The sequence below is a fragment of the Hemitrygon akajei genome, chromosome 5, assembly GCF_048418815.1.
Source record: "Hemitrygon akajei chromosome 5, sHemAka1.3, whole genome shotgun sequence".
Classification (NCBI taxonomy): domain Eukaryota; kingdom Metazoa; phylum Chordata; class Chondrichthyes; order Myliobatiformes; family Dasyatidae; genus Hemitrygon; species Hemitrygon akajei.
This window is the reverse complement of record NC_133128.1, coordinates 18,765,430-18,909,608: the sequence shown is the minus strand read 5'-3', so window position 1 is coordinate 18,909,608 and position 144,179 is coordinate 18,765,430. Positions and strand designations below refer to the sequence as shown.

General features: G+C 43.2%; 1 protein-coding gene across 10 annotated transcripts; it reads left to right on the top strand.

The window, feature by feature from the left end:
* Nucleotides 1-39,387: 39,387 nt before the first annotated feature.
* Nucleotides 39,388-123,227, top strand: LOC140727515 (claudin-14-like). 10 transcript variants are annotated; one of them, XM_073044913.1, is made up of 6 exons: nucleotides 39,388-39,571; nucleotides 58,655-59,457; nucleotides 59,533-59,695; nucleotides 76,717-77,101; nucleotides 78,410-78,592; nucleotides 122,908-123,227. In XM_073044913.1, exons 2-3 carry the CDS (start codon nucleotides 58,754-58,756, stop codon nucleotides 59,591-59,593), a joined length of 765 nt encoding a protein of 254 aa, XP_072901014.1. In that variant the 5' UTR covers nucleotides 39,388-39,571; nucleotides 58,655-58,753; the 3' UTR covers nucleotides 59,594-59,695; nucleotides 76,717-77,101; nucleotides 78,410-78,592; nucleotides 122,908-123,227. The 10 variants fall into 10 exon arrangements, with proteins under 10 accessions (XP_072901014.1, XP_072901009.1, XP_072901015.1 ...); XM_073044908.1 differs by lacking the exon at nucleotides 122,908-123,227 and adding an exon at nucleotides 121,340-122,816; XM_073044914.1 differs by lacking the exon at nucleotides 122,908-123,227 and adding an exon at nucleotides 121,011-121,331.
* The last annotated feature ends 20,952 nt before the right edge of the window (nucleotides 123,228-144,179 follow it).

The window sequence follows — 144,179 nt, the reverse complement described above, 5'->3', positions numbered from 1 at the left end:
TAGCTCAAAGATGCATCAATAAGAACAAAGCCCTGTGAGCAAAAAAAAATAATCAACGAAAAGGAGCATGCCTACCCAGTGACGCTTCTGTTAAAGTATTAGTTAGCCAGTTGGGCATTACTCTGTTTCCCCATTGCACAAGAGAGATCTCTGGTTTAAAGGCATCTGGGCTCTACAATGTGAAGAATTCCTATAAATTTAAATATGTAGCTCTGCATGCCTGTAATGGTGGACTGTATTAGGGGCAACTTGCCGGCTTCCACAAGGGTTTGAGTGTTTTGTAGGTAATAGTAATCATACTTTAGTTTGAAATCATTAATAGTTTTGTGAACCCCTGATTATTGTACTGTATGTATTTTTCAAAGTTCAGAAAGTTTATTTATTCTCAAAGTACAGATTTGGTCACCGTATACAACCCTAAGATTCATTTACTTGGAGACATACCCAATAAATCCATAATAGAGTCTGCCTGCATGTAAATGTGAAGGAATAAACATTTGTATGTTTGTAAAAAATGGGACTATTTGTGAAGTAGACCTAAGTATCTAACCATATAACAATGACAGCACGGAAACAGGCCATCTCGGCCCTTCTAGTCCGTGCCGAACGCTTACTCTCACCTAGTCCCACCGACCTGCACTCACCCTCCATTCCTTTCCTGTCCATATACCTATCCAATTTTTTTTAAATGACAATATCAAACCTGCCTCTACGACTTCTACTGGAAGCTCGTTCCACACAGCTACCACTCTCTGAGTAAAGAAGTTCCCCTTCGTGTTACCCCTGAACTTTTGCCCCTTAACTCTCAACTCATGTCCTCATGTTTGAATCTCCCCACTCTCAATAGAAAAAGCCTATCCATGTCAACTCTATCTATCCCCCTCATAATTTTAAATACCTCTATCAAGTCCCCCCTCAACCTTCTACGCTCCAAAGAATAAAGACCTAACTTGTTCAACCTTTCTCTGTAACTTAGGTGCTGAAACCCGGGTAGCATTCTAGTAAATCTCCTCTGTACTCTCTCTATTTTGTTGACATCTTTCCTATAATTTGGTGACCAGAACTGTACACAATACTCCAAATTTGGCCTCATCAATGCCTTGTACAATTTTAACATTACATCCCAACTCCTATACTCAATGCTCTGATTTATAAAGTCTGAGAATCAGAGTGGGAGTGTGGCGAGAGCCATTTTGATTTTTACTTCTTCTCATCGGAGTTACAAGAGGCGGGACTGCGCAGGCTTGTGACGTCTGGCAGTGAAGCGGGGAAGATTTAAAAGGAACACAGCCTTATACAGTGGGCAGCGTCGTTTGCGGGCAGCGGAGTGAGCTGGGAGCAGAGTGCAGGCTTAAGGGCTTTGGCTCAACAGGCTTAGGCGGAAACAGGCGAGGCAAGGTAGGTTCAGGTTTTAATTTTTCCTGTTACTTGAGGAAAGGGGTAATTATGAGTGTGAGGGCAGCTTGTTGCTCTTGGTGTTGGATGTGGGAGGTCCCAGAGTCTCCTAGCCTCCCGAATGTCCACATCTGCACCAGGTGCGCCGAGCTGCAGCTCCTAAGGGACCGTGTTAGGGAACTGGAGCTGCAGCTCGATGACCTTCGTCTGGTCAGGGAGAGTGAGGAGTTGATAGAAAGGAGTTATAGGCAGGTGGTCATACTGGGGCCACGGGAGGCAGACAAGTTGGTCACGAGGGGGAAGGGGAAGAGTCAGGTACTAGAGAGTACCCCAGTGGCTGTACCCCTTGACAAAAAGTACTCCTGTTTGAGTACTGTTGGGGGGGACAGCCTACCTGGGGAAGCAATAGAAGCTGTGCCTCTGGCACAGAGTCTGGCCCTGTAGCTCAGAAGGGTAGGGAAAGGAAGAGGAAGGCAGTAGTAATAGGGGACTCGATAGTTAGGGGGTCAGATAGGCGATTCTGTGGATGCAGTCAGGAGACCCAGATGGTAGTTTGCCTCCCTGGTGCCAGGGTCCGGGATGTTTCTGATCGCGTCTAAGATATCCTGAAGAGGGAGGGTGAGGAGCCAGAGGTTGTGGTACATATAGGTACCAATGACATAGGTAGGAAAAAGAAAGAGGTCCTGAAAGAAGAATATAGGGAGTTAGGAAGGGAGTTGAGAAGAAGGTCCGCAAAGGTAGTAATCTCAGGATTACTGCCTGTGCCACGCAACAGTGAGAGTAGGAATGGAATGAGGTGAAGGATAAATGCGTGCCAGGGATTCAGGTTTCTGGATCATTGGGACCTCTTTTGAGGCAGGTGTGGCCTGTACAAAAAGGACGGGTTGCACTTGAATCCCAGGGGGACCAATATCCTGGCGGGGAGATTTGCTAAGGCTACTGGGGAGACTTTAAACTAGAATGGTTGGGGGTTGGGAATCAAATTGAAAAGACTAGGAGAGAAGAGGTTAGTTCACAAATAGAGAAAGCTAGTAGGCAGTGTGTGAGGGAGGATAGGCAGGTGATAGAGAAGAGGAGCACTCAGACCGAAGATGTAGGGGAGAAGGAAGAAAAAGATGATAAAGTTGTTTGCATCGTTAGGGATAAACAGAGAGGAAGAGGTGGAAAATTTCTTAAATGCATCTATTTTAGTGCTAAGAGCATTGTAAGAAAGGTAGATGAGCTTAGAGCATGGATTGATACCCGGAAATATGATGTTGTAGCTATTAGTGAAACATGGTTGCAGGAGGGGTGTGATTGGCAACTAAATATTTCTGGATTTCATTGCTTCAGGTGTGATAGAATTGGAGTGGCAAGAGGGGGAGGTGTTGCATTGCTTGTCAGAGAAAATATTACAGCAGTGCTCTGGCAGGATAGATCAGAAGGTTTGTCTAGGGAGGTTATTTGGTTGGAATTGAGGAATGGGAAAGGTGTAGTAACACTTATAGGGGTGCATTGTAGACCAATTAATGGGGAGCGAGAATTGGAGGAGCAAATTTGTAAGGAGATAGCAGATATTTGTAGTAAGCACAAGGCTGTGATTGTGGGAGATTTTAATTTTAAAATTTTGAGGGTACAGAATCTTTATGTTCCTGTTAGGTTGAAAGGAAAGGTTAAAAGTTTGAGAGAGCCGTGGTTTTCAAGGGATATTGGAAACTTGGTTTGGTAAAAGAGAGAGATTTACAATAAATATAGGCAGCATGGAGTAAATGAGGTGCTCGAGGGATATAAAGAATGTAAGAAGAATCGTAAGAAAGAAATTAGAAAAGCTAAAAGAAGATTGGCAAGTAAAGTGAAAATAAATCCAAAGGGTTTTTACAGTTATATTAATAGCAAAAGAATAGCGAGGGATAAAATTTGTCCCTTAGAGAATCAGAGTGGACAGCTATGTATGGAGCCAAAAGAAATGGACAAGATTTTGAACAATTTCTTTTCTTCGGTATTCACTAAGGAGAAGGATATTGAATTCTGTAAGGTAAGGGAAACAAGTAGGGTAGTTATGGAAACTATGATGATTAAAGAGGAGGAAGTACTGGTACTTTTAAGGAATATAAAAGTGGATAAGTCTCTGGATCCTGACAGGATATTCCCTAGGACCTTGAGGGAAGTTAGTGTAGAAATAGCAGGAGCTCTGACAGAAATATTTCAAATGTTATTAGAAACAGGGATGGTGCCAGAGGATTGGTGTATTGGTCATGTTGTTCCATTGTTTAAAAAGGGTTATAAGAGTAAACCTAGCAATTACCGGCCTGTAAGTTTGACATCAGTGGTGGGTAAATTAATGGAAAGTATTCTTAGAGATGGTATATATAATTATCTGGATAGACAGGGTCTGATTAGGAACAGTCAACATGGATTTGTGTGTGGAAGGTCATGTTTGACAAATCTTATTGAATTTTTTGAAGAGGTTACTAGGAAAGCTGACGAGGGTATAGCAGTAGAGGTTGTCTATATGGATGTTGTCTATATGTTATCAGTAAGGCCTTTGACAAGGTTCCACACGGAAGGTTAGTTAGGAAGGTTCAATCGTTAGGTATTAATATTCAAGTAGTAAAATGGATTCAACAGTGGCTGGATGGGAGATGCCAGAGAGTAGTGGTGGATAACTGTTTGTCAGGTTGGAGGCCGGTGACTAGTGGTGTGCCTCAGGGATCTGTACTGGGTCCAATGTTGTTTGTCATATACATTAATGATCTGGATGATGGTGTGGTAAATTGGATTAGTAAGTATGCAGATGGTACTAAGATAGGTGGCGTTGTGGATAATGAAGTAGGTTTTCAAAGCTTGCAGAGAGATTTAGGTCAGTTAGAAGAGTGGGCTGAAAGATGGCAGATGGAGTTTAATGCTGATAAGCGTGAGGTGCTACATTTTGGTAGGACTAATCCAAATAGGACATACATGGTAAATGGTAGGGCATTGAGGAATGCAGTAGAACAGAGTGATCTAGGAATAATGGTGCATAGTTTCCCGAAGATAGAATCTCATGTGGATAGGGTGGTGAAGAAAGCCTCTGGTATGCTGGAGTAACCTGGTGGTCTGATTCTCAGACTTCCTTCTCCAAACACAGAACAAAAATTCCTTTATTGAATATATATATATATATATATATATATATATATATATATATATAGGGTTAATACTTAATACGGGTGCACTACCTTCCCTGGTTTATTCTTTTGCCAAACTGGGATGAACAATTGTTGTAGTTCATCCATGCAATCTTTAAATGCTTGCCATTGCATATCTACCGTCAACCCATACTCACACATACATACACCTGGAGTATTGTGTGCAGTTTCAGTCCCCTAATTTGAGGAAAGACATTCTTGCCATAGAGGGAGTACAAAGAAGGTTCACCAGATTGATTCCTGGGATGGCAGAACTTTCATATGAAGAAAGACTGGATCGACTAGGCTTATACTCGCTTGAATTTAGAAGATTGCGGGGGGATCTTATTGAAACGTATAAAATTCTAAAGGGATTGGACAGGCTAGAAGCAGGAAGATTGTTCCCGATGTTGGGGAAGTCCAGAATGAGGGGTCACAGTTTAAGGATAAAGGGGAAGCCTTTTAGGACCGAGATAAGGAAAAACTTCTTCACACAGAGAGTGGTGAATCTGTGGAATTCTCTGCTACAGGAAACAGTTGAGGCCAGTTCATTGGCTATATTTAAGAGGGAATTAGATATGGCCCTTGTGGTTAAAGGGATCAGAGGGTATGGAGAGAAAGCAGGTATAGGGTTCTGAGTTGGATGATCAGCCACGATCATACTGAATGGCGGTGCAGGCTCGAAGGGCCGAATGGCCTACTCCTGCACCTATTTTCTATGTTTCTATGTTTCTATATTCATCATACTCTAAGAGGCTATATAATCTGGTCATTACTCTAACAACAGTGTTACTCTAAATATTAAAAGGGTGTACTTTTAATGTCCCACATAATATATTCAAAATACACAAGCCAAACTACATTTCCTTGTGAAAAATCTGATTATAGTTCTCAGCTGAAAGGTGCTTAACCGATGGGTAATGGACATAGACCAATACAGCAGTGTACAGGCTTTTTGGCCCACAATGTTGTGTTGCATTAACATCATTCTAACCTTTTCCTCCTACACAGCCATCCATTTGTCTATTGTCCATGTGCCTTTCTTAGATGTCCCTAATGTTATCTGTCTCGGACACCATCCTAGGCAGGGCTTTCCGAACACCCACAACTCCATGTGTAAAAACCTCACCTCTGATATCGTCCCTAGATTTTCCTCCAATTACCTTAAAAGGATGTTCTCCTGGATTAGTCATTTCCACCCCAGGGAAACAGTCTCTGGCTAGCCTCTTATCATCTTACACACCTCTATCAAGTCACCTGTCATCCACCTTTGTTCCAAAGAGAAAAACTCATCCATTCCTCATAAGACATGCTCTCCAATCCCGGCAGCATTCTGGTAAATCTGCTTTTCACCCTCTCCAAAACTTCAACATCCTTCCTATAATGAGATAACCAGGACTAAACATTATATTCCAAATGCGGTCTAACCAGGATTTTATAGAGCTGTAACATTATCTTTCTATACCATATGTTGTAATGGCTCTACGTGAGTCGGAATCAGGTTTAATATCACCAGCATTTGTCGTGAAATTTGCTAACTTTGCAGCAGCAATATAATGCAATATATGATAACTAAACAAAAAAAAACAGAATTACAGTAAATATATATTTGTATATTAAATAGTTAAACTAAGACAAGTAATGCAAAAAAATAGAAGTTAAATAAAAAGTAATGAGGTGGTGTCCATTTAGAAATTTGATGGCATTTGATGGGGAAGAAGCTGTCACTGAGTCACTGAGTGTGTGTCATCAGGTTTCTGTACCTCCTTCCTGATGGTAACAATGAGAAGAGAGCATGTCCTGGGTAGTGAGGGCCCTTGACGATGAAAGCCGCTTTTCTGAGGCACTGCTGCTTGAAGATGTCTTAGATACCACAGAGGCTGGTACCGATGATAAAGCTGAGTAATTTTACAACTGTCTGTAAATAAACGGTGTTGTTCCTCCAACCTGAGAGTGTCCTCATCACTGCAGGTTCAAAGAATAACCCCTTTATTCCGTCTGGGTAGCCTCCAACCTGATTGCATGAGCACTGAACTTCCAGTAATGGCCCCCCCACCTCCTTCACCATTCCCATCCCCTTTTCCCCTATCTCTTTGCCTGCCCATCGCCTCCCTCTGGTGTTCCTGTCTCCTTTTCTTTCTTCCAGGCCTTCCGTCCTCTCCTATTAAATTCCCCTTTCTCCAGCCCTTTATCTCTTTCATCAATCAATTTCCCAGCACTTTGCTTCACCCCTTCCCCTTCCAGTTTCACCGAGCACCTTGTGTTCCTCCTTCTTCTCCCCCACTTTTTAACTCTACTCATCATCTGTTTTTCTCCAGTCCCGCTGAAGGGTCTCAGCCAGAAACATCAACTGTTTACTCTTTTCCTCGGATGCTGCCTGGCCAGCTGAGTTCCTCCAGCATTTTGTGCGTGTCGCTTGGCTTTCCAGCACCTGCAGACTTTCTCTTGTTGGTGATCAGGTTTGAGGATGATCAGCCTCACGGTCTCCCTCGGCACAACCATGGCCTTAGCACAACCAAACAGAGAAAAGTGATCCATAGTAATCGAAGGTGTATCTCATGAGGGACAGAAACAGTTGAGTGTGGGAAGATGGAGTGATACTAGGAGATGCTGTAAGTCATTGCCATTTCTAATCTGTATCGTTACTAATGGATTCAAGAAAGAATGCCTGAAATCACTATTTAACCATCTGATTCCCTGCCACAGAGATGCCTCACTTTGTACTTCACCCATTATATAGTGCCAGCAATGTGTCATGTCTTCATGAATGGTATGGCAGAGACTCCATGTTCAAGCCAGTCTTAAATACAAGGCTATATAACTAATGAGTCAAAATACCACATGCACACAGGGAGGATTCAAGGAGAGAGTCATAGTCATAAAAACATACAGCGCATAAACAGACCATTCAGCCCATCTGGTTCCTGCCGAAACCATGTCGACCTGCACTCAGACCATAGCCCTCCATACCTCCGTTATCCATGTACCTACTCAGACATCGCTTAAACATTACAATTGAGCTCACATGCACCACTTGTGCTGGCAGCACATTTCACACCCTCATGACCCTCAGAGTGAAGAAGTTTCCCCTCATGCTCCCCTTAAACTTATCACCTTTCACCCTTAACCCATGACTTCTAATCGTAGTCCCACCCAACCTCAATGGGAAAAGCCTGTTGCATTTACCCTATCTATACCCCTCATAATTTTGTATACCTCTAACAGATCTCCTCTCAATCTTCTACGTTCTAAGGAGTAAAGTCCTAACCTATTCCATCTTTCCTTATAACTCAGGTATTCCAGGCCTGGCCTTCCTTGTAAATTTTCCCTACACTGCTTACATCTTTCCTGTAGGTAGGTGATCCAAATTGCACTCAATGCTCTAAACTAGGCCCCACCAATGTCTTCTCAAACTTTAACATAACATCCCATGTCCTGTACTCAATACATTGATTGAAGAAGATGAGCTCACAGCCTGCACTATGTAGGAGCTGGCAATTTGAAGACATGGCCCCTGTTCATTAAGGAGTAGATGTTTAGATGTTTCAGGCTGTAGACTGTGACTTTGGGTGAAGCAGGTGTTAGCATTTGTGCGCTCTCTGGGAAGCTCTGTAACACAGGCCGCCAGCTCACTACCGCCCATTTTACACCAGCCACAGTTCGTAGTCACGTCTCGCAGAGGCATTCGGAAAATCTCCATTCCGTAATGGCATACGCATTCCCAACCTCAAAGTAGTGCAGGAACCACCAGGTTTGCCGATGCGTGTTGTTCTTCTTTCTTTTCCCAGCAGTTTATTGCTTCAAGTTACAACTCCAGCTTGGCGCTGTCTTATTTTCCCACCTGTTTCTCATTAGCCATAATTTAGCAACATGAAGTGGAGGGAGAGAAATACCGAGAGAGAAACCAGGGAGCTCAACAGTGCTTTCCTCTCCCTCTCTCCCCTTTCTAATGGCTTATGTAACATACTCTGCACACACAAAGAGAAATATGAATACGTGATGACAGAGCTCTTTCCTTCTGGTACAATTTTGGTGCCAGTCCAGAGGCCTGGGATTCTAAAGTGCAGGCACAATAATGGCCAAGAGTCACATCACACCGAGTGCCAAAACCAAGCCCTCCGTACACCTTCAGGAGTCTGCTGTAACCCTGTCTCCAGAGGCAGCGTGTAAACAAATAGCGCACTTAATGCTTCTCTTCACATTCGTCTCTGACAACAGTTCCAATATATTCTCCATATTCTCACCCAGCAGGATCATATTCTGCCGAACTTGTTATCCTTAAAACTCAGGAAGTTTGATTGCCAAAATCACTGCTATCAGTGAAGTTCCGCTTAAAGGCTTAATATATGGGAAACTAGCGCATACTTCCTTGGGTAAAATGAGATTTCAATAAAAAAATGGCATCAGAAGTTCTTATATTCTGTCTTATGTCTATGCATGTCTATAGTACTGTGCAAAAGTCTTAGGCATATATATAGCTAGGGTGCCTTTGACTTTTGCACAGTGCTGAATTTGTCAATGTAGAGGGACAGAGAATTTGTAAATCTGGCGGGAGCAAAGGATGTTGGGAATGGTGAGGGTGGAGAACCTTGGAAGGGTGTGGTACAGGTGGCAGAAGCGTGCAGACACACCCAGCTCTGAAACACCAGGCAAGGTCATTTGATTCCAATCAATTGCTTTGTTAATCATTACAGAATATCTTTCTGGTACGTCCCACTCCATCCCCTCTCCCTTTTCCTTCTCCCAACCATGATTCCCCTCTCCCTGCCCCCTTCCAACTTTCAGTAGCTTTAACATAACTCATATAATTTCTAAAGTAAATATGTGTTTGGCACAGTATTGTGGGCAGAAGGGCTTGTATTGTGCAGTAGGTTTTCTATGTTTCTATTACTCATATATATATTATATATATATGCCTAAAACTTTTGCACAGTACTGTATGCCTATGTCTTAAATTCAGTGTGATACAATACAATCTATTCAGGGAGACTCTACCATATAAACACAAGCTTTTTGACCCACGATCCATGTTTCCTTAATCCTGGCCAGTAGTGTATACAGCTGTCTTTTAGGAAGGTGTTGTTTGGCAGGTTAGGTTTGATTTTTCAGTCTCTCGAGGATTTCTTGTGCGATTTTGTGTAAATAAAAGTGAAATGAAGGTTGTGTGCCTGACTTGCCTCATGCTATCTGCACTATTTGACAAACCACAGAAAAGGAAGAGGGAAAAAAGCCGTTTTCATTTCAAGAAATGATTCAGGAAAACACCGAGATCTTCAAATAGAATAGTAAAGTCAGCAGACCCAGCAACTGAAAACAACAGAAGTGCTGGAAACACTCAACAGGTCAGGCAGCATCTGTGGGGAGAGGAACAGAATTAATGCTTCAGATCAAAGATCTTTTATCAGAACTATGAGAAGTTGAAAAACAGGTGTGTTTTAAGCTGTAAAGATGAAGGAGGGGAGGAAAGAACAAAGGAAATATCGGAGAATTAGATTGCCAATGAGAAATAAATAGATTCTCCTCAGAGGGGATAATACTAAAATGAGATTATAAGAGTGCCCAGGATACCCTAAACTATTTCTACATTCTTAAATTGTAAAATTACTTTCATCCAAGACTCAAGGATATGGTTGATTTTCAGTTTCATGTCCCTGCAATCAAATGGTCTCTGTCTCCCTCGATGCTGCTGGAGGATGGTACCGAAGTTCTGGGTTTGCATTTTGTGGATTGGAATAAAATCTGAGCTGAACCGAATATGGACTCTTTCAATGTTTGTGTTTTATTTTCTACGTTTTCGCTCATTCTTTCTTGTTGCCATTTCCGCGATTTGCTTTTTTTGCACACATGGGGCCTGGGGGCAGTGTGAGGTTGATACTCTTGTTGATGTTTGCATGTGGTGGGGTAGGTATTCTTGTTGCTGTTTACACAGTTTGTTTTTTTATGGAGCGGGGGGGGGGGTTGATGTTTTTCATTGAATGGGTTCCGTGGTTTTCTTTGTTTTGTGGCTGTCTGTGGAGAAGACGAATCTCAGGGCTGTATACTGCATATATGCTTTGATGATAAATGTGCTTTGAATCCTTATAGAAGTTTATTATATCATGACATCCATTGATATGGAGAATGGTTACAGTCTTTTTCCCTCCACGAGAGATTCTAAAACTAGAAGGCATAGATTTAAAGCCAGAGGGGAAATATTTAAAGTGAGTATAAGGGGCATGTTTTTCACACAGAGGGTGATGAGACTACAGAATAAGATGCGGTTCGAGATAGGTACAATTCCAACATATGAAGCTGGAAATCCGGAGCAACACACACAAAATGTTGAAGGAACACAGCAGGTCAGGTAGCATCCATAGAAATGAATAAACAGTCAACGTCTTGGGCCGAGGCCCTTCATCGAGACTGAAAAGGAAGGGGGAAGACACCAGAATAAAAAGTTGGGGGGAGGGGAAGGAGGACAAGCTGGAACATGTAGGGGACCAGGTGAGTGGGAAAGGTAAAGGGCTGGAGAAGAAGGAATCTGATAGGAGAGGAGAGTGGACCATGGGAGAAAGGGAAGTAGGAAGGACACCAGGTGAGGTGATAACTGGGTGAAGAGAAGAGGTAAGAGGCCAGTGTGGCAAATTGAAAAAGAAGGAAGAGGGAGGGGAAATTAAAAAAGAGGGAAAAGGATACCAGAAGAAGATATTGATGTTTATGCCATCAGGTTGGAGACTACCCAGATGGGATATGAGGTGTTGCATTTCCACCCTGAGAGTGGCCTCACTATGGTAGAAGAGAAGGCCATGGACCAACATATTGGAACAGGAATGGGGATAGGAATTAAAATAGTTGGCCACTGAGTAATTCCGTTTATGGCAACTGAAACGGAGATGCTCGACAAAGCGATTCCCCCAATTTACAATGTAAAGGAGGTTGCATCGGGAGCACCAGATACAATAGAGGATCTCACCAGTTTCTCGGGTGAAGTGTTGCATCACCTGGAAGGATTGTTTGGTACCCAGTGGAGGTGACAGAGGAGGTAAATGGGCAGGTGTGGTATCTCTATCCCTTGCAGGGATAGAGAAAGATTAGTGGGCAGGGATGAATAGACAAGGGAATCAGAGGGAGCGATCTCTGTGAAAAACGTAGAGTTGGGGGGGGGGGGTGGGTTAAAGATGCTTTTGATGATAAGATCCCATTGAAGAAAGCAGAAGTTGCAGAGAATGATGTTTTGGGGGCTCAGGTGGTGATAGGTAAGGACAAGAGAGACTCCGTTCCTGCTAAGGTGATAAGAAGATGGAGTCACCACAGGTGTCCATTAAATAGAGGAGATGCAGGTGAGAGCAGCATCAATGTGGAGAAAGGGGAAGTCCATTCTTTGAAGAAGATGCCCTGGAAAGGCAAACCTCATCCAGGGAACAGATGTAGTGGGGACAAAGGAACTGAGAAAAGGGAATGGCACTTTTACAGGAGACAGGGTGGGTAAAGGAATGGTCAAGGTAGCAGTGGGAATCAGTAAGTTTATAAAAGATGTCTGTAGACAGTTTGTCTCCTGAAATAGAGACAGAGAGATAGAGAAAGGGGAGGGAGGTGTAAGAAATGGACCAAGCAAATTTAAAGGCAGGGTAGAAGTTGGAGGCAAAGTTGATGAAATTGATGAGCTCAGCATGGGTGCAGGAAGCAGTACCAATACAGTTGTCACATAGCGAAGGAAGAATTGGGGAGCTTGGAGTATAGACTCTCCCACGTAGCCAATGAGAAGACAGGTATATCTGGGCCTCAAAAGTTATTTAGACAGGTACATGAATATGAAAGACTTAGAGCAGAGTTTCCCAGCCTGGGATCCACAGACCCCTCCGTTAATGGTAAGGCTCCATGGCATGAAAAGGTTGGGAACCCCTGTTTTAGAGGGTTATGTGCCAAGTGCAGCAGACAGGACTAGTGAATATAGGCAAATTGGTCGGCATTGACAAGGTGGGCTGAAGGACCTGTTTCCCTGTATGACCGTACGCTCAGTGGCCACTCATTAGGCACACCTGTACACCTGCTCGTTAATGCAAATATCTAATCAGCCAATCACGTGGCAGCAATACATGCAAAACGGCAGGCAGACATGGTCAAGAGATTCAGTCGTTGTTCAGACCAAATGTGAAAATGGGGAAGAAATGCGACTGGAGTGACTTCAATTGTGGAATGATTATTGTTGGTGCCAGGCAGGGTGGTTCGAGTATCTCAAAAAATGTTGTTCTCCTGGGATTTTCACACACAATAGACTCTGGAGTTTACAGAGAATGGAACAAAAACATAAACAGTGGCAGTTCTGTGGATGAAAACGCCTTGTTAAAGAGAGGTCAGAGTGGTTCAAGCTGACAGAAAGACTCAAGTGACCACACGTTACCATAGTGATGTGCAGAAGAGCATCTCTGAAGGCACAACACATTGAACCTTGAAGTGGATGGGTTACAGCAGCAGAAAACCATGAACGCACATTTAATGATGACTTGATTAGGTACAGGAGGTATCTAATAACGTTCTCACTGATTGTATAACTCTATTCCTACTAATAGAGGTAGTGAAGGCTTATCAATTCTAGGTGATTTTACTGGAGGTACATGTAGAAGGGAATGCAAGATGATGAGAGAGAAAGAGGAAATAAAACAACACTGGAACATTAAAATACAGAAATATTGTTTTGTTTTGTAAAAGAATGTCAGATATCTTCAGCAGATCAGGCTACATCTGTGGAAATGTTTCTGTCTGTCAACCTGGCATCAGAACTGCCACTTCTGATATGACCTAGAAAGTCTAGCTATCTGACTGTTGAATTCATTGTTGAGTACCAGGTGTTCTAACTTTGGAAAGGGTCCAGAAAAGATTTACCAGAACAATCCTGGATCCTGGGAATGAAGGGGTTTGCTGGCTCTGGGCCTGAACTCGCTGGAGTTTAGAAGAATGAGGTGGGATGTCACTGGAAAAAAGACCCTTTTAGGGTCATTTTCATGCACAATCTCTGGACCCACTCCAAAGCCAGCACATCCTTTCTTAGATACGTCTAACCAATTCTTATAAAGCCACAGTCTTCCATCCATCTATTCTCGTCCTCTGGAAGTGAATGCTAACAGTGCATTATGCACATGGGATCCAATAAGCTTGGTAATAGATGCAGAGGGAAGCGGTGGGTTCATTTTAGGAAGTCAGATCCAGGTAGGACATACAGAGTAAATGGCAGGGTGATAAGGAATGTTGCTGAACAGAGGGATCTTGGGGTTCAAGTGCATTGTTCCCTGAGAGTAGCGACATTGTTGAAGTTAAGGCCTCTTCTGTTTGTCTTGTCTTCAGAGGTTAGGACACAGAATATAAAAGTTGGGACAGTATGTTGCAACTTTATGAAACACCGTTTGGTCAGCACTTTGAGAATTGTCTGTAGTTCTGTTTGCCACAATATAGGAAGGATGTAATTGTGCTAGAGAGAGTGAAGAGGAGATTCACCGGGATGTTGCCTGGATTGGGGGACTTTAGTTTTGGGGAGAGATTGGACAAGCTGGGTTTGTTTTTCCTGGAGCGAAGGAGGCTGAGGGTGACCAGACAGGGGTATATAAAATTGTAGGAGGCATAGATAACATAGTCAGTCTTTTTCCCAAGGCAGGCAAATCAAAAACATGAAGGCATAGGTTTAAGATGAGAGGAAGGATCTTTCATAGCTCATAGTGCAAGTTTAATTGTCATTCAACCATACATGGATACCCAAGAATACAACCAAATGAAGCAGTGTTACTCTGTGGCCAAGGCTCAAAACACAATACCAACAGTCACACACAGCACAAAACATATATAGCACATATAAGATATCAGTAAATTACAAACAAAAACTATAGTTCAGAACCCTGAGCCCATGAATATTGCAGAAACCGTAGTTGTACACAATACTTGTCTTCTGCTGAGTGAACACTAGGAGGCAGCACCAACTCCAGCTTGGATGCCATGCCACACAGTCTCCCGTGGAACATACTGACTGTCGACTTGAGGGGGAAGTTTCTTATACAGAGAGTAGTTGATGTTTGGAGCTTGCTGGCGAAAGGGGTGGTGGACACAGACATAATCAGTAGTTTGAGGTATTCAAATAAGCAAAGAAGGGTACGGAACTAAGGCAGGCAAGCAAGATTAGTGTAGATATGCAAAAAGATTGACATGCTTATAGTGGGCGAGAGGTCCTGTTACAGTGCTGTACAATTCTATAGATCAAGTGTATTCCCCGTGAAGTCAAGAGCACAACCGCAGATAAATCTAGACAAGGATCAAACAGCCACTACAACGAGAGGTCATGGGTTAAGGGTGAAAGGTGAAATGTTTAAGGGGAACATGAGGGGAAACTTCTTCACTCAGAGACTGGTGAGTGTGGAACGAGCTGCCAGTGCAAGTGGTGCATGTGAGCTCGATTTCAACGTTTAAGAGAAGTTTGGATAGGTAGTAGGGGTATGGAGGTCTATGGTCTGGGTGCAGGTTGATTGGCTAGGCAGTTTAAATGGTTTGGAATGGACTAGATGGGCTGAAGGGCTGGTTTATAAGCTGAATTTTTCTATGATCCTATGACTAAATCAGGTAAATCATAAATGGATTAGCAAATTTGCATCTGACATTAAGAATGGGGGAGTGGTCGAAAGTGAGAGGCTATCAAAGCTTGCAGAGGGATTTGCATCAGCTGGAAAAATGGGCTGAAAAATGGCAGATTGAATAAATACAGACATGTGTGAGGTGTTGCACTTTGGGAGGACCAACCAAGGTAGGTCTTACACAGTGGTCATTAGGGCACTGAGGAGTGTGGTAGAACAGAGGGATCTAGGAATATTGATCAATAATTCCTTGAATGTGGCATCACAGGTAGATAGGGTCATTAAGTGAGCTTTTGGCACAGTGGCCTCTTAGATCAGAGTACTCAGTACAGGAATTGGATGCTACGTTGAAATTGTATAAGATGTTGGTGAGGCCAAACCTGGAGTTTTGTTTTCAGTTTTTATCGCCCACCTACAGGAAAGATATCAATAAAATTGAAATAGCACAGAAAAAGTTTACAAGGATGTTGCTGGGGCTTGAGGACCTGAATTATAGGGAAAGGTTGAATAAATTAAGACTTTATTCACTGGAGTGAGGAGAATGAGGGCGATTAGACAGAGGGATACAGACATATGAAGGTTATAGATAGGATAAATGCAAGCAGGCTTTTCCACCGAGGTTGGGTTAAGGGTGAAAGGTGAAATATTGAAGCAGAACTTGAGGGGGAACTTCTTCACTCAGAGTGGTGAGTGTGGAATGTGCTGCCTGGTGGATACAGATTCAATTTTAACATTTAAAATAATTTTGGATAAGCACATGGATGAGAGGCATTTGGAGGGACAATGAGACTGGACAGAATAACAGTTTGGCCTGGACTAGTCGGACTGAAGGGTCTGTTTCTCTGCTGCAGTGTTCTATAACTAGAAGAATAGGGTAAAATGTATGAAACGGTTGTGCAGAATCAATTCCAATTAATAGAGCAAGGCTAGCAACAGTATACTTACTCATCGATAGACCAGGTGTATGTAAAACCGGTCTAAATTTTTCACAGTGAAGGGGCTGGGCTTTCTATTTCAGAATAAATCACAGAATCGCTCCATTAGCACTGCTAGCAAGATTCAAATGTTAGAACCCAGAAAGAGAAACTTCTCTTCCTTCGCCATTCATCTTCCCGGGTGGAAGCAATGGTCACTGCTCATTAGGTGTCGGTGTGGAGCGTACTGCACTGACCCCTAGTGGCACTAATTGGTAGTGCACCCTGATGAAACACATCTTATTTCAGAGATGGACAAACAATAACAATGTATAGCATATATCATTTAATGAAGTATGGACTTCCAATAATAACTTTATCAGATTAAATTTCTACCGTTAGTGCTAATCAAAATTTACTTCAGTTGATTAGAAGGGTGATGGCTGACCTGCGGAGCCACAGGGGTCTGAAATTTATTAACAGAACGTGTTCTGTAGGCAGAAATCCTACAAAACTACTGAGGAGCAGTAGAGGAGCTATTACAGACTGGGCCACGAACAAGGAGTGTGGTGGTGGGAGTGAGACTAAAAACCTTTTTTGTGCACTGTAACGACACAACAGCCCAAATAACTTTGGAGATGTGGGAGGCCAGAGATGCTGCAATTTGAGGCAGAAACTCAAACTGTTGGAGGAACTGAGTGGGTCAGGCAGTATCTGCGGAGGTCAGTGTTTCTGGTCACAACACCACAAGAGACAAGATAACATGTCACAATGCTATGAGTTTTGGACTACAGTAAAAAAAAAATCCTCACCAATTTGATCTGATAGACAATAGATGCAGAAGTAGACCATTTGGCCCTTCGAGCCTGCAGCGATGGGTGATCATGGCTGATCATCTACTATCAATACCCGGTTCCTGCCTTGTCCCCATATCCCTTGATTCCTCTATCCATAAGATACCTATCTAGCTCCTTCTTGAAAGATACTAAAGATATATTTTATTGGTAACAAGTGGTCAGGATAGACTGAAATCAGAATTTAAAATTCATTCTACTTGGCAATGTTTCAATAGAACAAGATAGCACAAGAATGCCTCAAAATACGTAATCACCACCCGGAGCTCTATTTCCTGCCTCTGCCTTAAGGAATTTGTCTGTTTTCCCCGTAACCACGTGGGTATCCTTTGGGTCCTCTGCTTTCCTCCCACATTCAAGATTAGGTTCAGGAAGAGTTATTACCCCTCAACCCATCAGGTTCTTGAACCAGCGGGGATAACTTCGCTCAGCTCCACTTGCCCCATCACTGGACTGCTCCGACAACCTGTGAGACCGGTTTCAAAGACTCTTCACCCCATTTTCTCAATTGTATTGTTTATCTCTTTATTTTGTTATTTCTTTTTTTCCCTTTTGTACTTGCTCAGTTTGTTGTCTTCTGCACACTGGTTGTTTGTCTGCCCTGCTGGGTGTTGTTTTCCATTGAATCGATTATGGTTCTTGGATTAACTGAGGTTGCCCTAAAAAAAAACGATTCTTAGGGTTGTATATGCTAATATATATGTAGTTTGATAATAAATTTACTTTGAACGGTGATTTTTGAGCTTTGAACATTCCAAAAACCTTTGGGTTAGGGTTACTGAGTTGTGCTCATGCTAAAATGGCGCTGAAAGTGTGCTGATACTTGTAGGCTGCCCAGCACAATCCTCACTGATCTGATCTGATACTGAAGATGTATTTCATTGTATGATTTGATGTTTCAATGTGCATATGAAAAATAAAGGTAATCTTTTGATCAATGGATTCAAATGGGCTCTCACATCTACTAGCTCATTGGCCTGATGCTTCTGTAAGCCCTTTGGTGCTGCTTGAATCAGCCAATTAACGGAGGCAGACCGAGGAACAGAGAGCATCCTTAACTGACCACAATAGGTCTCAGCTGTACAGTACTATCTAATACAACAATATATCAAAAATGGCATCCACTCTTATGCACACCTTAATGTGGCTGGGAGTTTGATTTGGATTTTTATGAACTAGAATGTTCAAGGAAGAATGCATTTTGATTCTAAGATTCTGAGTCCAAGCTAAGGTTAACACTGTTTCGATGACTGAATGACAAAAGCACCATTTTAAACCAGGAGAAAGTGCAGACGGAAGCGGGCAGGAGAATGGTAAAAGTGCCCTCTGGTGGTCTGTATCAAAGCTTTTAAAATGCACAAGTCAGTGTTATTGATAGAAAACAAGGAGATATAGATAGTTTGGTGTGAAAAATGGTAAATGGAATTTAACACCATTGGGTACTATTTCCCATGGTAGGGGATTCTAGGACAAGAGGACATGACTTCAGGATTGAAGGACGTCCTTTTAGAACTGAGATGCAAAGAAATTACTTTAGTCAGAGGGTGGTAAATCCGTGGAATTTGTTGCCACGAGCGGCTGTGGAGGTCAAGTCATTGGGTGTATGTAAGGCAGAGATAGATGGGCTGTTGATTAGCCAGGGCATCAAAGGGTATGGGGTGAAAGCAGGGGAGTGGGGATGACTGGAGGAACTGGATCAGCCCATGGCGGAGCAGACTCAATCGGCCAAATGGCCTACTTCTGCTCCTATATCTTATGGCCTTATGGTAGGAGCTACAGGAGGCTGCGGTTCCACACCACCAGGTTCAGGAACAGTCATGACTCTGTGACCACAGGCACCTGAACCAGTGTGGACAACTTCACTCACATCGACGCTGAACTGATTTCACAAGCTTTCAAGGACTCTACAAATCATGTTCCCAGTATTATTTTTTTTTATTTGAGCCACTTGTCCTCTTTTGCACACTGCTTTTTTTTTTGTCAGTCTTTGTTTATAGAACACAGAACATACAACAATACAGCACTATACAGGCCCTTCAGCCACGTTGTTGTACCAAACATATAACCTACTTGTCTGGTCAATCTAACCCTTCCATCCTGCATAACGCTCTATTTCACTATAATACACATTTTGTATTATTTTTATGTGTGGCTTTTCGTAAATTCTATTGTATTTCTTTATTTTCCTGTAAATGACCTGTAGGAAAATGAATCACATGGTAGCAGATGGTGATATATACATACTTTCTCAAGAAGACCATAAGAAATAGGAACAGAATTAGGCTGTTCAGCCCATCGAGTCTTCTCGGCCATCCCGTCAAGGCTGATTAAGAGCCCATGGTATTACAGGAAAGTGACTAGTATGGTTAGAGCATTGGTAGATTGCTGATTGGTAGAAGGCAGCAAGTGGGAATAAAAGGATCCCTTTCTGGTTGCCTGCCAGTGACTGGTGGTGTTCCACTGGGGTCAGTGCTGGGACTGCTTCTTTTTCTGCTGTATATCAATGATTTAGATGATGGAATAGGTGGCTTTGTTGCCAAGTTTGCAGATGATACGAAGATTGGTGGAGGGGCAGGTAGTGTTGAGGAATCAGGAAGGCAGCAGAAGGATGTAGACAGATTAGGAGAATGGGCAAGAAAGTGGCAAATGAAATACAATGTCGGAACATGCATGGTCATGCATTTTGGTAGAAAAAATAAATGTGCAGACTATTTTCTAAACAGGGAGAAAAGCAAAATTCTGAGATGCAAAGGGACTTGGGAATCCTTGTTTAGAACACCCTGAAGGTTAACTTGCAGGTTGAGTCGGTGGTGATGAAGACAACTGAAATGTTGGCATTCATTGCAAAAAGTCTAGAATATAAGAGCAAGGATGTGATGCTGAAGCTTTATAAGGCACTGGTGAGGCCTCACCTAGAGTATTGTGAACAGTTTTGGGCCCCTCATCTTAGAAAAGGTGTTGGGATTGGAGAGGGTCCAGAGGAGGTTCACAAGGATGATTCCAGGAATGAAAGGGTTATCATACAAGGAGCGTTTGATGGCTCTGAGTCTGTACTCGCTGGAATGCAGAAGGATGAGGGGGGATCTCATTGAAACCTTTCGAATGTTGAAAGGCCTAGACAGAATAGATGTGGAAAGGATGTTTCCCATGGTGGGGGAGTCTAGGACAAGAGGGCACAGCCTCAGGATAGAGGGGTGTCCAATTAAAACAGAAATGTAAGAAATTTCTTTAGCTAAAGGGTGGTAAATTTGTGGAACTTGTTATCACAGGCAGCTGTGAGACCAGGTTATTAGGTGTATTTAAGGCGGAGATAGATAGGTGCTTGATTGGCCATGGCATCAAAGGTTATGGGGAGAAGGCTGAGGAGTGGAGAAAAGATCAGCCATGACTGAATGGCAGAGCAGACTTGATGGGCCAAATGGCCTAATTCTGCTCCTTTGTCTTATGGTCTTATTATAATCCCTCTCAACCCTATTCTATTTTTTCTCTGTAACTTTTGATGCCTTTACTAATCAAGAAACTTACAACACGAGTGAATCTGCAGATGCTGGAAATAAATAACACAAAATGCTGGCAGAACTCAGCAGGCCAGACAGCATCAATGGGAGGAGGTAGTGTCAAATCTCAAGGTTGTATATGGTATACATACTTTGATAATAAATGTACTTTTGAAATTCTTTTTCAAACTCTGATTCCTGAATTTTCTCCTCATTTAGAAAATAGTCTACGACTTTATTCCTTGTACCAGGGTAAAAGTAAGGACACCAGAATTACACACTGAGGCATTGTGAAGAAGTGACTTGGAAAGATGTGAGCGCAGATTCTGGTAAAGCAATAAAGTAATATAAAATTCTCACAATGAATGGAAGTACAATGTTTAAAAGTCTTATGTTGCTGTTAGTATTCATTTAGTTACCGTTCACTAAAGCTCTGTGGAATTTCATTTATTCTTTTCATATTTTTCCAGAGCAAAGAAAATAGATAAATTAATAAATTCCATCTTTTTTTCTGATTTACTCGATGTTATTTTTACTCAAAGGAAAAGCACATTGGTTCGATGAAAATAAGTAAAGATGGATTATATACAAGGTTAGTATAAATTATTGAGAGAGACGGGATTATTTTCAATAAAAACTCTGCTCCTGACATGTGAGAAGACCACATACTTCATTCTCCAATAAAAATTTCCTTTGCTGCACTTGAAAGTCTCAAACATAATGTCTTCCTTCCCTTCACTGGACATAAAACAAACAGGTTGTAATTGGTGTCAGTGAGAAGAAACAATGAAAAAGGAAAGAAAGTATACAGTACTTTATTATATGTGGCAGAAAGCCAAAGCCTGGACGGACTATTGGCAGAATTTCAGATGGTGATGAGAGGGCAGACAGGAGCGAGATATATCAGCTAGTTGAGTGCTGTCACAGCAACAAACCTGCATTCATCGTCAGTAAGTCCTAATGGTAGTGCACTACTATTTTTGCACTACTTCAGAAAGGGTAAGATAAGGAAACACACACCAGTCCTCATAGAGGGATCAGAAGTGGAAAGAGTGAGCAATTTCGAGTACCTGGGTCTCAATATGTCTGAAGATCTAACGTTGACCCAACATATCGATGCAGCTACAATGAAGCTACAATGCAGCTACAACAGGGGCTATATCTCATTAGGAGTTTGACAAGATTTGGTTTGTCACCCTAACACTCTTAAATTTCTACAGTTGTGCCATGGCCGCCTCACCGTCTGGTATGGAGGGACGCCAAACAGGATTGAATTAAGCTGCAGAGAACTGTAAACTTAGTCAGCTCCATCTGTAGCACTAGCCTCTAAAGTATCCAGGACATCTTCAAGGAGTGATGCCTCAAGAAGGTAGCATCCATCATTAAGGAGTCCCATCACCCAGGTCATGCCTTGTTTTCATTTCTGCCATCGGGTACGCGGTACAGAAGCCTGAAGGCACACACTCAACAATCAGCTTCTTCCCCTCTGCCATCAGATTTCTGAATGGACACTAAACCCATGAACATTACTTCACTATCTTTTTATTTCTATTTTCGCTCTACTTATTTAGTTTATCTATTTAATATATATATTTACTCTAATTCATGTTTTTATTCAATTATTATGATTTGCATTGTACTGCTACTGCAAAGGCAACAAGTTTCAGGACATATGCTGGTGATAATAAACCTGATTCTGATTTGGACTTGCTGGACATTAAAGGGGGAGCAGATCTTTGTGCATCTCTTTATATACAAATGGTGGCCACCGTATTAGGAGCCCGTTGTGGTCATCCCACTTAAGGTTCAACATCTTGCGCATTGAGAGTTGTTCTTCTGCTCATCACTGTTGCAACACGGGCTTACTTGAGTTCCTGTCACCTTCCAGTCAGCTTGAACCCGTCTGGCCGTCCTCCTCCGACCTCTCTCATTAGCAAACTCTCCACAGCACTGCCACTCACTGGATGTCTTTTCCCTCTCACGCCGTTCTCTGTAAACTCCAGAGACTGCTGTGCGAGAAGATCCCAGGAGATCAGCAGCTTCACCACGTCTGCCACTAACAACCATTCCACACTCAGGGCTTTACTTCCCATTCTGATGTTTGGGCTGAGCAACAACTGAACCTCTTGACCACGTCTGCATTCTCTTACGTACCAAGTTGTTGCCACATGATTGGCTGATTCAATATTTGTATTAATAAGCAGGTGTACTGGTGCATCTAATACAGTGACCACTGTCACTGGAACAAGTGATTGTGAGTTGCAACAACTGTGGGTAACATTGGACACAATGGTAATTCTGTATGTCTTGGCAGCCTAGGAAGAAGCAGGGTGGTGGATCAGCCCACAAGGAATGAGATCAGCCCTTTCCTGTTCCTTTTTCCCTGATTCAGATGGTGTGTGGGCTGGATCCATTTTGTTATTCTTAAAGTCTGGAGTTCTAAAACCACATATAACACCCTTTTACCTTAGGATTCTTAACGTTAGTGGTGGTCATAGAGATACACAACACAGAAACAGAGCTTTCAGACCAACTCAAAGTTCAAAGTCAAAGAAAATTCATGATCAAGGTGGTGGTGGTTGGCATCTGTCTGGTTCAGAGGACAATGTTTGATGTTCACCATCACAAGCCTGGACAGAAGGTATGGAGATCCTGAGATGCCCAGTCATCAAGATCCCCCTCTCAGCCTCACAAGGGTAGTCCAAAGGAAAACTTATAAAGCAACACATTTAGCACCAGCTTGGCTGCAGGGGCTGCCAGAAGGATGTTCAATGATGTCCAACTGTCTGAGGGGCTCCACTCCGGATTTGCTGTCTGAGTTTACTCCCATAGACTTTGTCTCTCCCATGGCTGCCCACAAGCCAGTGGAGTTATTTATCTATGGTTGGGGATCTGGTTCACGAGCACCAGGGCATGTCCACACACCGGTGGGCCTGCGAGCTACATGTGCAGGGGCCAGATCTCCTCTCCAACCTCTGTCGTACTGCCTGAGTCCAAAAAGGAGTTCAGCTTCCATGTTTTGCCAGTGAGGAGGCACTACATGAGGCCTGCTGTTGGAAAGGCTATTACTGGCGGGGAGAGATTTACACACTCATCTCTCCTTTTCACAAGACTTCAGCCAGCAAGCACTACAAAGTGACATTTCAAATGCAATGGGACAGGGAGATCAGAAGCCTAATGACCTGAGGGTAGAAACTGTTTCCCATCCTGACCGTTCTTGTCTTTATGCATCGGACTCTCCTGCCTGATGGTAGAAAGTCAAAGGGATGCTGGATGAATGGGTGGGATCCTTAATAACACAGAGCCTTGCCATCTTCAGAAGTTTTCTGATGACTCTGCCATAGTTGGATGCATCAGCAAGGGAGATGAGGCTAGGTACAGGGCTACGGTGGGAAACTTTGTCACATGGTGTGAGCAGAATCATCTGCAGCTTAATGTGAAAAAAACTAAGGAGCTGGTGGTGGACCTGAGAAGGGCTAAGGCACCGGTGACCCCTGTTTCCATCCAAGGGGTCAGTGTGGACATAGTGGAGGATTACAAATATCTGGGGATACGAATGGACAATAAACTGGACTGGTCAAAGAACATTGAGGCTGGCTACAAGAAGGGTCAGAGCCGTCTCTATTTTCTGAGGAGACTGAGGTCCTTTAACATCTGCCGGACGACGCTGAGGATGTTCTACGAGTCTATCATGTTTGCTGTTGTGTGCTGGGGCAGCAGTCTGAGGGTAGCAGACACCAACAGAATCAACAAACTCATTCGTAAGGCCAGTGATGTTGTGGGGGTGGAACTGGACTCTCTGACGGTGGTGTCTGAAAAGAAGATGCTGTCCAAGTTGCATGCCATCTTGGACAATGACTCACATCCACTCCATAATGTACTGGTTAGGCACAAGAGTACATTCAGCAAGAGACTCATTCCACCGAGATGCAACACTGAGTGTCATAGGAAGTCATTCCTGCCTGTGGCCATCAAACTTTACAACTCCTCCCTCGGAGTGTCAGACACCCTGAGCCAATAGGCTGGTCCTGGACTTATTTCCACTTGGCACGATTAACTTATTATTATTTAATTATCTATGGTTTTATATTGCTACATTTCTTCACTATTCTTGGTTGGTGCGGCTGTAACAAAACCCAATTTCCCTCGGGATCAATAAAGTCTGTCGGTCTGTCTAAGGGCCCTGTGAATGCAGCACTCCTGATAAATGTCCCTGATAGATGGTAGGGAGACACCTATGATCCTCTCAGCCATTCTCACAGTCCTTTGTAGGAACTTCCAGTCCAATGCTCGGTTGCTCCCATACCAAATGGAGATGCAACCTGTCAGGATGCTCTCAATGGTGCTCCATTTATGTCATCATATACTACCCTGAGATTCTTTGTCTTATGGACATTCACAGTAAATACAAAGAAACACAATAGAGTCAGTGATAAATTTTTCCATGACAACCAACTTGTCTACGTGAGGAAGTCCCATTTCCCTGTCATTGGCTCATATCCCTCTAAACCTTGGACTAATCTCATTAAGCAAGGGGTCCATGGACCCCAGGTTGGGAACCCCTGGTCTAAATGTTTCCAATTGATGTACTTACCTACAAGTCTTTTAAATATTGTACCTGTTTCTACCACTTCCTCTGGTAGTTCGTTCCCTATACACACCGCATTCTGTGTAAAAACTCTGCCCCATAGATTTCTTTAAATCTGTCCCCTCTCCCCCTAAACCTATACCCTCTAATTTCAGATTCCCCTCCCCTAGATTAGGAAAATGTTTTGATCGTTCAGCTTATCTATGTCTCGCGTGATTTTATAAACCTGTGTAAGATTATCTCTCAGCCTCCTATGCTCCAAGGAAGAAAACCCCCATCTGAATAGAATCTCCTGATAACTCAAGCCATCCAGACTAGAAACGAAAAAGATATAGAATTTGATTTCCCATGTTTCTTTTTCCACAGATGCTGCCTGACCTGCTGAGTGTTCTCTGCGTATTGCAGATTTACGTCAGAATATTACATGCTGTTTGTCAGAGTTTGCCCAGTCTAGGTCTGTGATATTCCACCTACATCCTGCCTTTCTTACTTCAGGCCATGCAGCTTTTGAAGTGCAATTCACATTATATTATAGAGGGGAAGCAGCCATTTTGTGCTCAGCAAGATTCCACAAACAATAATTAACATATAGATACACTTAGTAGCTATGTTATGAATTTCCTCCTGTACCTAATAAAGTCCCACTGAGTGTATGTTTCTGGTCTTCTGCTGCTGTAGCCCATCCGCTTCAAAGTTTGATGTGTTGTGCATTCAGAGATGCTCTTCTGCACACCACTGTTGTAATGTGTGGTTATTTGAGTTACTGTCACCTTTCTGTCAGCTTGAACCAGTCTGACCATTGTCCTCCGAACACTCTCATTAACAAGGCGTTTTGAACGGCTGCTCACTGGATGTTTTAGTTTTGAATATTTTTACACCATTCTTTGTAAACTCCTGAGACTTGTGCATAAAAATTCCAGGAGATTAATAGTTTTTGAAATAGTCAAACCACCCCATCTGGCACCAGCAATAACTGCACAGTCAAAGTCACTTAGGTGATATTTCTTACCCCATTCTGGTGTTTGTTCTGAACAAAAACTCAACCTCTTGACCATGTTGGCATGGTTTTATGCATTAAATTGCTGGCATGTAATTGGCTGATTAGGTATTTGCATTAACGAGCAGGTGTACGGGTGTATCTAGTGCACTAGGTGTATCTAGGTGTATTGTTCCCATGTTATGGAAAGATTCTGTTCAAGTGAATCATTCATATCTTAAACAGTTCTCAAATCAGAAAAGTGACCTCGAACCAAGCTCCCACACAGCTGGTGATACCAGTAGCAAAGCTGCACGTGTCTAAGGAGAACATGAGGGAGAACTTTTTTACCCTGAGGGTAGTGAAAGCGTGGAACAAGTTGCCAGCAGAAATGGTGGATGCAGGTTGGATTTCAGCATTTAAGAGAAATTTGGATAGGTACATGGATGGCAGGGGTATGGGGGCTATGGTCCGGGAGCAGTTTGATGGGACTAAGCTGAATAATGAGTTGGCATTGACTAGATGGACCAAAAGGCCTGTTTCTGTGCTGTAGTGCTCTATGACTTTAACAAGTCCATCCTGTCATTCTCCCAAACTCGCCGTCATTTGTATCGGCTGGAGCTCAGTCAGGCACTGGGGAGGGCTGTTATTCATTCATGAACTGTCTGTGGGAACACCAGCACTCATTCTCCATCTTTGGTTGCTCCCAAACAAACGGTGACTATGGGGCCACATTTAGACCAGATTCAGGCAGCAGGTATCCTTCCTGAAGAAACTTCTTGGGATCCAGTATGAATCAGATGGGCCGAATGGCTTCCTTCTGATTCAGGTTAATCTATCTGTGTGACTCTGATTGCGGACATGTCGTGCACATGCTATCTGTTCACTTTTGAAATAAAGCATTCCACCAGACAGGGCCGATGACAGCCTAACTTAAGAATCATCTCAATAGAGGATATCCTTGACCATGCAGAACTCTCTCAGTAAATTTGTATCCACGTAACTTGCAGGTCCATATAGAGGACCACGATGGTTTGGAGGCCCGTGTGCCTCAGTGACTCCTCTCTTATCAGATACCTTCCTCTCCAGCCCTTTGTCTTTCCCACCCACTCGGCTTCACCTATCACTGTCGAGCTAGCCTCCTTTCTCTCCCCCCACTTTTGATAATGTATGGATGAAGACCTTGAACGTCAGGGGAAGAGTTGCTGCAAAATACAGACATAGACACCAATGATCTGTCGATGCTGCTATTCTTGAGCAAACACACAAAATCGTAGAACTATGCAGCACAGAAGGGGGTGGTTAATAAACAAATTAATGCCATCAAGGCACGTGCACGTTGTGTGTTTGGCTTGCTGATATTAATTTCAGCAGTAACCGTGAAAGGGACAGCAAGTTAGTGTAGCGATTGGCATAACATGATTTGCCCAGTAATTCAATTCGTGCTGTCTCTAGGAAGCGAACTTCCATTTGACACGTTGCATGTGTAATGTGAAGCGGATCAGCAGCCTGTGTACTGGCTTCACCATTCTGATACAACACCCTCAGATACTGCAGTCTCCTTAACTGCTTCTGCAGAAGGTGCCACGGTAGCAATGCAGTTAGTGCAATGCTATTACAACTCAGGGTGTCGGAGTTTGGAGCTCAATTCCAAATTGTAAGAAATTTGTGCGTCCTTCCCGTGAGCAAGTGGGTTTCCTCTGAGTGCTCTGGTTTCCTTCCACATTCCAAAAAAGTACTGGTTAGTAGGTTAAATGGTCATTGTAAATTATCCTGTGACTAGGTTAGGGTTAAAATTGATAGGATGCTGGGCTGGCCCGGATCGACTGTTTCATGCTGAATCCTGAAAATAAAAAATTATTAATTGTAATGTTTATTATTTGTGAATGCTTCGTATTCCTACATTCTGAGAAAACATTTTTCCATTAGACTTTGAACTGAGTCCTGCAAAATGTCATCAAGGAATAACCCTCCTGTCTGGTTTATAATTAAACAAAAAAGGTCGCAAGGAATCTCCGGCAGCTTCCTGATATAAATTAACCAGCTACTGGATTCCACTCTCCCTGCTAACAGGAGACATGTATTAAAATTACTGATTAAGAGGTAAAATATTACACCTTACATTATACAAATACAGTATATCCTTTACAAAATAGCGGTCAGTCACGAAAAAGAGAAAACAAAACTGTAATTGCAGAAGGAATAACGTTTATCCCGTCAATTTTAACATATTTCTTTACACTGCACACACAAAAGCTCTATTGAACTACTTTAAAAGGGTTTGTCAGAGGTTTGTATCAATTCCAGCCAAGGTAAGAGTGGTTTCTTTCACATCCCTTGCCAGTTCTTGAACAGTATAGAACATCTAGAACAGAGGTGTGCAGGGATTTCTTTAGCCAGAGAGTAGTGAATCTATGGAAATCATTACCACAGAGGTTGTGGAGGCAAAGGCACTGGGTATATTTAAAGTGGAGGTTGATAAGTTCTTGATTAGTAAGGGCATCAAAAGTTATGGGGAGAAAGCAGGAGAATGGAGTTGAGAGAGAGAATAAATCAGCCGTGATGGAACGTCAGAGCCAACTCATTGACTAAATGGCCTAATTATGCTTCTATCTCTTATGATATCATGATGAAGAATCTCAGCCTGAATCACTGACTGTTTATTCCCTTCCATGGATGATGCCTGACTTGCTGAGTTCCTCCAGAATGTTTTTTCAGAATCAGAATCAGCATCCCCGGCATATGTCGGGAATTTTTTGTGACCTTAATGCTTTGGCTGAATGAATCAATCTGCACCAGCTCAGCGTGGATTGTGTGATCTAACCCCATGAGATTTCCATTTCTCTTCAGCTTACTGACTCTAAGGTGAACTACGAGCATCTGGGGAGGTTACCAACCAAAGTTACATGAGTTATAATGGACATTGTACTACACCTTTACATTGTAATGAAGTTACTCATGGAACTATTTATAAAAATAGAAATAGGGGAGTAACTTTAAGAATCATTGTGCAGTGAACAGGAATGTACCTTGAAAAGTTATTCAGAATTATTGTAAAATAGGAGAGGCCACCAACACCTTCTACTAACAGTAGCGAGCAGTGAATACAAACTTGATAGCAACACCTATTTTGGATTGGGATGTAGAATTGTTATTTTTCTTCTAGTTTACCTTTCCTATGGTTCCTGTATTTTATATTGTGGTTGCCCATCATATGCAAATCCTGTGCAGGACAGTTTTGAAAGTGGAGAGCCATTGCACTGGGGCAGCTCCGCTCTCTTGAGCTTGGAGTCCCAGGTCCAGTGGTGTGAGCAGTTGTTACAACTGGGGTCTTCTTCCTTGGTTGTAGTTCATGACTATGACTTCTTCTGGGCCACGTCACGCTATAAGACAGTAAGACATAGGAGCAGAATTAGGCCATTCAGCCCATTGAGTCTGCTCCACCATTACATCATGGCTGATCCTGGATAACACTCAACCTCACACACCTGCATTCTCACCATATCCTGTGAAGCCCTGACTGATCAGGTAGCAATCAACTTCCACCTTAAGTATTCCCACGGACTCTGCCTCCACCACGGTCTGCGGCAGAGCATTCCGCAGATCCACTACTCTCTGGCTAAAAGAATTCCTCCTTACTTCTGTTCTAAAAGGTCACCCCTCAGTTTTGAGTCTGTGCCCTCCAGCTCTGGATAATCCCACCACAGGAAACATCCTCTCAACACCCACCCTATCTAGGCCCTTCAGAATTCGGTGGGTTTCAATGAGATGCCCACGCATTCTTCTAAATTCCAGCGAGCATAGGCCCAAAGCTGCCAAACGCTCCTCATATGTTAACCCTTTAATTCCTGGAATCATCCTTGTGAATCTCCTCTGGACTCTCTCCAACATCAACACACCCGTTTTGAGATGGGGGGGGGGGGGGCAAAACTGTTGACGTTACTCCAAGTATGGCCTGACTGGTGTCTCATAAAAGCTCAGCAATATCTCCTTGCTTTCATATTCTATTCCCCTTGAAATAAGTGCCAACATTGCATTTGCCTTCTTTACCACAGACTCAACTTTTAAATCAACCTTCTGGGAGTCTTGCACAAAGACTCCCAAGTCCCCCTGCACCTCTGATGATTAAACCTTCTCCCTATTTAAATATAGTCCACACTATTGTTCCTTTTATCAAAATGCATTATCATACATTTCCCAACACTGTATTCCATCTGTCACGTTTTTGCCCATTCTTCCTATTTGTCTAAGTCCTGCTGTAATCCCATTGCTTTATCAGCACTACCTTCACCTATCTTTGTATCATCTGCAAACTTTGCCACCAAGCCATCAATTCCATTATCCAAGTCATTGACAAACAATGTGAAAAGTAGCAGTCCCAATACTGACCCCTGAGGAACACCACTAGTCACTGGTAGCCAACCAGAAAAGGCCTCTTTTATTCCCACTCACTGCCTCCTGCCTTCCAGCCATTCCTCTATCCATGCCAGTATCTTTCCTGTGACACCATAGGATTTTATCTTGTTAAGCAGCCTCATGTGTGGCACCTTATCAAATGCCTTCTGAAAATCCAAGTAATTGACATCCACTGCCTCTCCTTTGCCCACCCTGCTTGTTACTTCCTCGAAGAACTCTAACAGATTTGTCAAGCAAGATTTCCCTTCATAGAAACCATGCTGGCTTTGACTTAATTTATCATTAGTCTCCAAGTACTTTGAAACATCATCCTTAATAGTAGACTTCAACACTTTCCCAACCACTGAGGTTAGGCTAACTGGCCTATAAATTCCTTTCTTTTGCCTTCCTCCCTTCTTGAAGAGTGGAGTGACATTTACAATCTTCCAGTCCTCTGGGACCATGCCAGAATCAAACGATTCTTGAAAAATCATGACCAATACATCCATCATCTCTTCAGCAACCTCTCTCAGGATCCTGGGATGTAGTTCATCTGGTCCAGGTGACTTATCCACCTTAAGACATTTGAGTTTGCCTAGCACTTTTACCTCTGTAATAGCAATGGCGCTCACTCCTGCTCCCTGACACTTGCAGACCTCTGGCACACGGTTACTGTCTTCCACAGTGAAGACAGATGCAAAGTACCACTTAAATTCATCTGCCATTTCTTTGTTCCCCACTACTACCTCACCAGCATCATTTTCCAGTGGTCCAATATCAGCTCTCATCTCCCTTTTACTCTTTATACAACTAAAAAAAAGTTTTGGTATCCAGCTTTATATTATTGGCTAACTTGCCCTCATATTCCATCTTTTCCCTTCCAATAGCTGTTTTAGTTACCTTTAGATGGATGTTAAAAGCTTCCCAATCATTCAACTTCCCACTCACTTTTGCTATCTTATCCGTCCTTTCCTTGGCTTTTATGCAGTCCTTAACTTCCCTTGTCAGCTATGGTTGCCTACTCCTGCTGTTTGAGAACTTCTTCCTCAGTGGGACATATCTATCCTGCATCTTGAGAACTGTTCCCAGAAACTTCAGCCATCTCTGCTTTGCCGTCATCCCTGGCGGTTATCCTCCTCCAATCCACCTGGGCAAGCTCCTCTCTCATGCCTCTGTAATTCCCTTTTTTCTATTGAAATACTGATATATGTGACTTGAGCTTCTCCCTCTCAAAATGCAGTGTGAATTCAATCATATTATGACCACTGCCTCCTAAGGGTTCCTTTACATTAAGTTCCCTAATAAGATCTGGGTTATTACACAACACCCAATCTAACATATCCTTTCCCAAGTAGGCTCAAGCACAAGCTGTTCTAAAAATCCATCTCATAGGCATTCAATAAATTCCCTCTCTTGTGATGCGACACCAACCTGATTTTCCCAATCCCCTTGCATATTGAAGTCTCGTATTACAATTGTGTCATTACCCTTATTACATGCCCTTTCCAGCTTCCTTTGCAATCTCAACCCCACATCTTGGCTACTATTTGGATGCCTATGTATATGATTCCCATCATGCTTTTTTTTGCCCTTGCAATTTCTTAACTCCACCCACAAAGACTCAACATTCTCTGACCCTATGTCACCTCTTCCTAAAGATGTAATTCCATCTCTTACCAACAGAGCTACACCACCACCTATGCCTTCTTGCCCGACTTTTCGATACAAAGTATATCCTTTGATGTTAAGTACCCAACTATGGCCTTCTTTCAGCCATGATCAGTGATGCGCACAACATCATACCAACCAATCTGTAATTGTGCCGCGAGTTCATCCACCTTATTCTGAATGCGACACACATTTAAATACAGCTCCTTCAGTCCTGCATATTTTGCCCTTATGAATTTTGCCTCTGTAGTATTGTCTAGCTCTTTGCTCTGTCTGCATTTGTACCCAATCATTGACTTCTCTTTCCTTACATTCATATTACATCATCTACTTGTAAGCTCCCAACCATGGCCCTCTTTCAGCTATGAGTCGGTGATGCCCTTTGCTCTCCACGTTGCATTGCAGAACCATCTTCTTGGCCGTTAGATCTTGCCGTTGAACTCAGCTGCACAGTCCGTCAAAGTTGACTTCACATGCTAGGATGGTCACGTCCCTATCTCATCATGGTACGAGGTCCTCCAGCTACCCTCGCCTGGTTAGCCTGCCTGTTGAAATGGTGTACCAGCTTGTGGCTGCTGTCACTTGCAAACAGCTACCTGGGAGCACAGGTGGAAGCTGAGGGTCCAGTGAGGACTAAAGGTGAATAAGCAGCCTCAGAACAGACACAACAAGCCCCTTTATCAAAGGTGCTGGCCCTTCCTGGACATTCCGTCTTTAATTTTATTGATATTTTTATGTAATCAGCTATATACATGCAATTATTCAGTGAATTTTCCAGTAAACACTGTACAGTTGTTTCTGTATTTTTCTAGAAGATTCTTGGTTTTCAGTAATAGGTGCCACACTGCTTGAATCTGGCTATTCTATAGGTTAATTTTTATCACTGAAACTTATGTTATCTTTAGCCTAAGTATGAGTCAACCAGACTTCTTTTTCTTTTGCTTTTCCTTTATTGTCTCAGCTCCTATTTCTTGACTTTTTCTTCTTGTAATATTTAATAAAGTGGTCATAAGTAGTATGTTTTATACATCATTCTTGTCTCCCAAGGACCCTTTGAATCGTAAAAGCATCAGAGTCCAACACCATGTCCCAGGAATGAATAAAAATACTGAGCAATATCAACTTAAATCAATTTTCTCTGAATGCTTGAGTTACAGGTATGTTTTGATTGATTGGGCGAATCATACAAATCCTTTGGTGAAGGTAAAACACAATTTCATCACCCACAAAGCAAAATATTTTCAAGAATACTTCAGAATTTAAAAGGACTCTTTCTAACAAATCTATTCTTTTCTAATGGTTTTGTTCAATTATATTAGCAATTCTTTCTAACTACATTGGTAATGTCACACACAATTACTTACATATTTTCTACCAATTACAATATTGTAAATACACTCAAGAATATCTTGGAATTTAAAGGGACTCTCTAAAAAATCTATTCTTTTCTAACGGCTTCATTTAGTTAGATCATAAGTCAAGTTCATAAGACACAGGAGTAGAATTAGCTAGTCAGGTAGTGTAGTGGTTAGTACAACGTTTTACAGTACCAGCAAGACGGGTTCAGTTCCTGCCACTGCCTGTAAGAAGTTTGTACGTTCTCCCCATGACTGCATGGGTTTCCTCAGGGTGCTCTGGTTTCCTCCCACAGTCCAAACAGTCCAGAAGACCATAAAACATAGAAGCAGAATTAGGTCATTCAGCCCATCAAGTCTGCTCTGCCATTTCATCATGGCTGATCCTGGATCCCATTCAACCCCATACACTTGCCCTCTCACCCTATCTCTTGATGCCCCAACCAATCAGGAATTTATTAACTTCCAATTTGAATATACCCACGGACTTCGCTTCCACCACAGTCTGTGGCAGAGCATCCCACAGATTCCCTACTCTCTGGCTAAAAAAAACTTTCTTACTTCTGTTCTAAAAGGTCATCACTCAATTTTGAGGCTGTGCCCTCTAGTTCTGGATACCCCCACCAGAGGAAACATCCTCTCCACACCCACACTGTCTAGTCCTTTCAACATTCAGTAGGTTTCAATGAGATCCCCACGCATTCTTCTAAATTCCAGTGAGTACAGGCCCAATGTTGCCAAACACTCCTCATATTTTAACCCTTTCATTCCTGGAATAAACCTTATGAACCTCCTTTGGACTCTATCCAATGAAAATACATCCTTTCTGAGATATCAAGTCAAGTCACTTTTATTGTCATTTCGACCATAACTGCCGGTACAGTACATGGTAAAAATGAGACGACGTTTTTCAGGACCATGGTTTACATGACACAGTACAAAAACTAGACTGAACTACATAAAAAAAAACATCACAGAGAAAGATACACTAGACTACAGACCTACACAGGACTACATAAAGTGCACAAAACAGTGCAGGCATTACAATAAATAATAAACAGGATAACAGAGCAGTAAGGTGTCAGTCCAGGCTCTGGGTATTGAGGAGTCTGATAGCTTGGGGGAAGAAACCGTTACATAGTCTGGTTGTGAGAGCCCGAATGCTTCGGAGCCTTTTCCCAGATGGCAGGAGGGAGAAGAGATTGTATGAGGGGTGCATGGGGTCCTTCATAATTCTGTTTCCTTTGCGGATGCAGCATGTAGTGTAAATGTCCGTGATGGCAGGAAGAGAGACCCTGACGATCTTCTCAGCTGACCTCACTATCCACTGCAGGGTCTTGCGATCCGAGATGGTGCAATTTCCAAACCAGGCGGTGATGCAGCTGCTCAGGATGCTCTCAATACAACCCCTGTAGAATGTGATGAGGATGTGGGGTGGGAGATGGACTTTCCTCAGCCTTCGCAAAAAGTAGAGATGCTGCTGGGCTTTCTTTGCTACGGAGCTGATGTTGAGGGACGAGGTGAGATTCTCCGTCAGGTGAGCACCAAGAAATTTGGTGCTCTTTATGATCTCTACTGAGGAGCCATCGATGTTCAGCGGGGAGTGGTCGCTCTGTGCCCTCCTGAAGTCAACAACCATCTCTTTTGTTTTGTTCACATTCAGAGACAGGTTGTTGGCTCTGCACCAGTCCGTTAGCCGCTGCACCTCCTCTCTGTAAGCTGACTCGTCGTTCTTGCTGATGAGACCCACCACGGTCGTGTCATCAGTGAACTTGATGATGTGGTTCGAGCTGTGTGTTGCAGCACAGTCGTGGGTCAGCAGAGTGAACAGCAGTGGGCTGAACACGCAACACTGGGGGGCCCCCGTGCTCAGTGTGATGGTGTTGGAGATGCTGCTCCCGATCCGGACTGACTGAGTTCTCCCAGTCAGGAAATCTAGGATCCAGTTGCAGAAGGAGGAGTTCAGGCCCGGTAGGCTCAGCTTTCCAATCAGTTTCTGAGGGATGATTGTGTTGAATGCTGAACTGAAGTCTATGAACAGCATCCGAACATATGTGTCTTTTTTGTCCAGGTGGGTTAGGGCCAGGTGGAGGGTGGTGGCAATGGCGTCATCTGTTGAGTGGTTGGGACAGTACAGAAACTGCAGGGGTCCAAAACTGTTGACAATACTCCAAGTGTAGCCTGACTAGTGTCTTATAAAGCATCAGAATTATCTCCTTATGTTTATATTCTAGTCCCCTTGAAATAAATGCCAACATTGCATTTGACTTCTTTACCACAGACTTGGCCTGTGAATGAACTTTCTGGGAGTCTTGCACAAGGACTCCGAAGTCCCTCTGCATCTCTGATATTTGAATTTTCTCCCCATTTAGATAATAGTCTGCATTATTGTCCCTTTTATCTTAACCTAAAATTGGTCATTGTAAATTGCTAGGATTATATCAGGGGATTGCTAGATGGCACGGCTCGAAGGGCTGGAAGGGCCTATTCCATGCTGTATCTCAATAAAATAAAGTCTGCTTCACCGTTCCATCATGGCTGATTAATTTTCCCTCTCTAGTCCATTCTTCTGCTTCAGCTGTTAAATCAGCAGTTTCTTCTGATTGAAATGGTAATGTCACACACAACTTTTTGCATTTTTCCACCAATCACTATATTGCACTGGAGATGAGCAATAATCTGTATTTATATTGTGCCTTTACTGGGACAAAGCACTCCCAGGAGTTTTAACAACCCGATTTGATACAGGGCCTGATAAGAAGGTAGATGAGCAGATGACAGAAGGTTTGGTCAGACAGGTAGACTTCTGGAAGCATCTTAAGTAAAACAAGGTAAAGAGGCAGAGAGATTTAGAGAAATAATTCTGGAGCTTTCTGCTTTAGTATTCAGCCAGCCTCCAACTGTTGTATCAGAGGAGGAGATTTCAAATTCAGTCAAATCACTTAAAATGGAATTGTTTCAGAGCAAGTAGAGCAGAAAATATATTGCAGTTGTACATACTCTTATTAATTTCTATTGACCATTCAGCCTCTAGGCAAGGCAGCAGTTTATATGTGTAACTGCTGCTGTGAACATGGTAAGCTCTCTTTAGTTGGCTAGATCCCTGTTTAAATGCATAGTACTCCTGCTGCAGAGAGCTGGCTCGTTATCAGACCAGATCGAGCATAACTTTAGCAGGTGAGTACAGGTTTGTGCTCATTAGGTTTATGTAACTTAAATCACTTATTTATATATACTGCAAATATGAATTGTTCAAAGTCCGTAAATGTACTTTAAGATGTTTTCAATTTGGGATTTTTGAATGCCGTTACAGGTCAATAGCTTCAGCATGTATTAAATCACATGTCTTTGGTTGCAACTTTGTAGGTAATTCGACAAGTAACTATAGAAAATAATTTATTCTGTAAGTAAGATGGAACTGAAGACCCCCGGAGAGCTTTGATTTTACCCTGACAGTTCAGCAAATAGTTAAATTCCACACTGAGTATCACATATAAGGTAATTAAGGCTGGGTTTGCAATGACAAAAAAAAACAAGTTTCATTTTGTAATACTAGCTCCCGTAAAGATCACATGGTAAAAATGGGATTTGACAGGTGTGTAATTTAAGCTGGTATCCTTTTCCACTGGGGTCGCTATTCTGCAGTTTGTGCCGTAAGCCTGGTTTTCTTGAAGTGCTCGCAGTGTTCATGGAAGAATTTTGCAAAGGTAATTTTATCAGTCACTATAAACAAGAGGGCCAAATTATGGACAGAGGTGTGTAATCTCCAAAGGAAAAACAAACAGCACTCTTAAATCTCGGGTAATAAAAAGCAACTTACTCACTGGAAACTTGACGATATTATACATTGTCATATTTTTTCCCTGTACTGATGACAATTACAAGCATAGGAAGAACTTGAAATTGCTCAGTATAGACTGGTCAGAATTTCGAAACTATGGAGGTGAGTGGTGAAAGTGTAGAAACACTCAGTGGCCACTTTATTAGGAACATCCTGAGTGCATGTCTGTGGATTTCTGCTGCCATAGCACATCCAGCACAAGCTTTGACACACTGCGCTTTCAGAGATGTTCTTCTGCACACCACCTGATTATTTGAGTTACGGTTTCCTTCCTTTCAGCTCGAACCAGTCTGACCATTCTCCTCTGATCTTTCTCATTAACAAAGTGTTTTTGCTCACAGAACTGCCACTCACTGGATGTTCCTTTTTTTTTAAACCATTCTCTGTAACCTCTAGAGACCGTTGTGCATGAAAATCCCAGGAGATCAGCAGTTTCTGAGATACTCAAACCATCCTGCCTAACACCAACAGTTATCCCACAGTCAAGGTCACTTATGTCACACTTTTCCCCATTCTGCTGTTTGGTCTGAACAACAACTGAACCTCTTGACCATGTATGCATGGTTTTTGCATTGAGTTGTTTCCACACGATTGGCTGATTAGATATTTGTATTAACAAGCAGGTTACAGGTGTAAAGTAGCCTCTGAGTTTTTTTTTTCTCATTTACAAAGCTCAGTACCACTTCTACAGGAATGCCATTGACTTTTGATAACGTATTATAAAGTATAAAAGCAAATAATTATTTTATTTTAGACAAAGAATTTATCTACAGTGTAGGAGAAGTTAAATGTATCATCTCTGGACAGGATTGTACGTTTAAAATTTCCTGCACTGCAGGTAAGTGAGGTGGCAGGTGAGTGGAATTGAAGTCAACCATCAGATCAGCCTTAATCTTAATGAATAGAGACACAAGGGATTCTGAAAATGCAGGAAATCTGGAGCAACATGCACAAAATACTGGATTAATGCAGCAGGTTAGTCAGTATTTATGATCGGGAATAAGCAGTTGACGTTTCGGGTTGAGACCTCCAATGCTGCCCGACCTGCTGAGTTTCTCCCGTTTTATTTAGAGGCACAGTGTCAACGAGCACTACAGCACTGAATCAGGCTCTTTGGCCCATCTAATCCATGCCACCCTGATCTTTTGCCTAGTTCCATCTACCTGCACCTGGACCATAGCCTTCCATATCCTTTGCAATCATGTGCTTATCCAAACTGCTTTTAGAAGTTACAATTGAACCCACATCTACCACTTCTACTGGTAGCTCATTCCACCCTCCGAGTGAAGAAATTCTCCCTTAAATATCTCACTTTTTACCCTAAACCTATGACCTCTAGTTCTGACCTCACTCAACCTGAGGGGAAAAGCCTGCATGCATTCACCCTATCAGAATTTTGTAGTCCTCTATAAGACCCCCCCCGATTCTACAGCACTCCAGTGAATAATGTCCAAACCTATTCAACCTTTCCCCTAAAATGCAAGCCCTAAAAAGCTGTTAAATTTTCTTATTTTGTGTTTGCTGATTTTATTGAAGGTTCGAGCAGCTAAGGACCAACCTGGCCTTCTGCTCCTATTTCTGAAGGAACATCCTCATGCTGCTTAATGTGTACTATTTAGCATGGCCGGGTGGAGATACGTCCCTTCGAGGTGTAAGGCGCTCCTTCCCTCCACTAGTCTGTAGGTCACCCTTGGGCAAGCACCTGCTTAGCAACCCCCTCCCCACCCCGATCAAGGTCACATGAAGCCATAGGAACTGGTGGTGGATGGTTACATAAGCAATGGGTGCATATCACAAGTCCTGGTTATGTGACCACTGATGTCGAGCAGATAATCACTGAAGAATATTGATAATGGCCGGGGTCACCTGTCTTGTAAAGACACTACCCAGAACAAGACAACGGCAGACCACTTCTGTATAATTTACCAGGAACGACCGTGGTCAGATCGGCCACGTCAGACAACACGGCACGTAATGATGGTGATAGTAACTATTTTGCATTTTCTAGTCACTGCCAGTTAAACAGAAATCTGTCAACAGATTCTTCTCAGAAGTCAGGAGTGCCACCTGTCAGTTGCACTTGTCGGGATGAAACAAGAAAAAATAGTTTTATTTTCCCATTAACAGCACTTGATGTCTTGTTCCAAGGCTCTGACGTTTCGTTTAAATATGGGGTGAAATGGTTCAAATGTGGTCTGACATGATCTGTGGGAGAGTGCCCCCTTCCGTGGCCTCATGAGCCACATCTGAACCCAATAAGTCAAAGCAGAAGCAAGACAATCTCAATCACAAGCGATTGCCGAGGAAGAACAACAAAACTCTCAGCATTTCCGTACACACTGAGGTATCGGTAAGTGTATTCTATGTTTTCCACATTTGACAGCCTCACTGCATTTGCTTTCTACATCAAATTTGCACAAAAATAATCTTCTAAAATAATCTTACTGATTGTTTTTTGCTGCACTTCGTGCGCATCATTGATTTACTTACAATCTCTCACAGAGGTCCCAGATAGAATCCAAGCTGAGGTTACATAGAACATAGAGCAGTACAGCAGAGTACAAGCCCTTCAGCCCATGACACTGTGCTGACCTTTTCATCTACTCCAAAATCAATCTAACCCTTCCCTCCCACATTACTATACAGCATCCAAATCAAGATCACTAGATTTAAAAATAATTACTTCTGCCAAGCTCTCAGATTGATCAACACCTCCAGCCATCAACCCTCCCCACCACCGTTACGTACGCATCACCTAGCATCACCTTATATACATGCAATCAGTCTATGTACATAACAGTTGCTTGTATATATTGTTTTATTGGATTGCTTTTATATTTATTGTGTGTTTTTTAGCTTTTTATTGTGTTCTTTAAAGCTTATTGTGTTTTTTATGCTGCATCAGATCTAGAGTAACAATCAATACACGCGAAATGCTGGAGAAACTCAGCAGGCCAGGCAGCATCTATGGAAAAGAGTACAGTTGATGCTTCAGGCCGAAACCCTTCGGCAGGACTGGAGAAAAAAAGGCTGAGGAGTAGATTTGAAAGGTGGGGGGACGGGAGAGAGAAACACCAGGTGACAGGTGAAACTTGGAAGTGGAGAGATGAAGTAAAGAGCTAGGAAGTTGATTGGTGAAAGAGACAGATGGCCATGGAAGAAAGAAGGGATGGGGGAGCACCAGAGGGAGGCGATGGGTGGGCAAGGAGATAATATGAGAGCGGGACAAGGGGATGGGAAATGGTGAAGGGGGTGATAGGTTGGAGGCATTACTGGAAGTTTGAGAAATCAATGTTCATGTCATCAGGTTGGAGGCTACCCAGATGGAATATAAGGTGTTGTTCCTCCAACCCAAGTGTGACCTCATCACTACAGTGGAAAAGGCCATGGATGGGCATAACAGAATGGGAATGGGAAGTGGATCCCACTTGTTCTGGCAGATGGAGAATAGATGATTGGCGACGTGGTCTCCCAATCTACGTCATCTCTCACAGATTGACCAGAGGCCACACCAGGAGCACCAAACACAGTAAATGACCCCAACAGACTCACAAGTGAAGTGTCGCCTCACCTGGAAGGACTGTTTAGGGCCTTGAATGGTAGTGAGGGAGGAAGTGTAAGGGCAGGTGTGGCACTTGTTCCACTGGCAAGGATAAGTGTCAGGAGGGAGATCAGTGGGGAGGGACAAATGGACAAAGAAAAGCAGCAAGTGGTGGGGGGGGGAGGGAAAGATGTGTTTGGTGGTGAGATCCCGTTGGAGGTGGCGGAGGTTTTGGAGAATTATGTGCTGGACTTGGAGGCTGGTGGGGTGGTAGGTGAGGACAAGAGGAACTCTGTCCCTGGTAGCGTGGTGAGAGGATTGGGTAAGAGCAGATGTGTGGGAAACGGATTCCAGTTGGAGGTGATTCCCTTATCCATTCATCCCTTCCCACTGATCTCCCTTCTGACACTTATCCTTGCAAGCGGAACAAGTATTTCACCTGCCCCTACACCTCCTCCCTCACTACCATTCAGGTCCTTCCAGGTGAGGCGACACTTCACCTGAGAGTCTGTTGGGGTCATATACTGTGTTCAGTGCTCCCGGTGTGGCCTCTTGTGAGAGTTGATGTAGATTGGGAGGCCACTTTGCCGAGCAACTATGCTCCATCTGCCAGAACAAGCCGGGTAGCCCAGCGGCCACCTATCTTAATTCCACTTCCCGTTCCCATTCCAATATGTCCATCCATGGCCTCTTCCACTGCCGTGATGAGGCCACACTTAGGTTGGCGGACCAACACTTTATATTCCATCTGGGTAGCCTCCAACCTGAGGGCATGAACATTGATTTCTCAAATTTCCAGTAATGCTTCACCCCACTTCCTTCACCATTTCCCATCCCCTTGTTATCTCCTTGCCCACCCATTGCCTCCCTCTGAAGCTCCTCCCCCACCCCCGTTTCTTCTTTCTTCCATGGCCTTCTGTCTCTTTCTCCAATCAACCTCCCAGCTCTTTACTTCATCCCTCTCCCTCCAAATTTCACCTATCGCCTCGCGTTTCTCTCTCCACCCCCGCCCCCCCACCTTTCCAATCTACTCCTCGGCTTTTTGCCTCCAGTCCTGCTGAAGGGTTTCAGCCCGAGATGCCGGTTGTACTTTATTCCATAGATGCTGCCTGGCCTTCTGAGTTCCTCCAGCGCTTTGTGTGTGTTGCTCGGATTTCCAGCGTCTGCAGATTTTCTCTTGCTTGTGGAGTAACAATCATTTTGTTCTCCTTTACAATTGCGTACTGAAGAATGACAATAAACAATCCTGAATCGTGAATCTGGAAACTTGCCTATCTAAGACTCTCTTAAACATCTCTAATTCATCAGCCTCTACCACCACCCCTGGTAGTGTGTTGCATGCACCCACCAGTCTCTCTGTTAGTCTGCCTTCCTCATACTTTCTTTGAATTACCTTATAAGTATGCCCTCTCGTATAAGTCATTGTTGCCCTGATAAAAGGCATTGGCTGTAAATAGGAAGTTTTATATTAAGTTTTAGAATTCTTGCCTCATCTTCCCATTTCCAATCCTGAGAAAGTTCACATTCCCCCTGCACCTCCTCCTGTTGGCTGAGCTCTCTGCCAAAGCGGCTGAACTTTCCCACTTCACTGCTGAGCCCTCCCACCAGTAGCTGGGGAGTCCATGAATATAGTTGACGGCTCCTTGAATGTTATTCAAACCACTTGTGTAATTCAGTTTTCCATCCTCTTGTTCTAGCTGCTCATTGATCCCAATTGCCTAAATGCTTGTCAAGTGTGCAGAGAAGAGCACAACTTCAGAAATCTTACTCATTAACATCTGTCCTACATGATGAAGTGAATTCATGTATCTCAAGACTGTTTGCCTTATTATTTTTATTTGCTATCGAATTTACAGCATGTTGTATGATTCTGATGAATTTTGAGTTGCCGTGCGCACGAACTTCAGAGTCAGACGGTAAGACGTAGGAGCAAAATTAGGCCATTCAGCCCATCAATTCAGAGGCTTTTTCCCAGGCCTGAGATGGCTAGCATGAGAGGACACAGTTTTAAGGTGCTTGGAAGTAGGTACAGAGGAGATGTCAGGGGTGTGTTTTTTATGAAGAGAGTGGTGAGTAGTGGAATGGGCTGCCGGCAACGGTGGTGGAGGCAGATACGATAGGGTCTTTTAAGAGACTTTTGGACAGGTACATGGAGCTCAGAAAAATAGAGGGCTATGGGTAACCCTAGGTAATTTCTCAGGTAAGGACATGTACGGCACAGCTTTGTGGGCTGAAGGGCCTGTATTGTGCTGTAGGTTTTCTATGTTTCTCTATCTAAAAAGGTTAGTCATATTTTTACCTATAGCATTCAAATTTGAGGATAAAATAAAAATGTTTGATTCTACTCAGCAAAACTAGAAACGTCTTCAGATCAATGAGCAATATATGGGGATCAACCAAGTCCAGCGTCCCCACCAAGGTGAAGCTGTGTCAAAGCCATGTTCTGTCCACACTCTCGAATGGGTCAGAATGCTGGTGTGTGACAGAGCGACCTTGCCAAGCTGTCATCATTCCACGCCAGGAGCTTCCAGAAGATCCTCCATATTTCATGGCCAAGATAAGATCTCTAACCACGCCCTATTCCTTCAGCGTCACACAGAGGATTTGGCCATAATCATCGTGAGGAAATGCTGGAAATGGATGGGGTATGTGATGAGAAGAGAAGCCAACTCCATCATCAAGACTACATTTCCTTGGTCCCCTGAAGGTTGGAGGAAATGCGGGAGTCAAAAGACAACTTGGCTCCATACCATAGAGGCAGAAATGAGGAACATGAACCACACCTGGGGCAGAATAAAATGGCCAAGGACTGACAGAGATGGAGGCCATTCATTTCTGCCCTAAACACTGGAAGCATAACAGTCCCTAACTAACTAAGTAGCTATGTTTGATTCTGGAATTAATGGAAAACAAATGGAGTTGTATTGCATATCATTCAGGTCAGAGGGTGTCCGGATTACTATTTCAGACAGGATCTTGTCATTTCTGGCATTTTGGCTCTTTATTTTGAATGAAAATTATGTTGCAGAAATTGCAAGTCTAAAGATCAATTATTAATTGACAGATAATGTCATAACTACTGTAACAGTAAAGGTTCAAGAGCGCAGAAATCAATTTAGTCCATTACCTTCTAAGTGCTGGTTTTGAATTGCTCTGAAATCTATAAATAGCAGGTATAGTCACATCTAAAAATATACTGTAAAGAGAACTAACACACATTGAGCAGTTCTTAAGTTCAATAGCACAGCTAAGTTCAGTTCTTATGGTAATGTGCTGCGACAAAGGTATGTCTTTTACATATTTTTGCTCTGTGCTTTGATCTGTATTTAACCCTGAGTGTGACCTTGGTCTGACTCCTACACACAGTGGTTAGGCTTTCTGCCTGTAGGCAGGTCTGCAGTATATCCAACATCCATCAACGTGAAGCCGCTGTGAACTTGCCACAATTTCATCGCAGAAGCCTTGTTAGCCTCACATTTCTTTTTACTCACTCGCAGGATACGGACGGCATTTATCGTCCATCATGAATAGCTTGGCTTTCTGGGTCACATCTGAGGCAATGAAAGTTTCAACACTTTGAGACAGTTTTAGAGTCAAATATAGCCCAGTCCAAATAAGGTCATCAAGTGAACAAGTTGGGGGTTTAAGGCCAAACCTGTGGTTTCAAAGTGAACCTTAAGACGATTTTTTTTTTTAATTTAAAAATCAATGGCTTCATTGATGAGTTGAAACCACATGACTCAAATTTTTAGTCCAAGTCTCGAGATTGTCAGTTCAGTAGATAGCCAGTATGAAGGAACTCAGCAAGTTAGACAGTATCAATGGAGAGCTATAAACAATTCTCATTTTGGCTTTCATGAACCCTGTTGAATGGTCTCAGCTCAAAACATCAAATGTTTATTCCCCTTTATAGATGCTGCCTGACCTGCTGAGTTCCTCCACCATTGTGTGTGTATTACTCAGGATTTCCTGCATCTACAGCATCTCTATTATTTGCAGCCAGTATAGTCTCAAATCATATCCCAGTATAGCCCTGCACTATGTGGGAGTCCAGCACAAAGGACAGAATTTTAACACAAAATCATCAGGCAAAATGTGAAATATGGAATTCCAGGTCAAGATTTTAATTTTGCAGAGATTGTTATTTTTTTTTTTAAAAAATAGTCAACATTGTAAAAGAATATGGAGTCAAAACAGTGAAATGGAATTCAAAGTTGAAGTCAAAAATTCAAGTCTATTGTCACATGTGCAATTTCATTCAGTGGCCACTTTATTTGGTACACCTGTCCATCAATGCAAATATTTAATCAGCCAATCATGCAGACATGGTTAAGAGGTTCAGTTGTTGTTCAGCAAAACATCAGAATGGGGAACATATATAATCTATGTGACTTTGACTGTGAAATGATTGTTGGTGTCAGGCAGGGTGGTTCGAGTATCTGGGATTTCCTCACACAACAGTCTCTAGAGTTTACAGAGAATGGTGCAAAAACCAAACAAACAAAAAACAGCAAGCAGCAGTTCTGTGGGCAAAAACACTTTGTTAATAATCAGATGACAACGGCCAGACTGGTTCAAGCTGACAGGAAGGCAACAGTAACTCAAATAACCACAGGTTACAACTGTGGTGTGCGAAAGAGCATCAGTGAATGCACAACATATCGAACCTTGAAGTGGATGGGCTACAGCAGCAGTAGACCATGAACATATAGTCAATGGCCACTTTAGTAGGTTCCTAGTAAATTGGGCCCTAAGTATAAGCTGCCCAGTGCAATTAAATCTTCCTAGCAGCCACATCACATTGGAGGCATAATATTTAAAAGGAAAGCATAAATTAAACATTAATTATACAGACTTATTCAAGTTTATGAAGAACAACCAGGGCCTTGCTTCTCAAGGCTTGATTTGTTGCAATGAGCGACTGAAGCGAACCCAAGTGCAGGACACAGGCACAGAGACTGAGTTAGGATGCTTACGTGGACATGAGCGTTGAACAGCAAACAGGAGGGATCTTGACACAGAGCTTCGTAGGTAAACCCGGAAACTGGAGCAAAACTTAAGCAGCCAGGAAATGTTAATCACCACACAGGCAAAACCAATGAACTGCCAACTAGTGGTTGCAAACCCCAGGGTTCTTGTGCTGCCGGTCTTGATGGAAACCAGGTGTGCCGTCATCAGAGAGAATTAGAAGCAATTGGGAAATTAATGGTCAGAATCGTGGCACAATCAAAGGAAATTAGGAGCAAGATAGAGAATTAATGTTCAGGACTGTGATATGATTGACTCTCCCTGTTGCCACGTTCAGTAGTTTTGCCACTCGACAAAGTTAAATATGTGCTTCTGCTGCTATTTTTCAAAGTTTGAATGAGGGGAGTTTTATTGAAACTTAATGAGTATTGAAAGGCCTACACAGAGTGGGCGTGGAGAGGCTGTTTCCCATAGTGCAGGGATGTAGGACCAGAAGGTGCAGCTTCAGATTAAAAGTTTAGAACGGAGATGAGGAGGATCTTCTTTAGCCAAATGGTGGTGTGCCTATGGAATTCATTTTCACAGTCAGCTGTGGAGGTCAAGTCACTGGGTTTACTTAAAGTGGAATGTGATAGGTTCCTGATTAGTCAGGGCATCAAAAGTTATGGGGAGAAGACAGGAGAATGGGGTTGAGAGGAAAAGTAATGGCAGAATAGACTCAAATGACTATTGCTATGTCTTAAGGTCAAAATTACTGTTTGCTCCTTTATGTTTAAAATATGAATGACAGAGAGATATATAGTAACACAGCTCTGTTCAGAATCTCAGGGCATTATAAAATGGGCCAAATGCCTAATTCTGCTCCTATGTCTTATGGTCTATGGTCTTTGCAAACCAATGACAGGGTAGCAACATGTCTTGTCTCAATGATAGAAGGAGAGTAGCTCTGACAGCTTTTAAACCAGGACAGTAGTGCCAATATAGGGCCTCTATCATAAGCATAAGATATTCTGCAGATGCTGGAAATCCAGAGCAACACACATGATGCACCATCAATAACTCTTGGTGACGTGAGGCGAGATATAGGCTTTTATTGGCTGGAAGAAAGAACAAGCAGCAATTGACCACCATACTGCATCCTGGAGACTGAGGCCGGGGCCGTGTCTCCAATCGCCTTTATACCGGGGTCCGTGGGAGGAGCCACAGGAGCAGTCAGCAGGGGGGTGCGTGTCCAGATGGGTATATGTAGTTCACCACATTCACCCCCCCCCCCTTTGTTTTAAAAGAGAGTCCCCATGGGGTGAAGTTTCTTACAAGTATATTTACCGGTTAAGTCTATCAGGTGGTCGAATCTGTCGCTGCGATCTACGTAGCACCGGCTGTGATTGCACAGGTGCCGGTGGTGATTGCACCGGAGACGGTGGTTGTGCTGGTTCCGGCCTAACTGGAGGTGTCAGCCCACTAGGCGTCAGTGATCCCTCATGCGTGTGCGAGGCGCCTGGTATATGCGCGTGCGAGACGCCCGGTATAGGAGTGTCGTGAGGAATCTGTGTAGGGCTCGGTGTGCGCGGTGTCACCTCGGGTACAGGGTTCATAGTTACCGTGGAGTTTTCGGGGTAGTGGTCTGCTGCTCCTGCGGGCGCCAGGTCGCGGACAGAGACCGTGTCCTCCCACCCATCAGGTAAGACCACGTAGGCATACTGGGGGTTCGCATGAAGTAGGTGAACCCGCTCGACCAGCCGGGAGTATTTATTGCTCCTCACATGTTTCCAGAGCAGCACTGGCCCTGGGGATGTCAGCCAAGCCGGTAGGGTGGTCCCAGTGGCAGACTTCCTGGGAAAAGAAAATAGGTGCTCGTGAGGGGTGGCATTGGTGGACGTACGTAACAGGGAGCGGATAGAGTGGAGTGCTTCGGGGAGGACCTCCTGCCATCGGGAGACCGGCAACCCTTTTGACTTAAGGGCTAAAAGTGTGGCCTTCCACACTGTGGCATTCTCCCTCTCTACCTGTCCATTTCCCCGGGGATTATAGCTCGTGGTCCTACTAGTAGCAATGCCCCTAGCCAGCAGGTACTGGCGCAGCTCGTCACTCATAAAGGAGGACTCTCTATCACTGTGGATATAGCAGGGATATCCGAACAGAGTGAAGAGCTGATGCAGGGCTTTTATGACGGACGTGGCATTGGTGTCGGGGCAGGGGATGGCAAAGGGGAACCGCGAGTACTCGTCGATAATGTTGAGAAAGTAGACATTGTGGTCGGTGGAGGGAAGGGGGCCCTTAAAGTCAACACTCAGTCGCTCAAAGGGGCGGGTGGCCTTGATAAGTTGCGCCTTTTCAGGACAGTAGAAGTGCGGTTTGCACTCAGCGCAGACTTGGCAGTCCCTGGTCATTGTCCTGATGTCCTCGAGGGAGTAAGGCAGTTTCCGGGCTTTCACGAAATGGTAAAATCGGGTGACCCCCGGGTGGCAAAGATCTGCATGGAGGGTGTATAGCTGGTCGAGCTGTGCGCTGGCACACGCTTCCCGGGATGGGGCATCGGGGGCTCATTGAGCCTTCCAGGCCGGTACAGGATATTGTAGTTGTAGGTAGAGAGTTCTATTCTCCACCGCAAAATTTTATCATTTTTGATTTTGCCCCGCTGTTGGTTGCTGAACATGAACGCAACTGAACGCTGGTCGGTCAGCAAGGTGAACCTTTTGCTGGTGAGGTAGTGCCTCCAGTGCCTAATAGCTTCCACTATGGCCTGGGTTTCTTTCTCCACCGCGGAGTGCCGAATTTCAGGGCCTTGAAGGGTACGAGAAAAGAATGCTACTGGCCTGCCTTCCTGATTGAGGGTAGCAGCAAGCGCGAAATCGGAGGCGTCACCCTCTACTTGGAAGGGAATGGTCTCGTCCACCGCATGCATCGTTGCTTTGGCAATGTCCCCTTTAATGCGGCTGAAGGCCGCACGGGCCTCAGCAGAGAGGGGAAATGTGGTGGACTTGACCAGGGGGCGGGCCTTGTCTGCGTAATGGGGGACCCATTGGGCGTAATAGGAAAAGAAGCCCAGGCACCGTCTGAGGGCTCTGAGGGTGGTGGGAAGAGGGAGTTCTAACAGGGGGTGCATACGGTCGGGATCAGGGCCAATGACCCCGTTCTCCACGACATAACCAAGGATAGCAAGTCGGGTGGTTCCGAACACACACTTGTCCCTGGTATAAGTAAGGTTCAGAGCTTTGGCCACTTGGAAAAATCGTTGGAGGTTGGCGTTGTGATCCGACCAGTCGTGACCACAGATGGTGATGTTATCCAGATAGGGAAATGTGGCCTTCAGTTGGCACTGGTCCACCATCTGGTCCATTTCCCTCTGGAAGACAGAGACACCATTTGTGACACCGAAGCGGACGCGCAGGAAGTGATAGAGCCTGCTGCCCGCCTCGAAGGCGGTGTAGGGGTGGTCCTCCGGGCGGATGGGGAGCTGGTGATAAGCGGATTTCAGATCTATTGTCGAGTACACCTTGTACTGAGCTATCTGGTTGACCATATCCGCAATGCGGGGTAGGGGGTACGCGTCAAACTGCGTGAACCTATTGATGGTCTGGCTATAGTCCACGACCATCCTATTTTTCTGCCCGGTCTGAACAACAACCACCTGGGCCCTCCAAGGACTTGTGCTTGGCTCAATGATCCCCTCCCTGAGCAGCCGCTGCACCTCCGACTGAATGAAGGCCCTGTCCCCCACGCTGTACCTCCTGCTTTTAGTTGCCACAGGTTTACAGTCGGGGGTCAGGTTGGCGAACAGCGGTGGGAGAGGGATCTTGAGGATGGAGAGGCTGCAAGTGGTGTCAGTAGCGCAGCTGTCGGCATGGTGCTGGGTGGGATGTGTGGGTCGGTGTGTGTGTGTGTGGTCAGTAGCGGGGTATATGACGAAGTCCCACAAAACTGAGGATTCCTGACAGTGAGTGGTGGGAGGGGCCCGTCATATGCCATAGTCACACTTTCGAGGTGGCTCTGGAAGTCCAGCCCCAATAGCACAGGCGCGCACAGTTGATGCATGACCAGTAGTGCAAAGTTCCGATATTCTGTGCCCTGCACCACCAATGTCGCTACACAACCCCCCCGGATGTCTGTGGAGTGCTATCCAGAAACCATGGTGACCCTCTGGCTTACCGGCCATGTCACGAGTCCGCAGCGTTGCACCGTGTCCAGGTCAATAAAACTCTCAGTGCTGCCCGTGTCAAACAGGCAGCTAGTCCTGTGCCCCTCCACCAGGATGTCCATCATTGACCTTGCAAGCTGGTGTCGGGCGCTTTGGTCGAGGGTTACGGAGGCCAGAGTTGAACCGCCGTCTTGGTGCCCGGTAAGCACCGGTGGGTCGGGGGTGGGGCGAGGTGGCGCCGACAAAGATGGTCGCCCCATGTCTCGCACTAGGCGGGCAGGCAAGATGGCGGCGACCAAGATGGCGGCCCCCATGCCTCACACGAGGCGGGCAGGCAAGATGGCGGCCCCCATGCCTCACGCAGCACTGCCCGACCCCGCTCGTGGTTCAGACTTACAGACCTTGGCGAAATGGCCCTTATTCCCGCAACTGGAGCAGGTCACTTCTCGGGCCGGGCAGCGTTTTCGGGGGTGCTTTTCGAGTTCGCAGAAGTAACACTGTGTGGACTTGCGACTGGCAGCAGCTGTGGTCGGTTTCGGGGAGTTCGTGGACTCGCGACTGGCAGCGGCGGTGGCAAATTCGCTCGCGGGTGGCAGCGGCGGGGTCTGCAGTGTCCACGGAACCGGCAGGGGATCGCGCGGCTGGAAAGCGTCAGTGTTGTGCAGAGCAGCCTCCAGCGTGTCGGCCATCTCAATCGCCGAGCGTAAGGTAAGATCGGCATTTTCCAGCAGTCGCTGGCGCACGTACACTGACCTGATCCCCGTAACGAAGGTGTCTCGTACCAGGAGCTCCGCATGCTGCTCCGCCGTCAGTCCTTTGCAGTCGTAAGTTCACACGAGTGTCTGTAGGACTCGGAGAAACTCAGCGCTCGTCTCGTTGGGTCGCTGTCGCCACATCGCTAAGCGATGTCTTGTGTAGACGGTGTTCACCGGCCGCAGGTACTGTCTTTTGAGGGCGTCCAGTGCCCCTTGGTAGGTCGGCAGGTCCCTGATAAGGGAGAATATTTTCGAACTTACTCCAGATAGTAATATTTTGTACTTCGTGGCAGGCTCAGTCACTGGAATCTGTTCCAAGTATGATTGGAAGCATGCAAGCCAGAGTTCAAAGGCAAGAGCTGCTTCAGAGTCTTGAGGATCAAGGTCTAATTTTTCCAGACGTAAAATGCTGTCCATGTTTTAAACTTCCAGCCAATAAAATTGATGCACCATCAATAACTCTTGGAGACGTGAGGCGAGATATAGGCTTTTATTGGCTGGAAGAAAGAACAAGCAGCAATTGACCACCACACTGCATCCTGGAGACTGAGGCCGGGGCTGTGCCTCCAATCGCCTTTATACCGGGGTCTGTGGGAGGAGCCACAGGAGCAGTCGGCAGGGGGGTGTGTCCAGACAGGTATATGTAGTTCACCACAACACAAAATGTTGAATGCAAACCTGAGGACATGTACATTGCACTAGCTTTCTAATAATATCTCCCCCTTGCCTTTTTCTCTTTTTCAATTTCCCATTCTTACCCCTTCCCGTTCCTCCTTCTTTCCCATAATCCTTAACTCTCCCGTAACGCAAATACCTTTCCATCGCAGTCTTGACTATCCTCGGTGACTCCTCCTCCACAACTGTGGCAATGACTCTGAGAGGAGAAGCTCCTCCTTCATGTTCAGTTTCGGTGAAACCCTTTATTCTGCAAGTATCACCCCTGGCTTTACATACCTCTCTGGGAAACAGAGCTTCTCAAAATCTCAGCGATCTTACATGCTTCACCTCCCACGAATTCCAATGTAGCCTCAAATTTGCAACTGTTCTTAATAAAACTTTTTCTTCAGCCTAAGAATCAAATTTCCACCTTTACAAGCATGCTACCTGCTTAAATAAAAAATCCTGAATTGTAACTGCTACTCCAGATGAAATTGCCCTTTGTCCTGTCTAACTACATCAAGGCTTCTCTGTTTAAACACCCTTGCAATATACAGTATCCCATCCTACAATTTGCCTTCCTAATGTCATGCTGATTTTCTGTGTTCATTGTATGGCAACCCACATCTACAGCTATCTGTAGTCCAAAAGACCACTAGACACAGAAGAAATTAGGCTATTCGGCCCATGGAATCTGCTCTGTTTTCAATTGTGACTGATGTTTTCAGACCTATTGTCCCACCTTCTCCTCATAGTCCCTAACTCCTCTCCCCAGTTAAACTGCCTTCTGTTTTTCCTGTTCCTTCTGCCAAAATCAATGGCCTCACACATCCCCATTTAGAGTCAGAGAATCATTAGCACAGAAAGAGGCCCTTCTGCCCAGGGAATCCATGCTGACCAAACATGCCCACCTAAGCTAGTCCCATTTGCCTGCATTTGGGCCATTTTCCTCCGAATCTTTCCTATCCACGTACTCATTGAAAGTCTTCTATGTGTTGTTATTGTCCCAAACTCAACCACTTTCTCTGGCAGCTCTTTCCATATGTACACCACCCTCTGCAGGAGGTGGTTGCCTCACAGATCTCTTTTGTATCTTTCCCCTCTCACCTTATAAGCCTATGCCCCTAGTTTTCGGTTCTGTTTCCTGGGAAAATACTGTGCGCATTAACCCCCTCTATGCCCCTCATAATTGTATATGCCTCTATCAAGTCTCTAGTTAATTTCCTACATTCCAAGTATCAAAATCCAGTCCAACTTCTCCTTATAACTCAGGCCCTTGTGTTCTGGTAATTTTGTAAATCTTCTTTGCACTTTTTCTAGTTTAATGATGAATTTTAGACTATATCTCAAACAAGAGAAAATCTGCAGGTGCTGGAAATCCAAGCAACACACACAAAATGCCGGAGGAACTCAGAAGGTCTATGGAAAGAAGTACAGTCGATATTTTGAGCCAAGACCCTTCCGCAGGACTGTATCTGCTCAGTTTTCTTTCCCACCTACTTAACCTTTCTACACTCAGTGGCCACTTTATCGGGTACCTCCTGCACTTAGTAAAGTGGCCACTGAGTGTATGTTTGTGGTCTTCTGCTGCTGTAGCCCATCCACTTCAATATTTGACATGTTGCGTGTTCAGAAATGATCTTCTGCACACCACTGTGGTAATACGTGGTTACTGTCACCTTCCTGTCAGCTTGACTCAGTTTGGCCATTCTCCTCTGACTTCTCCCATTAACAAGGCATTTCTGCTTACTGAAATGTCTCTCCTGGAATGTTTTTTGTTTCTCACACCATTCTCTGTAAATTCTAGAGACTGTTGTGTGTGAAAATCTCAGGAGATCAGCAGTTTCTGAGATTCTGAAACCACCCCATCTGGCACCAACAATCATTCCACAGTCAAAGTCACTTAGATCACATTTTTTCCCCATTCTGATGTGTGGTCAGAGCAACTGAACCTCCTGACTATGTCTGCCTGCTTTTATGCAATAAGTTGCTGATTAGATATTTGCATTGCTGAGTAGGCAAACAGGTGTATCTGGCAAAGTGTCACTGACTGTATATTCCTATGAAGGCTCTTTCTTTTCTCCTCACAACTTTCTCTCCATCTTCCTTTGTATTATGAGCAACTTTGGCTACAGTACACTCATTCCCATTCATCTAGGTCAGTAATGCCAATGTTTTACTGGTCTCCAGCCAGCAGCTCTGTGGAGAATCACGTGATACGCTTCACATTGCTAAGCCTATGTCCGAATTCCATGCCTGGGTATTAAAATGTGGAAGCAGAGACTGACGGCATATCTGACCTCCTGCTCAGCTGCCGGACCCGCTTTGTGTTCAGCAGTGAAGCAGAAACCGTCTGCGGTGAGGGCTGAGTGAAGTTTGCGTTCAATCACTCAGTTTTACACCAGTGCTGAGTACTGATCGTAGAGTGACTTAATTTGAGCAGGATCGCCAACCTTGATTGAAAGAGTAGTTGAAGGTGAGTGATTTATTTGTTTTTCCTATAAGTTACTTTACAATTTTAAAGCACACAAAATGTTGGAGGAATGCAGCAGGTCAGGCAGCATCAATGGAGAGGAATAAACAGTCAACATTTCAGGCCAAGACCCTTCTTCAGGACAAGAAAGGAAGGGGGAAGCAGCCAGAATAATATGGTAGGGGAATGGAAGGAGTTCAAGCTGGCGGGTGATAGGTAAAGCCAGGTGAGGGGGAGGGTTGGTGGATGGGGGAATAGGGGGGATGAAGTAAGAAGTTGGGAGGCCCAAAATATCGATTTATTCCTCTCCATAGTTGCCGCCCAACCTGCTGAGCTCCTCTAGCATTTTGTGCGTGTTCCTCTGGATTTCCAACATCTGCAGAATTTCTTGTGGTTTATGACTTACAAATTAGTTTCTAAGAGTTTATGATATTTTTTGTAACTATAATTTTTTGTTTTAAATATTGTTTTAATTTTTCATTATTTATACAAATATGAATCTAGACCACTAGACATTCTGGTCTAATGTCTCTCCAGCCACACCTTTTAAGTTCCTGAGAAACAATGCTGCCCCCATTCTTACTAAAAGAATCCTTTTCCATTCATACAACGAGAGGACATTTAACCATTTTCCCCTGTTTCCATCCAAGGGGTCAGTGTGGACATGGTGGAGGATTACAAATACCTGGGGATACGAATTGACAACAAACTGGACTAGTCAAAGAACACTGAGGCTGTCTACAAGAAGGGTCAGAGCCGTCTCTATTTCCTGAAGAGACTGAGGTCCTTTAACTTCTGCCGGACGATGCTGAGGATGTTCTACGAGGCTGTGGTGGCCAGTGCTATCATGTTTGCTGTTGTGTGCTGGGGCAACAGGCTGAGGGTAGCAGACACCAACAGAATCAACAAACTCATTCGTAAGGCCAGTGATGTTGTGGGGGTGGAACTGGACTCTCTGACGGTGGTGTCTGAAAAGAGGATGCTGTCCAAGTTGCATGCCATCTTGGACAATGTCTCTCATCCGCTCCATAATGTACTGGTTAGGCACAGGAGTACATTCAGCCAGAGACTCATTCCACCGAGATGCAACACTGAGCGTCATAGGAAGTCATTCCTGCCTGTGGCCATCAAACTTTACAACTCCTCCCTCAGAGTGTCAGACACCCTGAGCCAATAGGCTGGTCCTGAACTTATTTCCACTTGGAATAATTTATTTATTATTATTTAATTATTTATGGTTTTATACTGCTATATTTCTACACTATTCTTGGCTGGTGCGACTGTAACGAAATCCAATTTCCCTCGGGATCAATAAAGTATGTCTTTCTGTCTGTCTGTCAAAACCCTAATCACTACAGTTTAGCAACATTATGATCACTTGGATAACTGCACTAAAATGGACTTTTTTTCTAATTGTTCTAATTGAGGTCTTGTAAAAATTGTGCATAATTTATTTTTAAATTATGTTTTTCTTGTGATTGCTGCTTCTGTGGTGCTGCTGCAAGTAAGTTTTTCGTTGCATCTGTGCATACATGTACTAATGCATTAGACAATAACCTCGACGTTGACCATTACTGAGAGAGTCACTCGATATGCGTGACAAAGTTGTGGAGTCTTCTAGATGACTACTCTGCATAATGATGAACGTTCAGCAATATCCTAGTGTTACGCGGTTACCATGGTTGAATAGCTTTCAGTGTGGGCAGACTGAGAGCTTAGCAAAGTGTGTGAGGAAGCATTGGAACTTATGTCTGAATCCTGCTCTTTAGACATCTCTGGTGGCTGAGAGACGTTGGTGTGGTGCATTGAGCACTGCCCGTGATATGGCATTTGACAATTTCTTTGCTGAAGTTGAACGTTTGTGTAAGGTCAATCAACTTCATTGATGCATCTTATTTTTATTTTTTATATATTTTGAGATACAGCGTGGACAGGCCCTTCTGGCCCAATGGGCCACATTGCCCAGAAACCCACCTGCTTAACACTAGCCTAATCACAGGACAATTTTATAATGACCAATTAACCTAGTAACTGGTATATCTTTGGAAGATGGGAGGAAATCAGAGCACGCAGAGGAAACCCACATGGTCAAAGGCAGGACGTACAAACTCCTTACAGACAGTGCCAGAAATGAACTCCCAAACTCCAGAATGCCATAATAGCATCACACTACAATGCTACTGTCCACAAAGCTTCATTCTAACATTGACCTCTAGAGCTAACTGCAACACTGCCCTGCCCTGATTCCAAAGAGCCTCCTGTACATGCATGGCACCTCCTTTCCACCTCCCCAGTTAAGGCTTCCAGTGCACCTTCCAAAGACCTGGGACCCCATGCCCTCTCAGGTGACGTTGTTTGCCCTTTTTTCCAGGTTTTCTTCATCAGTGGAAGACTTCACGACAGTTCTTTTTTTTAATATATTTTTTATTAAATTTTTAAGAGAATTACATACAATGAATAGAATAATAGAGTAATGAAAATTGATATTAGCCCTCCCCCCTCCCCTTAACCCTTCCCCCCCTTAACATCCCTGTCTAAAAAAAAGAAAAAAGAAAAAAAAAAGAAAGCAAGGAAGAAGAAAGGAAGAAGGATTGCCTGGATATCGGAGGATCCCCACATGCACCATGGAGTTCAAAATAACTTTAGCATATATCTTTATTTTTTTCCCCAAATAACTAATAATTTTATCTCCAAAGGATCTATATATTTAATCCTATCTTTTGTAGATAGGGGTGCCAAATTTTCAAAAATATATCAATTCATTTCTTAAATTATATGTAATTTTTTCAAGTGGAATGCAGCTATATATTTCATTATTCCAATGGTCCATAGTTAAGTATGAATCTGATTTCCAAGTAACTGCAATAGCTTTTTTGGCTACTGCCAATGTAATTTTTATAATTTTTTTCTGATATTTATTCAATTTAGGTCTTGGTATTATCCCTTCAATATCGCCTAATAAAAATAATGTTGGGCTATGTGGAAGTTGTATTCCAATAATTTGTTCCAGTAAAAGTCTTAGATTTATCCAAAAAGGTTGAATTTTAAAACAAGACCAAGTAGAGTGTAAAAAAGTACCGATTTCTTGATTACATCTGAAACATTGGTCAGATAAATTTGGGTTTAATCTATTTATTTTTTGTGGTGTAATATATAATTGATGTTCTTTCAGCCACAGTGTACCTCTTCATTAGAAGGTTTGGGCTGGCTTTCAGCAGGGCAGAAGATCTTTCAATGAAGTGCATCACTCACACTATTGGCCCCTTGCTGATGTATCTGTCATTGCTGATTAACTGCACTCTGACAACTTGTACTCACTCCTCAATCGCACCTTATCTGCTGTTCACAAGGAGGACAGTGTGGCCCCTGTCATCAAAATGCTCTGGAGCTTCAACAAAGAAATGTAATTTTCATACAGAAATTGACTAGTTATATACAAATATTCTTCCAATAGAAACATTGTGCACTTCTGAATCCCATCATTTACATATTTAAGTATCAATCATAATGCATATTTCAGGTGTTATTAAGAAAGTAAATCTACGTGTTAAAGGCCAGTGGTACTTGAAAACTAGTAAAATAACTGTCCAATAAATAGTAAGTGCCAAACATCACCCAGTACATTCCCTTTTCTCATTGCTACTGTCAGGAAGGAGCTACAGGAGCCTGAAGGCACATGCTCAATGATTCAGAAACAGCATCTTCCCCTCTGCCATCAGTTTTCTGAATGGACATTGAACCCATTACGAACTTACTATTTTTTTCTGTTTGCACTATTTATTTGATTTAGCATATATAGAGTATATATAACATTACTGTATTTTACCATTTTTATTATTACGTTTTGCAATGTACTGCTGCCACATTACAACAAATTTCACAACATATGCCAGTGATGATAAAACTGATTCTGATTCTGACTTAGTAATTTAATAACTACCCTAGAATCTTTTGCTTGCATCTTTATCTTGACTTGGTAAGCTTGGTGATTTTGGTTACCGGGCTTGATCGGAAAAGCTGGACAAAGGAGAGTTAGGTTTTCAAGGACCGTGTTCAACCTGGCTGTATGCACTATGTCTGTCTCTGTCAGCTTATCACCTTAGTGAGCTGAGCTGTCACAGAGAGAATGGCTGTACTCTGTATGGTTAGCGCACATTGCTTTGCTGCAATTTCCACACATCTAGCTACACATTGGCTGCAGTAATAGAAATGAAAATGCAACATAAAACAGCATTTCATTTGCACCCCACTCAACCATTGTGAGCCCTATCTGTTTATGGGGGGGGGGGCATTCACTTTATCCCTCAAAATGTGACCACAAAAGCTTTCATACCTGTTTTGGAATTGGAATTGGAGTTGAAGTTGGTTCATTATTGTCAGATGTACAGAGATACGGGGAATTGAGGTAGTACAAGGGGGGAAAAAATAACCGAATGCGGAATAAAATGTTACAAAGAAACTGCAGTGCTGGGAGACAATGGCTATAACAGGTTGACTGAGAGGTCTCTTCAATGGTCTTATAACAGCAGGATAGAAGCTGTGCTTGAGCCTGGACCGACATGCTTTCAGGCTTTTGTATCTTCTGCCTGATGGGAGGAGGAGAGGAGGGAATATTCAGGTAAGGTAGGTGGGGTCTTTGATTATTCTGGCTGCTCTACTGAGGCAGTGAGAAGTATAGACTGAGTCCTTGGGGGTGGGGGGGGGGGTGGCTGGTTCCTGTGATGTCCTGAGCTGTGCCCACAACTCTCTGCAACTTCTTGACAATCAGTAAAAATTGATTTAGAGAAAGTGTGAAGTAGTTAAGGAAATCTGGCCATTAAGCAGCAGACTCTTAAACTCATTCTGAAAGGCCACATTTGGCAAATGTGTAATTGTGATGCGATTATCCTGTTCTTTGTTAGTAGGCTGGCATCATCCTTACGCATAACAGGAAGGACGCATTCTCCAAGGAGGCAGTGTTGCTACTGCAGCTGTCCAAGAACAAAGGAAAGAGGACCGAAATGGCCAACATGGGAATTCAGATTACTGGATTTTGTCTCGGCCTCCTCAGTCTGTTTGGAACTTTGATTGCCACCATTTTACCTCACTGGTGTAGAACGGCACATGTGGGTACCGACATTATCACTGCCATGGAGTTCATGAAAGGACTTTGGATGGAATGTGTCTGGCAAAGTACTGGCATCTACCAGTGCCAAGTCCATCGCTCACAATTGGCTTTGCCCCCGGACCTCCAGGCCGCTCGTGTCTTGATGGTATTTTCCTGCTTGTTTTCTACGCTGGCCACTTGTGTTTCTGTAGTGGGTATGAAATGCACTGTGTGCTTCAGGGAAACCTCATCCAAGGATCATATTGCTATGTCAGGAGGGGCATTTTACATCCTGGCTGGCATCATGTGCCTCATTCCAGTGGCTTGGTCAACAAATGACCTAATCCGTGATTTCTACAACCCAGTGTTACCAGCCGGAACCAAATATGAAATGGGGGAAGCTCTCTATATTGGCTTTGTGTCAACTGGTATGGCTCTCATTGGAGGATCTCTCCTGTGTCTTCCTTGCCCTCAGCAAGGGAACAAAAAACCCTATCAACCACAAGCTTTATCAATACAAGCTGCATCTCAGAACAGACTGCCTTCTATTTATAGGAGCAACTACTTCATGTCACAAGCATCTGCCTCTCATAGTGACTACCGTTTACATGACTATGTGTGAGTAAGAAGACTCTTCATTGCAATTAGCCTCTGCACTTCGGAGTTCCAAAAAATAATGTACTTTCTTTACAGTAAGACACACAAAATGCTGGAGGAACTCAGCAAATCGAGCAGCATTTATGGGGAGGAATAAAGAGTCAGACCAAGATCCTTCATCAGGATTGTTGCTCAAGATTTCCAACGCCTGCAGAATCTCTTCTTCTGGGCAATCAAAATTATCTCAACATTGGCAGAGGTATGGAAAAGAAGGGGACAGGTTTGAGCTGAGAGTGAAGAGTTTTAAAAGAGAATGTTAGAGTTTTTTTTTACACAGTGAGTGGCTGGCCCAAAATGTTGACTCTGTTTTTCTCCATGAATACAGCATTTTGTGTGTGTGTTACTCTGAATTTCCAGCATTTGCAGAATCTCTTGTGATTATAATATAATTTATTTTACTTTTTCTCCACACTTTGCAGGGAAGTTAAGAGCTCTGGTTTGTTTGAAGAACAAATGTGTTTAATTTATTTGTGACAGGGAGCAGTATATATGTTTTCAATGATTTACTTCATTAGAAATATTTTTCAGCATTACCATTACCATAATTTGTAAATTACTACTGATGAGTTCTAAGTTGGCTTTTTATGTGTGATCTGACTTGGTCTATGTAAATAATAAACTTCCTTTTTAAATTTTTTAATTAATTTTCAAACAAAACATAGTAACAATAGAAATGCAGAGAGATTGGGAATACAAAGTTAATAGAGCAGTATATACAAGTATAAACTATTGATAACACAAATATAACAAATCTCCCAAACTCATCCTGCATTTATACAGTAGAAAAAACCCAAATTGAAAAAGAGAATATATTTATATAAACTAACTTGCAAACTGAACTGAGAAAAAAAAACAAGCTGGGCTGTTATAATATAATGGATATAAACAGTAGTGTCAATAGCTCCGCTCCTCTAACCAAATATTTAAAGGTAATTAAAGAGGTTCGGGAAAGGAAATAATAAACTATTGAGCACATCTACATGGAGTGATGTCACAGGAAGTAGCATCCATCATCAGGGACCCCCACCACCCAGGTCACGCTCTCTTCTCACTGCTGCCATCAGGAAGAAGGTACAGGAAGCTCAGGACTCATGCTACCAGCTTTGAAACCGTTATTACCCCTCAACCATCAGCCTCTTGGGCCAAAGAGGATAACTGCGCTCAACTTCACTTGCCCCATTATTGAAATGTTTCCACAACCAACGTACGCTGTCAAGGACTCTTTGTCTCAAGTTCTCAATATTTATTTCTTATTTAGTTATTATTATTATTTCATTTTGTACTTGCACAATTTGTTGTCTTCTGCACTCTGCCTGAACACCCAAGTTAGGCAGCATTTCACTGATTCTGTTACTGTTATTATTCTATGTATTTATTGAGTATGCCTGTATGAAAATGAATCTCAGCATTGTATATGGCGACATATATGGACTTTCATAATAAAATTCACTTTAAAATTTGAACTTTTAGTTATTCACGATAGTGGTAATTAATGAAGTCGTTCATGTTTTGGATTATTGAAAATGCACTAATTTATTACACAGATATCCTGGAGACTGTATAATTATTAATAGGCATAATCGGAGTCCGTATATGTTTTATTACTAGGAGAAAATTCTGTGAAAAATCAATGCAAAGTTTGTTATTGGAAAGCTTTTCAAAAAAATACACCTGTCATTTTTTAATGAAAACCAGAGTTTTTAATGCAAGTTTGTTTGAATATGGAATTGTATTACAAACAAATCCATGAAGAATGTATGTAATAGTCCTGAAGAAGGGTCTCAGCCTGAAACGTTGATTGTATTTATTTCCATAGATGCTGCCTGATCTGCTGAGTTCCTCCACCAGTTTTTTGTGTGTTAATTTGTATTGCATAATGTTACCCAGGTGTTCATTTTGTGTGCCACTGATTACACAGTTCACACATTAATTTCTTAACTTGTTATTGTGTCTGATCAAGCCACTTAGAATTTGAGAACAGCTTAGATTTTGTTTATTTATTATTTGTTTATTTAGATACAGAATAGGCCCTTGCAGCCCTTTGAGCCATGCCATCCAGCAATCCCCAGATTTAAACCTAGCCTAATCATGGGACAATTCACAATGACCAATTAAACTCCCAATTTTCGTCAAGAGTTTCATTAATGTGTACTTTATGGAAATGGTCATGTTTACTTTTCATTGCTCTCTACAAAACCAAAGAGCATTCAAGAAGGAAACCACCTTCAGGGTTTAGATTGTCAGGAGAAGTCAGATGAATTAGAGAAGGTGAAAGAAAATGACCTGTATTTGAGTTTATAGTGTTGTTCAGCATGGGAACAGACCTGTCAGCCCATCAGGTCTGCATTGACATTTAACCATCCACTTCTACGAGTTCTACACTCTTTTTATTCTCCCCACGTTCCCATAAACTCTGTCAGGTTCTGACAGTGGCAAATGAACTTACCAGCCCACTTGTCTCTGGGATGTGCAGAGAAAATGGAGCAGCTGGATGGAAATCGATGTGATCACAGGGAGAATGTGAAAACACCACACACCTCAAAGTTCAAAGTATCAAAGTTCATAGTATATGAATCAGAATCAGAATTAGGTTTAATAACACCAGCAAATGTCGTGAAATTTGGTGTCATTGCGGCAGCAGTGTATTGCAATACATAATGATAGAGAAAAACCTGAGAATTACATTAAGTACATAAATAGTTAAATTAAATAAGTAGTGTAAATGGCTATAAGGAAGTAGTGAGGTATTGTTCATTGGTTCAATGTCTAGTCAGAAATCTGATGACAGAGGGGAAGAAACTGTCCCTGAATCGCTGAGTGTGTGCCTTCAGGCTTCTGTCCCTCCTTCCTGATGGTAGCAATGAGGAGAGGGCATGACCTGGGTGATGGGGTCCTAATGATGGACGCCACCTTTTTGAGGCATCACTCCTTGAAGATGTCCTGAATACTATGGAGGCTAGTGTTCACAATGGAGCTGACTAGGCTTACAAATCTGCAGCTTACTCAATCCTGTACTGTAGCTCCCCCCATACCAGACGGTGATGCAGCCAGTTAGAATGCTCTCCACGGTAGATCTGTAGAAATTTTCAAGTGTTTTTGGAGCCATACCAAATCTCCTCAGACTCCTAATGAATATAGCTGCTGTCGTGTTGTATCTGCATCAATTTGTTAGGTCCAGGTTAGATCCTCAGAGATATTGACACCCAGGAACTTGAAATTGCTCACTCTTTCCACTTCTGATCCCTCGATGAGGACTGGTATGTGTTCCCTCTTCTTACCCTTTCTGATGTCCACAATCAACTCTTTGGTTTTACAGACATTGAATGCAAGGTTGTTGCTGCGACACCACTCAACTAGTTGATATATCTCACACCCTCTCGTCACCAGCTGAAATTCTGCCAACAATCATTGTATCGTCAACATTTTTATAGATGGTATTAGAGCTGTGCCTAGCCACACAGTCATGGGTATAGAAAGAGAAGAGCATTAGGCTAAGACGCATATAAGATTATAAGCTTTGAAACATATAAAATTATTAAGGGATTGGACACGCTAGAGGCAGAAAACATGTTCCCGATGTTGGGGGAGTCCAGAACTAGAGGCCACAGTTTAAGAATAAGGGGTAGGCCATTTAGAACAGATTTGAGGAAAAACTTTTTCACCCAGAGAGCTGTGGATCTATGGAATGCTCTGCCTCAGAAGGCAGTGGAGGCCAATTCTCTGGATGCTTTCAAGAAAGAGTTAGATAGAGCTATTAAAGATAGCGGAGCTAAGGGATATGAGGAGAAGGCAGGAACAGGTTACTGATGGTGGATGATCAGCCATGATCACACTGAATGGCGGTGCTGGCTCAAAGGGCCAATTGGCCAACTTCTACACCTATTGTCTATTGTCTATTGACACATCCCTGATGTGCACCAGAGTTGATTGTCAGCAAGTTGGAGATGTTGTTTCTGATCTGCACAGATTGTGATCTACCAGTTAGGAAGTTGCAGGGGAGGTAGACAGCCCTAGGTTCTGGAGCTTTTTGATCATAACTGTAGGAATGATTGAGTTAGATTCTGAGCTGTAGTCAATCAACAGCATCCTAACATTGGTCTTTGTATTGTCCAGGTGATCCAAGACCATGTGGAGAGCCATTGAAGTTGCATCCCCTGTAGACCTATTGTGTCAATTAGCAAATTGCAGTATGTCCAGGCCTTTGCTGAGAGGAGTTAAATCTAGCCATAACTAACCTCTCAAAGCCCTTTAGCACCGTAGATGCAAGGGCTTCTGAATGACAGTCATTAAGGCAGCACACTCTGCTCTTCTCAGGTACTGATATAATTGTTATGCTTTTGAAGCAAGTGGGAACTTCTGACTGTGGCAAGGAGAGATTGAAAAGGTCTTTGAACACCCCCACCAGTTGGTTGGCACAGGATTTCAGAGACCTACCAGGAAGTAATGGGCTACAAACCCTACCAGAGTTGACATGCATCCAATTTTGATTCCAACCTTGTTTGGAATAGTTCCTTAGCTCTTGAAATAGCTCTCTGCAAGTCATACCTGTTTTTTTTTTTTGCACAGATCTGGGTCATCGGACTTGAATTCCACATATCTAGCCTTCAGTAGACTATGAAGCTCAAGGTTCACCCCTGGCTTTTGATTTGGTTATGTACAGTAAGCTCCCATAGGCACACACTCATCCACACAGGTTTTAACAAAGGTAACACAAACAAAATACTGGAGGAACTCAGTCAGAGTTCTCATCTTCCTTTCCAGTCCTGATGAAGGGTCTCAACCTGCAACATCGACTATTTACTCTTTTCCATAAATGCTGCCTGACCTGCTGAGTTCTTCCAGTATTTTCTGTGTGTTGCTTTGCATTTCCAACATCTGCAGATTTTCTCAGGTTTTAATGAAGTCAGTGACAGCTGTGCCATACTCATTCAGACTTGAAGATGAATCCCTGAGTATAGTCCAGTCCACCAATTCAAAACAGTCCTGTAAGCACTCCTGCGCCTGCCTTGGTCATACCTTCTTGGCCCTCACTACTAGTGCTGCAGTCTTCTATCTTGCCTACACTCAGGGAGTAGATGTACAGCCGGGTGATCAGACTTCCCAAAGTGTGGGCAAGGGATAGCACAGTAAGTCTCTTGATGATGGTGTAACTGTGGTCCAGTGTGTTGGTTCCTCTGGTACTGCAAGTGACTAGATGGCACCAGCATACAACACTCACTCAGTCGATACCTCCAGATGACCCACAAAAATGTCTATTTTACTTCTTTTATGTCTGATTTTCATCTTAAATGTGTTTTTGAGACTGTTAGAGCCTATGATTTACAGTCTGGAGAACATTTGAGTCATCCAGCACTTCAGCCCAGAAGATTCCGAGAAGCGAGTGCATACATGGGTGACCTTGAGGTGAAGAAACTTTGAGATGGGGTGTGAGCACATGTTTGACTCCGTTTCACCAGTTAGAGTATTCATTAGTCACCAGTTAAAGGGTTAAGGAAGATTGAGACATCAGGGCGAATGCTGAAGGTAAACAAGAGTTCAGTGCCGACTGCCTTCCTTTTGAGTGCTGCCAAGGAGTCTGTGTGCAGCCTATCACTAAGTGGCTGGTTGTGGCGGGTGGGTAGGCCTCTGCCTCAGGCACTGTCCCTCTCTTTCGATGATGAGGAGCATGTTACCGTGGTTCTCCATCATGGATTGAGCTATTGTGTTTATGGACTATGGACTTTCTCAGTATTATTGTTTACGTATTCTGTGTTTCCGCCCATTTCTTTACATTTTGCTGTGCGAGGGGAGGGGGTTTGGGATCAATGTTTTGTACGGGGGGGGTGTTGATGGTTGATCATTGGGTTGCCTTTCTTTTCTGTGGGGGGGCTGAGTTTGATGTTTCTCTCTGAATGGCTTTCATGTTCTTTCTTTGTTTTGTGGCTATCTGGAGAAGACGGATCTCAGAGTTGTATATAGATACATACTTTCATAATAAATGAACCTTTAAACTTCTGATTTGTTGGTGCTAATTATTTAGAGACTTCTTCAGGATGGCCTAGTTAAAATCCCCCATGTTGATAAGGAAGGAATCAGGAAGGTCAGCTGGTGGCGTAGTGACATCAGCACCGGACTCCGGAACGGAGGTTCCCGGGTTCAAATACAGTCGGGTCGTTCCCGAGTACGTTTTCCACCAGGTTGAGTGTTGAGCTCGCAACTCAACTGTGCCACACAGTCTTTCGTTCTGCGCCTTGTCAGGCATGAAAATGCCCAACGCTGGCCTCTTAGGCCTGAGTCAACGTCATCATCATCATCGTATCAGGATGTGCTGTTTCATGCCTGTTCATTACATCGCTCAGTTCATCTAGAGCCTCTTTGGCATTGGCCTGAGGTGGGCTGACATTTCCCATAGCTGATAAAATGGATGACACTTGACCATGAGATGTTCGAGGTCAGGTGAACAGGACTGGGGCAGGACCGCCATGTTTGTACCCTACAATAAATTGATCATGAAGCATAATTCACCTCCTCTGCCATTGAAAGAGTCAGCAGTCGTATCTTGGCAGTGTATTGTGAACCCATCAATCTGAATTGCTGTGTCTGGAACTGAAGGGATTAATCAAGATTCCATGGAACAAAAACGCAACTGGTCCTAATACTACCTATGCTACCTTATAGGACCTGGATGTTCACCACATACTATCTTATGATTCATTTTCTTGCAGGCATTTACAGGAAAATAAACTATACATATAAACTATACAGAAAAACTATACATAAACAAAGACTCGTGCAAAAGAAAGATCTTGCAAATACTAAATTTACATTAAATGGTGAGGATTGAACCAAAGTGGCAGAAACTGTGAGGCAGGGGCTCTACCGATGTACCACCATGCTGCTCCTAAAGAAGTTGGTTTTGATCAATAAATAGACACAAAGCAGACCCTTTAGTTCAATGCTTCATCTGTCCACGAGGACCCTTATCAAGCAGTTTTCAGAGATTTTCCCTTTGACTTCACATTTTTAAACTCAATTGCCTGTTTCATCGAGTAACAGCTGTTTTCAGAGTAGTATTCTGTGTTGATTTTGGCTGGAATTTAATCTTCTTATTTCAAGTAATGTAATTTTTCTTGACCACTTCACTTAGAGGTCTGAGTTCCAAAAATTCATACACAAGCTCAACATCATCACTATATCTGGCTCCTGGTAATATTGCAGTTTTTGAGCTGAGGCCTGACTGAAATGTCAGCAGTTCTTCACATTACACGTTACTCACTGGGTAATATGACTTGTTGCAAGGTCCTTCGTGCATGCTTATTACCTAATGAAAGAGTTAATATACGAGGAATATTTGATGGCTCTGGGCCTGTACTCGCTGGAGTTCTGAAGAATGAGGGGAATCTCATTGAAAACTAACAAATATCGAAAGGCCTAGATAGAGTGGACATGGATGAGATGCTTTCTACATTCTAGGACTGGGGACACAGCCTCAGAATAGAAGGGTGTTCTTTTAGAACAGAGATCAGAAAGGTATTTTTTTTTTAGCCAGAGGGTGTTAAATCTGTGGAATTCATTGCCACAGACAGCTGTGGAGGCCAAGTCATTTGGTATATTTAAAGCGAAGGTTAATAGGTACTTAATTACGTAGTAAGGGCATCAAAGGTTACTGAAGACGGCAGGAGAATAGGGTTGGGAGGGAAAATAAATCAGCCACAATGGCCTGAATAGCCTAATTCTGCTCCTGTGTCTCATGGTCTTAGCCCATAGAACATAGAAGAGTACAGCACAGGAACAGGCCCTTCAGCCCACAATGTTGTGCTGAACCAGCTAAGAAGTAAATCAAACCCCCTCCCAAAAATAACCCCTCCTAGCTACCCCATGTCCATATCCCTCCATATTCCTCACATCCATGTGCCTATCTAAACGTCTCTTAAAAGCCTCTAATGTATTTGCCTCTGCCACCATACCAGGCAGCACATTCCAGACATCCATGACTCTCTGAGTAAAAAACTTACCTCTCACATCCCCTTTAAACCTACCCCCTCTCACCTTCAATGCATGCCCTTTGGTATTAGATATTTCTACCCTGGGCAAAAGATACTCCTTGTCTATTCTATCTATGCCTCTCATAATCCTCTAAAACTCTGTCAGATTTTCACTCAGCCTCCGTTGCTCCAAAGAAAACAACCCGAGTTTGTCCAGCCTCTTATGATATGACATGCCCTCTGAACCAGGCAGCATCCTGGTAAACCCCTTCTGCTCCCTTTCCAAAGCCTCAACACACTTCCTATAATAGGGCAGCCAGAAATGTATGCAATACTCCAGATGTTGTCTAACCAGAGTTTTATAAAGTTGCAATGTAATCTCTTGACTTTTAAACTGAATGCCTTGACTAATAAAAACAAGCATTCCAGAAGCCTTCTTAGCCACCCTGTTGACCTGTGTACCCACTTTCATGGAGCTATGAACTTGGACCCGAAGATCTCTCTGCTCAACAACACAGTTAAGGGTCTTGCCTTAACAGTGTATTGTCTTCTTGCATTTGCCCTACTGAGGAGCAACACCTCACATTTATCTAAGTTAAACTCCATCTGCCATTTCTTTGCCCATATCTGTAACTGATCTATATCGCACTGTATTCTCTGCCAGTCTTCCACACTGTCCACAACTCCACCAATCTTGTTATCAACCACAAACTTACTGACCCACCCATCTACATTTTCATCCAGGTCACTTATAAACATTACAAGCAGCAGAGGTCCCAGCACAGATCACTGTGGACCTTCACTAATTACAGGCTTCCAGCTTGAATAAGTCCCTCAACCAGTACCCTCTGTCTTGTATGAGCAAGCCAGTTCTGAAATCAGCCAATTCACTGTAGACCCCATGCATCTTAATCTTCTGGATTAGCCTCCTATGAGGGGCCTTGTCAAAAGCCTTACTAAAATCCATATAGACAACCTTCCCTGCCCTACCTTCATCAATTTCTCTTGTCAGCTTGTCAAAAAACTCAGTCAAGTTGGATAAACATGTCCTGCCCTGCACAGGCTCTCCTTAATGAGGCTATGGGTTTCCAAATGCTAATATATTCTATCACTAAGAATATATATTCTATCACTAAGAATATATCACTAAGACTTTTCTTCAGCAATTTCCCAATATCTGACATGAGACTCACTGGTCTATAGTTTCTAGAATTTTCCCTTGTTCCGTTCTTAAATAGCGGTACAACATTGGCTTTTCACCAGTTGTCTGGGACTTTGCCTGTGCCTCGAGAGGAGATAAAGACACTGGTCAAGGCCCCAACAACCTCATATCTTGCCTCCTTCCTCCATCCTAGGATGCAGAAGTGGGCTGAGAAGTGGCAGATGGAGTTCAACACAGAGAAATGTGAGGTGGTACACTTTGGAAGGACAAACTCCAAGGCAGAGTACAAAGTAAATGGCAGGATACTTGGTAGTGTGGAGGAGCAGAGGGATCTGGGGGTACATGTCCACAGATCCCTGAAAGTTGCCTCACAGGTAGATAGGGTAGTTAAGAAAGCTTATGGGGTGTTAGCTTTCATAAGTCGAGGGATAGAGTTTAAGAGACACGATGTAATGATGCATGATAAAATGTGAGGTGGTACATAATAAAAATTATGTAAAAATATAAAAATATATATTTTAATTATATAAAAATATTACATAATAATAACATAATAAAACTCTAGTTAGGCCACACTTGGAGTACTGTGTCCAGTTCTGGTCGCCTCACTATAGGAAGGACGTGGAAGCATTGGAAAGGGTACAGAGGAGATTTACCAGGATGCTGCCTGGTTTAGAGAGTATGGATTATGATAAGAGATTAAGGGAGCTAGGGCTTTACTCTTTGGAGAGAAGGAGGATGAGAGGAGACATGATAGAGGTGTACAAGATATTAAGAGGAATAGACAGAGTGGACAGCCAGCACCTCTTCCCCAGGGCACCACTGCTCAGTACAAGAGGACATGGCTTTAAGGTAAGGGGAAAGAAGTTCAAGGGGGATATTAGAGGAAGGTTTTTTACTCAGAGAGTAGTTGGTGCGTGGAATGTACTGACTGAGTCAGTGATGGAGGTAGATACACTAGTGAAATTTAAGAGACTACTAGACAGGTATATGGAGGAATTTAAGGTGGGGTTTATATGGGAGGCAGGGTTTGAGGGTCAGCTCAACATTGTGGGCCGAAGGGCCTGTAATGTGCTGTACTATTCTATGTTCTTCAATAACCTGGGGTAAATCTCATTAGGCTCTGGGGACATATCAACCTTAAGACTCATTAGGAGCCCTAACAATTCATTCAACAATATGGACAATCCCGGGGAGCTGAGCATCCATTAACCTTCTCCAACGGCCACTCTGGGCTTTCTCGGACATTTCAGACAGTTAAAAATAAACACTTCTGTAAGGGCTGAAGGTACATACCGGCTGGAGCAGGTCAGAATGCCAGACTACCTCCCCTGAAGAATATTGATAAGGCAGCAAGGCTTTAACAACAGTACATGTATATCAAAAAGTAGCACGTGGTGAAAATATAAAATTGAAAACACACAGAAAATGCTGGAAACACTCCAAATGCCAGTCAGCATCTGTGTTTCAGGTTGAAATCCTTTGAAATTTGCCACTGTTTGCAGCAATCTGATAGTTTCACGGTTACCATCACTCTTCTCCAAAGATTCCCATCCTGTCATGGTGGAGAGGCTTAAGAGTTGCTGAGATCCTGAGAGCATTCAGTCTGGAGTTTAGTCATCTGGCCTTTACCTCCTGGTAGGGTCAGCCAAGGCTGTACCTTCAAGGGGAAGTTTCCAGACAAAGAACTATCCAACCAACACCTCAACTCTGGAGCTGGTGGAGCTTCTGAGGAAGTTGAGAACGTTCAGTGTGTGTAGCAGGATGTTGGAGATCTTTTACCAGTCTGTTGTAGCGAGTGCAGTCTACTTTGCGGCTTTACATTGGGGGAGTAGTGTCAGTGCTGGAGATGGAAAAAGACTAAATAAACTCATCAAAATAGCTGGATCAGTCCTTGACTACAACCCGGGCTCTTTTAAGTTAGTGGTGGAGAGGAGGTTACTAAACAAACTGTTATCCGTTATGAACAGTCTGGTATATCTTCTCCATGACCTACTGAATAAGCAGTGGAACACCCTTTCAAACAGACTCATTCAACTCCGCTGTCACAAGGATCATTACGGAGAATCTTTCCTACAAAATGCAATAAGCATATAAAATAGTTCATCTCTGTGCACAGGAGAACACACATCATAGTACAATCGTCTCTGGTTTATTATTTCATAAATTATTACTGCACATTATTATACATTGGTAAATTATTGTTGTGTATATTATTATTCTTTATTATTAGTTAAGTCTGCACACTGCTAGTTGTGTTTTTAAATGTTCCAAAGGTTCAAAAGTACATTTAATGTCAGAGAAATGTATATAATATACATCCTGAAATGCTTTTTTCTTCACAACCATCCACGAAAACAGAGGAGTGCCCCCAAAGAATGAATGACAGTTAAATGTTAGAACCCCAAAGTCCCCCACAGCTCCCCTCCTTCCCATGCATAAGCAGCAGCAAAGCAACAATCCCCTCCCCCCTCCACCCACCAGCAAAAAAAAGCGTCAGCACCCACCACCAAGCACTCAAATGTGTAGCAAAACAACTGCCAAGACTTAGAATTGTAGTACCTCAAAGGCTACTTGTTCACCCAGTACTCAACATACCGCAGGCTCTCTCTCTCTCCCTAATAAGGGAGAAAGGGGTGTCTCCATTTCACAGTGAAAAGGGGAGACATAACAAACAACTCGGTGGTTTATGATGTTAAAAGTCCATTGCTTTTCCCAAGCTCTGTACCCAAAGAACTCGGGCCTCTGGTCACACTGCCAGAGATCTTCCGACTACCACGACACACCGATTTCCTGCTGGGACACTGACCTTTGATCCACCCTTCTCCAGAGCCACAAGATCCTGGACCGCTGAAGGCGAGCTAAGCTCTTAGCTGCATCCTTGGCGTGTTGAATAACGGCCAGTCGCGAAACCAAGTGAGCGGGTCCCATCCACGCAAAGAACCGAAGTCAGCGTGTAATTCCAGTTCAGGGTCTTCAAAAGAACCCTGAAAGGGAAAAATAGAGATATTAAAGATGGAAATAGAGCTGTTTCTGAAGATGCGAGCAAAGGAGTCACAGTTTGGCGTCGTCAAAACTAAGCTCCGCCTTCTTCGAAAAGGATCTCCCACTCAGGATCAATAAAATATTATTATTAAGATGATGACATCTCACCACAGCAGTGAAGGTGGAGGAAGACTGCAGCAATGAAGGGTCTCCAGTCATCTTCTACTCCATGCCACTGGATCCTGACCCCAGTCAAGGACTATATGGTGGTTGCCCAAGCATCAGCCCCCCCCCCCCCGCATTAAACAAAGTCACACGTAGATGTCCGCCATTAAGGGAATCCACCCTAACATCCTGAATTCACCCCTTAGGAGAACATAATACTCGACTTGAGTGATTACACTACCAATACTTTTTAATCCAGATTGATTTAGTTCCATGAATATAAACTCACCAACTCAGTGCAATGTAAACTTGTGCCCCTGGAGGCTGGTCCACTATGCTATTACCTTACCGAAACACTAAGCAGGATACTGTCATCATTCCATATTTTTCACTAAATAACCGTTACATTAAATGCACCACAATTTGCTTTATTTCCTCACTTCTGTTTCCTGCCTGTCTGCATTGAAATAAGTGATTTGTGAAACTTTGCAGGACGCTTTGTTTCTCTGAGCTTTATTTTCCGCAGCTCATTACACTAGCCATCCGCTCACACTCCAGTTGCGGACTGACTGTATAAACCAGCATCTGTACCTGCAGACCCTCTGGGCTCCCTGTCACACGCAGTAAATCAAAATTCAAAGTAAATTTCAATGTCAAAGTACATATATGTCACCGCATACAACCCTGAGATTCATTTTCTTGTGGGCATGCTTGATAAATCTATAGAATAATAACCATAACAGAATCAGTCACAGACTGCCCAACTATGGCGTTCAACCAGAGTGCAGAAGACAACACACTGTCCAAATGCAAATATAAATAAATAGCAAAAAATAACAAGAACATTAAATTACAAGATAAAGAATCATTAAAGAGAGGTTGTGGGAACATCTCAATGGATGGGCAAGTCAGTGTAGTTAACAACTTTTTTCAAGAGCCTGATGGCTGAGGGGTAGTAACTACCTGATGGCAGCTGCAGGAAAATGGCATGGCCTGGCTGGTGAGGATCTCTGATGATGGATGCTGATAGACAATTAATATAACCTAATGGCTACTTTCCATGTAGTATTAACTTAGTAACTTAGTGCTACTGGTAATCTAATGCTTATTTTCAAGCTACAAGTGACCCATATTCCTAGAATCCTAGTATGGAAGCCTGGAATCCTACTATGGAGTCCATCCATATTATCGGAAAGATGTCAACTTTCACAATAACATGGATGGACTCAGTAAATGACAAGCAGGAATATAGCATAATTTTCACGTATCCTTCAAATAGTTAAGAAGTTAAGAAGGCCATAAGATATAGGAGCAGAAATAGACCATTTGGCCCATCAAGTATGGTCCTCTGAAAGTTCTATGTAACCATAGATATATTACAACAAAGTTTACAGTATTTAAACATTGTGGATGTATTGAAAACAGTTTTAATGGCAATAAATTTTGTGGCAGAAGAACACTTTTCTTCTTTTTCTATGGAGAATTATAAGAACATAAGAACTAGGAGCAGGAGTAGGCCATCTGGCCCATCCAGCCTGCTTCTGCATTCAATAAGATCATGGCTGATCAATGGTATCAGGAGCTTTTTAACATTTGCCTTTATTTTGACGTGCCCATTCAGATAATACAAGCTAGAACTGCTTTGGTATCTGGTTCCACTAAATATCAAACACGGCACATTTTGTTTTTCCAATTTGTGTCAAGTATTGTTAAACTTTGTCAGTCAGTTTACTGAGGTGAATCAGACCCACACCAACTTCTCATCCAGGCACTGTGCTACATTCCTTTTGGAACAGCCCCATTATTGACTCAGATCCTGGAGATCAGCACTCCCAAGCCCTAATTGAGGCAAAGAGTATACAAACCATAGACCATATGACAAAGGAGCAGAAGTCGGCCATTTGGCTCATCGAGTCTGCTCCACCATTTCATCATGAGCTAATCCAATCTCCCCTCTAGTCCCATTCCCCCGCCTTCTCACCATAACCTTTGATGCCCTGACTACTCAGATACCCATCAATCTCTGCCTTAAATACACCCAATGACTTGGCCTCCACTGCCACCCGTGGCAACAAATTCCACAGATTCACCACCCCCTGGCTAAAAAAAAATTTTTGCATCTCTGTTCTGAATGGGCGCCCTGCAATCCCCAAGTCATGTCCTCTCGTACTAGACTCCCCCACCATGGGAAACAACTTTGCCACATCCACTCTGTCCATGCCTTTCAACATTCAAAATGTTTCTATGAGGTCCCCCCTCATTCTTCTAAACACCAAGGAGCACAGTCCAAGAGCGGTCAACGTTCCTCATATGGTAACCCTCTCATTCCCAAACAAGGATGTCTTGGTATAACTTTAGAGCACAAATGTAATACTCCATACAGTTGTTTGCCAGGAAGAATGTGACTCCACTCGAGAGTGTGCAGGAGAGATTCACCGTGATGTTGCCTGACCTAAAATGTTTTAGTTATTTATCAGGAGGGACTGGATAGGCTGAATTTGTTCTCCTTGAAGCAGAAGAGCTGAGGGGAGACTGGTTTGAAACTTCCTACTCCTCACTTTAAAACTATGCCCTTTGGTTCTAGCCAACTTGAACTTGGAGAAATGTTTCTTACTATCTACCCTACTCATGTCTTTCAAATAAACACAGGTCTTGGTACAATCATATAATACATTAGATAGACCACAGCTGGAATATTATGTACTGTTCTGGTCAACTCCGTAGGACGAATGTGATTGTACTAGAAGGACTGTGAAATAAAATATTACTCCATGACAGAAATTTTTTCTCACCTCTGAGTTGAATGGCCAACTTCTGTTTTTTTTCTGAGGCTGTCTCCTCTGGTTCAGAGGGAACATCAACTCCACAAGGGAGATCACCTTCCGTTCTTCTAAACTTGTGAGAGTGCAGTCCTCATCTGCTTAATGTCTTCTCACACAGCAAACCCGTCACCTAGTGAATGAATCCAGGACCTCCTGGCTAAAGAGAAGGTGGCTCTTCTACTGTATGACACGATGGAAATAATGATTGAATAAACACTCAGAAAGAGAAGTTCCCATCGCATCACAATTTCCTAATAGCTTTCCCACTGATTTTGATCATTTCACTGTCCATTTGACAATATTTGATAGCATTGCCAAACCAATATACAGTAGTTACACTCCAAGCATTAATATAAGATCAGAATTGGGTTTATTGCCACTGACAGAAGTGATGAAATTTGTTGTATTGTGGCAGTGTTACAGTGCAGGCATAACAAGTTGCTATATGGTCAAGCGGAATCAGAATCAGAATCAGGTTTATTATCACTGGCATATGTCGTGAAGATTATTGTTTTATGGCAAAGGTACAGTGCAAAGCATAAAAATTACAAAAGTTGCAATAATCAATATAAAAAATAAATAAATAGTGCAAAAAAGAGAGCATGGCATGTTCAGAAGTCTGATGGCGTAGGGGAGGAAGTGGTTCCTCAAACGCTTAGTGTGTATATTCGGGCTCCTGTACCTCCTCCCTCATTGAAGTAACGAGTCGAACGCCTGATCTGGATGGTGAGGGTCTTTAATAATCAACAACATGAACAAAGTCAGATCTCTGAAGTACTGTGGAGCCATCAAACTACACACTCCTCTAGTATTCTTCTTTGTAGGCAGTACACTGGGATTGAGACTGACTTGCTTCGACTCTGCCTTTATAGGTTCTGAGTTCAAAGTTCAAAGTATATCAATGTCACCGTTTTCTTGTGGGCATACACAGTAAATCCAAGAAACGCAATAGAATCACTGAAAGACCACACACCCAACAGGACAATCAACCAATATGCCAACAAACCATGCAAAAGAAAAATAATAACAATTTAATAAGCAATAGGTTTCGAGAGCATGAGATGAAGATTCCTTGGATGTGAGTCCATTGGTTGTGGGAACAGTTCGGTGATGGGGTGAGCAAAATTAAGTGAAGTTATCCCCTCTGGTTTAAGAGCCTGATGGTTAAGGGTTAATAACTATTCCCAGACCCGGTGGTGTGAGTCCTAAAGCTCCAGCAACAACTTCTTGATGGCAGCAGCTAAAGGAGAGCATGGCCTGGATGCTCGGGGTCCTTGATGATGTATGCTGCTTTCCTGCAGCAGTGCTCTGTATAGATGTCAGATCAAAGTCAGATCTCTGGAGATGAAGCACTGTGGAGCTATCAGACTATACACAGCACTAGTATACTTCTTTGTCGGCAGTCCCCTTGGAGAATGATCTGCTTCCACTCTGCCTTTATAGTTTCTGAGGCAATTTGTCTACCGACACAACCGACCAACAAATGATGCTGAGCCACAGCACTACACTTTGTCCTCACTCACCTGGAGAAGAGGGAATGCTGTTATTGGAGTACAATTCAGCATTCAACACCGTAATTACAACTGGGCTTGACAGGAAGCTCAGAGACCTCGGCCTGCACCCACTTGAATTCAGAAGCCTAAGATCTCAGGGCTCTGGAGACGGGCAGATCGAGAGTGGGTGTGATGGCAGGAGACTCGTGTGTCATCGGGGGAGTCGGGATATCTGCTGTGGGCCCGAAGACCTGAGATCTTTGCGATCTTCAGGTACAGGGCTTGAAAAAGCAAAGTAATGGACTTTTAACATTGTAAACCAGCGAGTTGTTTGTTATGTTTCCCTGCTCGCTGGGAAAATGGAGACACCCTTTTTTCCCTTATTAGGGAGAGAGAATATCTGCAGTATGTCGAATACCGGGTGAGATGCGAAGTCTTTGGGCTAACTGCAAGTCTGTGTCTTTGCTATTGCTTTGCTCACACTTGTGCTCGGTGATGGTGCCAATGCTTGCTTTTTTTTGCCGATGGGGGGAGGGGGGATTGCTGCTCGGTGCCGCTTACACGCGGGAGGGAGGGGAGCTGGGAGGACGACTTTGAGGTTCTTACGTTTATCTGTCGTTCATTCTTAGGGGTACTTCTCTTTTCATGGATGTTTGCGAAGAAAAAGCATTTCAGGATATATATTGTACACATTTCACTGACATTAAATTGGCCCTTTGAACCTTTGAACTTTTGAATTTGTGCAGCTGGATTCTGGACTTTCTGTCAGATCACCAGCAGATGGTAAGGATAGGCACCCTCACCTCTGCCCCTCTGACCCTCAACACAGGAACCCCCAGGGCTGTGTCCTAAGCCCCCTCCTCTATTCCCTATATACCCATGACTGTGTTGCCACACACAGCTCCAATATGCTGATCAAGTTTACAGATGACATAACATTGATAGGCCTTATTTCCAACAATGATGAGACAGCCTACAGAGGAGAAGTCAACACCCTGACACAGTGGTGCCAAGGTAAGGTGCTGGCAGGAAAGTAGAGGGGGATGTTAGAGTTAGGTACTCTAACATTAAAAAAGACACTTGGACAGATACATGGATAGGAATAGTTTGGAGGGACGTAGGCCACATGAAAGCAAATAGAGCGAACTTAGGTGAGCTACTTCATCTGCATAGATGATTTGAGTGCTCAAATGGTTTGGTTTAGAGTTGTACTGTTCTATGACTCTATAACTCCCTACTCCCAGAACCTTCTGTCTTTGCTTCAGGACATTCCTCCTTTGTCAAGTCATTGCTCATAAATTTAATTCTTCTGAACATCTAGCATGCTCAGAACCACACAAAGTCTTAAAGAAGAAATTGAGAAACATTCTTAAAAGGGATATGACAATAACATAAAATAAAACTATGTTACCACTCACCAATATTATTAATAAAATTGATGTATCCTAAGTGCCAGAGTACTTGGGTACCACATAGAAACTGTGAAAAGGGATATATAGGACTATCAAACTGCATTTGACAATGCAGTGTGAACTTTATGGCATTTCAATGCTCTAAAAAAGATTAGTGGAATTGATTGCAAAGTGCTTTGGATTAATTGAGCAATAAATTGGAAGCAAATGAAAAGCACTTAAAAAATAAGACGTGCTTCACTTTAAAACTGAGATCACAAATGGCTTTTAGCAAGCATTAATCAATATCAGCGCTTAATAGCTTTTGTTTCAATCAATTGCACACAGCTAGCAAAAGATCATCAATAAAGAAAATTGAACAAAAAATATATAACTAGGAAAACTGTCACAGTTATGAATATGGATTACTTTAGATGATATAATGTGTTCAATATCTTGTCCCTTGTCACAGAGTGTGTTCCATACCTTGTTCCTCCCTGACATATAGGAAGTTCAAAGTTCAAAGATCAAAGTAAATTTATTATCATATATGTCTCCATATGTCACCTTGAGATTCATTTTCTTGCAGGCATGTACAAGAAAATAAATACAATATAATTTATGAAAAACTGTAAGTACCAAAGACTGACGAACAATCAATGTGCAAATGAAGATGAATTGAGGAAATAATAAATAATAAATAATACTGAGGTTTAAGGTCCTTGAAAGTGAATCTATAGACTGGGGAGTCAGTTCAGTGTTGAAGTGAAATAGAAAGCAAATAAATAATTTTAAAAGAATTTAATTCCTTCAAGATGACTGAGCTGTGACCAGAAATCAGAATAAAATTCCATGATGACTTGACCACAGAGTTGCTAGCTTGGTAATTAGTTATTTGTTCCACTACTGTGTAATTGTTTGTAATCTCCAGGGTCCTCATTTTCCATGTCGACTTTGATTCCAAAACTAAAGCAAATGAAGATTCTCCAACTGTGATTTCTTTGATTTTTGCTTTCTACATCTGGTGTCTGTTGCTACCTGGAACTGAAACCACCTGCCTTGTTCATCCGTGAAAGTGTAAGAAAGTCAGCACTTTAGTATCAGCTCTCTGAAGGTGAGTGGGAATCAGCTGGAATTCTTATACGTTGGCAAGCGAGGTTGTGTACATCAGGAAGTGAGGGTAGCATGGTAGCGTGATGGTCAGCGTAACACTTCACAGCACCAGCAATCACCGATCGAATTTCAAACCTTGCTGCTCTTTTTAAGTACTTTGTACGTTCTCCCTGTGACCACATACATTTCCTCTGGGTGCTCCAGTTTCTTCCCGCATTCCAAATGCGTGCAAATTAAGGTGAGTGAGTTGTGGGCATGTTATGTTGTCACTGGGCACGTGGTGACTCCTGCAGGCCATTCACAACAGATCCTCAGACGGTGTTGATCATAAATGCAAACAATGATTTTCATTATGTGCTTTGATGTGCATGTGACAGGTAAAGCTGATATTAAATCTTATTCAAGGGAGCTTTTAACTCCATTGTCATGCTTAAACATAATATTTTAACATTTCTGCTTTGTATTCTATTTAACTCATAATGCCATAATCTTTTTGAAAATAATAATTTGGTATTGGTTTATTATTGTCATATGTACTGAGATACAGTGAAAAGCATTGCTTTGCATGCCAGCCATACAGATAATTTCACAACATAAGTACATTGTGGTAGTACAAGGGACAAACAATACTGCAGAATACAGTGTTACAGTTACAGAGAGAGCAGAGCAGACAGACAATACGGTGCAAGAGCTACCACAAAGTAAATTGTGAAGTCACAAATTTACCTTATTGTACAAGAAGTTCATTCAATAGTCACATTACAGCGGGATAGGAGATGTCTTTGAACCTAGTAATATATGTTTTCAAGATCAGTGGATTCCGGTTAATTGGGACACCACAACCGGTACATTTTGGCCTCATTAAGCAGCTGCCCCGATTAGCCGATTTCATGGAAATAGTTAAAAAAGGTATAAAAGAACTCCAACTAAGTAACAATTTATATATTTAAATGAAATACAGAACAAATTAGAACACTATCAATACTTTTACAGTGCTATAAAATGCTGTATTAGTTCCAAATAGTTATCAAAGAAGGAATTCATCCAGTGTATGAACTGAACAAAATCAGCCAGATTCTGCACTGTATCTCTAAATAAAATAAAATATTTTGATAATTATCGGAGTAAAACCCGGGGGGAAGAGAGAATGTTCAGTGTGAGTGGGGTCTTTGACTGTGCTGGCTACTCGACTGAGACTGTGAGAAGTACAGATAGAGTCCCTGGAGAGGAGGCTGCTGCACATGATGTGCTGGGCTGTATCCGCTACTCTCCGCAGTTTCCTGCAGTTGCATGCAGAACAATTCCAAGCCTTTGGGCATCCAGATTGTATTGTGCATCAATAAAAATTTGTGAGGGTCAACGTGTACATGCCAAGTTTCCTTTTGTCTCCTGAGGAAGTAGAGGTGTTGGATAGCTTTCTTGACCATGGTGTCTACATGATAGGACCAGGCCAGGCTATTGGTAATGTTCATTCCTTGAAACCTGACAGTCTCAAGCCCTTCAACCTCAAGATCAATGATGTAGACAAAAGGATGTAGTGAAGGTGTTGCATTGGACAATAGGGTTTGGAGGTCGGAGAGTCCAGCATCAGGTAAGTGCAGAATTGGGTGTCAAGTGATGAAACATTGCTAGTTAGAGGCAAACAAGTGCTTAGGAAGTATCAAACGCTATGTCAGAGTTTGGAGGAGAAGTGACAGCAACATTTAAGAGGCATTTAGACAGGCATCTGAAGAGGCAGGGAATTGGAATATCGACCATATGCAGGCAGGTAGGATTTGTCTAACTTGGCATTACGGTCTGCGGAATCAGAATCACGTTTTGTTATTACTGACTTATGTCATGAAATATGTTGTTTCTCAGAAGTAGTACAGGGCAATACATATGAATTTACTATAGCTACAATTAAATTATATAAAAATTAAGTAAATAGTGGAAAGAGAGAGCAAAGTAGTGAGGTCATATTCATGGGTTCATGGACCATTCAGAAATCTATAGCGGGGGAAGAAAATGTTGAATGTGTGTCCTCAGGCTGCTGTACCTTGTTCCCAGTGGTGAGCATTCTTAACAATGGATGCCACCTTCCTCAGGCATTGATTTCCGAAGATGTCCTTGATGGAATGGGGTGTAATACCCATGATAGAGCTGGCTGAGTTCACAATCCTCTGTGGCTTTTCCCGATCACGTGCACTGGAACTCCCATACCAGACAGTGATGAGACCAATCAGACTGCTCTCCACAGTACGTCTGGACAAACTTGCTTGTCCTTGGTGGCATACAAAATTTCCTTGAACTCCTAATGAAGTATGCCTTCTTTGTGATTGCATCAGCATGTTGGGTCACGATAGTTTCTCTGAGATGTTTAAATCCAGGAACATGAAGCTGCTCACTCTATCCACAGCTGGCCCCTCAATGATTCACAGACATTATGAACCAGTGGACCTGTTCCTGTGTTGCAATTTCCATGTCTTAAGTGTGGTTTTAGGCCGAATGTGTGAGCATCAGCCACGAGGCAGCTGGGTTTGAGAGCAATCACCAAGCAAAGCACTGGTAAGGTGATGGGCATCCTTGTCTCTGTCACTGTTGTCTTTATCAAATCCTGAAGCGAGCCACAAATCTCCAGATAAAGCCTACTTCTGTTAACTGCCTCGAATTACAAATGGATTTATCCATCATACACCTGGACGACATGCATTTCTTATGCATGATCATATGCATTAAGATCATATAAGATCATATACATTTCTTCCATGTGCATTATACAGCTTCTCTGCATCAGACACATGGTTCAGTTTTGCTGCATTGTGCAATAACTGCTCAGAGAACCAAACCGACTTCTGCCATCAGCTGTTGAAAATATTCACTTACATGGCAGTGGTCAGCTAAGTGCTGTTACCAGAAACAAGCCCATCTTTATTTTTTAAATATAAAAACTTGTAAAGCCCATGGATCTGTTGCAATGTTCACTGAAATAAAATGGTGCCCTGAAGAAAGGTGTCAGCTGGTAACGTAGACTATCTTTTCATTCCCACAGAAGCTGCCTGACCTGCTGAGTGTCTCCAGCATTTTGTGTGTATTGCCTGTTTAACCATAAAACCATAAGACCATAAGATATAGGAGCAGAATTAGGCCATTTACTTTACTTTACTTTTATTGTCACCAAACAATTTATACTAGAGCAGTGGACTCTGCTTGGTTAGACCAAGTCAGGTCATTTGTGATATTCACCCGAGGAACTTAAAGCTTTTGACCTGTTCCACCTGTGCACCACTGATGTAGATGGGGTTGTGCAGTCCGCTACTCCTTCTGAAGTGAACAACCAATTCGTTCGTCTTGCTGACCTTGAGGGATAGGTTATTGTCTTCGCACCATGCCACGAGGTTCTTAATTTCCTCTCTGTACTCAGACTCATCATTACCCAAGATATGGCCTACAATTGTGGTGTCATCAGCAAACTTATATATTGTGTTTGATGGAAACTTGGCTACAGAATCATGGGTGTACAGTGAGTACAGCAGGGGGCTGAGTACACAGCCTTGTGGGGCACTGGTGCTCAGAGTGATTGAAGAGGAGAGCTTGTACCCTATTTTTACAGACTGGGTCCTGTCTGTGAGGAAGTTGAAGATCCATTTGGCCCATCGAGTCTGTTCTGCCATTTCATCATGGCTGATACAATTCTCCTCTCAGCCCTAACCTTTTGTTTTCTCCCTGTATCCTTTCAATCAAGAATCTATCAACCTCTGCCTTAAGTATACATACAGACTTGGCCTCCACAGCTGCCTGTGGCAAAGAATTCCACAGATTCACCACTCTCTGGCTAAATAAATTCTCCTCATCTCTGTCCTAAAAGGACGCCCCTCTATTCTGAGGCTGTGTCCTCTGGTCTTAGACTCTCCCACTATAGGAAGAATCCTCTCCATTCACTCTGTCAAGGCCTTTCACCATTCGAGAGGTCACCCTGTCATTCTTCTGAATTTCAGTGAATACAGGTCCAGAGCCATCAAATACTCTTCATATGACAAGCCATTCAATCCTGGAATCATTTGCAAAACTCCTTTGAACCCTCTCCAGTTTCAGCACAGCCCTTCTAAGATAAGGGGACCAAGCCTGCTCCCAATAATCCAAGTGAGGCCTCACCAGTGCTTTATAAAGTTTCAACAATACATCTTTGCTTTTATGTTCCAGTCCTCTCGAAATGAATGCTAACATTGCATTTGCCTTCCTCACCACAGACTCAACCTGCAAATGAACCTGTAGGGAATCCTGCAAAAGGACTCCCAAGTCCCTTTGCACCTCAGTTTTTTGTATTTTCTCTCCATTTAGAAAATAGTCAACCCTTTCATTTCTTCTACCAAAGTGCATGACCATACACTACCTGACACATTATTCCATCTACCTTCTTTACCCATTCACCTAATCTGTTTAAGTCCTTCTATAGCCTTGCTACTTCCTCCAAACTACCTGCCCCTCCACCTATCTTCATATTGTCTGCAAACTTTGCAACAATGCCATCAATTCCATCATCCAAATCATTGACATATAACGTAAAAAGGATCGGTCCCAACCCAAACCCCTAGAGAACATCACTAGTCTCTGGCAGCCAACCAGAGAAGGTTCCCTTTATTCCCACTTTTTGCCTGCTGTCAATCAGCTGCTGCTTTATCAGTGCTAGAGTATTTCTTGTAATACCATGGACCCATAGCTTGTTAAGCAGCCCCATTTGGGGCACCTTGTCAAAAGCCTTCTGAAAATCCAAGTACACAACATCAACTGATTCTCCTTTGTCTATCCCGCTTGTTACTTTTTCAAAGAATTCCAACAGATAAGTCAGATGCGATTTTCCCTTGGGGAAACCATGCTTACTATGGCTTATTTTATTATGTACCCCAAGATTTCTTCCTAAATAATTGACTCCAACCTCTTCCCAGCCACTGAGGTCAGACTAACTGGCCTATAGTTTCCTTTTTACTGCCTCTCTGTCTTCTTGAAGAGTGAAGTGACATTTTCAATTTTCCAGTCTTCCGGAACTGTTCCGGAATCTCATGATCCTTGAAAGATCAGTACTATTGCCTCCATGGTCTTTTCAGCCATCTCTTTCAGAACTCTGGAGTGTGCACCATCTGGTCTAGGTGACTTATTCACATTCAGACCTTCCAGTTTTCCAAGAACCTTCTCTCTAGTTATGGTAACTTCATGCACTTCATACCCCCTGACACTTGGAACTTACACTATACTGTTAGTGTCTTCCACAATGGAGACTGATGCAAAGTACTTACTCAGTTCATCTGCCATTTCCTTGTCCCCCACTACTGCCTCTCTAGCATTGTTTTCCAGCAGTCCGATATCTACTCTTGTCTTTCTTTTACACTTTATGTATCTGAAGAAACTTTTGGTATCTTCTTTAGTGTTATTGTCTAGCTTACTTTTGTGTTCCATCTTTACCTTCTTAATGACTTTTTAGTTACCTTCTGTTGGTTTTTAAAAGCTTCCCAATCCTCTAACTTCCCACTAATTTTTGCTCTCTCTTTGGCTTTTATGTTGGCTTTGACTTCTCTTGTTAGACACGGTTGTGTCATCTTTCCTTTAGAATACTCCTTCCTCTTTGGGATGTATATAACCTGTGCCTTCCAAATTGCTTACAGAAACTCCAGCTATCATCCCTGCCAGTATTCTTCTCCAATCGATTTTGGCCAACTCCTCTCTCATGACTTTGTAATTCCCTTTACTCCACTGGTACATCTGACTTTAGCTTCTCCTTCTCAAATTTCAGGGTGAATTTAATCATATTATGATCACTTTCCCCTGAGGGTTCTTTTACCTTAAGCTCTCTAATCAATTCTGGCTCTTTGCACAACACACAATCCAGAATAGCTGATCCCCTTGGGGTCTCAACTAAAAAGCCATCTTGTGGCACTCTAGAAAATCCCCATCTTGGAATCCAGCACCAACCTGATTTTCCCAATCTACCTGCGTATTGAAGTCCCTCATGCCTTTTGTAACATTGCCTTTTTGGCTTGCATTTTCTGTCTCCCATTGTAATTTGTAGGCCACATCCTTACTATTGTTTGGGGGTCTGTATACAACTCCCATCAGGGTCTTTTTACCTTTGCATTTCCTTAGGTCTATCCACAATGACTCAGCACCTTCCAAACCTATGTCACTCCTTTTTAATGATTTGATTTCATTTTTTACCAACAGAGCAAGGCCACCCTCTCTGCCTTCTTGTCTGTCCTTTTGATACAATATATATATCCTTGGACATTAAGCTCCCAGCTATAATCTTCTTTCAGCTATGATTCCGTGATGCCTACAACATCATACCTGACCATCTGTAACTATGCTGCAAGTTCACCTACTTTTTCTGTATACTGTGCACATTCAGATACAACACCTTCAGTCCTGTATTCACCCTTTTCGATTTTGTCCGCCTTTTAGGTTGCAACTCATCATGTTGCCTACAAATTTGCCCTATCAACAGCCTCTCCTCACTACACATTGCCTCCATTTGTAAACCAGGTACCTCATCTTCAACACTGTTATCCGCCTTTCCTACGATACTTCTTGCATTGAAATATAGGCAGTTCAGGACACTAGTCGCACCATGCTCAAACTTTTGATTCCTGACTTTGTCTGAGGTCTTACCAACATCTGCCTCCACAGCCTCTCCACTAACTGTTCTGGCATTCTGGCTCCCATCCCCCTGCAACTCTAGTTTAAACCCCACCGCGCAGCAGTAACAAACTTTCCCACTGGGATATTAGTCCCCCTCTAGTTCAGGTGCAAACCATCGCTTCTATATGGGTCCCACCTTCCCTGGAAATAAGCCCAATGATCAAGAAATCGTATGCCTTTCCTCTTACACCAATACCTTAGCCACATACTAAACAGTATAATCCTCCTAGTTCCATATTTTATTTAAATACATAATTTTAAATACTTTTTTAACTATTTCAATGAAACTTCAGCTAATTGGTGCATTCCTCTGGGACCAAGGTCAAAAACATTCAAAATAGCAAGTAATGTAATTAAAAATGTTGAGCAAAGAAGCATATTCACTCAAAAAAACTCCCCCCACTATACAAAATATTCTCTCCACATTCACTCTATCTGGGCCTTTCAATAGATAGATAGATAGATAGATACTTTATTCATCCCCATGGGGAAATTCAACTTTTTTTCCAATGTCCCATACACTTGTTGTAGCAAAACTAATTACATACAATACTTAACTCAGTAAAAAAATATGATATGCATCTAAATCACTATCTCAAAAAAGCATTAATAATAGCTTTTAAAAAGTTCTTAAGTCCTGGCAGTTGAATTGTAAAGCCTAATGGCATTGGGGAGTATTGACCTCTTCATCCTGTCTGAGGAGCATTGCATCGATAGCAACCTGTCACTGAAACTGCTTCAATATTCAATAGATTTCAATGAGATCTTCCCTCATTCTTCTAAACTCCAGTGACTACAGTCCCAGAGTCATCAAATGCTCTTCTTATGTTAACCTCTTCATTCATGGAATCATGCTCATAAACCTTTTTGGTAATCAAGGTTGGACAGATTTTTACATATTAGGGGAATTAAGGGTTATGGGGAAAAGACGGATAGGTGGAGATGAGTCCATGGCCAGATCAGCCATGATCTTATTGAATGGCAGAGCAGGCTTGGTGGGCCAGATGGTCTACTCCTGCTCTTATGTTCTTATGCTTTTTTGTTGTATTATCGTTCCTGCAATTAATTGGTTAATGGGGTTCAAAGCACCAAAAGATTAACTGAAACATCCGTCAATGGTTCCCATTTAAATTTACTGCTCAACTAGCTAGCCAATTCGTTGTACAATCACACTATGGCCCAAATCCTACCTTGGTGTACCTTCTCATGTGGGGAAGGTGAGGTTTAAGAGACCTACTGAATAAAAAATGTTCCCATAACATTGGGAAGTTGCAATGAGAAAGCAGCCCCTAATCTTAGGAGCTAAAGGAAGGATTGCACCCCCTGCATCCACATTAGCTCTGAGTGTGAAATAAAGGCCAGCTTCATGTCTTCTGCACTGGTTGTGTGATTGGACTCTGTAGGCAAGGACCAGAGTGTCAGGGTCTTCGGCTACTGGAGAGGAAGGGATCAGGTTGGGTGAGGAAACCCCTCAATTATTGTACCAGTGTACCACTCCAAGGGGCCAATGAGTAGTGTGATGTGTCGGAACGTATTAGAACAGTACTGAAAGCATTGACTATGAATATAAGGTATGAAAATGCATTGCACAATTTATACTTGGAAGTATTTATTTATTATGGATATACTGTAGAACATAGAACAGGAACACAGCGCAGGAACAGGTCCTTCCCCCCACAATGCCGTGCTGAACCAAATAAATTAGTAATCAAATGGTCAACTAAACTGATTCCTTCTGCCTTCACAATGACCATATCCCTCCATTTCCCTCACATTCGTGTTCCTATCTGAAAGTCCATTAATGTATTGGCCTCGACCACCACACCAGGCAACACATTCCACACACCCACCACTCTTTGAGTAAAAAACTTGGCTCTCACATCTCCTTTAAATTGGCCCTCTCATTTTAAATGCATGCCCTCTGGTATTAGACATTTCAACCCTGGGGAAAAAGATACTTTCTGTTTACCCTATCTATGCTTCTCATAATCTTATAAACCTCTATCAGATTTCCCCTCAGTCTCTGCCAGTCCAGAGAAAACACCCCAAGTTAGTCCAAAGGACTTCCACCAATCAACTTCCCAGCTCTTTACTTCATCCCTCCCCCTTCAGGTTTCACCTATCACCTTGTGTTTCTCTCTCCACTCCCCAACTTTTAAATCTACTCTTCAGCATTTTTTCTCCAGTCCTGCCAAAGGGTCTCGGCCTGAAACGTTGACTGTACTTTTTTCCATAGATGCTGCCTGAATTGCTCCAGCATTTTGTGTGTGTTACTCGGATTTCCAGCGTTTGCAGAGTTTCTCCTGTTTTTAAGTTAGTCCAAACTCTCATTATAGCACTTGACCTCTAATCCAGGCAGCATCCAGGTAAAACTCTTCTGCTCCTTCTCCAAAGCCTCGACATCCTTCTTATAATGGGGTGTCCGTAACTGTATGTCATATTTCAGATGTGGCCTAACTAGAGTTTTATAAAGCTGCAACATAACTTCCTGACTTTTGAACTCGATGCCTCGACTAATATGTAAGTACGCCATATACCTTCTTAACCACCCTATCAACCTTTGTAGCCTCTTTCAGGGAGCTATGAACTTGGACCAGAGTTTTCCTCTGCTCATCAACACTGTTAAGGGTCTTTACATTTGACCTACCAAGGTGCAACACTTCACACTTGGCCAGATAAAACTCATCTGCCATTCCTCTGCACATATCTACAACTGATCTATTTCCCATTGTACTCTTTGCCAGTCACCTACACTATCCACAACACCACCAATCTTCATATCCTCTGCAAACTTACTAACCCACCCACCAACATAAATCCAGGTCATTTATGTACATTACAAACAACAGAGGTCCCAGTACAGATCCCTGTGGAACACAACAATTAACAGACCTCCAGCTAGAATACATCCCTTTGATCACCACCCACTGTCTTCTACGGGCAAGCCAGTTCTGAATCCAAATGCCAGTTCGCCATGGAACCCATGCATCTTAATCTTCTGAATGAAGGCATTATCAAATGATTTACTAGAATCCATGTAGACAACATCCACAGCTCTACCTTCATCAATCACCCTTATCACCTCGTCAAAAAATTCAATCTTATGAATAAACTTTATTTAAATTTTTTTTTAAATAATCCAGAAAGGATTGTCATCAATCAGACTGGGCAAAGCATTGACGAGGTGACTAGATTAGTCCTCGCCAAGGGGCTAAGTTTTGCTCTGGTCCCCAGAGCTATACCTTTTCGGGACTACATTGGTGGAGTAGAGCAAGCAGTCTGAAAACTACCACTGGATACCATGGAGTAGGTAATGATAGAGGTCTGCATGTCCCTCAAAAGAGCCCTCGTGCCAAAACCAAACATTGCAAAAGGAGAGCGAATGGCCTTTCAGGCACTACGGCGAAACCCAGCCATTATGATTTTACCAGTGGACAAAGGAAATGAAACTGTCCTGATGTCCTTGGAGGAATACTACGGGAAAGTCCAACGGATTCTGGATGATCTCGTCTGCAGAGCTCTACAGCAGGATCTCGTGGATTCAATTGTTAGGAAGACCTCCATTTTACTGAAGAAATCCAGGCTGCCAGACATGTGCAAGACACTTCTGCCTCAGGCTTTGGTACCACCAAGACCTTACTGGCTCTCTAAGACACATAAGGAGGGTGTGTTCCCCCCCCCCCCCCCCGACATCTATCATCAGTGCGATTTACAAAGCATTTAATGACCATGCTGTTTCCCTTCGTTGGGGGCTGTGAGCATGACATCACAAATTTGACCAACTTGGTTAAAATGATAACCCTGTTAGCTGAACCCAGAGAACATAATGGTCGGATTCAATGCGTTGTCCCTGTTCACAAGAGTTCCCATTAAGGACAGCTTCGTCCTTCTGTGGTCATGGTTTGTTAAGGATACCATTGACCTTTTTGAACACACCTTTACATTGACCTTTACACACCTTTACCTTTACTTCCTCTATAAGCGGAACTACTATGAACAAATGGACAGAGTGGCCATTGGATCACCATTGTCACCAGTTTTTGCTAATTTCTACTTGGAGGGCTTTGAGGAGAGGGTTCTGAGTTCATCATCCTTACAGCCCAAATACTTCTTCAGATACGTCGATGACTCCTTCACAGTCTGGCCTCATGGACTCCAGGCACTCCAACAGTTCCACGACCATTTGAACAGCATATGTCCAAACATTCAACTTATGATGGAGGTGGAGAAAAATGGTTGCCTCCCATTCTTGGACATTCTAATATGCCAGAAACTGGGCAGTAGTCTCAGACATGGTGTTAATCAGAAACCCACTCTCACGGACTTATAGCTCAATAATAACAGCCACCATCATGCCTCCCAACAGGGAGCGGTTCTTTCTAATTTGGTTAACCATGTGACAACTATTTCAGACTCTGAGAGCCTCCCCAAGGAAATAAGACAATTACACATGACATTCCTACATAACAGCTACAAGGTGAAGGAATTCAATCAGGCCCTTAATAGGCCGACAGAAAAACCAGGAAACCTAACAACAAGGAGAAGCCTTTCACTACCACCTGTCTTCCCTATATTTCCACGGTTTTTGGATCACCAGGATCCTGAAGAAATACCAGCTTAATGCCATCCACAGATCCATAAGGAAGCTGGTGTTTACAGGATTCGCTGTGAATGCAGAGCAGTGTATATCGGCCAGGTGGGATGCTCAGTGTAAATCCACAACAAGGAGCACAGGAGGTGTATTTGTTTGGGTTACATGGAGAAATTGGAGGCAGCAGCACACAGCATTCACAATGGCCATTGGATTGACCTCAACAGCACAAAACTACTGTGCTGCACCAATGGCTTTTGGGACCGCCTGGTAAAGGAAGCCATTGAAATAATAGAGGAAAAGAATTTTAACAAAGACAAAGATATCACTCTACGTAAGACCTGGAATTTGATTGTAAACAAGGTGGGAGAGTGGAAACCTGATTGGATGAGGACTAACCAATCAGGAGGGACGAACTACAGGAGTGTAAATACCACCAGACTAGACATGCCCAGGTATTATCCCCAATGAAGATGGCAGAGTTTGTCATCGAAACATTGGTTATAATCGATACCTGTACCTAACTGGAAGCCTGGGAAGAGTTTAGTTGCCATATGTGCTGGGAGAGCACTAGATCATTTCTTTTTTAAAAAATTAGATTTATTGACATGACATCAAATGTTGCCGGCAGATCGTCAACTCAGTGAAAGTCGCCCTTCGGTCTGTCAGTATTTCGAGATGTCTGTAGAAGAATGCTGGATGACTGGGATATTACAGGCTGCAGGAGGATGTGTTGAGAGACACACTGAAGTTTGGTGGGCAAAGGACTACAACTTGGGGTTCTTCTGCTACTGGAGAGGGTGTTGCTGTGCTGGGTGAGGAAGGACGGGCAGGTGATAAGGTAAAATTACACACAGTGGGATCAGTTAAAGTATAACATTGAGGAAAATTGAGAAGGATGATGAATACAGCTTTGAAGGTGTTACTGTGTATTTGAATGCACGCAGTATACAGAATAAGGTAGACGATCTTGTAGCACAGCTAGATTGGTAGGTACGATGTTGTGGGCATCACTGAGTCGTGGCTGAAAGAAGATCACAGTTGAGTACTTAACATCCGAGGATACACATTGTATCGAGAGGACAGGCAGATAGGCAGAGGGGTGTTGTGTAATAAACCAGATATGATTAGAGAGCTTAAGGTAAAGGAGCCCTAGGGAGACAGTGATCAAAATATGATAGATTCACCCTGCAGTTTTATAGGGAGAAAATAAAGTCAGATGTATCCATTTTATAGTGGAATAAAGGAAGTTGCAGAGACTTGAGAGAGGAGCTGGCTAAACTTGAATGGAAAGGCACACTCGCAAGGATGATGGAAGAACAGCAATGGCTGCGGTTTCTGGTGCAATTCAGAAGAAGCAGAATAGATATATCCCAAAAATGAATAAGTATTCTAAAGAGAGAATGAGGCAACCATGGCTAACAAGGGAATTCAAAGATAGCATAAAAGGAAAAGAGAGGGCATATAACCAATTTAATTGTTTTTTGAGGAAGTTACCAGGAAAGTGGATGAAGGCAAGGCAGAGGATGTTGTCTACATGGGCATTCGTAAGGCATTTGACAAAGTCCAGGCATAGGAAGCTGGTTAAGATGGCTCAGTCACTCAGCAGTCAGGGTGAGGTAGTAAATTAAATTAGACATTGGCTTTGTGGGAGAAGCCAGAGAGTGGTAGAGGGTTGCCGCTCTGACTGTAGGCCTGAGACTAGTGGTGTGCCGCAGAGATCAGTGCTGAGTCCTTGGTTGTTTGTGGTTAACTGGATCAGCACATTTGTGGATGACACCAAGCTTGGAAATGTAGTGGACAGTGAGGAAGGCTTAAATGGCTTGCAGAGGGATCAACATCAGCTGGATAAACGGGCTGAAAAATGGCAGGTGGATTTTAATGCAGACAAGTGTGAGATTTTGCACTTCAGTAGGACCAACCAGGGTAGGTCTTACACAGTGAATGGTACAGCACTAATAAGTGTGGTGGAATAAAGGGATCAGGGAATACAGGTACACATTTCATTGAAAGTGGTGTCACAGATAGATAGGGTCATAAAGAAAGCTTTTCGTACATTGAACTTCATAAATCAATGTATTGAGTACAGAAGATGGGATGTTCTGTTGGGGTTGTACACAACATTAGTGAGGCATAATTTAGAGTATTTTGTGTAGTTTTGGTCACCTACCTACAAGAAAGATGTAAACAAGTATGAAAGAGTACAGAGAAAATTTACAAGGATGTTGCCAGGTCTGGAGGACCTGAGTTATAAGGAAAGATTGAATAGGCTAAGACTGTATTCTTTAGAACACAGAAGATTGAGAAGAGATTTGATAGAGAAAGACAAAATTATGAAGGGTTATAGTTAGGGTAAATGCCAGCAGGCGTTTTCCAAAGTGGTTGGGTGGGACTACAACCAGAAGTCATGACTTCTTCTTCATGAAAGGTGAGAAGTTTCAGGGGAACTTGAGGGGAAACTTCATCAGTCGGAAGGTTGTGAGAGTGTGGAAGGAGCTGTCAGCACAAGTGGTCCATGGGAGCTCAATTTCACTGTTTAAGAGAAGTTTTGATAGGTACATGGATAGTAGGGATAATGGTTTTGGTATGGATTAGATGGGCCAAAGGGCCTGTTTCTGTGCTGTACTTCTCGATGACTATAATATAGCAAAAACCTTTGGGAAATTAGAGGATTAGGAAACTTTTAAAAACAACAGAAGACAACTAAAAAGCCGTAAGGAGAGAAAGGATGAAATGTGAAGGTAAGCTAGCCAACAATATAAAAGAGAATACCAATTTTTTTCCGCATATATAAGGAGTGAAAGAGAGGCGAGAATCAATATTGGACCGCTGGAGCCAGTGGTAATGGGGGACAAAGAAATGGTAGACAAATTCACTAAGTATTTTTCATTAGTCTTCTCTGTGAAAGACACTAGCAGTATGCTAGAGATTCAAGAGTGCCAGGGACAGAAGTAAGTGTTAATGTGATATTACCAAGGAGAAGGTGCTTGGGAAGCTGAAAGGTATGAAGGTAGATAAATCACCTGAACCAGGTGGTGTACACCCCAGTGTTCTGAAAGAGGTAGCTGAAAATACTCTGGAGGCATTAGTAATGATCTTACAAGAATCACTAGCCTTTGGAGTGGTTCCAGAAGTCTGGAAAATTGCAAATGTCACTCCACTCTTTAAGAAGGGAAGGAGGCAGAAGAAAGGAAATTATAGGATAGTTAGTCTGACTTCAGTGGTTGGGAAAATGTTGGAGTCCATTATTAAGGATGAGGTATCAGAGTATTTTGAGACACATGATAAAATGGGCTAAAGTCAGTATGGTTTCCTTAGGGGAAAATCTTGCCTGACACATCTGTTGGAATTATTTGAGGAAATAATAAGCAGGCTAGACAAAGGATTTGGATGTTCAGAAAGCCTTTGACAAGGTGCCGTACATGAGGCTGCTTAACTAGATAAGCACCCCTGGTATTACAGGAAAGATACTAGCATAGATAGAAGATTGGCTCAATTACTTCCAAGAGGACCACAACCTTGTCATTGGATTTGGAGGCTTGTGTGTCTCATGACCCAGAGAACTATGCTGGCTGGAGTCAGGGCATTATGTTTTGGCTCCTGGCTGGGTCACTCATGCCAAACAGGTCAAAGTGTAGAAGCCAGGCTAAGAGTGGTCCACTGGTCCTCCAGGTTAGGGGGTTCAACTCAGGACTAACAACCCTGACTGATAACTCAAAATTGTCATGGAAATAGGAATGAAGAATCCTTTTACAGCTGAGTGCAATGGTATTTCTGAGTCTCCACCAGGGACTTGTGTGACTGAACATAAGAAATAGGAACAGGAGTAGGCCATCCGGCTTATAGAGCCTGTCCACCGTTCAGTGAGATCATGGCTGATCTGTCCATAACTCAGCTGCATCTACCTACCTTTTCCCCATAACCCTTAATTCCTTTACTATGTAAAAACTTATCTAACTGTTTCTTAAATATATTTATTGAAGAAGCCTCAACTGCTTCCCTGGGCAGAGAATTCGACAGATTCACCACTCTCTGGGAAAAACAGTTTCTCCTCATCTCCATCCTAAATCTTCTCCCCTGAATCTTGAGGCAATGTCCCCTAGTTCTAGTCTCAGCTACCAATGGAAACAACTTTTCTACTTCCATCTTATCTATTCCTTTCAAACTTTTGTGTGTTTCTATAAGATCCCCTCTCATTCTTCTGAATTCCAGTGAGTACAGTCCCAGGCGACTCAATCTCTCCTCATAGGTTAACCCCTTCATCTCTGGAATCAACCTGGTGAACCTCCTCTGCACTGTGTCCAAAGCCAGTATATCCTTCCTCAAGTAAGGAGACCAGAACTGCACACAGTACTCCGGGTGCGGCCTCACCAGTACCCTGTATAGTTGCAGCATGACCTCCCTGCTCTTGAATTCAATCCCTCTAGCAATGAAGGCCAACATTCCATTTGCCTTCTTAATAACCTGTTGTACCTGCAAGCCAACTTTTTGCGATTCATAAACAAGCACTCCCAAGTGCCTCTGCACAACAGCATGCTGCAATCTTTCACCATTTAAATAATAATCTGCTCTTCTATTCCTTCCAAAGTGGAGGATCTCACATTTACCAACGTTGTATTCCATCTGCCAGACCTTGGCCCACTCACTTAACCTATCTATATTCCTCTGCAGACTCTCCACATCCTCTGTACAATTTGCTTTTCCACTCAGTTTAGTGTCATCAGCAAATTTTGCTATGCTACACTCAGTCCCCTCTTCCAAATCATCAACGTAAATGGTAAACAGCTGCGGGCCCAGCACCGACCACTGCGACACCCCACTCACCACCGACTGCCAACCAGAAAAACACCCATTTATACCAGCTCTCTGCCACTATCCACTATCCATGCCAATATACTTCCTCCGACTCCATGCATCTGTATCTTATTTATAAGTCTCTTGTGGGAACCTAGAACCTTCTGGAAATCTAAGTATATGACATTCACCTGTTCCCCTCTATCCTATAGGCATCCGTTAGTTTCGAGAGACCATGGATTTGTGCTTTGGAAAGTTTCCAGGGCGCAGGCCTAGACAAGGTTGTATGTGAGACTGGCAGTTCTCCGGCCCATGCTGCAAGTCTCCCCTCTCCACACCACCAATGTGGTCCAAGGGAAGTGCAATGGCCGATACAGCTTGGCACCGGTGACGTTGCAAAACAATGTGTGGTTCAGTGCATTGCTCAAGGACACAACACGCTGCCTTAGCTGAGGCTCAAACGTGCGACCTTCAGATCACTAGAACAATGCCTTAACCACTTGTTCACGCGCCCCTCTGTCCATTGCACTCATTATATCCTCAAAGAACTCTAGTAAGTTTGTCAGATAGGACCTGTCCTTTCTGAATCCATGCTGCATCTGTCTAATTGAACCACTCCTTTCTAAATGTTTCATTATTTCTTCCTTAATGATAGCTTCAAGCATTTTCCCGACTACAGACATTAAGTGGCGTGACATTTGCTGTCTTCCAATCTGCCAGGACCTGCCCAGAGACTAGAGAGTTTTGATAAATGATTACCGGCACATCTACTATAACTTCTGCTAATTCCTTCCGCACCCTGGGATGCATCCCATCAGGACCAGGGGACTTATCTACCTTTAGGCCCTCTAGTTTGCTCATCACTATCTCTTTAGTGACAGTGATTTTATCAAGGTCCTCACTTCCCATTTCATCCATATTATCCTTCTTTGGAATATTAGACGTGTCCTCCACTGTGAAGACTGATACAAAATAGTCGTTCAATGCCTCAGCCATTTCGTTATCACCCAATATCTTCAGACGAGAAGGGATAGTGAAAGCCGAGAAGAAGCTACTGACACAATGAAGGAAGTTGTGAACACTGCCAGAGATGGAGGACCTTCATTACTGTCCTAAACGCCAGCGATGTAACCAGCAGTAAGTTAGTTGCTCAATGGACAATAGCACTGCCTTTCCATGACTAAAATGATGAGACAAACACAGGGACTGAAATATCACAATTTTCTTTATCTTCTTCCAAGTTGAGTCTAAACACATAAAATGCTCTAGTTGGTTTATGAGGAGGGAGCTATTGTGACTGATACCGTGGGTGCAAAAACTGACCCGATAAAGGAGTGGGATTAGCTAGATAACCATTGCCCAGTGATTGGAACTATTTTGCCTAAACGTAAGGTGAACTAGTAATTGTATGGCTTAACTTGCTGACGGTGTTTCAAATCACACTAACACGAAGCGACAGCTCCAGTCACAAGGTTACCCAAGTTCGCAGCTCTGGCAATTAGAGGGTCCAAATCTATCGAGCGAAACTAGGGACACGTCTGCACGCTTCTCTGACTGCAAGACAGAAATTCACCAGGGACCGAGTTCTCAGTCTATCAGCTTATGGTTCATGTTAGCAAGCCCTCAATCAGAACTCTATGAAGTTTTATTACAGCATTTTACACCCGAGCATGCCTGCAACCACTTTGGGCCCAGCGAGCACAGAGTGGCTTTAATTGAACACTGATGATATTGGTATGCGGCAAGATTGCTGCTCGCCGCGCACCCCGAAAGCTGAAACCAGTTGCCAAGAATGTCCATTTCCCCACTCCTTCCTCAGTCACTTGCGAACATATCGCCGACATCAAATGGAAATGTGGGGGTTGGGAAAGAAACTTTCGCTGTGGTTGTGTGTGTGTGTGTGTTATTTTTGTTTCATTCCAAAGATTTTTTCATTTAAACTTGTGGATGCAGACGATCAGTGTTGATGTCTATCTACTTACTAGTGGAGTCTATTTACTAGAGCTATCGCGACTAAGTTGTTTACTATAAGCACGATATTGTGCGAATGCCGGAAATCCAGAGTACAATACAGTAACGCGTACAAAGTACTGGAGGAAGTCAGCAGATCAGTCTGTGAGAGGAATGAAGAGTCGACATTTCGGGCCGAGATCCTTCATCGGGACTTTCTTTCTCTCCATATGCCTGAGTTGCTCCGGCACTGTGTGTGTGTGTGTGTGTGTGTGTGCTTAATGAATTGTGATCTTAAAAAAAATTGATGCAAATAAATTATTTACACACGTTCAGGTCACGCATTATGACGGAGAGCATGAGGTTAGCGGCAGTGGACGCACTGCCGCCCATCTTCCTGCTTTATTGATTTCAAATGAAGGAAAGCACGTGTCGGATGGATGCAGTTGTGTGCTCCGGGAACGCGGAATCAAATACAGGCAGCTTTGAAGATCAGCCTGCCTGGCCGTGGCTTCTGATTATATTAACGAGGCGCCGCTCCGTATCAACAAGGGAAGGGTAGGGAGGCGTCGGTCTGACTGCCCGATCCGCACCGACTGCCGGCGAGTGCTCTGCGTGCGCGCAGAATCCTTCACATTTTCTTCAGACGGATCCGGCTCATCTTCATCTTAGAGGGATTGAAGAAATTAGTGTTTCTCTCCCTTCATACCTGTCCAGTGTTGTCCTGGCGCAAAGGTCTTAAGTAGCTCGATGCTCATTTTTTTTAAAGTTACAATCTGTGTCAGAAATAAATAGGCATATTATTTTTTTTATCCCAATGCCCAATCTCAAAATTCAAAGTGAATGCGGGAAGACTGGAGCTGAGTGCATTGCACAAAATTCCCTGGTGTGTTTGTCCATCAAACAAAGTCTGCAGGCAGGTAGGGAGGACGGTACAGATTATACAGGCCAGTCCCAGGTAATGATTGGGTTCTGTTTTTACTGGCATACGTTGAGGGTAAAAGATGAAGTGTTTAAGGGGAATTTGAGGGGTAACTTCTTCACGCAGAGGGTGGTGAGAGTGTGGAACGAGCTGGCAGCGGAAGTGGATGCCGGTTTGGACAGGTACATGGATGGGAGGGGTATGGAGGGCAGTGGTCCAGGCGAGGCAGAATAACTGTTCTGCACCGAATAAGTGGCCTGAAGAGCCTGTTTGTACTCTGGGACATTATGGTTCAAGATTAAACATTGTTTATTGTCGTCCTTCAGTATACATGTGTAAAGGAGAACAAAATGATTGTTGTACTATATCTGATGCCGCGAAAAAACACATAATAAGTATAAAGAGTACAATAAAAGACACAAAATAAATATGAAAGCAATCCTATAAAACACAATCTACAAGTAACTGTTAAATACATAGGCTGATTGTGTGTGTATATATATATATAAAAAGTGACACTAGGTAATGTGGTGATGGAGCAGTGGGTTACAGGCTGGAGATATTGATCAGCCTGACAGCTGGGGAAATTAACTGTCTTTGAGCCTGGTGGTCCTGGTGTGGATTCTGCATGGTCTTTTCCCTGATGGGACTGGGATAAACAATCCATAATCAGGGTGGCAGGAAACTTCATGATATTAGAAACATTGAAAACCTACAGCACAATACAGGCCCTTCAGCCCACAAAGCTGTGCCGAACATGTCCTTACCTGAGAAATTACCTAGGGTTACCCATGGCCCTCTATTTTTACAAGCTCCATGTACCTATTAGGAGTCTTTTAAAAAACCCTATCGTTTCTGCCTCCACCACTGTCGCCGGCAGCCCATTCTACATTTTCACCACCCTCTGTGTAAAAAACACCCCTGACATCTCTGTACCTACTTCCAAGCACCTTAAAACTGTGTCTTCTCATGCTAGCCATTCCAGCCCTGGGAAAAAGCCTCCGACTATCCACACGATCAATGCCTCTCAACATCTTATACACCTCTGTCAGTTCACCTTCATCCTCCATCGCTCCAAGGAGAAAAGGCCGAGTTTACTCAACCTATTCTCATAAGGCATGCTCCCTAATCCAGGCAACATCCTTGTAAATCTCCTCTGCACCATTTCTATGGTTTCCACATCCTTCCTGTAGTGAGGCAACCAGAACTGAGCACAGTACTCCAAGTGGGGTCTGACCAGGGTCCTATATAGCTGCAACATTACCTCTTGGCTCCTAAACTCAATTCCACGATTGAGGAAGGCCAATGAACCGTATGCCTTCTTAACCACAGAGTCAACCTGCGCAGCAGCTTTGAGTGTCCTATGGACTTGGACCCCAAGATCCCTCTGATCCTCCACACTGCCAAGAGTCTTAACATTAAAACTATATTCTGTCATCATATTTGACCTACCAAAATGAACCACCTCACACTTATCTGGATTGAACTCCATCTGCCACTTTTCAGCCCAGTTTTGCATCCTATCAATGTCCCGTTGTAACCTCTGACAGCCCTCCACACTATCCACAACACCTCCAACCTTTGTGTCATCAGCAAATTTACTAACCCATTCCTCCAGTTCCACATCCAAGTCATTTATAAAAACCACAAAGAGAAGGGGTCCCAGAATAGATCCCTGAGGCACACCACTGGTCACCGGCCTCCATGCAGAATATGACCCGCCTACAACCACTCTTTGCCTTCTGTGGGCAAGTCAATGCTGGATCCACAAAGCAATGTCCCCTTGGATCCCATGCCTCCTTACTTTCTCAATAAGCCTTGCTTGGGGTACCTTATCAAATGCCTTGCTGAAATCCATATACACTACATCTGCTGCTCTACCTTCATCAATGTGTTTAGTCACATCCTCAAAAACTTCAATCAGGCTCGTAAGGCACAACCTGCCCTTGACAAATTCCTAATCATATTATGCCTCTCCAAATGTTCATAAATCCTGCCTCTCAGGATCTTCTCCATCAACTTACCAACCATTGAAGTAAGACCAACTGGTCTATAATTTCCTAGGCTATCTCTACTCCCTTTCTTGGATAAGGGAACAACATCCACAACCCTCCAATCCTCTGGAACCTCTCCCATCCCCATTGATGATGCAAAGATCATTGCCAGAGGCTCAGCAATCTTGCTGGCCATTTTCCAGCTTCTTCCTGTATATATGTCCAAATGGATGTATACACATACTGTATATGTCATTACACTCCTGTAGAGGAATCTCTCCATAATCATACTCTTGTAATATTGCAATTAATTAGTATTGGGGGTTTTTTTGTCCTGTGTGCCGAGGGACAGTGAAAAGCTTGTCCTGCGTTCTGTTCACACAGAACAGATCATGAGTAGGACAAGATAAAACATTAGCAATGCATTATAGTGTAACAGCCAAGGAGAAAGTGCAATGGCATCATAAGCACACAAGACTGATAAGGATGAAGCCCCTCTGGTGGTCAGAATTGACTGTGGATGTTACGTCCAACCTGTCTATGTGATACACAAGCCAGGGCACTGACAAAGAGCAATCGCTAAAACTGAAGGAAGTTAGGGAACTAGTTCTGCCATTAGCTGGAATTAATGCATGTACATCAGACTAACGGTTACTGACATAGGAGCTCACCCCTATGTAGAAGCATCAATAAGACAAGGGTTTTTAACCTGGAGTGTTGTTTTATCGATTGTTATTACATGAGGGCTGAAACTTAGAGATGAGGAAGTATTGTTGCAGGTTCACAGTGTACTAGTGAGGTCATACCTGACATACCGTCCATAGTTCTGGTCTTCGTGTTTATACTGGCAGTGGAGGTGGTCCAGAATAGTCTCACTCAGACAAACATTAGCTTTATTTGTAACACATATATTGAAACATCAAAACGTACTGTTAAATGCATTGTTTCCATTGCCAGTGGAATGTACAGACTCCTTACAGACAGCGGCAGGAATTGAATCCGGATCTTAGAGCAGGTACTGTAAAGCATTGCAGTAACTGCTATGCTACCACGCCACTCTGCTATATGCTATGAGATACTTCCACTAGACTAGTGGGTGGATGAGGAACATTGCTATACGATTAGGAGGCACTCAATTAAAACTGAGGCGTGTAAGATTGAGAATCCATATTCTCTCCAGAGGTCTGTGGAGGTTGGATCACTGGAGGTATTCAAATAATGGATAGAGAAATTTTGGGGAATTCATGAATATAGAGAGCTGACATAGAACAGGAGGTGATCTAGGGCAGATAGGGGGTACGGTAGCATAGTGGTTAGCTCAAAGGTTTACGGTATAGGCGACCCAGGTTCAATTCCCGCCACAGCCTGTAAGGAGCTGTATGTTCTCCCCGTGACTGTCTGGGTTTCCTCCCGGTGCTCCGGTTTCTCCCGCAGTCCAAAGACTTACGGATTGGTAGGTGAATTGGTCATTGTAAATCGTTCTGATTAGGCTAGGATTAAATCAGGGGTTGCTGGGCAGCACGGCTCAAAGGGCTGGAAGGGCCTATCCCACGCCTTATCGTAATAAATATAAATAAATAATGAATAATATTGGTAATAAATATCCAGGCAGAATTCTTGGGGTAGGTGTTGTAGCTGGTGGCCAACTCTGTATATTTTTGCTTTCTAGCAATGTTCTCTTCAGCAAGGAGACAGCAAGTTCTATGACCCTGCCCTGAATTGTTTCTTTCTCGCGGTATTTTAGCTGGACTCAAACCAAAAGCTCATTGGTCCCTTCGAAGGTTTTTTCAAACAAAACAACGGAACTGTTTTATATTTTAGAAAAGCCATAATGGCTCATTTATTATACTCCCAACACTGAACACAAAGTGTGGTAACAATCCTTTACATACCGTAATTACCTCATCTTGTTCAGACCGGCCTCTTAAAGTGAAACCCCAGCCTAATATTTGTGGTTGTGAATTATGTACATGCCTCCCAATTACGTTACCCTACACAGCTCGAACGAGCTGACCAACTCCAGTCCTATGTTCTATGGGTGGAGGAACAGCAGGTGTCTCTGGCTTGTCCAGAGGTGTGTTAACAGCCTCATGGTCATGTCATGATGGCAGGGACGTGGTAGCGGAATTCTCCAAATCTCGGCGGGCTGGTTTAAGGCAATCTACTAAAATATGTTTGGGTTTACCCCTCTTATCTATTATAAAATTCTTTTCTCCCCATTTCAAAACATGGAATGGGACATCGTAAGGGGGCCTAAGGGGATGTTGGTGGGCGTCATGTCAGGCAGAAACAAACGAGGCTGAATGTAGGTCAACAGGATCCCGAGAGTACTGTATGCCATGTTGGGATCTAGGAATAGGAGCAAAGGAATTGAGTTTGCTGAGGAGGGTGGAACGCTGTCGAGGGGCCAACCAGGCGGTCATGGCGTCAGGAATGAAATCACCTGGCACTCATAATGGTTGCCCGTATACCAACTCAGTTACAAGTGACTACAGGTCCTCTTTTGGAGCAGTTTTGAGCCCCGGCAGGTCACATGGGATCATGCCCGCACTCGTCGGTCAGTGAAGCCCTCAGAGCAGCCTTCAAGGAGCGGTGAAACTACTAGCACTGGATACTCTGTGCTCTGACATCGCCTAATGCCGAGGTTCTGGGCCATCGCAGCCCAGAGGTCTTAAATGAATTGGGGACTGTGCTCAGAGAAAATATCAAGTGGGGTGTTAATTGAGCAACCCAGGTGCTGATGAACACCCGAGCCACATCTGCAGCCATTGCTGCTGCTGCTAGGAGGATGACCTCTGGCCACCTGATGGTAGGGTACACCATGCTAAGGAGGAGCATGAAACCTTGGGAGAGGGAAAGAGGACTAACTAGGTCCACTTGGACATGGTCAAACCATCGCTCAGGGACCTGGTAAGGTGCCAATGATACCTGGATATGACAGTTAATTTTTGCCTGCAGGCCCTCCAATCGCGCGTGCCCTTCCTAAGTTTGCCACACAAACTTTAGTGCAACCAGTTTCTGTGAGGCCTTCTGTCCCGGATGCGAGAGGCCATGTATGGAGTCAAAAATAGTTCACCCCTAGTTTTGTAGGCACTAGGGGGCGAGGGCTACCAATTGAGACATTACATAGGGGAGTAACCCCAGCTTCCCTGAACTTGATGTCAGCCAACCGCAGGCCTGTGACTGCTGTTTGGTAAGCCTGGACCTCTGGGTCAGTAACTTGGTTGTCTGCCATGCCAGCAGTCAACCCCTATATGAACAGCCTCAAAGGCTGGCTGTCTGGGGCAATCAACCATGGCATTATTTATACCCTTAATAAGTTGTATATCAGTTGCAAATTTGGATACTTTGGCCAGGTGGCACTGCTGCTGTACAGACCAACGGTCCGCTAGTTCAGCCATCATATGCACGAGGGGTTTGTGATTAATGAATGCTGTGAAACGGTGACCCGCTAGAAGAAAACAAAAATAAGACCGTAAGACTATAAGGTACAGGAACAGAATTAGGCCATTTGGCCCATTGGGTCTCCTCCGCCATTACATCATGGCCGATTCAATTTTCCCCTCATCCCCAATCTCCTGCCTTTTCCGCTTATGCTGGAACTGTCAAAGCTACAAGGCAATTGGCACTTCCTAGCATTAGTACCAAAGCAAGCATGGTAAAAACATAGTGTGGTTTTGACTGTTTCTCAGCCATGGGTGTCCTTATGTTGGGGCCCCTGCTGACCGGGCTTATTGAGACAGGGAAAAGAGAAGGAATTATGCACCTCTGCCTGGCCAATTGTCGACTATCAGCCATTTTAGCAAGCTCCCTATAGTCCTTAAAGGGCTATGCAAACTTGCTCAGGCATTTCCTAAAGGAAGAGTTCTTTAAAAATAAAACAAGGATCATGATTTCCCAGGAGATCCATTATCTCCGACATGGAGATAACGTAGTCGACTAGCTCTGACGGTTTAGCATCGCTGAGGCTGGGCAAAGACAGCAACTGATGCACTCAGACTCCGACAGTCCAAAAGTCTGTAGAAGGTGAATTTTCAGCTATCGGTGTTTATCGCGTTCAGGCGGGTGTTCTAATAGACTCACCACTCTCGCAGCCATGGACTGCTGAGCGATGCTACCTCATAGAAATATTTGGTGTTATTAGTGGAGATTTCTCAAAGCACAAGTTGGGCCTTGGCTTGTACAAACCAAACAACGGCATGTTGCTCCCAAAGCTCCAGCAGTTCCAAAGCGACTGCGGTGGCCAACATGTTCAATAACTCTGGAATAATTCTAGTGAATCATGGTCACCAATGTAGGTTTTTGCAAATAAAACGACTGAGGAGTTTTCTATTTACATCTATTACACTCAGGGTGTTGAATTCGGAGTTCAATCTTGGTGTCCTCTGTAAGGAGTCTCTGTACGTCCTCCTTGTAAAATGTGTGGGGTTTTCTCCAGGTCCCACAGTTTCCTCCCACAGTCCAAAGACATACTGGTCATTGTAAATTGTCCCGTGACTAGGTTATGTTTAAATCAGGATTGCAGTTTGAGGGGCCTATTCCACACTGTATCTCTAAACAAAATAAAATCAAAATACTTTCATAATAATTTTGTAATCCCTCTGCATACTCAGTGGGCAGTCACACTGTTTGTAAAATCCCAGATGGTTATGTCAGTGCATTAATTTTCCAGATAATACACACTTCTGATCGAACTTCTTTAAAGTAAGTTAATATAGATCTCCTGATCTTGATAGGATTTGGCAGTTAAGTAATGTCTTTATTTTTTAAGTAATGTGGAATTGTAATGAATTGGTTGAAGGGATTACTAGAATCTAATCTTAGTGAACGGTTTAGATGATAGTAAAGAAAGAAAGTAAGGCCTACGTTGTTATTACCAACAAGCGTTGCTTACGTGGTACTATCTGCACAGGATGGGGAAAAGCTGCAGAAGGTTGTGAACTCAGTCACCTCCATCATGGGCATTAATCTCCTTCGTATACAGGACATCTTCAAGGAGCAATGCCTGACAAAGGGGACATTTGTCATTAAGGACCCCCATCACCCAGATATGCTATTTTCTCATTGCTACCTCAGAGAGGAGGTACAGGAGCCACTCAACGATTCAGGAATAGCTTCTTCCCTTCTGCCATCACACTTTGGAACGGACATTGAACCCATGGACACGACCTCAATGCTTTTTTTTTTCTCTTTTTGCATTACTTATTTAACGTGACTTTTTAAAAAATCTATATATATATTTAGTGTCATTTACAGTTTTTACTATTATGCATTGCAATCTACTGCTGCCGCAAAAACAACAGATTTCGCAACATATGCCAGTGATATCACAGCTGATTCTGATTCACTATCATTGATAAAAAGCTGCAGTAGCACGATGGCTTTCTGTTATTGGCGCTATGGCCCTGTCCCTGTAGAGTCCGATCCAGGAGGTTAGGATGGATTCACACACAGAACACCCGTGCATGAATTTATTTAAAATGGGGAGCCTGATGCATAGGGAGCCACCACACTACCCTTGACAGATCGGGGTCAGAATCTAATGGCATGGAGTGCAAGACAGTTGGAGACCCTCCACATTGACTGCCATTGTGCTGTGTCATCATCTTCCTCCATCTCTAGCATTGAGGTCTTGGTTGGATCGCTCTTTGTCTGGAACCTCTCCCTTCACCTTACCGTCATGGGTGACCCCACCTAGAGCTAAGCTCCAGACAGAGTCGCTCTTGGGATCTCAGGAATTCTCACGCCTCTCCACCACGACAAGGTGATGACCCTCAGAGAAGTAAAAAGCTGTACACCATCTTCACAAAGGTGAACTTCCTACTCTACACATCCAATCCTAGAAAGCTTTCTAAACAAAGTAAAATTTATACTTTTAAAACATAATTTTGGGAACTTTTGCATTGTTGGTTTCATTTTCCAAAACTGCAGTTATTGCTTTAGGAATGATGCAGTAAGGGCAAGCATTAAAGTTCCTCAGCTGCTACTCATTGAACACAGAACAGTGCAGCACAGTAAGGACTCTTCAGCACACTTCTTTTGTGCTAATGGCGCCTCGCACTTATCAGGATGGTGTCTTACCACCACCTACAGTACTGGAGTATGACAAGAGCCGTGAATGGCATCAGATCCTGCCTCCCAAACCTGTTTTGATTAAAAAGTTCACCAGTTCCCTACATGACTTAACCATCCCCGCTTCAGATGGCAGAATGTTCTGCCGCCTAGGCACTTCAGATCAACCCAATAATTGCCTAAGCAGAGTCCCACATTCTAACGAATATCTCTGCCACGCCATGATCACATGTTCCGCGTCTCTGGCATCCGACAGGAATCACTCCATCCATTGCCATGTGCCAAAGTACAGTGTAACCTGTATCCTAACCTCAATCTCGCCAACCACACTTCTCCCCTCCTATTCCTTCCCAAAAGGCACCTCCCCTGAACTGATGGAACCAAATTCTGCCATTTTATAATCCCAGCCAACCTAATACAAGATTTGGCTTCATGCTTTCCCATATTAACTATAATTTCTACCTCAGACTTAGTAAGTGCCTGTTTTGCTCTAACATCTGCCCTTTCATTACCTGATACACCCACATGTACAGGTACCCAACAAAACTGTGCTACTATTCCCGCACTCTCCGGAACATATAAATCGTAGTGCACTTCCATCAGCAGATCACGTCTCCTTGAACACTTTGATTCCATGCTCTGCAGTACCATGGCAGATTCTGAGCAGATCACGACTCTATTTGGATTAACTTGTTCGGCCCACTGCAAACTAATGATAATGATCATAAATTCTGCTGTTTAGACGGACAACCCATCCGTCAGCCTTTTTCCCAGCTCAACATTAAACTAAGGGATAACTATCCCAGAGCCCACCAATTACTAACTGGGTCTTTAGAGCCATCTGAAGAGATAGGCAAAAAGGAAACTACTTCAGCTGTAGATGACCAGACATCCTTTCACCACCTGCAAAACCCTATCTATCCCACGGTAACATCAAATCTATTCCCACATCTGGAAATTTCCAAGGTGGAACTCCTGACCAGGCCACTGTTAGGATAATCCACAAATCGCAACACCCATGCTCCCATACATATTGACTCTGTTAGTATATTCCCAGCAATCTATTAAAACGGAATATGTCAAAGGGGATGTTCCTCACCCTACTATGGACGTCCAGTAAGCAAGACTCAATTTTTCTCTCCGCAGGACAAGAGGCGTCTCACCTAGTTCAAGCCCTAATGCATCTCTTGGTGTGGTCCAGAATGCTTCACTACAGATTCTAAGCATGCTGGCCCGTAGGACATCCAACCTACTATATATAAAACTGAATGAGGTGCCTCTCCATAAATCATACACTCATAATCCAGACAAGAGAGCATTAAAGCACAATAAATTGTCAATAGAACAGTCCTGGAAGCTCCCCAATCATACCCAGCCACACACCACAAAAAGTTAATGACTTGGTTACATTTATCCTCCAAAAACTTTATATGTGTTCCCCAAGTCACTCTCGCATCCCGCCATAACCTCAAGTATTTAAGCATGGGAACCCTAGACAACAAACACCCATACAGAGTAAGGTGATTATTATCCAACCCATGTTTCCAGGTAAAATCCATATATTTTGACATAGAAACTGAAAATTTAAACCCCAGTTCAAAGACCATTCTTCCATTGTTGATAACGCTGTTTGCAAAGACCTTACCACTTAGGCAGTATTAAAACCCCTTTTCCAAAGAGCCCCTTAAACATCATATAGCCATTCCAAAGCCTGACCCCAAACCATCAAAATATCACTAATCATCAGATTAAACAATATTGGACTGATAACACTACCCTGGGGGTCCCATTACCCACCAAAAACTCTGATGACATGTCTTCACCCACCCTCACTCTGAACAACCGGCCAAAGAAAAAAAATCAAAAATCCAGTTGTAAACCCTACCACAAATATCAGGCTTACTTAGTCTAATCAAAAGCCCTTCCCTCCCTAGCATATCATAAGCTTTTTCTATGCCCAGAAACACTGCAACTACTTTTTATTTTACTGTAAAAGCTTCCCAAATATCGTTTCCCAGTAGTACAAGGACATCATATGTAGATCTCCTTCTACAAAACCCACACTGGTAGTGACTAAGTAATTCTTTCTTCTCCAAACCAAACATCAGCCTTATTACTATCATTTTCTCCTTTATTTTACAGAGTGAGGAGGTGAGAGCAATAGGTCTGTAGCTAATGGGCAGTGTTGGGTCCTGCCCAGGTTTAACAATAGGCATCACCACAGCCCTTTTCCATTTCCTGGGAGCATTCCTTACTTCCAGTCCTTATTATAAAACTCAAGCAATTTCTTTAGGACTGTCCCAGAAAGATGCTGGAGCATATTCTGTCCTGTGGCTGTAGTACTCACACTATTGACAGCAATGTAAAGTCATCACCCATGGCACTCCCAAACCCCTCTTGTTTCCCACCAATCTTGCCATTCTCCAGCAAATTACGCTCTGGTCTCTTAATATACTCAATTGTTTAGTCCATGTATCTTTGCAGATGTGTTTCCCAGACAGTCAGCCTTTTCTTTGTCCATTGTAGCTGAATGTCCATTCTCCACTAACACTGGAATCTGGTGATAACCTCCGACACCATTCATTTTCTTCAGCATTCTCCACACCACTGTCAGGCCAGCTTCCTTCCCAAATGATCGGTAAAATCCCCTCCAAACCACCCTTTTAGCATCCCTATCACTTCTATCACTCTTTCCTTCTGAAAGTTCAGTCAGGCCTCTTGTGTTAATCTATATTCCAGAATGAGAAATTCCCCTCTCTGGTGTCTGATAGCCTCTATACATTCCTGTGTACACCAAGCTCTCCTAGGCACCAAAGGAATGGCTTGATATCTTGCCCCACACAAACTAGAAACTACCCTCCAATAGTCTTCTTCTATGGTATCACCTGGTGACAAATGATCAAATGATTCTCACACTTAGTGGAAAATTTTCTCCAGTTTTCTCTCTTAAAACACCATTGAGTACCAGAGCCCACATTCTGACAGTGTGTAGTCTTACTGCCCCACAAAACATTATCTGCATTAAAGTCACTGCAAAAAAATAATTTTACCAGAATAAGTTTCCATCATTCTTCCCAAGCCTTCCACAGTCAGTTGCCAACCTGGATCATGAAAGTTCACAATTTTGATCTCACCATAACATTTCAATAATTATACATTCAGTATTCTCTGCAGAAGGTCGAATAAACCTTCCTTCACAAAGGTGATACAGCCTCCTCCCACAGTATTACGTCTACCAACCTCATAATCCAGAATCTTAAACGATAAATGTGATCGCAACCAAGTTTCTTGTACACAGCTAGCAATCAAGGGAAAACCAAAACCTGAAACATAATCTGTACATTCCTGTCCATTGGCTATCACACTTCTCGCATTCCAATGAAAAACTGGAAGTTGGTCGGACAGGATCAATGTGTAGCGCTCTCTGTACAATCTCCCTTTGCCATCACCCCAATCCCTCTACTATCATTCCCTAATCTCTCTCTGCAATGAGCCCATTCCCCAATCCCCCCTCCATCACCAGCCCATTCCCCAATCACCCTCCACCACCAGCCCATTCCCCAATCCCCCCTCCATCACCAGCCCATTCCTCAACCGCCCTCCATCAACAGCCCATTCCCCAATCCCCCTCCATCACCAGCCCATTCCCCAATCCCCCTCCATCACCAGCCCATTCCCCAATCACCCTCCACCACCAGCCCATTCCCCAATCCCCCCTCCATCACCAGCCCATTCCTCAACCGCCCTCCATCACCAGCCCATTCCCCAATCCCCCTCCATCACCAGCCCATTCCCCAATCCCCCTCCATCACCAGCCCATTCCTCAACCACCCTCCACCACCAGTCCATTCCCCAATCACCCTCCATCACCAGCCCGTTCCCCAATCACGCTCCATCACCAGCCCGTTCCCCAATCACCCTCCATCACCAGCCCATTCCCCAATCCTCCTCCACCACCAGCCCATTCCCCAATCCCCCTCCATCACCAGCCCATTCCCCGATCCCCCTCCACCACCAGCCCATTCCCCGATCCTCCTCCACCACCAGCCCATTCCCCGATCCTCCTCCACCACCAGCCCATTCCCTGATCCTCCTCCATCACCAGCCCATTCCCCGATCCTCCTCCACCACCCATTCCCCGATCCCCCTACACCACCAGCCCATTCCCAAATCCCCCTCCATCACCCATTCCCCGATCCTCCTCCACCACCAGCCCATTCCCCGATCCTCCTCCACCACCAGCCCATTCCCCGATCCTCCACCACCAGCCCATTCCCCAATCCCCCTCCATCACCCATTCCCCGATCCTCCTCCACCACCAGCCCATTCCCCGATCCACCTCCACCACCAGCCCATTCCCCGATCCTCCTCCACCACCAGCCCATTCCCCAATCCCCCTCCACCAGCAGCCCATTCCCCGATCCCCCTCCACCACCAGCCCATTCCGCAATCCCCCTCCACCACCAGCCCATTCCTCAACCGCCCTCCACCACCAGCCCATTCCCCGATCCCCCTCCATCACCAGCCCATTCCTCAACCGCCCTCCACCACCAGCCCATTCCCCAATCCCCCTCCACCACCAGCCCATTCCCCGATCCTCCTCCACCACCAGCCCATTCCCCGATCCCCCTCCATCACCAGCCCATTCCCCGATCCCCCTCCATCACCAGCCCATTCCCCGATCCTCCTCCACCACCAGCCCATTCCCCAAACCTCCTCCACCACCAGCCCATTCCCCGATCCCCCTCCACCACCAGCCCATTCCCCGATCCCCCTCCATCACCAGCCCATTCCCCGATCCCCCTCCATCACCAGCCCATTCCCCGATCCTCCTCCACCACCAGCCCATTCCCCAATCCTCCTCCACCACCAGCCCATTCCCCAATCCTCCTCCACCAGCAGCCCATTCCCTGATCCCCCTCCACCACCAGCCCATTCCCCAATCCCCCTCCATTACCAGCCCATTTCCCGATCCCCCTCCACCACCAGCCCATTCCCCAATCACCATTCACCACCATCCCATTCCCCAATCACCATTCCCAATCACTCTCCACTACCAACCCATTCCCCAGTCATGGTCCACTACCCACCCATTCCCCCACTATCATCGCTAATCACACTCTTCCACCAGCCCATTCCCCCTACTATAATTTCCCAAATCTTCTCTCCAAAGTACTTCATGTACCAGTTCTGCAGTAATTCCCATTCAACCCAAATACTTTGATGCTGCATCCAACACCATTCTGAGTCTATCAGATTTCTTTCCCACCAGTACTGTTCCATTAACCACAGCACACAGAAACGTAAGAAAATCAATCTTTTTAAGAATCAATATCTCACTAGATGCTTCGCCTCCCCCACTCCCTGCTTGTACAACCTCACTCCATGGTCTTCCTCCACCTGAATGCTTGTAAGTGTCCGTTTTAACCCAACACCCAACAGATGCAGAGGAATCAAATCTTGCAGCGTCAGCATAAGAGCTATTAAGCACTAACTGCACCCAACTTCACCTTCTGAATTTCCTGAATCTTTTGTAAAACATGACAACCTAATTTAGCAGCACCATGAGCACCCCCACAGTTGCAGCATCTTGCCTCAGCACCAACTTCACAACTCCCATATTCATGTTCGTGAGACTAATGAATTCCCTGCTACCACCCAGGTTTCGTCACGTATGAAGCACCAGGAGTGTTATACTGTTTACTTTTTAGCTTGTGTTGTAAATGCACCTTAGTATTTTATGTGTTAATACTACAAATGTATTGTCAATGAGTTATGTGTACTATGTTGTGCACCTTGGTCCAGAGGAATGTTGTTTCATTTAGCTGTATACTGGACATGTGTACTGTACATGCATACTGTACAATGACAATAAACTTGAACTTGATCATCCTGGTTGCAGTGTAATTTCTACCCCTGGGCAATGTCAGGTAGGCACTGGAGGAGCTGCACATCCGATCAACAGTCACTAGAATTTGAGACCTAAGCAATGGTCTAATTGAACGAAAGAACAGGTTTGAGGGGTTAATCGGCTTTAATTCTGTTCCTGTGAGATCTTCTAATGTCAATAACTTTGACAAGATTATAGATTTTTATTACAAATGAAAAGAAGTTCTGAAACCAGATGAACTCTGCCTGCCATAACTCTTTGTTTAGAACATTTGCAAATGATGACGACCTTCTGTTTCTTATTATTTTGCAATTAATAATGCAGTTTCTATATTTTGCTCCTAGTTACGTCCTTTATTGAATCCATACTGACATCAATCAGCATGCATTCATAAAAGGGCTTTGCTGAGAAAGGTGTAATTGCTAGGGAGCTGCCGACCAGGACTCTGAATGCTGCACGCTGAGGTTTGGAAGGCTCCCTTACTTATCTGCTAAAGACACGCGAGGTGAGGCCTCCGTCGGTCAGGGTCGACCATGGATGTTGCGTCCTAGCTTTCTAGATACGCTAACCTGGGTAGTACAATGTGGAAAGCAAGCTGTTGCCCATCTAACAAAAAATTAACAAAAACAGAACAGGGGGATTTGGGAGGGGGGGGTCGATGTGCCCGGTCCACTTCTGTTCCTTTTTTTACGCGGGGAGGAGGGATTTGGGGGTTGATGATCGTGCTGCTGTTCTCTTCTTTCTTGGCTTCGTGGCTATCTGGAGAAGAAGAAGTTCAGAGTTGTATGTATGCATTGATTATAAATAAACCTTTGGATCTTCAACAAGCTCCTCCTCTCCACGCATCTGATGAACACAAACGAATGACAGAGACTGATACAGTGTGGCAGCAGCAGTGTCACAGGAGCTGCCAGTCAGCATTGAGCTCAACGTCGGACTACCTTAGGGACTCCAACTCTGGATTTTTCCTTCAGGGTTTACTCCTGTAGTTTTCCCCATGAGCAGGTATCGCAAGGCAGCTGAGGTTTGAGGCCAGAGTTTTCCTTCTCCTAGATGAACTGCCAACCACAGCTGATGTGCCTCATCTGCTCAAAGCAACCGATTTTAAGGCATTAGTAACCTGCCTTTGCCCCTTCTCCTCTCAGTAGAAATGGTTCTGCTGGGCTTAGTAGCTAAGCCACATGTGAAGGCCAGGAGCTGGACTTGGTTGTCAGAGGCTACTTGAGGTACACGCCATTGGGAGCATTTATTAGGTAGTGGGAACTTGTCCATATTACCAGCCCTGGCTAGATCAGCTATAAGGAACCACACTGAAGATAACACGAAGTATTCCAACTATCATACCATGTTAATAAACAGTAAGTCAAAAGATAATGAAACCAGTCATTAAAGATTCAGATTAGCTTTATTTCTCACATGTACATCAGAACATAGAGTGAAATGCACCATTTGTGTCAACAACCATCACAGTCCGAGGATGTGCTGGGGGCAGCCCGCAAATGTCGCCATGTTTTTGGCACCAACGTGGCAGGCCTACAACTTACGAAGCTGTACTAATCTGTACATCTTTTGGAATGTGGGAGGAAACTGGAGCACCCAGAAGATACCGATGCGATCGCGGAAAGATGAGTTTTTCTACTGTGATTTAGGACTCAGATGAATTCTCTTTCGATTTATTTTGTTTCAGCTGATTGGCTTTGGATAGTTTGAGCGGTCTCCTGGACTGGAGAAGGAGATAAGGATAGTTAGAATTCCCACTCTTCACGGTTATCTGTAATGGAATGAATGGATGAGATAATCAGGGGTTGGAACGTTATGGGTAATCAGTGTTGCACTGAAATGAGATTGAGGGGCTATTGTAAATTTACAACATGGAAGGAGATCATTTGACCCAGAAGTTTACAGCAGATAATATCTTATTGGTTCTTCAGTGAACCCTGGAACATCAGGACAGCAAAGATGCATAATCAGGATGCTCTTTATCAATGATAGGTCGGCATTCAATGCTATCATCCCCTCAAAACTAATCAGTGAACTCCAAAACATTGGCCTCAGTACTTCCATGAGTAATTGGATCCTCAATTTCCTCACTTGCAGACCCCAGTCAATTCAGATTGACAACGTCTCCTGCATGATCTCCATCAGCACAGGTGTACCACAAGGCTGTGTGCTTAGTCCTCTGCTCTACTCACTTTACAGTTATGACTGTGTGGCTACGCACAGCTCCAATACCATGTTCAAGTTTGCTGATGACACCACTGTCATAGGCCGAATCAAAGGTGGTAATGAATCAGCGTATAGGAAGGAGACTGAAAATCTGGTAGAAGGTCTCATGACAACAACTCAATGTCAACAAGACCAAGGAGCTAATTATAAAATTCAGGAGAAGGGGACCAGAGGTCCACGAACCAGTCCTCATTGGAGGATCAAAGGTAGAAAGGGTTAGCAACATTAAATTCCTAGATATTGTTATTTCAGAGGACGTGGTATGGGCCCAGGTCCTATGTGCAATTAGGAAGAAAACACAACAGCACCTCTACTGCCTTAGGAGTTTGTGGTGGTACTCCATGACATCAAAAAACTTTGACAAGTTTCTATAGGTGTGTAGTGGGGAGTACATTGACTAGCTGCATCGTGATCTTGATCTTGAAACACCATTGCCCTTGAATGGAAGATCCTACAAAAATAATGGACGTGGCCCAGTCCCTCATGGGTAAAGACCCCCAACTCACTGAGCACATCTACATGAAACGCTGTTGCAGGAAAGCAGCGTCCATCATCAGGGACTCCCACCACCTGGGTTATGATCTCTTGTTGCTGCTGCAATCAGGACAAATACAGGAGCCTCACACCACCAGGCTCAGGAACTGTTATTACCCCTCAACCATTAAGCCCTTTAACCAGTGGGGACAACTTCACTTGCCCCATTATTGAAATGTTCCTACAAACAATGGACTCATTTTCAAGGACTCGTCATCTTATGTTCTCAATATTTATTGGTTATTTATTTATTATTATTATTTCTTCTTTTGGTATTTGCACAGTTTGTTGTCTTCTGCACTCTGGTTGAATGCCCTAGCTGGGCATTCTGTCATTGATTCTGTTATGGTTGTTATTCTATAGATTTATTGAGTGTGCCCACAAGTAAGTGAATCTCTGTGTTGTATATGGTGATATATATTTACTTTGATAATAAAATTTACTTTAAACTTTGAACTTTCCCAAATATCCTCTAATCCTCCTTTGAATTAACTTACATCAAAACTCATATGGTTTCCGTGGTGCACACCTAGTGACATTATAAACAAACGATTCTGTAGATGCTGGAAATCTAGAGCAACACGCACAAAATGCTGGAGGAACTCTGTAGGCAAGGCAGCATCTATGGAAAGGAATGAACAGATAATGCTTCTAGCTGAGACCCTTCATCAGGACTGAAAATAAAGGAGGAAGAAGACAGAATAAGAAGGTGGAGGAGGGGAAGAAGTACAAGCTAGAAGGTGATAGGTGAAACCAGGTGAGGGGGAAGGGCAGTGGGTGTTCCCCACCCCCACCTTATTATGGCTTCTTCCCCCTTCCTTTCCAGTCTTGGTGAAGGGTCTCAGCCCAAATTGTCAACAGTTTATTCCTCTCCATAGATGCTGCCTGATCTGCAGAGCTCCTCCAGCACTGTATGTGCGTGTGACAGTAAAATCGTAAAGACTTAGTAAAGTGGCTGGTGGGCAGCTTATATAACCAGTGTAGAACTGCTGAAACACATATATTTGTCTCTTTAAACAAGAATTAATAATTTTATTTGCAGTTATTCAGCTGGCAAGAGCCATTGTTATATTTGGAAAAAAAAAGTTTTTAAGGCGGCATCTCATTGAAACCAATCAAATATTGAAAGGCCTGGATAGAGTGAGTGTGGAGAAGATGTTTCTAATAGTGGGAAAGTCTAGGACCAGAGGCCACAGTGTCAGTATACAAGGGTATCCCTTTACAACAGAGGTGAGGAGGAAAGTCTTGAGACAGATGCTACTGAATCTGTGGAATTCGTTGCCATGGACAACGGTGGGAACCAAGTCATTGAGTATATTAAAAGTGGAGGTTAATAAGTTATTGTTTAGTAAGGGCATCATAGGTTATGGGGAGAAGGCAGAAGAATGGAGTTGAGAAGGTTAGTAAATCAGCCATGATGGAATATTGGAACAGACTTGATGGGCAGAATGGACTAGTTCTGCTCCTATATCTTGTGATCTGATAGTCTAAAATGGAGAGGCAGCAGACGTGTTCACTTCTCACCAGTCAGAGCTGCCATTCCACACACACACACAGGAAGGAACAGCAGCTGGAATTAGTTTGGGGCACTTCAACTCTTTCCACAACGGATCAGGTTGAAACTGTTCAAGCTTATTTCACTTGCAATTTTAATGCGTGTCAAAGAGCATACACTGCTTCACTTACCAGCTCTGGGCTATATAATCAAACGCTGATCTCTGGAGAGGAAGAGTGCTTGAGAATGTGACACCAGCCAGCAGCACCTGCTTGCTCCTGGATAAGCTTGTGCTCCATTTCTAAATAAGAGCCTTTTGCTGCTTCTGACATTACAAATGTAACAATGGCATGCCCAAAACAATTTCCATTCTGGTGGCGAAAGCTTCAGCTCCCACAGGAGTTGGTGTTTAAACCAGAAAATGCCAAAAGCCTTTCAGCCTTTATCCCCTCAGATCTACAGCAGACTGAAAAGGGGATCAATTCGGTTTCTGATACCTACATTCGATTAAGTCTCCTCCTATCATTCTTAGTTCATTTGATAAATCTGTTCCAGAATCTTTTAGTCTGCCTCTCTCTCTCACTCATGTGAGTCTTCTAGATTCTAGTCTGTTTATTGTCATTCTTCAGTACACGAGTGTAAAGGAGAACAAAATGGTTGTTACTCCAGATCTGATGCAGCATAAAAAATTACAGTAAGCATAAACAAGAGCAAATCTGCAGGTGCTGGAAATCCAAGCAACACACACAAAATGCTGGAGGAACTCAGCAGGCCAGGCAGCATCTATGGAAAAGAATACAGTTGATGTTTTGGGCTGAGATCCTTTGGCAGGATGTTTTAAAAAGCCACAACGAACAACATGAATGAAGTTTTCTGCACTTATAAAGAGACCATCCAGAAGATAGTTTTGTAGAGAGCTGAAGATACTGTAAAGCTCTCCCAGTGCATCTTTGGCCTTAATGCTCGGTAGGGATGTTTAGCAGCAGTGATGATGTAGCCATTCCTAGTGAGCATTGTGGCTAGAACTTTAATTGTTTGGAAATTTAATTGCCTAATGTTTGTTTTCCCTCTATCCCTGGAGTTATGCAGTTGGAAACTAGTTTTTATTCTCACAGTGATTATTTTTGGGTCATTTTTTGTTGTATGAAATGTTTGTCTAGGCACTTCTTTGAGTGAGTTACCCTTGCAACCCTGTTGTATCAGCACAGACACGACTTCCTGTGATTAGATCCTGCTAAACACATTGTTTAAAGCCATCATCCCCTCATTACTAATCATCAAAGTTCAAAACATGGGCCTCTGTACCTCCCCCTGCAGCTGGATCTTCGACTCCCTTTCTGGGAGACCACACTCAGTACGGATCAGTAATAACACCTCCTCCTCTCTGACAATCAACCCACTGCTCTACTCTCCACACTCACAACCGCGCGGTTACGCACAGCTCAAACCCCAGCTATAAATTTGATGTTGACACCTCCTGCTGGTGGCAGGATCTCTGGTGGTCACAAGAGATGTACAGGGGTGATGTTGATCACTGAGCAACAGCAATCTTGCACTCAGCGTCAGGGAGATCAGGGAATTGATTGTGGTCAAGTCAGGAGGACAAACAACAGTCTGCATTGAGGGGTGAGCAGCTTCAAGTTCCTGGGCATCAACGTGTCAGAGGAGTTACCTTGAGCCCAACATATTGACGTAGTCACAAAGAGCAGTGGCTCTACTTCATTGGGAGTTTGAGGAGATCTAGTATGTCACCAAAGATGTGTAGAGCTTTCTGACTGGTTGCATCACAGCCTGGTATGGAGTCACTAATGGGCAGGATCAGAAGAGAGTTGCAGGTTCAGGAGCACAACCCTCCCTGCTCTTGAGAATATCTTCAAGGCGTAATGCTTCAAGAAGGCGGCATCCATCATTAAATACCCTCACCCATCTTGGACATGCCCTCTTCTCGTTACCACTATCAAGGAGGTGGTACAGGAACATGAAGAACCACACACAGTGTTTTTGGAATGACATCTTCTCAGCCATCAGATTTATGGACAGTCTATGACCACTACCTTATTATTTGCCTTTCACAATACTGTACTTACTTATTTTTGTAACTTGTAATAACGTTTATGTCTTACCCTTTATGCTGCCATGAAACAATAAATTTCACAGCATACCGTATGGCAGTGATAAACCTGATTCCGATTCTGTCCTGAGAACACCGGTTACTGGGAATTCCCAGGACAAATCAGTTCTCATCTGGGAAGTAAAGTGCATTCACTTATCCTGTCCTGAGGACAGTGGTTACTGGGAATTCCCAGGACAAATCAGTTCTCATCGTTCACTTGAACTCTCCCTCTATACTAGCACAATCCTACCTCACCTCTAAAATCCAGGACTTCCTAGCCACCTCAGCACCATTCCAGTAGATCTTCAAAGTATGTTGGAGCTTCAAAGCCATGGCGTTATCCCCAGCCATTATTACCAACCAGAATCTTCACTCAGGTGCTTGTTGTCTATAATTTTTTTTCATTAGGGTGGCACAGTAGCGGAAGGGCTTGCATGGTAGTGTAGGGGTAAGTGTGACCCTTTACAGAGCCAGCAGTCAATGATTGGGGTTCAATTCCCGATGTTGTCTGAAAAGAGTTTGTATATTCTCCCTATGACCGGGTGGGTTTCCATCCACTTTCCAAAAATATAGGGATAGGGTTAGTGTGTTGTGGGCATGCTCTGTTGGAGCTAGAGGCCTGGTGATACTTGCAGACTACCCCCAGCATATATTTTGATCGTTAACGCAAACAACATATTTCAATGTACATGTGACCAATAATAGCTAATCGTTATCTTCAAATACTTAAAATCTTCGTTTGTCATAGGAGTTGTAATGTTGCATGACAAAAGCAGTGGATGAATTTACAATCAGAGTTCTGTGGTACCAATCAAGTGGACTTTGTCCTGGACTGTGTCAAATTTCATGAGTGTTGTTGGTGCTGCAATCACCCAGGCAGCCGGAGAGTATTCTGTCACAGTCCACGGTCATGTCCTGCAAATAGTAGAAAGAGTACACACCCCAATAATAGCAGTGTTTATCTTCCTCCTTGAGATCTGCTAGTTCTCACACAATGTTGTCTTGATGAAGGATCTCAGCCTGAAACATCAACCATTTATTCATATCTACAGATGCTGCCTGACCTGGTGAGTTTCTCCCGCATTTTGTGTGTGTTGTTTTTGACTTGCAGCATGCAGAATTGTAGAAAGGCTTTGTGATGTCAGAAGACACAGAGGTCGGGGGTGTTGTGGATAGTGTGGAGGGCTGTCAGAGGTTACAGCAGGACATTGATAGGATGCAAAACTGGGCTGAGAAGTGGCAAATGGAGTTCAACCCAGATAAGTGTGAGGTGGTTCATTTTGGTAGGTCAAAAATGATGACAGAATATAGTATTAATGGTAAGACTCTTGGCAGTGTGGAGGATCAGAGGGATCTTGGGGTCCGTGTCCATAGGACACTCGAAGCTGCTGCGCAGGTTGACTCTGTGGTTAAGAAGGCATATGGAGCACTGGCCTTCATCAACTGTGTGATTGAGTTTAAGAGCCAAGAGGTAATGTTATAGCTATATAGGACCCTGGTCAGACCCTACTTGGAGTACTGTGCTCAGTTCTGGTCACCTCACTACAGAAAGGACGTGGAAACAATAGAAAGGGTTCAGAGGAGATTTACAAGGATGTTGCCTGGATTGGGGAGCATGCCTTACGAGAATAGTTTGAGTGAACTTGGCCATTTCTCCTTGAAGTAACAGAGTTGAGAGGTGACCTGATAGAGGTGTATAAGATGATAAGAGGCATTGATCATGTGGATAGTCAGAGGCTTCTCCCCAGGGCTGAAATGGCTAGCACGAGAGGGCACAGTTTTAAGGTGCTTGGAAGTAGGTACAGAGGAGGTGTCAGGGGTAAGTTTTTTACGCAGGGAGTGATGAGTGCATGGAATGGGCTGCTGCTCATGGTGGTGGAGGTGGATACGATAGGGTCTTTTAAGAGGCTCCTGGACAGGTACGTGGAGCTTAGGAAAATAGAGGGCTAGGTATTTGCTAAAGTAAGTACCTGTCTGGCACAAAGGGCCAAAGGGCCTGTATTGTGCTGTTGGTTTTCTATGTTTCTATGTTTCTATTTATTTTATGGAGATACAGTGCAGAATAGGCCCTTCTGGCTGCACTGCCGAGCAAAACCCAGTACTTAATCCTAGCTTAATCATTGAATAATTTACAATGACCAATTAACCTACCAACTGCTATGTCTTTGGACTGTGTGAGCAAACTGGAGCACCCAGAGGAAATCCACGCAGTCACGTTGCACTAACCACTACGCTAACATGCCACCATAGGTTTAAACTACCTAATCGTGAAAAACTATTCCGAAAGATGCAATGATGAAATTTGCACAAAGCACATCAAAAGGCGTTTGCTTATAAATAAAATTACGATTTTAAAATACCAGTTCATTATTTTTGATTTTATATAAGCTTTCCTCCTGCACTTAATTAACCCATAGTGAGTTACTTAATATTTGAATCATGAAAAGCATGTCCTGCCAACAAGGTGAATTTAATGCTTCCATTTGTATCGATAGGATCGTATTTTGAATTGGAATCTGAATCAGGTTTATTGTCATTGACATATGTCGTGAAATTTATTGTTCAGTGGCAGCAGTAGAGTGCTGTACAAACCCCAATAATATCAGTGCTTGTCCTAAAAGCTGCTACTTTTCACACGATTGGTTGTTTTTATGGGTGGGGACAATGGTGGGGCTGATCTCTTCCCCCCCCCCCACCTCCCTGTAAAGTGCAGAAAAACATTAGGGTTGTCCTGACTGCTTGCCTCACAGCCTGGTATTGAAACATCAGTGCCAAGGATAGAAACGCCTACAAAATGTGATGGATACAGCCCAGCCCGTCACCGGAAAAGCCCTCCCCACCATTGAGCCCAACTACTAAGAGTGCACCACAAGAAAGCAGTGTCCATCCTTAAGGACCCCACCATCCAGGGTATTCCCTCTTCTCACTGCTGCCATCAGGAGAAAGGTACAGGAGCCTCAGAACTCTCACCACCAGGGTCAAGAACAATTCTTACCCCTCAGCCATCAGGCCCCTGAACCAGTGTGGATAACTTCATTCAATTTCACTTACCCCATCACTGTGAACTATCCCTACAACCCACTTTCAAGGACTCTTCATCTCACGTTCTCACTACTTATTGCTTATTTGTTTATCATTATCATTTCTTTTTTCTTTTGTATTTGCACAGTTTCTCGTCATTTGCATATCGGTTGTTTGTCTGCCCTGCTGGGTGCGGCCTTTCATTGATTCCATCGTGATTCTTGGATTTATTGAATATGCCTGCAAGAGGACAAATCTCAGGGCTGTATGTTGATGATAAATTTACTTTGAACTGATGGTTGAACACTACCTATGGACTGACTTTGAAGGACTCTACAACTAGCTTTTTCAGTATTACTGATTTATTTATATTTGCGTAGTTTGTCCTACTTTGCACAGTGGTTTTGCTTGCCCATCTTCATGTGTAGTTTTTAATTGATTATGTTGTATTTCTTTGTTCTCTATGTATGCCTGCAGGAAAATGAATCTTAGGGTAGTAGAAGCTGCAGAAGATCGTGACCATAGCCCAGCACATCACACAAACCAATCTTCCATCCTTGGACTCACTTTACACCTCACACTGTCGGAGCAGTGCTGCCAGGATAATCAAGGACACGACCCACCCAGCCAACATACTTTTTGTCCCTCTTCCCTCCGGGAGAAGGTTCAGGAGCTTGAAGATTCGTTCGGCCAGATTTGGGAACAGCTTCTTTCCAACTGTGATAAGACTGCTGAACAGATCCTGACCCGGATCTGGGCCATACCTTCCAAATATCTGGACCTGACTTGCACTACCTTACTTTCCCTTTTCTATTTTCTAATTATGATTTATAATTTAAATTTGTATTATATTTACTTCGATTTGTACTTCAGGGAGCACGAATCACAGAATCAAATATCGCTGTGATGATTGTACGCTCTAGTATCAATTGTTTGGTGACAATAAAGTAAAGTAAAGTATTTAATGACATAAACATACTTTGGTAAGGAACTTACTTTGAACTTCACACCCCTGTAAGTCCTGCACATGTTGCCGATTTAACAGAAAGGGCAAGCTTTATGATGTAAGCCAGCTTGAGCAGAGGAGCTGAACCGAGTGTGTATTAAACGTTTAGTTACTCTTCATATGCTGTCCACCCATAACCGCCCGTGGCAAAGCTTTCCATCACAACTCATCCTCAGAGGGAAAGGTCAGTGATTTAATCATCTGCTTTGTTACTCTTTCTTTCAGTGTCTGTGATTTTATTTCAACAAGAATGTGCTATCTTATTTTGTTAAATTGATAGGTGAGAAGTTTAACTATAGAGTGATCTTTTGTTGCAAATAAAAACTGACTTTGGAAAATGATGAGAAAGTATCGATAAACGTTAAGTGTCCTGGGTGTCAGCATCTCTGAAGATCAATCCTGAGCCCAACGTGTTGTTGCAATTGTGAAGAAGGCAAGGCAGCGAGTACGTTTCATTAGGAGTTTGATGAAATTTGGTATGTCAACAAAGACTGCAGCAAATTTCCAGCAAATATACTCTGGCGAGCATTCTGACTGGTTGCATCACTGTCTGGTTTGGAATCAAAAAAAGCTGCAGAGGGTTGTAAACTCAGCCAGTTTCATCATGATAGTGGAGTCTCGCAACTATTGAGGACGTCTTCAATAGATTGTGCCTCAAGAAGGTAGCATCCATCATTAAGGACCAACACCATCCAGGACATGCCCTCTTGTCATCAGGTAGGAAGTACAGGAGCCGAAAGACACACACTCAATGTTTCAGAAACAGTGTCTTCCCTTCCACCATCAGATTTATGACCATGAACACAACTTCACATTTTTCTCTCTTTTTGCACTTATTTTCTGTAATTCTTAATGTAACTTATAGTAAATTTTTAATGTATTGCACGGTAGTACTGCTGCAAAATAGCTGATTTCACAACATATGTCAATGATAATAAACTTGATTCTATCCCCATCATTCTACATCTGCTCATGGTGAACAATAAATTCAGATTTAAGTAATAGCTGCATTAAATTAACCTTGCTGTTTTTATTCTAGGCTTGACTACTGAACAAGTGAGCTATGTAGAAATAGAACCCAGCTCGGTGGGTGCGATCAGTTTAATCAGTAAGCTACAAGTTAATCCCCAGTGACACAAGAAATCCAACTTCCAAGCAACGTCACAATCTCTCAGAAGACTGAAAAATTGAACTGTTTTAACACATAATATCCACCACACCAATCTATAAGATATTGTATTTATTTTAAAAGTCGCCTGGGAGTGATTAATTAACGTTTAACCTTTAGCTTCCTGAGGAAAGTTTGAATTTTGGTGCCTTTACTTAACTGAACACTTCCTGTTAAGCGAGGGAGGCAGACTGTACTTCTTCGAATAATTGATCCCAATTATGTAAATAACAGAGGAAATATTAAAGAAAAGTGTGCACGTTATGAAAACTCAAAACCTTATTGTTTGGATTGCAATTATCCCAGGATTCTAAAAAGAATAATAAATGAGTGATCGGCAGCAAAATAAATACGACAAATGCCAGGTAAGATTAAATTAAATAGGATGGTAGAAACTTTAGAGTTATTCTACGGAAGTTTGTGATAGATGTAAGACAAGTCTGGAAAATAACTAGAGAATAATAACATCTATTTTTGAATGCGTGCCTTTACAGCAGTTTTGACAGACGTTCAGACTTGTGATGGGTTTACTTAGAGAGAAAATGGCACCCTTTGGCAGAGAGGGAAAAGCAAGAAAACATAGATTAAAAAAAAAACAAATGTTCTAAGAATATTTGGCAGCTTGGGCAACATATGTGAAGAGAGAAAAAGAATTCATGTGCCAAGTCAGTAACTTTTCATCAGAACTGTGCTTCTAGGTTTTACTAATCTAGAAGCACTGTCTGAAATGAGCTGGATACAAATGCATTCAAAAAGGAATGGATAAATATTGGAGAGGTGATAATTTGATACATGTTGATAAGTTGCTGCATCAAATACTATTGAAAGTAAAAGCAAACAGTAGAAGCAGACAAAGTACGGCCAAGAGATCTGAATTCATTTTAACTAGCTGCCTTCTCAGAATCAATAAAGATTTGCAAAAGTATACCCGCTTGATGTATCAATTGAGTATGTGTTAATCTGGCTGTATTGGTAAGGAAAGAATCTGGAAATGAAGTATGGGTTTAAATGGGTCTACTTGTGCATGATATAGTGTAATGTGTGTATCAGTGTAGGGGCATTTAAATCCTCCAATCTCTATAAATGGGATGAAGAGATTAAAGCTTTGCTTATTAACTTTGGAGGTGGAGATAGGTAGGAATTAAAATTATGAAGAGTTACCCTATAGAAGTTTGTTAAAGATTTAAAGCAATTTTGGGGAACAAGTAGAGAATAACAGCAAAGAAAAACAACTTACTTTAGACTTTTATGTAGATTACAAGAAAACCAAGAGCAACCTTTGAGATAACTTTGAACGTAACACGCACGAGTGATTCTGTTTTTTTTATTATTGGAATTGGTTTATTATTATCAATGTACCTAGGTACTGTGAAAAGCTTCTCTTGCATGCCATTCATACAGATCAATTCATTACACAGTGCACTGAGTTAGTGCAGAGTTCGAAGTTCAATGTAAAGTTTATTATCAGAGTACGTGGTCGTCAACACATACAACCCTGAAGTTCTTTCTCCTGTGGGCATGCTCAGCAAACCTATTGAACAGTAATTGTAAACAAGAACAACGAAAGAGCAAAAGCATAGAAGACAACAAACTGTGGAAATGCAACTGTAAATAAATAGCAATAAATAATGAGAGCATGAAATAACGAGATAGAGAGTCTTGAAAGTGGGATTGTTGGTTGTGGGAACATCTCAATAAAGAGTGTAATTATCTTCTTTTGCTCAAGGGCCTGATGGTTGAGGGGTCGTCACTGTTCTTGAACCTGGTAGAACAACAACAAACATACAGAATAAAGTGCAACAGCTACAGAAAAATTGCACTGCAGGTAAACAATAAGGTGCAAGGTCAGAAAGAGGTGGATTGAGAAGTCAAGAATTCACCTTATATAGGGGTGAAGTCCATTGTCTTTCAATCTGCCCATGAGCCTGGTGCTATGTACTTTTGGGCATTTGTATCTTCTGCCCAGTGAAAGAGGGAAGAAGAAAAGCGTATTCTATCTTGGAGGATATCAGAGACAGTCTAAGAATAATGAAAGTAAAATTGACTATTGCTTCACAGGAATAATGATTGGTACATTTAAGAATTTCTGGAAGTTAAAGGGCAGATTGATAACTACAAGAATGAGTGATTACCTTAGTTTCAAAGTTTCAAACTAAATGTATTATCAAAGTACATATAGGTCATCATGAACAATGCTGAGATTCATTTTCTTGTGGGCATACTCAATAAATCCATGGAATAATAACCATAACAGAATCAATGAATGACCGCACCAACTTGGATGTTCAACTAGTGTCCAAATGACAGAAACTATGCAAATACAAAAGGACAGAAATAATAAATAAATAAACTAACAAAGAACGAAAGAACCAAACAAACGAACAAGCAATAAACATCGAGAACATGAGGTGAAGAGTCCTCAAAAGGGAGTCCATAGGCTGTGGAAAATTACAATGATGGGGAAAGTGAAGTTGAGTGATAATGATGGATTGTTAATGATGGTGGTCTGATAACAAGAAAATACAAATTACGGAATTAAACTGGAGATTATTAAACTAGCTGTTGATGGTTAAAGAACTTTGCCACAAAACATTGAATAGAAAATAAATTTAATACTATGAACATGGAAGCATTGTGGTTAGCATCACACTTGTCAATACCAACTGTAAATTTGGGGTTCAGTTCATGCCACTGTCGATAAGGAGTTTGTACGTTCTCCCCATGACCATGTGGGTTTTCTCTGAACACTTCGATTTCCTCCCACGTTCTATAGATGTATAAGTTAGTAAGTGCTATCTAACACTTAGACAAACTTCTATAAATGCACAGTGGAGGGTATCCTGTCTGGTTTTATCGTGGCCTGATATGGAAACAGACAAGCCAACAAAAAGTAATGGGTACAACCCAATCCATCACAGGAAAAGCCCTCCCACCATTGAGCACATCTACAAGGAGTGCTGCACCTCCGTCACCAAGGATCCAGGCCAAGCTCTCTTCTTACTGCTGCAATCGGGAAGTAGGTACAGGAGCTTTGGGTCTCACTTCACCAGGTTCAGGAACAGTCATTACCCTTCAACCATCAGGCACTTGAACCAGCATGGATAACCTCACTCACTTCAGCACTGGCTGATTCCACAACCTGTGGACTCACTTTCAAGGATTCTACAACTCAAGTTCTCAGTATTATTTATTTATTTGTGTACTGACTCAGTTTATTGGTTGTATGTGTTTTTTTATTGTTTTTCTTTGTTCTACTGTGAATGTGTGTAAGAAAATGAATCTCAGGGTTGTATGGTGACATAGACGTACTTCAATATTAACTTTACCTTGACCTTTGAACAGTACAGCCTTTCATGGAAAACAACAAGGGTGTAACTTTGTCCCTTCATGTCACTTTTTATACGCGGAAAAGTGATTCAAATAAATTTGTTAAGTGATGATCATTTAAAGATGAAAACAGCATTTAGACAATAATTTAATGGTAGGTTATAAATTTTAAAGGTTCATTAAAGTTGTTATAGCTGGGGATGGCAGTGGAGGATAAACTCTCTCTACCTATTAAATGCACAAATAGCCTCTGACAACCAAATTGAGCTCCTGGCCTTTACGTGTGGCTTAGCTACTAAGCCCAGCGGAACTGTTTCTACTGAAAGGAGAGGGGCAATACATGGGTTACTGCTGTCTTAAAACCAGTCACTCAGGGCAGATGGGGATCCTCAGTTGTGGTTGGCAGTTCATCTAGGAAAAAGAAAACTATGATTTCAAACCTCCGCTGCCTTGCGGCTATACCCACTCATGGGAAGGCTTTGGGAGTAAACCCTGAGGGAAAAATCCAGAGCAGGAGTCCTTATGGTCATCCTACATTGAGGTCAATGCTGACTGGCAACTCCTGCAATGCCGCAGCGGTTTGAAATGCCTTCTCCTAGATGAGCTGCCAACCATGGCTGATGAGCCCCATCTGCCAAAACAACTGGTTTAAGGCACCAGTAATCTGCCCTTTGACCCTTATCTTGTCAGTAGAAATGGTTCTGCTGGGTTTAGTAGCTCAGCCACATGTAAAGGCCAGGAAGTGGACTCAGTTGTCAGGGGCTTTTTGAGACAAATGCCATTTGGAGCATTTAATTGGTAGTGGGAGCTTATCCCCATTACCACCCCTGGCTATAACAATCTTAAGGAACCACAGAGAGTGGTGGGAGCTTGGAATAGGTTACCGTGTAGTAGTGGAAGCAGGCTGTTTGGTGGGAGGCTTTTAGATAGACGCACCAATATGAAGGGAATAGAGGGGTATGGATGATATAAATTAGCATCAAGGTCGACATAACACTGTGATCTAAACTGACTGTTCAGAACACTACAGTTCTATTTTTCATACAGCAACATTACATTGTGAATCGAATGGACTGTCCAGAACTGTATGGTTCTATTTTCAATTACAGCAGCATAATGAGAGTACCTCAATGGATTGAGAAAACTCTGTGGGTGGAGTAATGGGAAGTAAGAAACTGTTGATGTTTCTTTTGAGACCAGTATTTGGAGGAAATTTTAATAAGCCTCTTAAACTTTCACACTCATCACTTTGCTGAATATGAAGATAAAAGAAAAGCTATTGATGCTGGAAAACTGAATTCATCTCTCAAGCTGATGTGTTAATCTGACCCCTCGATGAGGACGGCTGTGTGTCCCCTTGATGACCTCCCCTTCCTGAAGCCCACAGTCAATTCCTTTGCTCTTACTGACATTGAGTGCAAAATTGTTGTGACGCCACTCAACCAGCTGATCTACCGCACTCCTGTACACCTCATTGTTACGGAGACTTGGGATAGTCTCAGCTGATTGCCTCCTGTCTCATTCACAACCCACCCTGACTGTTCATCCAAGACTGTAACTAAGCCTTCAACAATGATGTCAGCATTGTCACTCCTGAGATAGCCTTGGGATGAGCATTTTAGCAGTTAAATGCTGAAGTCAATGCACAATGTTAGTTCAATCTGGAGAAAACCTGCAGATGCTGGAAATCCAAGCAACACACACACAGAATGCTAGAGGAACTCAGAAGGCCAGGCAGCATCTATGGAAAAGGGTAAACGGTTGACAGTTCAGTCCAAAACGTTCATGGTTTACTCTTTTCCATAGATGTTGCCTGGCCTGCTGAGTTCCTCCGGCATCTTGTGTGTGACATAATAAGTTGAAGTCTACTTAGCACATCAACTTACAAAGTGTAACATTGCCTTCTCAGTTGCCAAATTTCAAAAGAGGATGAGAAGTAACTTGGTAGAGGTGTATAAAAATAAAAGAGGTATAGATGGAGTGGATAGCCAGTGACTTTTCCCACGGATATCAGAAGACATCATCTTCGAGTATGTAGAGGAAAGTTTCAGAGAGATATCAGAGGTAGTCTTGTTTCACAGAGTGGTAAGTGCCTGAAATGCACTGCTGGGGGTGGTCATAAAGTCTGATACATTAGAAACATTTAACAGACTCTTAGATAAACAAATGGGTGACAGTAAAATGGAGGGATATGGATTGTGTAGGAAGAAAGGGCTAGATTAATCATGGAGTATGGTTATATGGATTGGCACAACATCTGAGTTAAAAGGCCTAAATGTCAGTAGTTTGTTATGATATATACACTCAGTGGCCACTTTATTAGGTACACCTGTGCACCTGCTCATTAATGCAAATATCTAATCAGCCAATCATGTGGCAGCAACTCAAATACATAAAATCATGCATGCAGTTGTTCAGACCAAACATCAGAATGGGGAAGAAATGTAATCTAAGCGACGTTGACCGTGGAATGATTGTTGGTGCCAGACAGGGTGGTTTGAGTATCTCAGAAATGGCCGGCCTCCTGAGATTTTCACACAAGACAGTCTCCAGACTTTACAGAGACTGGTGCAAAAATCCAAAAAAACATTCAGTGAGCGACAGCTTTGTGGGCAAAAGCATCTTGTTAATGAAAGAGGTCAGACTGGTTCAAGGTGACAGCAACCCAAATAACCAAGCATTACAAGAGTGGTGCTTTGAGAAGCACCTCTGAGCACACAACACATTGAACCTTGAAGTGCATGGGCTACAGCAACAGAAGACCAGGAACGTACGTTTCTTGTATATTAAATATAGGAAACGGCAAGTAAAGGGTGGTATTTCGAGGGATTTGGGTCAGGTATAAAGTACAAAGTAAATTTTATTAGCTAAGCAGCACACATAAAATGCTGGAGGAACTCAGCAGGCCAGGCAGCATGCATGGAAAATAGCAAACAGTCAACATTTTGAGCCTCAGCCCTTCATCAGGACTGGAAAGGAAAGGGGTAGGGGAGAAAGAAGTACAAAAGGGTAAGTGATAGGGGAAACCAGGAATGTGGAGGGGTGAAATAAAAAGCTGGGAAATTGATTGAGGGAGAGATAAAGTGTGAAGGAAGGGGGAATCTGATAGGAGAGGACAGAAGACAATGAAGGAAAGGGAGGGGGGAGGAGTACCAGAGGGAAGTGATGGCAAGTAAGGAGATGCAGTGAGAGAGAGAAATGGAAATGCAGGATGGTGAAGGAGAGAAGTGGAGACAATTAGTGGAAGTTCGGGAATCAATGTTCACGCTATCAGGTTGGAGGCTACCCTGACAGAATATAAGGAGTTGCTCCTTCAACCTGACTGTGGCCTCATCATGACAGTAGAGGAGGCCATGGACAGGCCTGTTGGAATGGGAATGGGAAGTAGAATTGAAATGAGTGGCCATAGGGAAATCCTGCGTTTTGTGGCAGATGGAGCGTAGGTGCTTGTCTCCCAATCTATGTCAAGTCTCTCCAATATACGGGAGGCCACACCAGGAGCATGTGTGCAGTAGGTGACCTCAGCAGACTCACACAGGTGAAGTATTACCTCACCTGGAAGGACTGTTTTGGGGGCCTGAATGGTAGTGAGGGTGGTGGTGTAGGGACAGGTGTGGCACTTGTTCCACTAGCAAGGATGAACCAAGTGGGAGTTCATTGGGGAGGGACAAGTGGACAAGGGAGCCACGTTGGGAATGATCCCTCCGGAAAGCAGAAAGTGGGGGGGAGGGAGGGAAAGACGTTCTTGGTGGTGGGATCCTGTTGGAGATGGCAGAAGTTAGGGATCTAATGCAGAGGCTAGCGGGGTGGTAGGTGAGGATATGAGGAGCCTTATCCCTGGAGGATGAAGTGAGAGCCAAAGTGCTGGAAATGGAAGAGATGCAGTGAGGGCAGCATTGATGGTGGAAGAAGGGAAGTTCCGTTCTTTAAAGAAGGAGGACATCTCAGTTGTTCTGGAATGAAAATCCTCATCCTGAAAGCAGATGTGGCAGAGACAGAAGAACTGAGAGAAGGGAACGGCATTTTTAAAGTGACAGGGTTCCTCTGTCTCCACCACATCTGCTCTCCTGTACTTCTTCCTCCCCTCACCGCAGTTTCTTAGTCTGACCCCTTCCCCATATCTTTCCAGTCCTAAAGAAGGGTCTCGGCCTGAAACATCGACTGCTCTTTTCCATAGATGCTGCCTGACCACCTGAGTTCCTCCAGAAATTTGTGTGTGTTGCTTTGGATTTCCAGCACCTGCAGATTTTCTCATGTTTGTTTATTTTCAAAGTACATATATGTCACATATACAACCCCAAGATTCATTTTCCTGCAGGCATACTCAGTAAATCTACAGAATAGTAACTATAACGGGATCAACAAGAGTGCAGAAGACAACGGACTGTGCAAGTGCAAATTTGAGTAAATAGCCATAAATAATGAGACCATGAGTCCTTAAAGTGAGATCATTGGTTGTGAGAATATCTCAATGGATGGGCAACTCAGTGTATTATCTTCTTTTGTTGAAGAGCCTGATGGTTGAGGGGTAGTAACTGCTCTTGAACCTGGTGGTGCAAGTCCTGGGGCTCTTGTACCTTCTACCTGACGGCAGCGGTGAGAAAAAAGCAAAGCTTAGGAGGTGGTGATCTCTAATGCTTGGATGGGCGTTTTGACTAGTATTGACCAGTTGGGCCAAAGGGTCTGTTTCTGTGCTGTATGACTGGGACTCTAAAAGGTTTTCGGCGGCTGAGCAATCTGCAGTTACTACTGAAGGTGCTGAATCACCCCTCAGGATGTTAGTCAACAGCGTATCCCAGTAAAGAATTCTACTGACTCTGTTCCACAACTGGTTTAGAGTGGAAATGTCTTCTCCAAGTTAAGCCATCACAATTGGAAATGGCATCGTGCAATAATTATGCCATTAAGTAAATGAGTGACGCGGATAACATTACGCTCACTAAATGAAACTGGCCGGTCTAATTTCACATAGGCTGCAGTTCTGTCCACGAAACAAATGGCCATTACGTGATCCATTTTCTGGGCTCAAAGTTCAAAGTTTTATCAAAGTATGTATATCATCTACAGCCCTGAGATTCGGTTTCTTACAGGCACCCACAGAGAAAAAAAGGAGTACAATAGAATCCATGAAAAACACATATAACAAAGACGATACACATCTAATGTGCAAAAAGAGGAGAAATTGTGCAAAAAAAAGTAATCAAGTAATATTGAGAATATGGGCTGCAGAGTCCCCAAAAATTAGTCCACAGGATACAGAGTCAATTCAGTGCTGAGGCAACTGAAGACAGTCCGGGGCTCGTACGTTCATTTAAAGTGACTCCCATAAATCTCTAGGCAACATTGCCATCTAGTGGCAAACTAGATAGATTGCTCAAGGGTCTCGGCCCGAAACGTCGACATTGCTTCTCCCTATAGATGCTGCCTAGCCTGCTGTGTTCTACCAGCATTTTGTGTGTGTGTTGTAGATTGTTCAATGCCGCCTTTCCAAAATGTTAAGCACAGCACCGAGCTTCGGAAAGCTAGTTTACAAAACAACATGCACTGCAATGGTTTTGTTGGGTGCTGACAAAAATAAATACAAAATTCTACCACTAAACATTTCTCCTTGTCTATTTGTCCCTCCCCACTAATCCCCCTCTCGGCACTTATCCCTGCAGGCAGCCTAAATGTTACATCTGCCCATAAACCTCCTTCTGTACCTCCATTCAGGACCCCAACAGTTCTTCCAGGTGAGGTAATACTTCACCTACGAATCTGCTGGGGTCTTCTATTATGTCCAATGCTCCCGATTCGGCCTCCTCTCATTGGTGAGGCCCATCGTAAATTGGGAGACCACTTTGACAAGCTCCTCCGCACTATCTGCTGCAAGTGGAAATACCCAGTGGGCAAATATTGTCAGTCCGTGGCCTCTTCCTGTGCCAAGATGAGGCCACTCTCAGGGTGGAGGAGAAACAGCTTATATTCTGTCTGGGTAGCCTCTAACCTGATGGCATGAATATCGATCTCTCCATCCAGTAAACAAATTTCATCTCCACCCTCCTCTATTCCCTACTCTGACCTTTTACCTCATCTGCCTATTAGCTCCCCCTGAGTCCCCTCCACTTTCCCTTTCCCCTATGGTCCACTCTCCTCTCCTATCAGATACCTTCTTCTCCAGACCTTTATTTTTTCCACCCACCTGGCTTCACCTATCACCTTCCAGTTGGCCTCGTTCTCCCCCGTCCCCCCCCCCACCTTTTTATCCTGGCATCCTCCCCCTTTCTTCTCAGTCCTGAAGAAGGGTCTCAGCCCGAAACGTTGACTGTTTATTCATTTCCATGGATTCTGTCTGACCTGCTGAGTTCCACCAGCATTTTGCTTTGGATTTCCAGCATCTTGTGTGTATCAGATTTAAGCAAGGGGTTTGAAAATCCCTTGGGGAAAATTCCAAAGGAAACTTTGTCCTTTGCCATTTCTATAACATGAAAAGTCAATTCAGGTGAATTAAGTAAAAAATTTAGAATTATGAATTGTGCAGAGAAATGAACTGTAGAGAATGGAAGGAAGAGGACAGCACTGCAATGATTTAAAAAAATATGCATTCATCTGTTGTCTTGTGAGGTGGATACTATCATTTTTTCCCCAGTAAATCTGCATCAAAGGCATCAGTTTGAAGGCATATCAGTGACAAAGGGGAAATAAGAGAATGCAGCTGTGTGGAATTAGAGGCTCAGAAAATGAGAGTGAAAAGCTAAATCTGAATGATAAAGACATGCAAGTGATTTTTCTTCACCAATACTGCTTGTAGTTAAGTACCATGCCTTTTAAGACCATAAGACATAGGAGGAGAAATAGGCCATTCAGCCCAGTGAATCTGCTCCACCATTTCAACATGCCTGATTTATTATCCCTCTCAACCCCATTCTCCTGCTTTCTTCCCATAAACTTTGATACCCCAACTAACTAAGAACCTATCAACCTCTGCTTTAAATATACTCAATGTATTGCCATCCAAGCCGTCCATGGCAAAGAATTCCACAAATCCACCACCGTCTGGCTGTAGAAACTCCTTCTCATCTCTTTTCTAACTGGACATCCCACTTTTCTAAGGCTGGGCCCTTTGGTCCTGGATCCTGTACTATAGGAAACATTCTATGCAGGCCTGTCAATATTTGATAGGTTTCAATAAAATCCCCCTCATTCTTCTAAACTCCAGCGAGTACAGGCCGAGAGCCATCAAATGCTCCACATACTTTAATCCTTTCATTCCTGGAATCATTCTAATGAACCTCCTCTGGACCATCTCCAATGCCAGTACATCTCTTCTTAGATAAGAGGCCCAAAACTTCTCACAATACTCCAAGTGCAATCTGGCGATGCCTTATAAAACCACAGCATCACATCCTTGCTCTTTTACTCTAATCCTCTTAAAATGAATGCTAACATTGCATTTGCCTTCCTCACCACCAACACAACCCGTTAAGTTAACCTTTAGGAAATCATAAACAAGGACTCCCAAGTCCCGTTGTACCTCTGCTTTCCCCATTTAGAATATAGTATATGCCTTTATTCCTTCTACTAAAGTGCGTGACCATACACTTCCCTACATTATACTCCATCTGCCACTGCTCTGCCCATTCTCCCAATCTGTCCAAGTCTTCCTGCAGACTCCCTCCTTCCTTAACACTACCAGCCCCTCCACCTATCTTTGTATAGTCTGCAAACTTGGCCAGAAAGCCATTCATTTCGTCATCCAAATCATTAACATGTAACATGAAAAGAAGCAACCTGTGTGGAACACCACTTGTGACTGAAAGCCAACCAGAATAGTCTCCCTTTATTCCCACACTTGCCAATCAGCCAATCTTCTATCCATGTTAGTACCTTCCGTGTAATACCATGGGCTCTTACCGTGTTTAGCAGCCTCATATGCAGCACCTTGCCAAAGGCCTTCTGGAAATCCAAGTAAAAAACATCCATTGACTCTCCCTTATCAATCCTGCCTGTTGTTTCCTTAAAGAATTCCAACAGATTTGTCAGGCAAGATTTCCCTGTAAGGAAATCATACTGACTTTGGTCTTCTTTATCATGTGCCTGCAAGTACCCCAAAACCTCATCCTTAATAATAGGCGCCAACATCTTCCCAACTACTGAAGTCAGGCTGAAGAATATCCTTTCTTCTGCTCCCTTCCTTGTTAAAGAGTGGAGTGATTATTTATAATTTTCCATCCTCTGGAACCATTCCAGGATCTAGTGATTCTTGAAAGATCATTAATAATGCCTCCACAATCTCTTCAGTTACTTCTTTCAGAACCCTGGAGTGCAGTCCATCTGATCGAAGTGACTTATTTACCTTCAAACCTTTCAGCTTCCCAAGCACCTTCTACTTAGTAATAGCAACTACACTCACTTCAGCCCTCTAACAGCCCTCTAACACTTCCTTCTAAGTTTTTGCAATATTATATGCTTTCTCTTTTGTTTTTATGCTGTCTTTGACTTCTCGTGTCACCTATGGTTGCCTCTTCTTCCCTTTAGATTACCTCTTCATCTTTGGGATCTATCTTTTGCCTACCGAATTGCCCCCAGACACTCCTCCCATTGCTGTTTTGCCATCATTCCTGCCAGTGACCCTTCTAATCAACTTTGTCCAGCTCCTCTCACATGCCTCCATAATTCCCTTTACTCTACTGTAATATTGATTCATCTGATTTTTCTTCTCCCTGTCAAACTACAGAGTGAATTCTATCACATTATGATGACTGACTCCTAAGAGTTCCTTTACCTTAAGCTCCCTGATCAAATCTGGTTTATTACACAACACCTAATCCTGAAATGCCTTTCTCCTGGTGGGCTCAACCACAAGCTACTCTTAAAAAGCCATCTTGTAGGCATTCTACAAATTCCCTCTCTTGGAATCCAGCACCAAGCTGATTTTTCAATCTACTGCATATTGAATTCTATCATGACTATTGTAACACTGCCCTTATTACATGCCTTTTCTATTTCTCATTGAAACTTGTATCCCATATCCCGGCTACTGTTCAGAGTTCTATATATAATGCCCTCAGGATCGGTTACCCTTGCAGCTTCTTAATTCTACCCACACAGATTCGACATCTTCTGATCCTATGCAATTCCTTAACTCTATCCCAATTCTGCGTCTTCCAATCCTATTATCCCTCTCAACCCTTTCATCCCTTTAAGCTTTTTGTTTTGCCCATTATTCTGCATTGTTCCACAACAGAGGTTAATTCCTTCCAGGCTTCTCCCCAGTGCTGTTGTCAAAACAGGATTGATAAAGATACATAAAACTGTAAGGTTGAACTAATTTCTTTCAGATAAGCACGTTGACTTACAGTAGTATGAGATTGTTTGCTAATGTCCAGCATATGCATAAGAAGGAACAAGAAACAGATGTTTAAGAGCCGATGTTATTTACACCTAAATTACTAAGGAATGGAAGATTAAACATGCAAACCCACAAGTTAACTACATGTTGCCAGCTGTTTAGAACACATGATCTTGTGATTTGTAACATTGCAACAGATGCCTCCAGCTCTTTAAAATTGCATGTCAGGGGATTTTTCAGATTTAAGGTTTGAGACTGACCTTGAGTTGCTCTGTGCCATTTTAGATGCTGACACATATGTGCCAGATCCTTCAGGTAACCCCTGAGGAAGAAATAGCACGAGCTGAGATCAGGTAATTAAGGAACCAATTTGGGCTTTGTGCTTTGAGAGAAAAGATGTGGTGGTCTCCAGGGAAATTCTCCGGAATCTGCCTGGGCAGAAACCACAACACTGTGAGTGTAGACTACAATCCCATCATCTTGATAGGCAATAGTGTCAAAAGCTCGCTCCTCCCAACATCTTTTGAAGTGGCATAAGGTTTAGTTTATAGCTTTCAACACCAGGCGTCTTTCAAGGCACCTTGTGGATGTTATTCACATTCACTTCTCATTGTATGAAACTTGGATAACTACCTTGGCCTTTGTGATTGTGCCAGCTCCTTCCCAATAGGGGTATCTGATTGTTAGGTGTTAAATATATGCTTAAACAAAATGAGATGATGGTTTCAGCCTTATTTATTAGACTAAAGCATATAACCTATACTAATAATGACCTTCAACTGTGAATTTAGTCAAAGGACAGGTCTACATTTTTGGGTGATTATTGGATACTCTAACCTTGCTATTGTGTACACCTTTAACATAGGATCTACCAGCATAACCATGTTCTGAAATGGTTAATAGACAATAGACAGTAGGTGCAGGAGTAGGCCATTTGGCCCTTCTAACCAGCACCACCATTCACTGTGATCATGGCTGATCATATACAATCAGTACCCCGTTCCTGCCCTCTCCCCATATCCCTTGACCCCGCTATCTATAAGAGCTCTATCTAACTCTCTCTTGAAAGCATCCAGAGACTTGGCCTCCACTGCCTTCTGGGGCAGAGCATTCCACATATCCACCACTCTCTGGGTGAAAATTTTTTTCTGCATCTCTGTTCTAAATGGCCCACCCCTTATTCTTAAACTGTGGCCTCTAGTTCTGGACTCACCCATCAGCAGGAACATGTTTCCTGCCTCTAGCGTGTCCAATCCCTTAATAATCTTATATGTTTCAATCAGATCCCCTCTCATCCTTCTAAATTCCAGTGTATACAAGCCCAGTCGCTCCATCTTTCAACATATGACAGTCCCACCATTCCGGGAATTAACTTTGTGAACTTACGCTGCACTCCCTCAATAGCAAGAATGTCCTTCCTCAAATTTGGAGACCAAAACTGCACACAATACTCCAGGTGGGGTCTCACCAGGGCCCTGTACAGCTGCAGAAGGACCTCTTTACTCCTATACTCAATTCTTCTTGTTATAAAGGCCAGCATGCCATTAGCTTTCTTCACTGCCTGCTGTACCTGCATGCTTGCTTTCATTGACTGATGTACAAGAACAGCTAGATCTCGTTGTATTTCCCCTTTTCCTAACTTGACTCCATTTAGATAGTAATCTGCCTTCCTGTTCTTGCCACCAAAGTGGATAACCTCACATTTATCCACATTAAACTGCATCTGCCATACATTTGCCCACTCACCCAACCTGTCCAAGTCACCCTGTACTCTCATAACATCCTCCTGACATTTCACACTGCCACCCAGCTTTGTGTCATCAGCAAATTTGCTAATGTTACTTTTAATCCCTTCATCTAAATCATTAATCTATATTGTAAACAGCTGCAGTCCCAGCACCGAACCTTGTGGTACCCCACTGGTCACAGACTGCCATTCCGAAAGGGACCCGTTAATTGCTACTCTTTGTTTCCTGTCAGCCAGCCAATCTTCAATCCATGTCAGTACTCCGCCCCCAATACCATGTGCCCTAATTTTGCCCACTAATCTCCTATTTGGGACTTTATCAAAAGCTTTCTGGAAGTCCAGGTACACTACATCCACTGGCTCTCCCTTGCCCATTTTCATAGTTACATCCTCAAAAACCTCCAGAAGATTAGTCAAGCATGATTTTCCCTTCATAAATCCATGCTGACTCGGACTGATCCTCTACTGCTATCCAAATGTGTCGTAATTTCCTCTTTTATAATTGACTCCAGCATCTTTCCCACCACTGACGTCAGGCTAACCGGTCTATAATTCCCTGTTTTCTCTCTCCCTCCTTTCTTGAAAAGTGAGACAACATTAGCCACCCTCCAATCAGCAGGAACTGTTCCTGAATCTATAGAACATTGGAAAATGATTATCAATGCATCCACGATTTCTAGAGCCACCTCTTTAAGTACCCTGGGATGCAGACCATCAAGTCCTGGGGATTTATCAGCCTTCAGACTTAACAGTCTATCCAACACCGTTTCTTGCCTAATATAAATTTCCTTCAGTTCATCCTTTACCCTAGTTCCTTTGGCCACTATTACATCTGGGAGATTGTTTGTGTCTTCCCTAGTGAAGACAGATCCAAAGTACCTGTTTAACTCCTCTGCCATTTCCATGTTCCCCATAATAAATTCACCCGTTTCTGTCTTCAATGGCCCAATTTTGGTCTTAACTATTTTTTTGCTATTCACATACCTAAAGAAACTTTTACTATCTTCCATTATATTCTTGGCTAGTTTATCTTCGTACCTCATTTTTTCTTGGCGTATTGCCTTTTTTGTTATCTTCTGTTGCTCTTTAAAAGCTTTCCAGTCCTCCGGTTTTCCACTCATCTTTGCTATGTTATACTTCTTCTCTTTTATTTTTATACTGCCGGTTAATTCCCTCATCAGCCACGGCTGCCCCTTACTCCCCTTAGGATCTTTCTTCCTCTTTGGCATGAACCGATCCTGCACCTTCTGCATTATTCCCAGAAATACCTGCCATTGTTGTTCCACTGTCTTCCCTGCTAGGGTATTGTTTCATTGAACTTTGGCCAGCTCCTCCCTCACCTCTCACTCTCTCACCTAGATGGGGTCAGTTGTGCTGTGAGGATTACATTCCTTGACTTCTCTAGTGCCTTTAACACCATCCAGCCCAAGATCTTAAGGCACAAACTAACGGAGATGGGAGTAGACTCTCACATGGTGGATTGGATAGTGGACTACTTGACAGATAGACCTCAATATGTGCGGTTGGGAGACTGTAGGTCTGACACGGTGGTCAGCAGCACAGGAGCGCCGCAGGGAACCGTACTCTCTCCGGTCCTGTTCACCCTGTACACATCAGACTTCCAATATAACTCGGAGTCCTGCCATGTGCAGAAGTTCGCTGATGACACGGCCATAGTGGGGTGTGTCAGGAATGGACAGGAGGAGGAGTATAGGAAACTGATACAGGACTTTGTGATATGGTGCAACTCAAACTACCTGCGTCTCAATATCACCAAGACCAAGGAGATGGTGGTGGACTTTAGGAGATCTAGGCCTCATATGGAGCCAGTGATCATTAATGGAGAATGTGTGGAGCAGGTTAAGACCTACAAGTATCTGGGAGTACAGTTAGACGAGAAGCTAGACTGGACTGCCAACACAGATGCCTTGTGCAGGAAGGCACAGAGTCGACTGTACTTCCTTAGAAGGTTGGCGTCATTCAATGTCTGTAGTGAGATGCTGAAGATGTTCTATAGGTCAGTTGTGGAGAGCGCCCTCTTCTTTGTGGTGGCGTGTTGGGAAGGAAGCATTAAGAAGAGGGACGCCTCACGTCTTAATAAGCTGGTAAGGAAGGCGGGCTCTGTCGTGGGCAAAGTACTGGAGAGTTTAACATCGGTAGCTGAGCGAAGGGCGCTGAGTAGGCTACGGTCAATTATGGAAAACTCTGAACATCCTCTACATAGCACCATCCAGAGACAGAGAAGCAGTTTCAGCGACAGGTTACTATCGATGCAATGCTCCTCAGACAGGATGAAGAGGTCAATACTCCCCAATGCCATTAGGCTTTACAATTCAACCGCCAGGACTTAAGAACTCTTTAAAAGCTATTATTAATGCTTTTTGAGATAGTGATTTAGATGCATATCATATTTTTTACTGAGTTAAGTATTGTATGTAATTAGTTTTGCTACAACAAGTGTATGGGACATTAGAAAAAAAGTTGAATTTCCCCATGGGGATGAATAAAGTATCTATCTATCTATCTATCTATCTAGCTCCATAGTTCCCTTTGTTCAACTGTAATACTGACACATCCGATTTTCCCTTCTCCTTCTCAAATTGTAGGTTAAAACATATCATATTATGGTCACTACCTCCTAATGGTTCCTTTACCTCGAGGTCCCTGATCAAATCCGGTTCATTGCACAACACTAAATCTAGAATTGCCTTCTCCCTGGTAGGCTCCAGTACAAGCTGTTCTAAGAATCCATCTCGGAGGCACTCCACAAACTCCCTTTCTTGGGGCCCAGTACCATTCTGATTCTCCCAGTCTACCTGCATGTTGAAATCCCTCATGACAACTGTATCATTAATGGCAGGATTCTTAACAGTGTGGAGGTACAGCGGGATCTTGGGGTTCACATCACATTGAAGTCACTGCACGTTGATAGGACGACTAACAAGGTGTATAGTATATTGACCTTCATTAGTCGAGGGATCGCATTCAAGAGCTGTGAGGTAATGCTACAGCTCTGTAAAACCCCAGGTAGACCATACTTGGAATATTGTGTTCAGTTCTGTTTGCCTGGTAGTGAGGATGTGGAACTTTAGAGAGGGGGCAGTGGAGATTTACCAGAATGCTGCCTGGATTAGAGAGGATAGGTTGAACGAGCTAGGGCTTTTCTCTTTGAAGTGTAGTGGGATAATAGTAATGATAAAAGGCATATATCAAATGGTTAGCCAAAGACTTTTCTTCCCAAAGTGGAAATGGCTAATATGAGGGGACATAATTTTAAGGTGATTGAAGGAAAGCATATGGGGGTGTCAGAGGTAAGCTTCTTACACAGAGACAGGTGGGTGTGTTATTATGTTTCTACATAATAAAGAACTGCAATTCCCAGTGGGCAATGCAGGTGGTTCACCTGGAACGGGGAGAGATGTTGGTGAACTGGTTGCATGCATTGGTGTAGAGCTGGAAGCCATGAATAGAGTGTTCCTGATAAAGATGCGTTAGTTTTACCCACACTAAATTTGGTTTGCCTTTTTTCAAGAACAAACACAATATAGTGTCAGAAGTCGGCTTGAGGTCTAAATATGGAGCATAAGCAAATACCATGATTGACTAAGAAAGAGATACCAGTTCCAATGGGGAAGAAAGACTATGCTAGAAGCAAGTGAGGTCAGCCAGTGTGATGACATAGCACATTGTTCCAGAAGTTCACCAGGAGGTTAAGGTGAGAGATGCCAAAAATTCTGTAATGGATAACCCAAGTCCTCCCACGCCTATACAGATTACCATCAATCTAACAGATAATAATAAATGTGTCAGACAGCCTCAAATGAGACAGCCTTGACATTGGACCCTGATGACAAAATTTGAGGAGTATTTTGTCCCAAATTAAAACAACATGTTTGAAAGATAAAAGTACTTTTTCTGTGACCAGGAACAAGGTGTTTAGCTTTGACCAATACTTATCTGAGCTTCACACACTGAGTAAGTCCTGTGAGTTTGGAGATTTGAACGAATCACTAGTTAGAGATAAAGTAGTTTGCGGAACTTCAAATAATGAGCTCAGAGAAAGATTTCTCCGTGATAAAAATTAAACAGTAGAAAAGTCTGTGGATGTGTGTAGGGCAGCAAAGACCGCACACTCTCAGTCAAAGGAGCTGCACAGGGCAGAAACAACAGTGTATGCTGTGAAAACAGAGGGGCAGAGCAGAAGGAGTTTCCCAAAACAACAGCTCAGCAAAAAGGTAGGCTCAAATAGCAAATGCAGCAGATGTGGAGGTCAGCACATCCCAAAGACGAGTCCTGCTTGTGGGAAGAGGAATAATTTTGCAAAGTGTTGCAAAGCTACCAAGAGAAAGATGCACACGGTTGCTGAGGAAATCGAGGAAAATTTTGTAGATTGCTAGTGGTGGTAAAACAGAATGGATTCTTCCAGTGAATATGAATGAGACTGTAACTCCATTCAAGTTTGACACTGGAGCCCAGGTGGATCTGCTATCCATGGATGATTACAAGACTCTCAAAGTAAAGAGTAAGATTTATCTACTGAAATTAAAAGTGACAGGCTATACTGGAGAGAAGGTTTTGGTAAAAGGGGACTGTGTAGTGACCTTCAAGCACCAGGGACAGCACTCAAAGGCACAGATACTGACTGTAGGAAACTGAGTACAACCAATATTAGGTCTGCTTGCATGTAAAAAGCTCATTCTGGTGGAATGAGTTTTTGTAGTGGCTTCACAGACCAAAGGTGACCAGGCAACACTTATAGAAGTCTGCACAGATGTCTTTGAGAGGCTCAGATACTTACCTGATGCAACTCAAGAAACTCATAACTGCATCCATGGGAGCTCCAGAGAGGTCATGCCAATGAAGCCAAGAATTCTACCTGACATAGACATCCATACCAGCATGACAGTCAGGATGCCAGAGCTGAACAGAGTGATCACGATGAAAAAGTGGCCAGACCTGCTTCCACATCATGCAGCATTGGTTAAAAATCTGTCTCTCATTGACTTCCAGTTAAAGACTGGAAATCAAAAATACCTCCACGATTCTCTTCGAAGTTGAAGAGGAAAAATAAAAAGGAAGATGGAGCAAACACACAGTCAAAACTCAGCACCAATTCAACACAAGCCAAGTTCCTATCTATGATACGCAGCCAACTGAAGGGGCTCTGTGGGTTGAGACAGAATCAAATGGAACTTATGCAAAGTCTGATGAGGCACATGGAGTGAATTATGATCACATAGCAAAAATAAGAACAGAGACAATCAGATAGGATCTTGGCGGGAGGATGTGAAAGAAAGGAACACATTGATTAGAGTTCTCAGAAAGACACTAATATTGACACAGCAAGTGAAGCAATACATCTGTGAAAAGAAACAGCAGACCAAAAAGGATCATCAAACTACCTCAGAGACTGATTGAGAGTTGATGAGTGAATAAGGGACTGTATTTGCTCAATAGAATTGTAGTTCATGTAAATGTCTTTGTTGGAAAGCATTATTGTTTCTTGCAGGTTTATGAGGACATAGTATTGTGTTTGACTTTATTTAAAGGGGAAGATATGTTATTCGGTAAGTCCATAACAAAGAACTGCAGTCCCCAATGGCCAACTTCACCCGGAATCAGTGGTGACGTTAGTGAACTGGTTGCACATTCTGGTGTAGAGCTGGAAGCCATGACTAGAGTGTCCTGAATATAGATGTGTTAGCTTTATTCATGCTAAGTTTGTCTTTTATCAAGAACAAACATAAGAGTAGGTGCATGGAACATTAGAGGCATTAGAAAAATGGATGACAGAAAAATTAAGGAGGGAAGAGTTAGATTGATCTTAGAGTAAGTTAAAAGATCAGCACAACCTTGTGGGCTGAAGGGCTTCACTGTAATATTCATGGTCAAATCTTTACTCTGCTGTAAAGTTCAGATGGAATACAGTGTTGGGAAATGTATGATAATGTATTTTAGTAAAAGGAACAATAGTGCAGACTATTCTCTAAACATAGAGAACATTCAAACATCAGAGGCACAGAGGGACTTCAGAGTCCTCGAGCAAGAATCCCAGAAGGTTATTTTACAGGTTGAGTCTGCGGTAAAGAAGGCAAATGCAATGCTGGCATTTATTCCAAGGGGAATGGAATATAAAAGCAAGGAGATAATACTAAGGCTTTATAAGACACAAGGCAGGCTGCACTTGGAGTATTCTCAATAGTTTTTGAACATAGAACATAGAAATCTACAGTACATTACAGGCCCTTCAGCCCACAATGTTGTACCGACCATGTAACCTACTCTAGAAACTGCCTAGAATTACCCTGCCACATAGTCCTCTATTTTTCTAAGCTCCATGTACCTATTTAAGAGTCTCTTAAAAAACCCTATTGTATCCACCTCCACCATCCACCACCCTCTGTGTGAAAAATCTACCCCTGTCATCCCCTCTGTAACTACTTCCAAGAACCTTAAAACTACGGTGCCTCATGTTAGTCATTTCACCCCTGGGAAGAAGTGTCTGGCTATCCGCACAATAGGGCCCCATATCTCAGAAAGGATGTGTTGGCATTGGAGAGAATCCAGAGGAGGTTCACAAGGATGATTCTGGGAATGAAGGGGTTAACATATGAGAAGCATTTGGCAACTTTGGGCCTGTATTCACTGGTAACATACATAAACATAAAAATCTACAGGAACATTACAGACCATGTAACATACTCTAGAAACTGCCTTGAATTTCCCTACCACATAGCC

Excerpts from the sequence above, each read along its gene's own strand:
- LOC140727515 (XM_073044913.1), top strand. The coding sequence starts at position 58,754 with ATGGCCAACATGGGAATTCAGATTACTGGATTTTGTCTCGGCCTCCTC. Across the intron at positions 59,458-59,532 it reads TACCGTTTACATGACTATGT|TAAGACACACAAAATGCTGG; the intron begins GTGAGTAAGAAG and ends CTTTCTTTACAG.